Genomic DNA, 144,179 nt, shown 5'->3' on the forward strand with positions numbered 1-144,179 from the left:
AGACTTATAATAAAACCTTCATAACCTTTGGGAAACTGAAGCCCATAATTATTGGTAAAGGGCCAGACATCTCTGAGCTTGAAATTACTGAGGTAAGTGCAGTTGTGTTGACTCAAAGGTTGAGTAAGAAAGGCTGTGGTCAACTGAATATATTTCCCTGGTTCCTAATATATACCACCATCTATTCAAGATAGATTTACACTTCTCATAGGCTTCAGCCATTCTAGAGATTACAATGTGGCTTCACTGGGTGCTTTTCATGGTCTGCTGAGCTTACTTCTCCCAAATACAGACAATTCTTCCATGTGCTACAGTTTCCTACTAAATCTTCACAGAGCAGAACCCTAGTAAAAAAATTAATGCCTGTTTATGCTGTAGATTCTGTCTTTATTTCTATCAGTAGCAGTACCCCAGATGATCCAAATGGTTCTCAGACCTTATTTGAGGTCTAAGAACTATTTCCCATTTACTGAGTCATGTTGGAAGATGTCAAAAGAAACCTAGGTCTGTTGACCCATGAAAAGATTGATTTTTCTAACATTTTTTTCAGTCCCTTATCCCCTCAGTAGAAGAGCTAGATTTCTGTCCAAAATTAACTGTAAAAGATTTTATAAATAGCCTGTGCATCCAAAGAGATGGAAACCATCTATGGTAAATGGAGTGGATTTTCCTCTCCCAGTCTCCAAATATTTATCCTTCTATCTCGTGGTTGTACAGGAAAGGAAGGAGCTGGGCTGGAGGAGCCCCCTCCACCACAGATAAATTTACCACAGGTAAGTGTAACTATAACAAGACAGAACTAAACTTAGGCTGTGAGTTAGAAGAGTGATTCCTCATAAAGATAATTCCTGAAACTGCACAGAGTGAGTGGGACTGATTGACACTGTCTATCTCTACATGCCTGCAGTTCATCTGAGCCAGGCTGGGGAGCACATGGTTGCCCCAATCCACGCTGAAGTAAAGTTGCACCGACTCCAGATCAATGGTGAGAAAAATTCCATAAGTTTTGATAAACAAAACCAAACATATGTATCCAGTGTCCACATGTTTTCAAATATACTAAGTGCTTATGCTGACATTTAAATTTCATAAGTACCAAGTTTCTGCTTTCACAGACTAATCTGACCCCTCTCTAAACCAGACAGTATCTCTTTTGTGAGGTTGAGCAATTATTTTTTCTCAATTCTTGGCTTCTACTTCCTTAGTTAAGGAGCAAAATAAAAAGTATACCTTGGGAGTTTAGGAAGTTATTAAGAAGAGAAACTTATCCAGGAAGGGAACTTCTTGTTTCTCATAGATGCCAGACTCAGACAGAAGATGTCTTTTTGTCTTCTCCCCTCCCCACACACATCCCCACCCTTCCTTCCAGTCACAAAATACATCGTGGTTATTTGACTCATTATTTCTTTACAGAAATCATAACTGAACACTGCCCTTTTATCTTCTTCAAAGAAAGTCCTGTATCTCAATACACAACCTTTTCCAGACATATGTTTTTATTTTAGTTTCCACCTCTGCAGTTTCACCTGGCCAGCTCCACCTCAGAATTTCATCAGTGTCACAGGTGGAGATAATTTGCTATGACTTCATGGTTATTATTCTTTCTCTTTGCAAATGAGATAAGCTATTATTTTCCCTGAGGGCAAACTATTTTCTCTCATACTAGCAATGAGTCAGCAAGGTGTTATAATGCATGTGATCATCTCACTGCATGAATTTTCACTGAACTCTATGCAGGGTGTTAGCTTGCTTGCTGTGCATTATCTATGTCTTATTGAAGCAGTGCATTCAGAGACTCCTTCTGGGTTTAAAAATACTATGGCTGGATAGTAGAGAAACTCACCTGCACAAGAGTTTCTTCCTTCTTATTCTTTCTACTTCAAGATTGATGTGAAAACTTTCTAACTAAGCTTTCATCTGAGACCATGGAGTTACATATTTTTCAGAATGATCCTTAAATACTCATTTTGAAGCTCTTCTAATCAATAGAGTTAATTACCAGATGAGAGATAGACACAAAGGGTATTTACACCAGCATCAGTAAAGTACTGCAAGGAAGAAGAAGCAACAGAGGTGTTTTCAGGAGAGCCTTTAGACTGTGACATACATAAAAGACAGAAATCTGGTGGAATTCTGTCAATGATATATTGCACTTGTGAGCATTTACTCTCATCTTTTAAATGCTTGATAATAGTAGATTTGGGGCAGCAAAGGCTATTTCATATCACTCATGTAATAAAACAAGGAAGAGGTCATCTGCCTTATCTTCATTTTTTTACTATTAACTGAAGAGAGAATGAAGAAAATATATTTAGCACATAGTTTTTGCAGAATGCTTATGTTTTGAAAAGTTGTGGTGTCTGACACAACTGTATTTCATATACCTGCCATGGGATTTATAGCTAATAAGCATTAGTATTATGTGGTAAATATAGCCCTTGAACCACATTTCCATAACACTCCACTGTGCCTTTGAAAAACAGGAGAGCATACTGGCAGCAGTGGGAGGTTAGAGGGAAAGAATAGGGACTGGAGAAGGAGTTTTGGCTGGAAGGACAGCTGTGGTAAGGCATGGGGGAGATCCCCAAGAAGTCACTGGCTGATTATACTGTACAGATGTTATGTTGCCTGGAATGCAAAAATTAAAAAAAATTACCAAGGGGAAAAAAAAAAAACAAAGAGGAGGAATGACATTTCCTGCAATCAGGTAAAGCAGAATAAGCAGAGTTATTTAGGCCATGAATTAATCTGTGAAAAGGGTTTAGTGTGAAAAGAAATACCTGCATTGACTACAGGTCACTGTAGTAAAAGAGCAAAAAGGCAAAAAAATTATTGCAGGAGCTGGTCCCAGCCAATGCCTGCATTCAGATGCCAGTGGAAATGTCCTGGGCTTTGCCAGGAGCTTCACTGAAAGTCTCAGACTGGTTTGCACAGTGAAATGGTAAACTTCAGTATCTACTAGTTTTTTCTTTAACTACCTGTTGTGTTATACCTCAGGTTCCCTTCTGAGATATGAAAGAAAACAGAGGAACTTGAATGAATTTTTCTTAAGGTTGGGGGTTTTGGGGATTTGTTATGGGGAGCATTAATGTCAACTCTTAGGGAGAGATTGTCATTGATGAAAATTTAGAAACATCTGTAAATAACTTATTCTTATTTTTCCTTTTTTTTTTTTTCCCCCAAGACACCGTGTACTTTTGTCTCTTGGAAACATTTGTAAAGCTTGTTGTCTTTTGTTATCAGTTCCTATTCTTTATATTTCCCCTTCAGGAAAGAAAACTTCTCTTCAAATGAAAAGTCAGTCTTAAAGCAACAGGAAAAAAAGAAGCAGGTGGACTACTCATTTTAGATAAAATGCATTATTCTTGAAAGTAATTTGGGTTGTCTGTTTCTGTTGGTCATGTCAGGACCTATTTGCTTTACCTGCAGGAGCAATCTGACTTCAGTTATTTCCACACTTTAGGCTGAAACTCTATCAAAAGACAAAGGCACAGATGTGTCTATAACAACTTGCACCTTAAACTTTGTAAAAGGCTCAACAAAGCAATGTCTCAATGTGTTTAGCTTCCAGAAAGCAAATTTTTATCTCTTTAAGAACAAATGTTCCGAATATTAAGAATAATATAATTACAAAATGCACACCCATAAGCTTCCCCTTTAGGATGATAATTGAGTACTACTATTCTGGAAGATTGTAAAAATGTGATTATAATTTCTTGGTTCTTACTCCCAAAAAATATTTTTTTTGCCTTCAGTGGAAAAAATCTCCTTTAATGTAAAATACAGACTGTTACTTTCTCATTCCAATATCTAAAATGTATGCCCTGATCAATGAGTTGTTTCAAATAATAATTGTGCCACTGAGAAACACATTGCTGGGATGTTTTCGTTAGTACTGTTAGAACTTCCTCTATGCACAGAGTCTCTTGCTTCTCATCAGTCTGGAGACTCTGCAGACAAATTACCTGCCTTTCATCTTTCTGCTAGAGGGTGGAAAAAAATTACTAGAAGAAAAAAAAAGGCTTAGGAAGAGTTTTTGTGTAAGAGAGTTGGAATCTGAGACAGAGACAGATAATTTCAGGAAAAAAGACTTTTAAAAATCAGAATGGAAAAGGAAGATGAGAAGTTATGCATTATACATTTACCTTTAAAGTTTCAACTTTACTTTAAAAATTCTTTTGTTTTTATTGATAAAAAGTACCATTTATTAAATGTACTATTGTTACTATTAACCTTCTGGTAGATAAACAAGTGTCAGAGAAGAATTGTAATTTAGCTGGAGAAGAAAGAAAGGAACATATTAATCTGCTTTTCCTTTATTTTGAAGTAAATTAGAGAAGTGTGAAATTATGGCATAGGATACAGTTCCTCTTCCTCAATACAAGCAGGACTTCTTGTCATTTCCTAATAAAGTAGAGCAGAATCTCTGAATGATGCTGAAAAGAAGATCTGATAACTTCAATTTTAATTCATCCATTTCAGGTACTGCCAGACTTTGAATATGACATTTATAGATTAAAAGTTTCAGAACTGTCAGATCTTCCACCCCCTGACCAGCATTTCCAGAATTGAGAACATTTGCTCACAGTGGTTGCCCTGGAAAGAGCTGCTTTATCAAAATCTTGCAGGAAAATCTGAGAAGTATAATATGAGGTTAAGTCTGATGAAGATTGATACTGCCATAGAAAGTGGCTAGTACTGGACTCTTCAAACTGAAGAGAGTGGAACCTGCTCTATCACTCTCCTCCTCATTGGGCAGGGCAGGGAGAAAATAAGGTGGAAAAAACTCATGGGTCAAGATAAGGGCAATTTAATAAAGCAAAACCAAAGGTCACGCATGCAGAAGCACAGGAAACACAAATATTTTATTTTCTGCTTCCCATCATAAATGGATGCCTTGCCACTTCCCGGGAAGCAGGGCTTCAGTACACATAATAGTTGCTCCAGAAGAAAAATTATGTGAATAACAGATCACCCCTTACGCCCCTCTCCCACCCCCCTCCTCTTTTCTTTTAGCTTCTATTGCTGAGAAGACACATGGTCTGGAATATTATGGAGTCTCCCTTTGGTCAGTTTGGGTCAACTGTCCTGGCCATATTGTCTCCTAAGGTCTTGCCCACTACCAACCTGCTGGTGAGGGGGAATGTTGGACAGAGCTGATGCTGTGCAAGCTCTTTCAGCAATAGTGCAAACACTGCTGGTGTGTTATCAACACCTTTCCAGCTGTCAGGGCAGAGCACAGCACTCTGAGAGCTGCTGTGGGAAAATTAACTCCATCCCAGCCAGAAAAAAATACACCTGCTAAGGGACACAAATAGAATGCCATGTGTGCACTTATATTAAATCATGTTGATGTATGCATTCATATTAGATTGTCACTGAAAAAATCAAAACCATTCCTGGAAGCAGGGACCACTACTCCAACCTTTTGCTGAAGCTGCATCTGAAACAAGCATATGGATTAAAATGAGTTCTATTCACTGTTGGTTTCTCAACAACTGTGCTATTTGAAATCTTAAAGCAAAGCATATGTAAAAGCATGTAAAAATATGTCAATATGCATTGAAATATGCATGAATAAAAAAGTAGTAACTTTCTTAACAGAATCATCTGCTTAACTATTAAATCTTCAATGGTAAAAAAGAGGAAACCATCTAATTGCTCTCTGCTTTATATCTTCTCTAACTGCTCCAAGTTTTCGTGAGAAAAAACTTGCCAGAAGCCTGTGGTTTCTTTATGTCTCAGAACTATATTGCTAGTTACTTGTATAATTTAGTGAGATTTCATTTTGATTGTCAGATTCCAGCACTTCTGTGATTCATTTTTACTAAAAGAAGTCACCAATTCCCCTCCCCTTAAAATCACTTTCCTGTACTATTAAGAAATGCAGTTCCACACCATCACAGGACTTCCCAAATTCTCTTTCTTCAAATACTACATCCTGAAGTTCCTTTAATACTGTTCCCAGAAAGTGACTCATGATTCTTTATTAATTATAGAATATGTTAACTTAATGAATGCACTAGAAATGTGTTTTTCTAGTCTCATCATAGCTTGAAGGAAATATCATTGCCAATATATTACCTCTCACTGATCTAGTACTTGTAGTGTAAATGTAACTTTTTTATGATTGATTCTTTAAAATTCACCTAAATTAAAAAAAAAAAAAAAGTTAACGTAGACCTGATTTCTATGGACTACATCTTTAATTGCATGGATAATTGTAGACATTTAAGGCTAAACACTAAACAATTTCATGAAAAATGAGGACAAAACCTTTCCTACTCCAAGCTGGCCAGTATTTTGCTCTGCTCATGCATAAGTTTATGGCTGATATGGCACATTGCATCTTTATTGTTATTGGGTTTTTGCACTGTAATAATCTGAATGATACTAACCCACTTTTGTGAATTAGATGGATAGGCTTATCCCAGTGTCAGGAAATAAATGGGAATATTCCAGTGTTAGCTTCAGATACATTCTCTGGTATCATCAAGGGCATGTTTGGAGAAAAACCTTGTGTTTGTATAGAGATGGTAAGTGGAGCAGTTCATATTCTTAGTTATGTTGTGCCCTCTGGCAAGCCTGCCAGGAGAGTGCTGTGCTTGTTTTGTGAAGAGAAACCTCCTCCACATTCCAGCTTGAGCATATCTATTGTTTTCAGACATAAACAGATGTCTTCTTTACCTAAGGGAAGCTCTCAAAAATCTGGAAGTAAAACAGAAGAAACTGATGTGAAACCACAACAGTATTTGACCTGTCTGCATGCATTAATAATCTCAACTTTAGCTGAAGGCAGAGTTCTGTTGCATTCAGTTTTATTTATTTGCATAGTTTCTGCCCTGCAGTGTGGAAGAGCAATAAAAGATATTAGTATTAATTTAATTTTTAAAATTTCAATTAGGATTTTGTTAAACATATACATGCTTATTATGTCATTCAGTCTTTAAAAGCAAGATAATTCAGAGTTGCTTAAGAAGAGCTGGGAAAAGGGGGGTAAACATATTCTTCATTCTACCAAACTGCCCTCTATTTCACAGGCCAAAATCTCAAAATGTGTGATGAGATCAAGCTATAGATTCAGAGCAGAGCTTTTTCTAATAATTCTGACAGAGTGAATGAATTTTATTTACATCACTCTTGTCTGACTACTAACAAAATGCATATATTTGAGGGGTTTACATCTATACATTTACTTTCTGTGACAGGCTGATCTATCTTTTCCAGCCTCATACAAATGTCTTTAGCACATTCATACATATTAGGGTTTAGCTGCCTGTGGGAGGTAAGATAATAACCCCAAGTAGGTCAGGTTTGCAAATTCTTCATGGAAACAAGGCATACCAAACTTACTCTACATTTGAGAGTCATCTCCTCGAGGGCCTTGTCTCTCTCCTCTCTCCTCACCCACCTATGCCATGGTTACAACACAGACTGTATGATGACATCAAAACAATGCTAATATTGAGTAACTACCAGGAATAGTCAGAAAAAGTACTGGGTGTTCAAGGACAGCAGGATAAGTGTATTGGTGAAGGGGAACAGAGGGGAGTGTTGAACACAGTGCAAGAACAAAGGAAGTGGAGAACACTTCAGTGAGGTGCAGAGCCCCCAGCAGAGCCCTGTACTGGAGCCAGCTCTGCAGCTGCTGGGACAGCCACATGTCCCAGCACAGCTAGGGCTGATCCAGCATCCCTCCAGCAAACCACACTGCAGTGACACCGGTGCTGCCCTTGCTGCCTGTGTTGTAGTGCAGACACAGCTGGGTTAGACCTGGGTCACACACCTCCCTGCAAGGCTACATCCATTTGCAGAAGTAGCACCTGGGATGCAACAAACCTTATGTAATAGTAAAGATGCCCAGAAATTTAGATTTTTTAATTATCATTTTTTAATTCAGAGGGACCTGATGGTCAGATTAGAGTCAGGTCATGACTCCTCGCTCTCACTTTCCCTGCAAGAAAAAAAGAATGATAATCTAGAGCAAAATATGGAGAAAAAAAAAGTGATGGAAGGATTCAAGAAATGAAAAGCAAATTTACTCTTAATTCCTGTAAAATTTAACTGCAAGTAGCCTCTCATGTCCATAAAGCTCAGTGACTCATAATTTAAAATAAGAGACTAAATATAAACTGAAACTACTCAGAGGCAGAAGAATTTAATCTGTCTCATTCATAAGTAAACTATAGAATTTGATTTGTTAATAAAGCAGACAAGGTTTCCAGTAGAAATTCTTAAGAATTATAGCTATCACAATAGACTGCTATCTTTAATTTTATTTGTTGTTTCTGAGTGTGCATCATCTTGGTTTCCATGCTACGGTAGTGTGATTCATACCTTGTGGTTAGGAAGACTGACTTTTTGTTTCCGAAATTTCTGCTGTGAGAAAACATCTGCTAAAATGTAGATAGTTTGTGGTATGTGGATGAAATATGTTTTCTTTATACCCTCCTCCTGTAAGGACAGACTTGTCACAAGCAACAACATTATTCTCACAGTTGCACTCTTGGCACATTATCCCCTAATAAATGATCAAATAGTTTTTCTATTTAGAAATAAAGGTGCCATGTGATCTTTATATATGTGTGATTTGCATAATTTCCAGGTTGCAGATGCATACATTATTCTTGTTGCAGGGAAGATTATTTCTACAATAGTCTTCATAGTCAAATAGTCAAATTTAACATTTTATAATCAAAATTGATATTCCATAAAATATAATAATTTCTATTACATAGAGCAAAGCCTCCTTACAGTCCCAAGAAACACTTGTTCAGCTGGAAATTCAGTTTTAAGTTCTAAGAGCAGAGAGGTTTTCTTATCCTGTTGCAGTTTATCAGGCTGAAGTGGGAACTGCCTATCATGTTATAACATGAGTACTCATTGGCAGGAGCTCCCTACTACTGGTGGCATCTCAAGATTTTAAATAGAGTTCATACAGCTGGACTGGAAATCCACACTTTTGCATCTCTATGCTTCTCTGCTCCCTTTCTCAACTAGGGACAACTCCCAGAAGGAGTGGCCCTCTTCAAATCCTTCATGTGACCAAGCTTGTGTGACTTCTCAGAAAAAAATAATTAGTGTGCTAGCTCCTAGAACATTACAAATTTTTCTGTGTATAACCATTGTTCAGCAGACACTAAGGCCAGCATTTCATCTGCTTTGTTAGGTATTGCAAGCAACTCCACTGCAATTATTGAGACCAGAGGCATAATGCTGCAATATTTGCCACATACATCACTCTAGATAAATAAATATTAATCCAGTCAACTTACATGGCTGATTTCATATTCAGCCTTCTCTTTTTCCTGTTTCTTCAGCTTCACACACTTAACAGAAATTTCACAGGTCTTCACAATCCCTCCCACCCCAAATACCTCAGGTGTACTTGCTCTCCATGCTAAATATATAATGTAAAACACAATTGAAATAAAATTTTCCCCAATATCGCAATTATGTTGTGCAACATGGGAGAAACTTCTTTGACAAGAAGAGAGAGAAAAATGGAGTGTCTGAAAACAGTCCTTTACTCATTTAAATAGGTTTTTAAAATCAATGTTACATATAGTATGCTCACTTGTCAACAGAACTCATGTTCATTTCTTAATTCATAAAATTAAACTGCATTTAATTTGTAGAGAATATGGCATATTAAAATGTGCATATATACCCTGTCTGGTTCTTTAAAACATGGAAAATATATTCCCACAGCTAAGTAGTTAATGTAACAGATATTTTATCTCCTTCAAGACTGATTTTTTTTCTTTAGCTGCTTCCTACTATGAAAAGCAGAAATATGCATTGTTTTTATAAACAGCATGGTTCTCAAAGTCTGAAGTATTCAGCTGAAATTCTAAGAAATACTATTTCATCATTGGTTATAACTTTCATCAGTGGTGTTGTACCATGATTTTCTCTAACTGCTATTCTTTCTTTTTTCACAGTTAGAAATGGAGCTCAGTTTTGCACAGTTTATAGGCGTATCTTATATGTTTTCTTGATATTAGCCAGCACTAAAAGAATGCTTTTGATTTGAGATGCTTGAAGGAAGAAGTCATAGAGTGAAAGTGGGTGTTCCCCTGTTCTCTGACATTTTAATAAGCTGAGCTAAGCTTGACAATCATATATTCCTCTTACCTCAATGGGATTGCTCTTTCATGGAAGTCATCAGATGCTCTTAAGAGGGAGGTTCCCTTGGACAAGGAACTGACACTCTGTTCAGCACAACATACGATGTTGTCTACATGCAACTGTGGCCTATTCAAAGCCCTTTACAGAGCTTACATTGCTGGTGACATTTTGAGAAGTTGTGTTTCTTTGTTTGCTTCTAATTTTTGTACAAACTGCTCCTGATTTTAGCTGGGATAGAGTCAATTTTTTTCCAAGTAACTGGTACTACTGTGTTGTGCTTTTTTCACTCAGTGTGAGGATAATGTAGACAACACACTCATATTTAGTGCTTGCTCTTAGTCAAGGCCTTTCAGTGTCTCATGCTCTGCTGTTAAGCAGGTATACAAGAAGCTGGGAGGGACCATAGCCAGGACAGGTAGCTTAGGGAAGTTCTGTATCAGAGAACATCATTCTCAATACATAAATTGGGGGGAATCAGCTCAGAGGGGCTGATAGCTGCTCAGGGATAAGCTGGGCATTGGTCAGCAACTGGTGAGCAATTGTATTGTGCATCACTTATCTTCCTTGGATTTTATTTCTCTCTTTAGTTGTTATCTCCCTTTCCATTATTATTATTACTGTGGTAATATTATAACATTGTATTTTATTTCAATTTTTAAGCTGTTGTTATCTCAGCCCACAAGTATTAACTCTTTTCTTATTCTCCTTCCCATCCCAGCATGGGTAGGGGGTGGTGAGCAAAGAGCTTCATGCTACTCAGTTGTTGACAACATAATGGCTAACACTCCAGTTATTCAATTTTAAAATATTTTCCTTTATTTTTTTAGTAGATATGGGGCTAGTTGGGAAGGAAAATGATTCATTAGTGTCTCTGTATAGACACAAAAAGCCTCTTAAAGAGAGGAGTCCAGAAAAATATAGTGGGAGGAGAAATTACACAGAAGATTTTGTCACCTTCAGAAACAATTGATGTAGTTTCAGATCTATATTTCACTATTTGGTTGTATCCATACCTGGTATTGAAATAAAAACATGACTCTTCAGTTGTGGTTGGATTTCTGTCGTTTTATCCGATTAGCAAATATAGAAAGGTCTTGTCTATCAAGTGGTTTGATATGTCTGTGGTATAAATGTCAATAAATGGTAGAAATTTTCACTTCTGCACTGATGTACCCGAGAGTTTAACTCTGACAAAAATGGTAAGAGAAGAACCCCTGTCTAAATTCAAGGGATGAGCAGAACACAAGTGTAACACTTAAGGCATTACTAGATGCCTTACTTCTCTAAAATATATGCAGCCAAATTCACACTGTGCAGTGGCAAGGGTGTATAAAAAGGAAAAGAGGGGGCTGGTGTCAGCTGCCCTTTTAGAGATGTTTTAGAGCCTAAGAATGTCAAATTGAAATGTCAACACCAAAACAAAAGTGCTTTGCTGCAATAGAGAGACCTCAGTGTCAACATGTCAGTGAATGCAAATTTGCCTTAAAAGATTAACAATTTCTGCTCATTATACATCCACTCAAGTATTAATTTTAATGTAACAATAATAACCACCTTGCTGCCCAAAGAAAAGGGGCAATTGTTTTAATGAAGGAAGCTTTAGAAATAAATGCTTCTCTTATTTATGCAGTCTGGTAAAACAGGGTGTAATTGGAAAGGTGAAGGAGGAATTCCCTCAACACTCAGGTAGATTTATGGCACATGAAAGGAGAAGTCTGACTTTCCCCCTCAGGAGGGCAATGGAGTCCCCAGCACAAAGAGCTTCCCTGGGAGCTAGGGCAGGTAAACAAGGTCTCTGGACTATGAAGGATTCTGACAGCAGGAAAAGTCTCATGAACCACAGTGAATGGTAGTTTCTTTTCTCTGTGAGGTCTAAACAGCTTCTTACCTTTCACCAGGGACCACGGTGCCTTTTAGCACAAACTAAACCTGACAACTTGAAAGTAGCAAAAAGCTCTGCTCTCTGAATCTTTTGACCTGGCCCTTTACACTGCAATGTCCCAAGGCAAAATTCCTTTTTTCTTTGCCACTAGAAAATGTTTTGCACTTCAGAGAGACCTTTGAGTTCCTTCAGCCTGTACAGAAGCTGTGGATTTGGGGAATGACTGAGCAAGACTGTCTCCCACATCGTCATTCTCTTTTCATTTTTTGTTTGTTTGTTTCTTGTATACGTGAAGCCACTGACTTGTGATCTGACAAAATAGAAATAACACCTTCTGTTTTTGGCAGATAGGTGAATTTCTGAGATGAGCATTAGCACCTACCCAGTGCAAACATACAGGGCAACGTTGATGTGCAAATGCTCAGAGCCCACTGATGAGTGAAGCAGACATTTTCATGATAAGCTTAAGAAAATTGGTGATCATAGGGTTAAGAGGCTAATACTAAAATAGGAGGCTGAGCTGAACAAAGAGCTGGAATGAGAAGGTAGAGAACTTGCTCCTGCTAAAGCCAAAGGAGCCTTGTAGACTCATTTGGTTAAGTGCATCACCTTAGTGTGATGATCACCTTAGAGTGTGGTGGCAGAAGCAACCCAAACCCAATGTCGCCACAGGACTTACAAAAGGGAATTGTGGGCCTGGTCACTTGCCTGAGGTCAAAGGTTCTCTAACAGAGATTTAAGAATGCACAATTACAAGCAGGTCAGGCTTTTTGTTGCCTGCAGCTGGGAAAATAAAAAATCATGTTTCCAATTTAAAATTTGCTCCTGGCATTGCTGATGATACTTAAGTAGTGGTTCTTAGAATAATTTATTCATCATGCTCAGATTTGGCTCAAGATTTCTCTTGTATTTGTATATATTTAGAGTCACTCATATCTAGAGTTTGTTAATTACAGCTTTTGAATCTGTTTGCCTTTGAATTGCAGAGACCCTTTTATTTAAAATATCAGTAGGAACATAATAAACAAAGAAAGGAAAATAATCAAACATAACTGCCTTTAAGCTGATCCACATAATGTTATATTGGATATCCCATCAAAATTAAAACTGCTTAGAAAAGAGTGATTCTATTATGACAGTGAAAGCCAAATGCTTTCAGCTTCTTATTGGAAATAATCAAATTGCATCATGTTGCTGCCTTAATCCCATTAGGGCTTAAAGAATATTAGTTTATTCACAGCCTTCTATCATCTAACACTAGACAAACCCTTGTATGAAATCATTATTCAGAGCAGCTTTATTATTGTAGATCCCAGTTCCAATTTTCTCACTCAGACTGAAAATGGCCTGTTTTAAGAACTCACAGATTAATATAAGTATTTCTAGAAAATTAAAAATAACATTTATTTTACTTGTCATGTAGTTTATTATTTATTAATAACCTCAGTTGTTTTCATTTTTAAGAGACGTGCTTTTAGCTTTTCTGGAAACTAAGGTTTTGGAAAGTTATAATTAGGGTTATGTTCAGTCATATTACAAGCCATGCCTATTTTGTGGTTCACCCTTTTCCCAGAAGCCTCATATTTTATCTTTTCCATATTGTTATCAACACAGAATCTTTCTCAGTCCCCAGAAGGCTTGTTTTAAGCTACTTGTTTCCAGTTTGTTTCAAATATTTTCCTACAATATCCTTCCACACTGTACAGAGCAGCTACTCAACAGATGCCAGATGCATGAAATACTCTTCAGTTGACTCCTTTCCTCAAAATTACTGATTTCTATGCCAAACAAATTTCTAATTTTTGGACTTCATAGCTGTTGACTGTGCTGTTACCTTAGGGCAGTTGTTACTGGAAACGGTCCCGGCATCAGTGACTACTGTCACAAAATTTAAAAAAATTCTCAATCCCTTTCTCATGTATTTTTCCTGGAATATCTAAGGCTGAGCAACCAAACCTTAGTAGCAGTAGGTAATTGTGGAAGCCAGTACTTGCTGCAGGGCTAGTGTGTGGCTTTCATAATCTCTGAGACCTACATTTCAACAGCTTCTTTTACATCCTAAGTGATCTTCTTTTATTATATTTTTCTCAGAAATTATTTAAACCTATATGATACTGTTGGTATAGTTCATAGAAATTACTTTCTTGGCTACCCTATCAGGCCCTTTAACATTTTATCTCAGAAGATGAAAAATGTATAAAACTACAGCACCGTTTAAAATTCTCTCCATAGCCAAGGTGTCTTACAGGTGACATCTTGAGGGCTCTCCTACACATTATAAGTCATACAACTGAGAAATATGAAGATAGGACTGCTTAGTGTAAAATGCTACACATTACTGAGTCTAGAGGAAAAAACTCTATAGTTCAGAAAAAGATACCAGTAATATGTTGCTGCATTTGTATATATCTATTACAACACTGCCTTCAATTACATGATCATGATCATGGCATGATCTTCATGTTTATTCTGATTTCTCAAGAATTACATACAAAGGAAGATTTAAAGTTTCTCAAACAATTGTAAATGCTAGAATCTTTACTGTCTTCTTTACAGTAAGCTACAATTTATCATATTTTTTGTATGTAATAGTGGTAGATATGATGGAAGTATCTTTGGTGGTTTACAAATTATTAATACTGCTTATCGGTTTTCCCAGATTCATCTCCCTTATTCTAATTTAGGCCCTTAAAAGCCTCTTTTTTCCAACTACTTCATATCCTACAGCAGATGTTTTGCTGATCCTTTTCTCAGAAAAAGCAGAGAACACAAAAGCAACTACTCCCCAGGAGCACAATCTGATCCATTTAAGGGCTTATTTTAAGCCTCCCGTCTGAAGGATTTTGTGGGAAAGCACCTGAGGAGTGAATACTTCTGATTTGCAGGGGGCTGCTTTCTCTTGAGAAGTGATGATTAGAGCAAGATGCTGTGGAGCTGGCCATCCCTCCTGTTGTTCCAGTCACAGGAACTGCACAGAAGGATTGATTAAAAGCCAGAATATAATATATGACAGTATTCATCTAGTGAAAAGCTCAGAGAAATCCCATAGGTGACATACATATACACCTGTGTTGGGTAAGTCTTTGAATAATCCCTAAAATAAGGATCAAGGTTACTCCTAAAATAAGGATCCTAAAATAAGGATCAAAACTACTATTGTTCATTTTCCTGTCTGCATTTCAATTCATTTTACAGGAGACTCTTCCTGGTGTGAATTTATTTAGAGTTAACATAGATATCTTATTTTTTATCTGGTGGAATACATTAACATAAAGTTGAATAATCTAATCTATAACCATCTCTTTCTGTTTCTACATAAAATTATCAAATAAAGTTCCTTTAGTTTATATGCTGACTCTTCTGCTTTAGGGTTCAGCTTCCTCAGTGCAAACAGGATGGTTACAGGTGTTCAGTCTTCATGCCAGCCCTGCAGGTCAACTACATCCAACTCTTTTAGAGACAGAGGAGAAGAAGAGAATTTGCCTGCTATTTGTATTGTTTCTTATGAAAATACAGAATGTTCTTGGGTGGTGGGAAAAGAAATAATGTTTTCTGTCTTACATGTTACCAGGCATGACAGATAAGATAAATTACATGGTCATTGAGACATTCATCTGCTGGAGAAACTCCTGAAAATATTTTGAAATCTACCCCCACCTAGGAGTATAAGTCCCCATATAGATGTTGGTTTTTTTACAATGCTTCTTCTTTTTTCTCAGAGGTCAGTGTGTATAGGATCAGTATTCCTGAATGGAGGTACTGTTTTCATTCACAACTTTAGAAAGATCTCCTGCAAAGAAACAAGGTTAATTATTTAGATTCTCAAATGTATAAAAAAGATTATTAAATATAGACAGGCCTTAGCCAAAAAGCCTACCAGATTTTTTGGTGTGAGTTTTTAGGTCAGAGCCAGGAGACATACAGATGTTTTTCTGTCTGGATTTGAATGTGTGCAAATCCTGAGAGTGTTTGAATCTCAGCTTTGGATCCCAATTTTCCATATTCACCCATCTTTCTAAATAAAATTTTTATCTTGCTGCTCCAAAAAAAAAAAAAAAAATTAAAAATGGCCCTCATGAACCAATTGGGAAGCAATAGTACAGATCTTTTCAAAGTTAAGAAAAAAACTAAAGCTATAATTTAGAAGTGCACGGTCAAACTTTTATTCTTTACACCCTAAGTATTGCTTCAATTTCTTGTGAAGTTAGTGGACTATAACATCTTTGTTATTCTTGTTATGATTTTTATTATCTTAAAGGGAAAAGAGAAGTAAACCTGAACAGAGTGGACTTGTCAGCATTGTGAGTGTGTTTCTGTGTAGATTCTGTGTGAAAAAGATGACGAAATTCTGAGAATAAAGAAGTCTGACAAAGTGCAGGAAACACTTTACCTCACCATTCTTCCTCTTCCCATTTTTTTCCCCAAATCTTTATTTGGTTTCCCTTGTTTTGGCAAAAATGATAGAATGACCATATGTGTCAAGTTGAATAGAGGAATGACTATTTATAGTACAATTTTAAAAAATCCACGCCTTGCTGTGTAGAACAGTTAAGAAAACTGAAGTCTTAGAATAATCAGAAGCATATGTTTGACATGAAAATCTATGTACATGAAATACAGAGGTACTATCATGACTACTAAAGTGGGACAGTGTCTCTTTGAAGAAGAGGCAATTTTTCATGATGGTGCAAGTCTTTGCTTCTTTTACCTTAATCCTCAAGAGAGCTGACACCCCTATGCATGGCATTATTCTTACACCCTTACAGTGATTTTAGGACTATATTTTGGTTCATGTCTTCATTCAGTGCCTCCTCAAGTGTACAATGCAAAGAGGGATCCATTTCTCTGCTTCTCTCCCTGGAAGCACCTTGAAGCTCAATATTTCTCCTGTGTATTAAATTTAGTGTCCAATTGCTGCAAAAGCAACAGAGGGGAGACAACTGGTGTCTTGCTTGAAGATAAGAAGTTGTTGAAGTTGGCCACACCACCTAGGCAAATCAAAAGGTTTCCATAAGTTCCTTCTTTTGGAAGTTGTGGGAATCCAGAAGTTTTCCCCAAAACTGGAGACAATATGAGTCACATGTATTTTTCAAATGTCAGTTCAGTAAGTGCATAACCACAAGAAACATACAAAAGAGTTTCACATTCATGGAAAATAATTCACACACACACACACAAACGTAAATAAATACACTTAAATACATCATGGCAACAAATCCTGAAATGCTGAGGTCTGTTCAGGACTCTAGTATTTTCTCCAGTATAGGAGAAAGAAAGAAAGCTTTTTTATGTTTGTTTGGGGTTTTTTTTGATTGTTTTGTTTTGGTTTGGTTTAGAAGACATTTTTTAATTAGAAAAAAGCCAACAGCAAATACCACAGAAGGTGAACTGTATTTTGTTTCTAATAATTCGCATGCTACGTCTACACTTAGCATAAGAAGCAAGTTTTTTAAAATTAATACTTTAAATAGTTCTGCCAGGAATGATGCTTTATAGTAGTCGAGGAGAGGGGACTCGCAATTTAAGGAAATTTAGGAAAACATTTTAGGACAAAAAAATTTGGATATAAAAGATATTATGTATGTATCTTAATAACAGTAGCTATACTCCAAAAGAAATAGCTAATTTAATCACATGATATCAATTCAAATATTGATCCTTACAGTTAAACACAACTTAAAAACTATATATTTTATACAAAAATATTTTTCTATATTTTAAATAGAAGGTTGGCTGCTTTTCCATAGGAGATTTGTCTATATTCAGAAGTCACCTCAGGTTTAAAAAAAAAAGATAATCAGACCTACCTATACTTTGTCTTTTTATATGCCACATATCAACTACAGACATAGCCTTCAGCATTACAATAAAAAGAGTCTATGATATGAGTTGTCTTCCTTCCCCCATCTTGCTCCCAGAAAGAATTACTATTCAGAAATTTTCACACCTGTAAAGAGAGTAAGGAAACATTTGAGGGCAATTATTTTCAAGTAATTGATAACTCATTTTAATTAAAATATTTCTGAAACTGCATCTGAGCATTTAGTGTGTGTAGAGTGCAGTGCATATTCTGCTATAACATCAAGTCTTGCAAAATGAAGGAAAAAAAGAGCATCCATGCTTTGTAAATACATTTTTAGTGGCTAGAAAATTCTCTTGCACAAATAGTTTTGTGTTGTGCCAGGTGCTGACCCCTCTGAAATGGTTCTTGCAGGTGTTCATGGCTTTGTCTGAACTGGGGTGATTGCACACGATGGTTTATGCAATGAAGGATTGCTCTTTGCACCTACAGGACTCTGTGCACTTGTTAGGTTTAGCACTGCTATATAAAGCATTAAGCTTATTATGCCCAAAAGAATTAAATTATACTGACACAGTTTGATTACTTGTGTCCAAAGGAAGACACAATTGCAATGAGGTAAAAGCTTGACGTGAATGTTGTTAACAATAATACTTTGCAATTAAAGAAAAGTTTTTTCTTAAGCACTTTCATTAAATCTATTTTCCCTCTTATTCAGTTCATTTGCCATCCCTTTAAAAATGTCTTTTGACCTCCAGATGTTCTAAAGTATGGAAGTTGATTGAGGTTTTTAACCTTATTTCAGTGTTTATACACACTACACAAGATATTGCATTCACAATCTGTATCAGAAATTTTGGATTTGTTGGATTTCTTTCAAAATGCTAAATGATAGGCATCTTAGTTTAATTTTTTCTTGAAACATCCAGGTCTTTGTATGAATTGTGATACAAAAAATATAATAGCACTTACTAATTTCAGTCTGCCAAAATTAGACCTATCATGAATGGTCTGGTTGATGTTTCATTAGCATTATTTTCAGTTGAAGCAAATGTAAAACATAACTGCCTCATGGTGGTCTGCTAACTGCTGGAGAAGAGAGAAGACTGCTGAAGTAATGAAGCAACACTGGGCAAATCAACAGATTCCTGCAGAAGCAGGTTATTCAAAATCAGCCCCTTGCCTTCAGGAGCAGGTAGTGACGCAGTGATGGCAAGTGCTGTCTCACGGGCAGCCTTCACATCACAGCTATTTTCAGCAATATATAATTTGATAATCATTTTCATCTCAGCACAGTTTAGCATATTTATTCCTCCATAAGTTTTAATTCCGCTTAAGAGGAATGATCCTATCAACATAAAGAGGTCATAAGGATTGCTGCATGATCAGATTAACCTCTCTTCGGCTTCATTGCCTCCAGGCTTTACATCAGTTCTACTTGATTTTGGAAACAGTTTGTGTGCTATTTCCAGGCTACTCTTTCCAATTTATTGACATTATACTTTATTTATTTGATAATATCTATTGTTTTATTTATCTCTATTAATATGTATAGGCCCATTCCCACCATATATCTCAATTCCATGAGGATAACATTACCTAGACACTACATTTTAGGATTTTTCTCTCCCTTTATTTTTGTAATTTTTTATTTTGTAACTAGCTGGTTGTACCATACATAAAAAGAATTCCCATCGGCATTAATAATGATCTCTTTCCTTCTCCACAAACTGAGGTGAACAAACAGCTGTTAATAACAGTGACGATTGCAGAACCAGAGCCATTGGAACTTCCCTTATTACTAAAGCAATATGGATTTGTGAATCTTAGCTTACCGTTAGGGAAGTTTTAAAATACTTACTACAGTGCTTGAAACGATAGATGTGAATTTCCTACTGTGGTTGCTTACAATAACCCTACACCCTCATTCTTTCTCATCGCCTCTGTTGAGCTTGAAACACCTGATTCCTGGAAAATTTATTTGGAGAGTTGAGAGAGAATGTTGACTTTGTTTCCATCCAGGATAAAAATATGGAATGAAAGAAAACAGGGAAACTTAGGGTTTTGCCTAACCAGGGCTTATGCAGTGTGTTTATGCTTCATGACCTCCATAATACTTTTTAAATTAGTGCTTTTTTTATCCATATGCTTGCTTGAGACATAACCATGTAAGAGCAATGATCCCTTAACAGCACTTCCCTGGGAACTCCTGTGATTTGTATTGTTTTCCAGAGAGTAACAACAGTTCTTCAGAAGAAATTTGGTAACTGGGTACCAATATATTGCTACTAGGTTTTGATATTGTTATTACCTGTACTGTTGTTAACTGTGTTTGTGTTTGTAATATGGTGTATTAAGGAATGTACGGTATTCCATAACTGTTGGATTTCAGGCAGGATGGTCAATTTAATTCTGAATTTTCAAGGCCCAGGTTCTTAGGATAATTCAAACCTTTGTATTAATTACTATGCAGAATATAAACTGATGTCTATTTATTCAATCTGGATAGCTTCAAGTGGAATATATAACACATGGCAAATCTGCCTGAGATTCCATTCAAAATCTGAGCCTGAATTGTGTTGTAGTCATTGTGCATGAAGCAAATTTATAACCATTTTGAGTAGAGTTGGATCCAATGAGTATATTTATGTGTGAGACTCACTTATTTCAGAAAATCCACTGAGCACTAATCCTGGCTTTGTTTCAGTTGACATTGAAAAAAGAAAAAAGATTGCAGTGCTTTCTAAAGTGTTTACTCCAAAGGCTGGAAACCTTAACCCATGCTCAAATGAGGAATTTTCTTTTGTAAAAAAAACTCAGAGATGTGGAAGTTCTCATTTTTTCTAGTAAGTCTGAATTATTGCTGTTTCTGTTCAACCCAAATAAATAATTTCTCTTATTCTCTCCCACCTTTCTTTTTCACCTCTTGAAAACTAAGAGTCTATATTTAAGAACAGGTCTCAACTAAACCTGCAATTTTCCATTGTGTTTATAAGTCAGAATGATTTATATCTACTAATTTCAACCTCTGTGTTTGTCTACCAACACAGTAAGTGTCACTGTAGGTAAAATTGCATGTAAGCATTTTCAGATGAACTATTAAAAAAAAAGTACTTGTTTTCATTACATCTCATATCACTTCCCAAGTATTTGGTTTAGACATCCTGAGCATTTTCTTGTAGAATATAATTTAATTTCAGTATGAAAGCAATTAAAGAAGATATTTCTACTTCTGGATTTTTTGCTTGTTTTTCTCCCGTTCCTTGTTTTTTCCATGTCTTCAAAATAATCAAAGTTGTGTGTGATTTCATGAATGTGTCTTTGTGTAAGATACAGCTGCAGAAGAAACAAAACAGATTCTGATGAAGGGTGAGGGAGGTACTTTCAATGACTAATGTGTTTGGCTTTGTATTGTTGCCTGTCTGCTCAACAGCAAGGCATTAGATAAAGGAGAGCAATAAAGGAAGACTTTAAAAAGTGAGATAGAAAGGTACAATAATGATACTGGTACAAATTCCCTCTACCTCTGAAGAGTAATAGATAAAAGTGTTTGAATATTGGGTAGATTGGGATAAGGGTGCTTGGCAGGAATAAAACATAGATAAGTCAGTAATCTCTGATCAGGGGAAACCACAAATATCAAAAATCCTGCAAATAGCTGGAAGCTTGAGAAGAAAGAAGAAGCCATCCAAAATGTGCCATTGATATCAGTTCAAAACAAGAGGACAATTTTTTGTTTGTTTTCTTTTCAGTGGAGGGATTTGCTCACAAAGAGGATTTATTTATTTATTACTTTTCCCAAAGGCTTTTTACCTTGCAAAAAGTAATATAAATTACTTTGTTTCTAAAACCCTGTGTCAGCACAAACACGCTGTGACAAGTTCCCCCAAGGAAAGTCCTGTAGGGTCCAAATCCCAGCTGAAATTCCTGAGTGAGCCATGCTGAATGTTTGCTACCTGACTGCTGGTTGGAGTGACTAGATTGCAGAATACTGACTTGAAAGGTAGAAAAGCCTGAGGATCTGTACATCTGGCAGTACAGGTGGCTGCTCATTAAACCGAGGAGCACCATCAGAGATTTATTTTGAATCCTATCACTCCTTACAAAAGTATGATGAAATTGGAAAAGTAGCCTTCACTGATTATATTCTGTTGAATTTATATTCATTAATATCTCTCCCTGGACTGCATTTACACTAACAGTCTTGAGCAGTTTGTAACTGATCCTGCAGGTCAGCTATCCTGATGCACAGCACACACTGACTTTCCTCCCTACGGCTGTTTCATCTTCCAGTCTAAACTGGAGTACAGAAAATAAAGATAGAGGAAGAGAGAAAATTATATTGAATTGCATCTCACCTTATTCCACCACAGAATGCAGCCACTGCCTGCACCTAGGCTCAGGGTCTAACAGCACCTTCAGTTTGGATGAACCATTAATTCCAGCAGAAGCAGCATGACACTCAGAGTTGAGTAGGACAGCCACGTCTTTTGAACTGGAGTGATTTCTGGGAATGACATAGGTTGGATATTAGATAACCAATATGAAATCCATAGTTTTCTAAAAAATAATACTCTTTTGCTTCCAATATCCCCTCTGCAATAGTTTCAGTTACAAAATACAAGGCATAGCATCACCAGCTCACTGCCCTGATTATTTTCTTGAGCATCAGGCTTGAAAAAGATTGAGTTGTTTCCATCCATGTGCATTCGTACATCTGTTAAGCTAAATAGATTGAAGGGATTGCAAAATACAATCAGACAAAACACTGATTTCTCTGCTTTTTATAGATGGAAATGACCTAGCTATTCAAAGTAATGTTTTATTTCATAAAGAAAACAGAGGTGATTTAAAATATGGAGTACTTTCCAAAGCTTATTCTTATTCTATGTCATCTTTATCAAGTATTTCAGAAAAAACATATTATGTCTGCTGTTTGGATCCATGCAAATATATTGTGTGAAAGAACCTCAAACAAATGAATATTTCAAATATTACAAATACTGGATGTTCTTACACCATGTGAATACCAAAAATTTCCATGAAAGGCCTAGTCTTAACAATATTAACTCAACAGCAAAAAGGATATAATAACATTTCCTTTTCTTTCCCCATGACACACTGTGGTTTAAACCAGAAGTGGTTATTAATTTATGTAAAATTCTGCTCTGGGTTTGCATATAGCTTGGTGTAAGAAATTATTGTTTTATCTGACTAGGTACATATAAATCATTGTATGATAGTTATATATATATATATAAAATACAGCTGTAATAAGCTTGGAGAGGATCACAGAAGATGGTTCTAGCCACCACAAGCCTAAACAATCTAGAACATCATCTTCAGGTTTAATGCCATTCTGTGTGAATTATGTAAGGGAAGCAACTAAGCAACTATTTAGCTGCTTGTGGATAGAATGTACATAGGTGTTAAAGGAACAAACTCAGCCTTGTCAGAGCATCAATTACCACAACAGGAGTAAAATGGCACAAATATATATGAAATTCTTGTTATTTTCATTTTTACAAATGCAGTTCAAGTGACCTGCAGCCATGATTTTAAGGTAACCATATTTCCAATCATCAGGAACTGTACTGTTTTAGGCTTAAAATCCTAAACTGGCAGTTTTCTTTATTCTTCTCGGCCTACAATAGAAAAAAATGAAATGAAGGAAAAAAACCCCACTGAGCTGTGATTCTTCCATCTGTATAGTTACAGAGGGAAGGAAAACAAGGGGAAAACACACACAGGTATCTACCAGGTTCTGCCCTGATCAAGATATTTGCCTCATTGTGTCTATTCTAAATGTTGTCATGACTTTGGTACAAATTTTGGCCTGAAACAATGGGGACCAAGAAATATACATTTGCTACTTATTGAGAATGTTATGGGAATAAAATAAATGTTTTATACAAGGGTAGCAATACATCTTTAACAAATACTTTCTAGCCATAACATTCTGGCACATGGATTGCTGAAACAATTTTTACTGGGGAGATGTTCTGACAGGAAGAGTAATATCCCAAAGAAATTTGTTTTCAGGTCTCCTTTTAGAAAGGCTTTCTTTTTTCAGTTTATTGCGGAGGGATCATGTGATGGGAATGTGGAGATTTCCCTGTGTGTGCCTTTCCCTGAGGGCTTCACAGAGGAAGAATAATTGCAAATCCTCAATATGCTCTATGGAGCCAAAAGGCACAAGAAGATTCTATGGGGACAAGCTGAAGATTATTCCCATATCATTCCCTTTCTTTGTTCATTTTTTGGGATTGGCTAATTCTAGAACATGAGTGTGAAAGGCAACATACCTAGGAAATTAAATAGAGTTTAGATGTTGGCAATGACCCAGACACTGCTGCTCAGACATACATACTCTGTTAAATTTGTATAATTCCTCGTATGGTTCTCTGCCACTGTAACTAATGGCATAAAAGCTCTAAGAAATTTCTTTGTAATGTAACAACATATTGACCACTAGTTCTTACAGTGACTTTTCTAAATGAGCTATTACAAATAATAGCTTCCATGCTTCTATGAGCTACTAGTGGAACTCAAAAATTTTCTCTTATGTCTCTTTTTTCATATTTTTTAATGTCTTCTTTTTGATCTCAAGTTGCTCCATATCCATTTTCAGTTTTCTCTTCAATACCCACCTTTTAAACTACTGGCTTATTGTTATTTCTGGATTTCCTTATTTGCTGTACTTATTCTCTTTGCTTTTCATCAATTTTACCTTCCTGTTCTATTCTGGTTGCATTTCTAGAAAAGTAGTGTAGGAATCCCACTTTCAGAAAGTAAGACTGAAACATTTCTGTGACTTTGATAAATTGTCCCAAGACTTTTTGTTATTAAACATCTCAAAATTGTATAGAGATGCTTAATTACTTCTATCAGATGAGGAATGAATAAATGCACCAAGAACACAGTGTTGTCTTATTATTTAGCATGCAAACCACTATGCCAGATATCCTGATCTGATGGAATTAGGGAACTGAATGCAACATAGACTCAATTCACTTCATATTATTATAACTATTTATATTTTTAGTAGATATAGTAGGAATATTTACTAAGAAAAAAAGCAAACAAAACAGAAAATAGAAAATTTGACAGTTGCTGCATTTCATTCAATATGATAACTTCAATAACTGAAGTAACCTTCAGCTGCAACTCCTGATTCTTTAGGCTTGAGGTAGAAACAAATACAGGAATTACTTCTTTCATCTTTGGAAACTCACTTAAAACATATCACACTGGCCTTGAGACATTATGCAGACCACAAGCCACCCAAAGGCAAGCCTGAAGGCCAGCTGAAAGGCTCAGACAGACCAACATGCCACTGCTTGTCTTTCTTAACATAGATGAGATCATCTCACCCTATTTCTGTGCTTCTTGTTTGGTTTCTTTTCAAACCCTACTCTACTTCAAAATATTGTCATATGTGCCTTGAAAGGATTGTCAATGACTTTTGAAGGATCATCTATCATGCTGCACACTACTAAGGAAACCTCACCCCTAACTTTGTAAGATGAAAGAGCCCAGATTCAAACTTACCAAGTATGAACTCAGGGAATTCCTATAAAAGGAATCCTGGATGAAAAATTTATGTTTGCTGGAGTTTTGCTGCCTCTAGGACATCTCTTTTGTTACGTCTTCCTTATGAAAGAAGCTGTGAACTGGCTCTGGTATACACCCTCGAAATAACAAGAAGTATTTTATATCTCTGAAATGAGCAACTTTTAATCTCTGGCAGATAGTTTAGATAATAGATCCATTGACTATTAAGGGAAAACAGTGAACTTCTAAAACTTCATGGTATCTCGATGACGCAATCTATTGTAGTGCCAGGATAATAAAAATATTTGTGCAAAACACTGAAGAAACAGTTCTGACACTATTGTGCTGAGATCATCAGAATTGCTAAGAAAACTGACATAAGAAACTGGTAATGAGCAGGTTTCAAAGTTGGTTTAATCTAGTGTTTTTTAGAAGATTAAATACATAGACTAAAAAACAAGCACTTCTCTTTTATTGAAAAGAATGCCCATGATATTTCTTATCCACTCCAGTATTTTGTCATTTATTTACAATGTTTTATTTATATATATTTTTATATGTATATATATATATATATATATATATATATATATATATATATATAATCCAAAATACAAATTATAAATGAGGCAGTATTCCCAGTATTCCTTAGAAGAAACAGAACAGCTTTCTTTTTTCTACTGGACAGAGAGTTTTCTAATTCAGTATCTTCATTATTTAGTATCTTTATTTTTGTAAACAGAAAAATACTTAAAGAATGTTCTGAACTGCAAAAGAACACGCTAGACATTGGTCTGTGGTTCTTTTGCATGTGTATAACATTAAAAATATTTAAGAGACAGCTTCTGCATAGCTCAGATTGTTAAAATCTTACTTTTCAGACAACACCCGAGGCTCTACTCTTAAGCTGATGCTAGATAGCTAGTTGGGAAAATGAACATGCAGGTCACTATAACTGAGGAGCTAAACACTTATCTTGCATGCAGGGCACACTGATTTAGGAGGCTTTGAGAAGACTCATTACAAGCAAGTGTTAAATACTAAGTTAGTCTGTGAGCCAGACAGAATTCAGAGAACCAGAGATAATGAGACTATAAAGATGATATGTAGCTAGCAACAGTTGTGGCTTGCTTAGGGATACATGTAAACACAGTCTGGTTAGGACACTTAACAGTATAATGTGGAAAAAATAGAAAGGATAAAGCAAACAATACATCAAGTGGTTTGTGGGCAGTTTTCAGTACATGCATGTTCTCCATTAATGCTGAGAAGAAATAACAAGCCATGACTACTATTTGCAGAATAAAAGCATTCAAGTTTTTCCCACTGCAAAAATACCTGCTCCTGTTACCCTTTCTCCAGTGTTATTGTTTGTTCTATGTAATGAGGTAGCTCTCAGGATCCATGCTGGCTTTAATTCTTCAAAGGCAGTTGTTTCCCTACTTTCCTGCCCTAACAAGATGCATTGTCTTCTCCCCTCTCTTCACTTCCTCAGGTGGCTCAGTCAGAGATGAAAGCAAAAAAAAAAAAATATTGCTGGAATAACAGAAAACTGTAGTCACTCTGGATGGGAAAGTATGTTATGTGTTTAAATTAGAAAACCTATAAAAATGGAATTGCTCAATGAGAAAAAGTCTCTAGGAGCATGTCCTGAGCACGTTAGCTGGGGAGGCTGCAGTGTCCTTGTGACAGAAGGCAGTAAGTGATGGGTAGGGAAGTTAACTGATAGGGATGACACAGATTCAGCTCACTATGCTTTAGAGAACTATGGACTCAAGAAATGACTGCATTTTGTATCACGTCAATGAAAATAATTTGAATGAAACTAACACAGACCACAGTTTTATTCTCAGGCAGGCTACTTCCTGAGCAGGTATTAAAATCACTGTGTTTGGGCTTTCCTGTTTGTTTGCTCTTGTCTGTTGTTAATTATACAGTATGTTTGTGGAAATCTCTGTGTAATTATACAGATCTGATATTAGTTTTAGCCTTTGTCTTTGGCATTTAGATATCTGTGTATCTATTTGCTATTTTTGTTATATTCTTGTCTTTGTATACCCACTCGATTCAACAGGAAGTCCCCTAGAATGAGAAATAATACAATTGCCATTGATACAATACCTGTAGCTCATTTTAGTCATGGTAAGGTTTTATAAGGTTAAATTAAAATGCATGACACCTAAATTTATTTATTAAAGTTAGCTCAAGTTTCTTTTCACAGAAATAAAACTCTAGCATAGAAACAGCATTGTCATGTCTAATTTAGATAAGTTTTTTACTCATTAGTCTTACTTTGTGTATACCCTTCTCTCTTAATGAGAGCAGAAAGAGAATTTGCAGCCTACTGAGTCAACTGTCATAATTGTAAGCTTGTTTCAGGACCTCTCAAACCACAGGTTTTGTTAAAATTATAAGCCAATTAAACAACAAAGTCCTGTTAATGAACAGAGTGCAGTAGTGTTTGTAAAGGAGAAGTAAATGATCAGCTCTTCATGTATTTGTGGTGTGTGTAAGAACAGAAGGTCTCGGTGCAACAAGATTGTATTTGTGGTGCAGCTGGATCATATGCTGCCCACATTTGCTGATTGTCAGTTTTGGTCACATTTATTGTTGTGACCAAAACTCTCCTGCTCCTTCATCCTAGTGATTGTAGGCTATTTGGAACATTGGTGGCCAAAAGCATCACAAATGTTTTCTGAGGCTCAATCTGTATTAGTAAATTTAACAAGTGTTGTGGAACTTCCAGGATGTTAAAACAATCACTGGTAGATTTAAATTGTTAGAATCATCATTTAGACAGCTTCAACATGCTCCCACATGATTCCCAGGGGCAGTCTGCGGGCTAGCACAAGCAGTTTGCAGTTTGCATGCAATCACCTTAATCTGGAAACTAAGAAAATATAATAGTCTGGATCTGATTCCTTTTGTACCAGTGAGCCTCAGTGGCAGGGAAGGATCCTGGGAACATAATGTATTTGCTGATCCCGGTGTTTTGACTGCAGGAAACTTAATACAATACATGCAAAGCCAGTATTTTTCTCTTTCTAGGTTTGTAGTTGCAGACCTAACTCTTTGTATATTCATGTAACAAACATAAACTTACTCCATCAATGAGGAAGGAGGGGAGGAGGAAGGAGTGGCTGTCAGTCATACTGGTGTCTAACTGCTGGTGTCTTGCTTAAGAGGTTCTCTGGGGTCATCCTGACTTGCCATTGGGAAAGGATGACTTATTATCACTGATTGCTTTATGTCTTCCTGTACTTGATTGGGAGTCAATTATGTTGGATGAAAATGAGTGTCTCTTTACTTTTCTGGACAAAAACAAAGGTCCTTGGGCATAATAATGGAAGACTATTTAGCTATAATATAAAATTTACTTTCAATGCTTGTGGGGAAAAAGAGGATTGATGAATGTTTTAGGCAGGCAACTTTCATTTAAGTTGCTTGCTATATATCTATAGCTCTTCAGAACCTCTTGGTTTCAGATTAAAAAAGAGTTATCTTGAGCAAAGAGGCGGTTTCTGTATAAATTTGTTCTCTTCTACTTGTTTCTGCATAGGAGAAAAAAACCTGAGAATACTAAGCCTTTTATACTTATTTTATACAAATAGTGTTCCTTTATCCCTGTACTAAGAAGTGCAATATGCTTTTTTGGTTTACATACCATAGGATATAAGTAGAATCATGATCCTGCCTTAAAGATGATTCTTACTAAATTCCCAAACTTTTTCCGAATTGAAAAATCTTGAACACAGTCTTTAAATGTGTTTTTCATCTACTCAATAATTTTTGGGGGCTCTGTTGGAACAATTAAGATTATAGATTACATTGGATTAGTGCAAGTCAATGAATTTAAAATAGTTAAAATACCATTGTTAACCAAGACCTATCAGCAGGAACCTCTATGTGAGGATTATATTCTCCTTTCCCAAATAATTATATTTCATATTTTTCATCCTTCATATGGCACTTCAACTTCTGGAAATGCTCCCCAAATTAAATATTCAATAGAAACTGGGGGTGATTTTAAACACTAACACATCAGAAGCACCTGCAAGGGTAGTGGGAGCGGGGAGGAAGGTCTGGATGGGAGCAAAAAATAAGAATGTGGTGTTTCTGTCTCATATTGACAAAAATATAAATAGCAGGGTGGGGGAGGAGGAAGTTTATTGTCAATCCCATTTTCTCATTAAAACTGTAGACAGTTCAATAAGTACCTGAAAGTGAGGCTTTAGTAATATTAATCCCAATACTGACTTTCTTTTTTCTCTATAGAATTACTTCTGTTAAAGTTCTAAAAAGTGGGGTAGAATCTCTGCCAACAATCCTCGTTTCTTGCAGTAATAGGTTTGTCTGTCCCTTCCAATCATCAAATAATCATTGCCTATATATATAGGCAATTCACTAACTCTCATTCAACTTCCACAGATGATTACTTCCCTGAAACGAGTAGGACAAGATTTATCTGAGTTACCATAAATATTCCTTCTCAGTAGAACACAGAAAATAACAGCTAAATCAGCAACAGTTCTGTATTTCAACAAAACCTGAGATGCATAAATCACAATTTTAAATCCCAGTCTTCTTTCCATGTCTCCAGGGAAGGAAAGAAGAAATCACAGATACCACGACTAGATTTCTTCTGTGCTATTTACACTGCAAACAGCTAGAACAAGTCAGCACACAGAATTAAGCTGACGGAAGTAAAATTTTGGCCACGGACAGAAAGAGTAGGGTAAAAGCTAGAAATGAGTCAGAGATGACCCTAAGATAACAAGCAGTGTTTATAGTTCTTATAAATTCCTCCCAAATGACAAGATTTTTGTTCGTCTCATAGTGACCCTGTGAATCTCCAGCTCACTCAGGAATTTCTGTCTGTTTAGTAAAAGTCCCCTCTTCCAAATAACCCCTACCCTATGAAATGAGTGAGCGGAGAGGAGACAGAGCTTAGGAGGGAACTGTTCAGGCCAGGAGATGCAGAAGTGGGGCAGAATGTGGAATTGTGTGGAACAAAATGATAGAGCTTATTTTGAAGCTAGGGCAACAGGTGTGACTGCTGACAAGTAAGAGCTCTGGAAGTTCCAGAGGATGAGAGCTGCAAAGTATACTGGATTCTGGACCTCACACATCCTGGGGATGGGGAAAGGCACAGCTCACTACATGCACAAACATATTTCTCTTAAAAATCTCATCACTGATTGGCATGACAAGTCATATCTATAAGGGCAAAAATGCTAGCTTTGAGTAGGAGGAGAAAAGTGATTACTAGTTGTTTGAGAGAATTTATTCCAGGAAAATTTGTTCCTTGGTTTAGAACTAGTAAAACACCTGGGTAGTAGCCTAAAGATAAATGAGAGAGATGAGAGTACTATATGCATGAATGTGATCTCCATAGGAACTAAGCCTTTTTTAATTGTCCACATGATATTAACCACAGTCATCCTTTGCAAGACCAAACCTGCTGTTAAACGTGACAAAATACAAGTTCAAAAAGAAATATAATAAAAAGTCCAACAAAAATAATACACTATAAAGGAGTGTATCTAAGACTGCTGAATCACAGTTGTATAGTTTTTCTTGTTTTACACTCAATGTGAGGCAACATCTCTACCCAAATTATCAAATATAAAAGAAAATAATGAGACAGTGCATTAAGCAAAGGGGCTATAAGAACACCAGATGAGGACTGATTTGCAAAAGCTGTGGGTAATTTTTAGAATTTTTTAGTTAACTGCCTAAAAGGCCCCAGTGATGTATAAGGACATTCTCCATGCATTCTGCAATTCTCTGTGTGCTGAACATCTGAAATCTCATATTTGCTGTTAAATAGGTATCTCCATCATTGAAGAGGATTTGTAACAATGGGCAGTGGATCGGCATTCCAATGAACAGAAGATGCAACTTCTGCCTAGCAGCATGAATTTACCTTACTCTCTATTTCCAAATTAGGGAGCTAGGAGTACCCACAGTACCTTGATAGTGTTATGCAATTCCCATGGCCTCAGAAGGGAATTGGGAGATACAGCCCATCATGGGAGGCTACTTCCTTCTTGTAATGCCCAGAGATTTGGAGGTAGCCTGTGAGACAGCATGAGTGTCTCTCTGCTACCTAGGTAGCACAAGAGAGCAAGAAAGCATTATGGTCTTGACACCAGCAGAGAATAAGAAATCTTTGTTCAATCTCAAAGTGAATAAATAAAGGACTGAAAGCAATTAATTAAAAATTAGAAGAGGAGCCATGAACAATGACTGTAACCATTCAACAGAAAGATAATGTGAGTGAAGAGAAGAATGAAAGCAGAGCAGCAATTTATGTTGTATGGAGTGATCACAGCCCACTTGTGTTGACAGAGAAATAAACCAGTGAATAGGAAGAGTCACAGGCTAAAAAGAGCACTGAAAGGGACTGGGAAGTTTGGGCTGAAAGAAACTGAGTGCTTCCATAGGTGAATATGTTTGGAGTGAAGAATGTGCATGAATTTCAGTCACAGCTCTAAAATCAAAAGAAGAAAGGGACAGGAAAAGAGAAGGAAGTAAAACACACACCTTATTATCCACTTGCTTTTTCTAGGATGCTGGTACGATCTTCTGAAGAGAGATGAGAGTGAAGAGGAAAGGGACAGGGGAATGAAGCTACCAAAAAGTTGGCGTCCTCTGCAAAAATGTTAGGTCAGAAAGTTGGCCAGACTGTGACTGCAAGGCATTGACCTCATAAGGCATTAGGTCCTCTTTCTGTATTTTTCCAAAAATGTTGTATTCTGAGGACTTATTTTTTGAAAATATAATTTGACAAATCCCTGGCATCTGACAAGCCTACTAGCATCGTTAAGGTCTAGTCAAATTAATTTTATCTGCCTATTGTGGCTTCAGTGCACTTTGCCCCTGGCACAGGATAGCAGGGAGCTAAACCCGAGCAATTAAGCTGATAACCAAGTGCGCCTAAATGCCCGCGGAGGGACCCGGCGGGGCACGGCGCGGCCCGGAGGGACCCCGCAGACCGACAGCACCGCCCGGGGAAGCCGCTTGGCCGCGGGGCGGGCGCCGCGCTCTGCCCCAGGTTTTTGCCGTACGATAACACCGGGACCACCGCTATCTCCTCCGCGGGCAGGGCGGAGCAGAAACACCGTGCAAGCGGGGCTCCTCTCCGTGTAAGCGGCGGAGGAAGGGGCGAGCCCCGCGCCGGGGTGCGATACCGACAGCCCGGCTGGCCCTGCGGACGGGCAGCCAGAGCAGCACCACGGACACTGCCTCGGCCTCCCGCCAGTGGAGCGGCGGCTGCGGGGACCGCGCCGCGGGGCCGGGGCCGGGACCGAGCCGGCAGCTGCGGTCCCGCTCCGGCGGCGGGGCAGGGCCGTCCCCACGGGGCGCGGGTGCCTCGGCAAGGGAGAAAAGGCTGCTCTTCCCGACTGTCGTCTCAGCCTGACCGCGAACAACCTGTGTTTACACAGGGCGACTCCTGGGCTCTCGAGTTTAGCGCTGAGATAAAATTTATTGCGGTTATTCCAGGGGAGGGAAGAGCTCTGATGCTTGCGGCAGAGGCGGCGAAAGGGATCGGAGGGAGAGAACGGGCCGGGGAAGCGACGGCGGGTCAGACCGGCACCGGGGTCTCCTTGGACAGTTTTACTCGTCAGCAATTTGGCAGTAACTTTCCCATGCAGCTCCTTTCATTTGAAACTAATGTTTAGCCGAAAATATCAGCGCAATGTCTCAGAGATTCGTCACCTAATGGGACATGAGCCGCGTCCCCGGTCACTGAGACCCACCGGTCCTCCCGATGCTTGGCGAGAGACAACCTTGCCCCCAGTGATTCCCGTTCTGTCCCCAGGTGTCCTGCTGTCCTTGTCCTCGGTGGAGCCCGGTGCCTTTCCGCTTCTCCCCCAGTAACCCCCTATTTTGGGCGGTCGCCTGTTATTCTGGGCTTCCCTGCTGGGGCGACCTGCGGCTGTGACGGTGTCAGTCCGGCGGAGGCGGGAAGAGAGGGGGAACGGGGGACGTGGAGTGACAGACACGGACATCACGGTGCCACTGAGATGGTGTCATTTGTCTTTCAACTTTAACGCTGTGATTCTCCCCCCCTCCCCTTCCCGCCCCCGATTATTTTCTGTTATCGGGGCTACATGACCGCTCGGAGCTGACCTTCCTTCTCCCTGGCCGCGGGAGCCCCCCTCGCATCGCTCCCCGGCCACCAGAGGCTGGCGGTTTTTCCGTCTCCCATCCCCGTGCCCACCCCGGAGCGCTCCCGCCGCTGCCGCGCCGGTCCTCCCTCTCCTGGCGTGACCTTCCCAACATGGCGGCGCGGCCGCCCCTGCTCCTCCGCCCGCCGCCGCCGCCGCGAGGGGCCTCCCCGGCGAGGGGGCGGTGGCGGCTGTCAGCCGGGCGGGGCGGGACCCGGCCGGGAGCGGGCGCGGGGCCGGGCCGGGCGCTGCGGGGCGGTCCCGGCGCCGCGCACTCTGACAGGCGCTCGGCCAGCAGACGGCGGCCGCGCCGGGGTGCAGAGCCCGCCGCGCACCCTCCCACCGCCGCAGAGGAGCCGACGGGGAGACGGCGTCGCCTTGGCGGGGAGACGCGGCGCGAGCGGCGCTGGAAAGCCCCGACCGCCCCCATACCTGTGCCCTCCGGGGGCGGCGAGTGGGTGTAGCCGCCGCCGATCACCTGGGAACCCGCCCCGCAGCGCCTCCGCCTCCCGTCCTCGCCCGCCCGGGGAAGGCGCCACCGCCACAGCGAGCGAGCGAGCTCCGGGCGGCCGCGGGCAGCAGGAGCGGGGCCCGCGGGCGGAGCGAGGCCAGGGCTGCGGCGCCGGTGGGGCTCGCCCGCTCCCGGCAGCCGGGACCCGGCGGGCAGCAGGGGCGGCGGCCCCCGGCCGGCGGCGCCCGCGGCGCGGGGCGCTAGAGCCGCGGCAGGATGAACCCCAATGTCACCTACGCCAGTCGCAAGCGGCGGAAACCTGTGCAGAAAATGTAAGCGGCGCCGCGGGCGGGCGAGGGGCGAGGCGAGGAGGGCAGAGCGAGCGCGGAGCTTCCCGGGGGCGCGCCGTCCTGCCCCGCACCGCGCCGCGGGGCCCGGCGGGGGCGGTACGGGGCAGGGGCGCCGGGAGCGCTGCTGCTGCTTCGGGGTGCCGGCAGGACTCTTACCGCTTTTAGGGATTTTCCCGCCACCCCGATAAAAAAGAAGAAGGGAGTGTCGGGGCGCGGAGGGTCGGGGCGGCGGAAGGAGGGAGCGGTGCCGGCAGCGCGGCGCAGCCGGCTGACCTAGATTGGGAGGCATCTGAGGTGACGGCTCCGCGCGGTGGCTGCGCTCGCCCCGCCGCGGTGGCCGCCGTGGGCGAGGGCCGCGCTCCCCCCGCGCTCCCGCACCGCGCGGCCCCCGGCCCGCTCAGGTGTCTCTGCGGGGAACGCGGGGTCGGAGTCGGGAAAGGCTTGGCCGGTTCCCACTGTGTAGGGCCTGCCTAGGAGTGCTGGACCCCCGGCTTGAACCCTCCTTTTGAATCCTCCGGTACCGCATGAGATGCGCTTATTTGTGCAGAGTCAAAGAAACCCAAGTGCTGTAGACCAGTCGGAAGAGGAAAGAAATAAAAAACCAAAAACCCAAACACCTGGCTATATAGGGTCTTTTTGTTTATTAATTTATATTTTTGAAACTGTGGGAACAGTTTAGTGCTGAAATAATTTTGTTTGCTGCACCTGCTTTAGGTTTGCATCCTAGGTTTTATATGATTCACTAAAACGTTGCTCTCGTGAGAGGGGAATTTTTAGGCTAGAAGAGATGCTTAACTTGCACTTTCAACTGAAAGTCAAGAATCTCTAGGTCATAAAAAGTAGCAAAGGTAAACTACCGAGTTGCAAGAAAAATAAGCAACGCTCAAAAAATCCAAGTGCGTTTCTGTGGGCTACTTCTGTAGGTGTAAAATAACTACACGGGCTACAAAAGCATAGAAGGAGAGAATGGAAAATTTTTGATCAAATCGTGTTGTGAATGATATGTTTTTAGATTCACAGCAGACAAATCAGTCTCGGGATGAAGGGAATTAGCTTGAGTGCTTGCTTCTTTATGGTTGGAGTTGTTAGAATGAATGCATGTACATAGCTTGGATTTTTACCCCACAAATTAGGAAAAAAGTTGAGAAATTGTGTATGTGTATATACATATGTGTGTGTATATATATATATAATTCACCTGCTAAAAAATGTATTAATTATGAAAATACCAGTGCCTGCTTTTTTGACCATTTATTTCCAAATAAAAAATATAGAGGTACCTAATTAAATTCACACTGTAGTTTCCAATTTTTAAGAATGAAATCAGTGTTTGTTCACAAGGAAATGAAATGTACCAGTGGCATTTGTAGCTTACTAATAGCTAAAGGCAAGAGGTTCTGGTTGTGAATGATGAGGTATTCTGCTTGCTGGTAAGATCTCCTTATTATTAAATTTTGGTTAGCCTTGGATAGAGGATGTGAAATCTTTTTGTTTTACCTTACTGTAGTGTCTATGTAAGTAATCCTTTTCCCTGTATCTTCTTGTTATGTAAGTTGGCTGAACTGCTGTGATTAGTTGAACTTGAAGCTTTATTACTAATGGGAACTATTTATCTATTGGCCTTAGGATCAGAGGGAGAAGTTTCTTCTCAAAATAAACACATTCATATTGAAACAGTTTGTCCACCTATAATTGAAATGGAGGCTAATTATTAACCCACCTTGCTTGGGTTACTGGAAATTATTTTTATGTAAGACATTTATCTTGCTTTTAACACACTTATCATGTTCATGTGTTTCTTTTCTTCTCAAAATACCTTATCCTCCTTGGTTGCTGCTTCTGTTGGGCCAGTCTTGGAGAATGTTGCTAATGGGTCAGAGGGTTCTGATTTCTCACATAACTACATACACACCACACCTTTACAGACCACACCTTTAGGCCAAAAAAAAGTGACACAGGCAATAAACCTTTTTTAACTGATTGCAAGAGAGAGGAAAGAGGTACTTGGTGCTGGCTGATAAAGGTTTGACACTACTGTCATTTTAATCTGTTTGAATTCAATTTTTCCTCCTCTCAGTAGAATTCAGTTATTCAGAAAAAAAAAAAAAAAAAAACCAAAAAGAAGAGAACAGAAAAAGGTAGAGGTGATACATTACTGGGACTAATATCTTTTGTAGAAGAGATTATATCTGTTGATAGTTCTAACGTTTTATTTGTCATATATGTACCTCTTAATGGAGCATAATAATTAGTAAGATCTGTAGAGGCTTGTAGAAATGGAAGAAGGTCTAACTCTAATGCCATAGTTGCCATGGGAAAAAAATTAAACAGAAGAAATACTTCTTGTTTCAGGTACAAATAACTCATGAAAGCCATGGTCATAACTCTGTAACAATTTAAGAAACTTCCTTCTTACAACTCAACTCCCAGTTTCTACTATTGCCCTGTAGAGAGCTGAATTTGAGAGGGAATCACAGGCTGTTGTCTGACTGTGCCAAGTGTTGAAATGTGCTTTTTTGATTCAGTTGGGAATTACAGTACTGCAGCTGAAAAAGAAACACAGTTGTGGGGGAACATAATAGGCAGTTGTTCCTTGTTCCTTCCAATTCTTCTTGTTATCTTGTCATGTAAGGGGAGAGAAGAAAAAGATGCTAAACACGTGCACTGCAATTGCTTGTGATATGCTACAGAAATCACTTTCCCAATACCTTGGAGTCTTTCAATTTCCTCCCTCTTTAGGGTTTAAACCCTATGAGTCCCCCTGGTGGCAGCAGGGCTGGGGGATGTTCCACTCCCCACTGAGGCTTGGGGAGCAATGTGTGGCCCCTGCTTTCTGTTTTTGTCTTTTTTTCCAAGTCTTCAACTTCTTTTGTCTAGTGACTATTATGGGAACTAATATAAAAGCATTGTAGTTGTAGGGAAAAAATGCAAGTTTTATGGAAGTGGGGTTTACTGCAGATAGATTCTAACGTGAGATGAAAGGTATTATATAAAAGTACAGCTCCAACTTGCAGTTTTTAGGTCTTTCTGCTTACTAGCTCTGATTTGGTTTGTTTTTCTTTTTTCAGTGTTTGGATAAGAATTGTTTCGTATAACTGGATGAATGTAATAGACAAGGAATGGGGTGGGGAGTTCTAAATGTTTCATGCTATGCAGAGACAAAAAGCATAATGATTTGTTTATCTAGTAGATCAAATTAAAAAAAAATATGATAGGGTTTTCTTCTTTGTTATCTTAAATGTATTTGGGACATTAAGTACTCCAGAGGTTTGACTGATTGATCTTTAGTAATGAGTAGTCCTAGTAGTATTAGAAAGCAGAGCACACATTTTAATTTAAAAAATTGAACTATTTATGTGTTCATTCAAGGCAAACAAACAAAAAGTGCCAGAATAAGCTTTCAAAAAGGAAGTTCATCAGAAAAGAAAAATAATCATTGAAATATTGCTTTGTGTAAAGAATTATCTGCCACAAAGCAGTCTGTACCTCTTATTTGAAATGGAGGTAGTAAGACTGTTGTCTTACATAGAATAAACTTCTTATATGTGTATATATATATATATATATATATTTATATTTGTCAATCTTGGGGTAACTCTATGTTACATATAGTAAAATCACTGTTCTAAGTCACTTTATTGTTAAAAGTCATTTGTTTTAAGGTTTGTGGGGTTTTTTTTGATTGGTCGGTTTTGGTTAATGTTTCTTGCAAAAGAGTACTTTTAAGAAGGAGAATCTATATCAAATGAAGGTATACGTACATAAATAACATGGTCAGTAGGCAGGAACATAATTTTTTGTTTCTTTTTTTCCAATAAATGCTGGCTTGTTATCTTAGAAAGTTGTGAAATATGTTAAAACTGAGTGTCAGACTTTCATCCTTGATTGGTGTTCTAGATATTTCTATCACTCTGGTTGAATCCTTAATGCACCACACCAACCTGAACTAACCATTGCTACTGGATGGCAAATAGTAGCCCAGCATCAGATGAATAGTGTGTCACTGACTGAGGTTTTTTTAATAAAACAACTTTATCCCTTCAGCAGTTTGAATCTTGACTGTCTCAGTCTCTCCTGAAAGAGCCATGAAAGGGTCTCTGCCCTTCTAAGATTGGTTGACAATAACTTTAAGAGGTTGATAGGCAGTAATTCTTATCTGTTGTTTCCAAAGAAATCATCAGCTGAATTTTCAGTAATTGCAAATTCAGTGTTGGAAATAAGAGTAAATTCTTAGAAGTATTTTTTAGTTGCTAAAGTAAATAAAGATATATTTTTTAGGATTCTATTTCTTGCTTAGTTTCATAACTGATTTTATATACCTGGCCTCCACTGAATGAAACTCTGTGCATAGGAAAAAGATATGTTATTGCATACTATTAAATATGAGATGAAAAATATTCAAAATTGAGAGGATGAAATCTATTAGTTAGGTGGCTTGTATGTTTTTCCTTATATCCCTCTTTCCTAAGGAATAAGATAGTTCTGATGAACTAACAATTAGGGTTTTTTAACAAATTAGTTTTTTTAATACATCTCTGTAGTGTTCTTTTTGCACATTCATTTATTCTCTGATTTCATTTCACACTTCAGTCTTGTTAGTAAGATATCATGCTTTTCAGTGCTTGGCTTTTCTACTTTTTTTTCCCCCAGTGTTTTATGTTGTTATGAACAAAATAAACTTGTTCTCTCTTTGCATTTTCTCAGAAACTACTAAAATTTCCATCTAAAATAATACAAATAAGCATGTAAATATTGAAACTTAATTTGGCCTTTTGATAATAATTAAGACTCAGGTAATTGTGGACTTTTTAAACATTTGGGGTTAATTCCTATAAAGGTGCACATGATGAGCATGTGTAGTGAAAACTTCTAATTAAGTGTGCTGTAGCAGACCTGTGAAAACAGCAGTCAGCTGGTGTTGTGATGGAAATGCTTTAAAATTGTTAAATCAAAAAATTAAGTGTTCTTGCTTGTCTTGCAGCTCTTGGGTGGCAAGGGTTGTAGATAAGTCCAGAGGCAGCGAGTGTACAGAGACCTCTGGCCTTTGGTTAGAGAATTCAGATTTTCTATGAAAGGTAGAAGATTAAGAATGGAAAGATCAGCTTAAATACATTCCTTCTTTTAGTCTTTTTTTTTCTTTTTTCTTTTAAATAAAACACATGCATGGATTTAATCTTGACATAGCACATAATTTGCCTTGAAGACAATTTTCTGCATTGAATCTGGGCTGTCTTTAGCATCAAGGGCTTATATAAATGGATGGAAAATGGTTAAGTTGCTGCTTATGCCCCCAGCATTTCTGCCCTCATTCCCATGGTCACTGAAGGATCCATTTTTATATAATGAATTTTAGTTGGGTGACAAAGGGGAAAATTAGGGATAATCAGTGTTTGATTTGGGGGAGAGAATATGGCAAGATTTATGATGCAAATACTGGTAACTTAGTATTCAGAAATGCTTTCAGCTAGATAAAAGTAAGAGAAATCTTTAGATAGTAAATGCAAAGTAGAAAAACAATCACATCTAAATCTGATTAGATGACTGCAAGTTAAACATAGTTTTAGCTGCTTGGTCAATTTGCAACTTCAAAGCAGGGTACAGTTGTTAAGACAGAAAAGCCTGTTACTTAGTGCTGATATATTTTGTAAAGTTTGCATGTCTTAAATGGTTTCTATGAGGTCCTCTGCTTTTCAGAAGCAAACCACTTTGATTTGATAGTAGTTAGCTGTTCACTGGTTGTTATACAACTGTTACATGCTTAATTGAAATTGGCTATTTTGTTTCTACATTTAGGAACAGTCTAATACATAAAAATATTAAAAAAATACCCCTTAAATGTTGCTGCTAAGATTTGATGATTTTTAACTTTCTTTTTTAAAGGCTATATGTAAGTTTTGCTAATTATATGGCTTGTACAAATTAATTTTCTACCAGCATAAGAGAATATGAAGAAAACCTTGCTAAATTATTTAATGTTCACTTGGGAATATGGTGAACTGCTGGTGTCAAAGTCATAATTTGTGACTGAAGCACCCATCTAACCAAGTAGTTAGTCATCCATTGACAATGATGATGAACCTATGGGTTTTTTTTAAGAGAAAGAATTTTCCTAATTCTTGCTTCAACTGTTTTGCCCACTTTTCAAATGTTTTTAGGCTAAAGCATTACTAATTTATAATATTTATTCTGCAGCAAGTTTAACTTTATCCATCTGGGAAGTAATTTCTGCTGATATGTTATATTTCTGTCTGTTATCAACATTTTGCATTATGGCATCTTTGCATTTCCAGGCTCCACATAAGGCTCCTTTAATGTGGAAAAGGGCAGTTGTAGTGCTGGGGAGCAGGCAGCCAGGCTGAAGTGGCAAGTTTTTGACAAGTAACAATTGAATAAGCCATGGCTGTAAAAAGAAGGGCGTGGATTTAAACTAACAAGAGGTGTAATTGAAACATAAAGTAAAAGCAAGCTAAAAATAAGACTGTCCAATCTATCAGTACTCATTTGACTGAAAATACAAGATGAAATTACTTTTCCGTATGGTTTACTTCCAGCAGTGGCAAAAATAACTATTGGAGCTTTTGCAATTGCTCACCATGTAATTGATATAAGGATGACAGTTGGGAGCAGATTAAATGAAATACTGAAGAAATTAGCTGCTGAATGTCTTTCTGCTCAGTATTTTTGAGTGATGCCTCTTGCAGAACCAACACTTCTGTGAGAGCAGCACAAATTGATAACTGCTGTAGATCTCACGTAGAACTGCAGTACTGGAAAAGTGACAATGACTCACTCTCTAATTGGAAGACTGTTTAATAAAGAACATAAAATGTACTATGGCTTAGGCAGATAAATTATTTGGTTTCGGTATTTGCTTGTAATGACTAGTAGTAATTTAAATGAGTAGGGATCTAACCCTTTTCACAGACTTCTGGTATGTGGGAAGGGGTGAGTATCCAAGTATCTGGAATTGGAGCTCAGGGTGGATATGAATGGAAAATAGCAAGTTTACAAAAACTTCATTATGTAATTCATAACACAAAGATTTTTAAATTGTTCTGTGTACTGTCCAAAGGCACACTTTTGCCGTGCTGTACTCAAATGAAGTGCCTTCAACTGTGAGATGCTTTAAGGGATGAGCTTCCAGTGTTTCCTGCAAAAATTTTACATGCTGGCTGAGCTATATCTCATGGTTTTTAGTATAGTTTTGGATGCCTAGGAAGTTACTAAAACTTTTGTTATATTCAATTAATGCTAGGCTGTTCCAAACTGATAAAATTAAGGACATCTGTGAGAAATTGTTATTGAAGTGAAAAAGTGTACTGCCAAATTTATTTGTACACAAATATTACTGAAAGTTATCGGTATATTTGGAATACTAACATTTGGGAGAACTCAAGTGATATTTGACTGAAAACATAGGAAGATTTTTATAAAAATTGCTGTATCTAAAAGGTTATTCAAAAGTTCAAGTAGGCATTGTAGCTCAAACTGCTTCATTTAACAATGTGTGTGTTGGAGGGGAGATTAGGCCATTTTAGGTTATTTTTTTTTTTCCCCAATGAGAAACAAAGTCACTGGGGAAAACATTTTGGTTGTTACAGTTTGAGACAATATGTAACATTAGGCACAGCAAATATTTGCCTTCATTTTGGAAAGGAGCTGGCGTTTACATTGTGCTTGTTTTTCTGCCGCAGTGTAAAGCCGTCCCCAGCTGAAGGAGTCAAATCCAATCCCTCCAAGCGACACAGGGACCGCCTGAACGCGGAGCTGGACCGCCTGGCGAGCCTGCTGCCCTTCCCGCAGGATGTGATCGCCAAGTTGGATAAGCTGTCTGTGCTTAGGCTTAGCGTCAGTTACCTGAGAGCAAAAAGTTTTTTTGATGGTAAGCATTGGGAATTTATTTGGGTTTGAACTGCTTGTAAAATTCAGTTTATACTGTATGTTGATTTCAGCTGTTTAAGTGCTTAAAACTGTTAAATTTATCTGCATTTTAATGGAACCTCCAGTTGCGTGAATATATACAATGTAACTGTGTAAAGTAAGCTTTCCACTTTCTTGAAACCAAATGTAACTACTTACATTTCACTTAGGTCACCAGTCATTCAAAGCTTTGCATTTGGAAGTAATATTGCCCTTAATGAGTCCTTCAATCCTTTTCATCAGACTGTCAAAGATGCCCAAGAGATTTCTCTTTTCCCCCTCAGAAAATTGCCTTAGTAAAACTATTACTGTTTCAAAATATGTCATAGGACTTCCCATCCAGCTGTATTTTGCGTAATGATTCATCAAAAATGACTTTGCTTTGATACAAAGTAATTGATAGTGCCCCTTCCTACAGTTTATTGCACAGGTGACTTGTAAAGGATAGATACGAAATCTTTCCCATGTCCAAGCCCTGATTAATGCAGGACATGAGGCATTAAAATGACAGCTAAGGTTCTGCAGTTATGTTCTGCACAGCAGGTGTGCACTGACCCCAGTCCTGGCCAGGGCAATACAGCAGCACTCAGAGTAGTCATGGGGTCAGAATGTGTGTCCTTGGTCACCTCCGAGCTGGCCAAGGAGTCCTGTCCCTCTCTCTCTCCCCTTCACTACCTGAGCTGCTCTGTAGAGTGGGATGCACTGCTTGGCTTCCTGCCTGTATCTTAAAAGGCAGGAGTAGTCTGATCCTATTCATTGCAGGAATGAAGCAAGGAGCTTGTATTTAATTAATTGTCCTTTTCTTTTATCAGTCACTGAGATTTTACAGTTATTATATTGAAGATGAAATCTTATCGATCAGCTGTAGCTAAAGAATCTTATTGCAATGAAGTTGATATTAAATTTCAAGTTTTATTTGACATTATAATAAACTCTGTCCTCATCAGTTTAAGATTATCTCAGCCTTCCAAACATGGATGAAAGGATTCAAGAAACCTGTCTAAAACAGTTCCATGTTTTCCTGCAGGAATACAGAATATTAGTTTTCATTTATTGTGTCAACTGGCTTCAATTTATTAGTGCTTATGAATTTATATTGTTTTATTGTTTGAAGAATATATCCAAGTGTCTTGATTTCTGTGATTGTTCAGGACAATTTTTAGTATGAAGTTCAACCTCTGAAGCTAGAGCTGGCCAAATATTTCTAGCTGTGCTTTTTTCAAATGCAAATATTTTCTCCCATCAAATGATAGTTCTCTTGGCACCTCAGTTTCATGAAAATCTTTGCAAAAGGTTATCTCAGATAGACTGCTGTAAAAGAAATTATTTTACCTATCTGTGTTCTCTTGGTGAATTGAAGAAGTTCTCATCTCAATGAAATGTGTTTTGTTGTGATTGCTTTAATGATGTTTTCTGAAATAATTCAAGTTTTTGTCTTACTTGGGAGGGAGTGATAATAGTAAATCTTAATTTCTTATTCCAATTTCTTGTGGAATGGGACTGCTTAATTTTTATTCTTCCTGCTTCTTCCCCCCAGTTTGCACTTGAAGGTCCTGGAATAAAGTTTAAGGCTATGATTTAAAGTTTAAGGTGTGATTTCTCTACAGGGAAAAAAAGAATTGATACCTTCAGTAGAAGCTGTCTTAAAGGGTTTTATTAGCAGAAAAAGTCTTTTTGCTGCTTCTTTTCAGATCTTTGTGTTGTAGGACCTACAAATCAGGTTAGTATCAGTCTCCATCTGAAGGTATTTAAAGACTAACATTGATGACTTCAGTGAAGATAAACAAAAGTAACCAATTTGTGACTGACAGAAGAGTGAAAATTAGGTCTTTAGACTATTTTAGTAGTCTTAAATAACATGGAATCTATTTCAGTAACATTCACCTTCCGAAAGAAAAATTAGTACTTTGAAGAACAGAATTGGCAAAAAAGCCTTGAAAAGCCCCAGGTTTGATTTTCATGCTCTGTCTGTGCTGTGCTTCTCAGAATGGTTTTTTTTGAAAGAGCATTTTGTGTGGTTGGATACATGTGGAAAACCGTGTAGAATAAATCTGACAAATGTAAGAGGGAGCACTGATTGTCACCTTGAGTGCCCAGGCTGAGCCAAGGCTCCACTTTATTAACGCAGCATGCTGAAGTGAAGGGAAACGCTAAATGAATAACAGGATGCAAATGGGGGGTGTGTAAATTCCTGCGGAAAGTAAAATATAAACGCGTAATCATATGATCTTGCTTGAAAGGAAACCCAAGTTTTTGCTGTAACAATAGATATTTTTTTCAAAGAAAACACTTGCATTTTTCCAAGTTTAAATAATCTAGAATGAATGTCTGTTTTCTGAAGGCGGAAGTCTGTGGGGAGAAAAAGAACTCTTTTTGTGAAAGACATCTCAAAGAGTTACATCAATTTGAATAAATGTGACTCACTTAAACATCTACAGGGTTTTCTGGTGTTACTTAAAAGCTAAATGTGTGTGTTTATATATATGTGTACATATATATATATAAAAAATAAATGAGTAGGGGTTTCATTTCCCCTAGTTATTAAGATGGTAGAGTGGTACAGAATGTTCTCTGGAGCTAAAGACAGGTGAGTTTTTCTGTAGTGTCTACTGAAATATGGTAGACCTCTGCATGCTTGCAGTATTTCAGGTTGTAGGAAATAGTTGTATGCATTTTACTCTTCCACAGCCTCAAAAGATCTTAGTGTTGGTGATTGTATTCTGTTGGGCAGTGGCTTTTGATTGTTGTTTTTTTGTTAATGAAGTTATTGGGCTGCTAAGTGACTCTTTACATACACTATAGTTTAATGTGATCAGGGTAGTTTCAAGTCCACATGGTGTCAGCAGGCTTTCTGTATGCCCATGTCAGGCATGCTTTTATATGTACAGATTTGACCTTATTCAAGGAGGAAATTGTAGTAGTAGGATTAAAATAGTGAGTCTCAAGTCTGTTTCTTTATATAAAGTCTTGTGTGGCAAGTCAAAGCTAAAAAGTGGTTTAGGGTGGTGTCACTTCTCAGCTGTGCACTTCTACCTGCTGTACTGAAGTGGATTAGCAGTCCTCAAAGTCAAGCAGGTTAGCTTAAATCACTGCTGGAGTGTTTATTTTGTGCATGTAAGATACTTTCTGAAAGTGGCTTAAGGCAAGCTTTTTATATATAAGAGACTGGGATGAATCAGGCAGGTGTCTGCTGACAATCACTAAAGCCTTTGTGTGTTGTCCTGGTATTATTTCAGTTCATTTTGCTGTTAAGTGCCCATGCATGTGTGCATTCAGCAGTGAAAAATATAAAGTAGAATGTGGGACAACAGCTCTTTGTGTGGATGCAGGTTAGTGTGAGCTCAGCATCTGGAGCACAACTGGACAATCATTTAGGCATAGCCTGTGTTCCCCATCCATACTAAAGGAAAAAGCCCTTTTGCCTCTAGCTTTGGTCGTTGGTTATATGATGAATTGATAATCATTAAAGTACTTTACTGTGGTAAAGAAAATAATTCATAATTGTTCTTGGGATTTTGGTGAAACAGATTAAAGGGTTAAAAGAGTTTATATGACTGGTCACTTTTTTAATGTTAGGGGCTTAATTTTTCTTCTTAAAGGTGTACTGAGAATAAAGGAGAGGCTTGCAGAATCTAAAATGAAGTAGCTGTGCTATGTGTGTGTATCAATACATAAGAAACAAAATTCAACATGTTGCTTATTAATTGTCCTTTCATCCATTTCGCTAAGAATTCCTGTGGTTTAAAGTATTTGGTTTTTTTTCCCTTCTTGCTTATTGGGCAGTATTTTGCATTTATAGAAGAAAGTTTCCGCTCAAAATTAGTTTAGAATTGGTTTCTTATGTGGGATGCTAGGGATTCTGGCAGGCACAGCAATAACAAAATAATTAAGATTTATTTTTTCCACTAAGTTTGCATTGCCTTTTTTCTTTAACTTTGTAATATAATTAACACACATTCCTTGGCATCGTATGGCTTAAATTTGCAGTGCAGCCATTGTCATCACATAGAATATATTTTTTGATAATGTATTTTTCCTGTCATGCCCACTGTTCTATCATGCTATGTGCTGGAGAGAACAGACTGCATGTGGTTCCTGTTCTGGAGAGTATGGCTAAGATGTAGAAATGGGAAAGACAGGCAAAGTGGGAGACAATGTGTTTATTCTGTCACACTGAGAAGGGCAGCAACATTTTGCCAGTCTAGCAGATATAGATAGCCCTTCATCCAAGTGTCACATGATGGTCTGGAAGAGAAACCTGAAAGCACAAAAATTATTAAAGTGCAACCCAGTAAGACCAGGATAATACAGTCCTGACTTGCTTTTATTTTAGACATTTACCATCTTTGCCTGCTGTGCGTGTCTAATGCAGTTTTCCTTGTGTATTTTTTGAAGGTGCGACTTCTCTTTCAAGTTACACCTCCTTTCCCTGCTCCTGTTGCTGCATGCATAGATAATTGATCTCCACACCAGGAAAAGCTACAGCCCTGTAGAGCAGTGGAGTTAGGCTGCACTTACTGCTCTGGAGTGTTTCTGTAGATGCTGTGTAGGAATTTGCTGCTGCCAGTAGCTTCTAGTGGGCCTGGTTAGTATTACTTGATTCATGACTATCTTGAGCTGTTTTTCTACACCCAAGGTAGAAAATACCCCATAGTTTGGTTGTTCTCTAATTACTTTCCTGTATCTGGTATTTTATACCATGCACATGAAGTAATTTTCACAGTTTTGAATGCACTTCTTTGAATCTTGTCTGAGAGTTGGAGAGAAAAAAATATTGGGGGAAAAAAACCCCAACCCAAACAAACCAACTCTGTTTCCTTTTGTACTGTCTTCCCCCTGGCCCAAATACTAAATTAATACAAAATGTGAACCTGGGAATTGTATAGCTATTTCAGTACCAGACTACCATACCATTCATGTTATTTTCTAATCCATGCTGCTTCTTTCACTGCTTGTCTTTTTTTTTTTTTCCCTCCAGACCTCCCCCCTTCCCTCCAATCCCCTGAGATTCACACTGACCATTTGGGACTGTCTGCTACAGACTATTTTAGCCTGTATTTTACGTAACAGATGATAAGTAGGGATTTAAGCTTTGAAGTCCTAAATTCTGATCTTCAAAAATGATGATTAGAGCCATGCAGCTGTGACATCACTCTAAATCTCAAAATATGTATGTTTCCACAATCTTAGCTTTTATTTTTAGGAGTGCTGTGTCACTAAGCATCTGATGCAGCTGGGCAGCTCTATACCCCCATGGATTGATGCAATTTAATATAACCCAAACGGAATATCTAAGATTGAAAATTCTGTTTATATAACAAAGTAAGAACTTAAAATGTTAGTGTATTTGTAGTATAAGAGGAGAAACCAGAGACAAATGCTAACAGTTAATATGTTCTTTGGATTTTCTTTTCCTATTACATTCTGGTATTTCAGTGATTGATGTTAATCATTGTTGGAACTCCCTTTGCAAGGAAGAGAAATGAAAGGTTATTTCTTCTTCTCTGCCCTATGTGTACTATTTAATCAAAGGCATATGAAAAGTCAGTGTAGGAGCCTCTTATGTTCCACAAAGCTGTTGTAAAATTACTTAAAAACCCTGTCCCAGTATGCAGAGCATTTGTTATTTCTCTGTAGGCCTAGTTAATAGGGAGATTAGTTTTAAGCATACTGTTCTGCGCTTTACTCAGGATTCCCAACTCTTGTTTGCAAGGTCAGAGCCTAAAATATAATTTATCCTATTCTAGCAACATCAGTGTTCTGGAGATTGACACTGCTGTATGACATTGAAACCTAGAACAGGTAGCAAGATAAAAAGCCTAGCCTGAGGAAGTACCTCTCTTCTCTGGCCCTGTATATTCCAGGTCTTTTTATCTTTTCTAACATTATTGCTGTACTGTAGCACCTAAAATTAAAGTGATTTGGAGCTTTTTGGTTTTGTAATATAAATCACCACAACTGTTGCTCCCTCCTCCAATGACAGCTTGAGTGGAGAATTATAACTAGAGCTTGAACTGGGCTCTCAACATCTGTCTTCCATGGGCTTCATGATTCGTCCATCTGAATTTGTAGAAGTATGGTTTGCTTGACTATGACCTTAGAAATATGTCCTAGTTTTTTAAGGCTTCAGTATGAATGTAAATTAAAAATGTGTACAAATAATCTGTTAATACTGGAATGGTTTTTGCTGCTCTCTGTGCTGTTTGTGACTCAGCAGTTTTCCTCCTGTGTGTGTTTGCCAATGGGAGAAATGCCCTAGTTTTGCCTTATCAGAATACAGATACAGTCAAACAGGAAATAAGACATGTATGATTGAGTTCTGTAGATGTTTACAGTTCTAGCTAGTTCTAACACTGTTTGTTTTTCCTGAGTAAACAAAAGCTTCACCTCTGTTTGAACAGTTTCTGCTGTGTACATGCTTTCATAAACTACTCGCTTAAAGAATGATTGCTTTGTGAATGGTCTTGGAGATCCAGCCGGAAGCTAATTCTATTTACCAGACCTTGGTCATTGTAATTGTTTATTTTATTAATTTATTATTAAAAATAATAAAATTAAATAACTTACCTCTTTTTAAAAAGGTAAAAAATAATGAATTTCAAATGTGCTCTTCAAAGTTTCAGGTAATGCATTGATAAATGTTTCCTGGGAAAAGTCTCTCAGGAGTTCCTGCTCATCAGTGCTATGTCCAATCTGTGCATGTTTAAGAAGGTATTCTGTTAATGATAAAACTTCACCATAGTTATTCTAGAAACTTAAATGAACTAAAATGTAAGAACTAGAATGAGCCGTTATCTGAAACTCCTTAAGAAAGTGTAGGTTTACTGCCTGCCAGCTGTGAACATTAAAAGGGACCTACAAATGGGAATTAGTTGTCCTTACTGATGCATGCTAAACTCTGTTTTTAATTGAACAAAGAGATGCTCATTTTTTTCCACTGAATAATTGCCTCTTGAAATTCAATCCATGTGCCTTTTGAATTGCACAGTACTGCACACTTTGTGCATGACATTGTATAACATCTAATGAGCTGAAATATATACATCCTTGGCCCCTCAAGACAAGTTCTAACTATTGCATAAAGTAGGGATTACTGGAGTAAGTCCACTGCCTGACTGGTCAAATAATCTGACTCCCCAATCAAACTCCGTTGTCACATATTCAGCAGTAAAATTCCTGGGGCCAGGAAGACACTAGCTTTGTGAATGAATTCTCTTTTTCCTCTTGGTGTCTCCATCTGAGCTACAAACTGAAGGATGATGTCTTTCCTTTATTGATCCTTTTCTTTATGCTGCATTTTTTAGCATGTTGTATTTTACTTATTTAGAGGAAAAATAAGGGTAGCCCCCAGTTTCCTCCTTGCTTATACAATTTGTTGTTTGATTTACTTTTACCAGACCAAAGACATGCATGTGGCTTTTCACAAGATAAGCCCATGGACTCTGGCAGTGAAATAAGCTGTGAGTGACTCCCGTATCCCAAGTAGAGAAAAGACAGCCTTGGTCTGGAAAGGAAGCAACCCTCCAAAAGCCAACTTGATTCCCTTGCTATAATTCAGTCATTTCAGAAAGCCTTCTGCTAAGTTGCTGAGAAGTTATGGATTGGTATAAAAATACAACTTCATCTCTTTTGCTGAAATGCATTTTTTCCTCTCTCAGTTTAAATAAGAGATATTTCTGTTAGAAAGTGCTTATTCATTAATATTTTTTTATATAGCAAGGTCTGGAATTGAATGGTCTTGTAAAGAAACCTTCCAAACCCAGTTCCATATCCTTTTAATGCAGTAGTTGCAAAACTCAACATTGCCTTTTACCAGTAGAATAAACTGTCCTCTTTCATGTATGGAATATAATTGACAGTTTCCATTTTATCAATTAAAATGGTAGAGAAATTCCCCAGGCAAAAATCCTATGAAGTTGCTGTTGAGCCATCAGTTCAGTGAAGATAAAGACACTGTTTCAGTAGGGAAAAAAAAAAGAATTTGAGTTAATGTTTGAGCACCAACTCCAAGTTTGCATGAGGTAAGTTGCCTAATAAAACTGATGGATAAGAAAATAACTGGGAACTGTAAAGGGAATTTAAAAAACACTTTTGATTCCTAGGCTTTATGATAAAAATTAATACTGATGTATAAAAAGGAACAGTTATTTCAATATGATTTTTTTCTTTCTTAAGGAAAGACTTCAACCATTTCAGAACTAGTGATTTATTAAAAAATAAAAATCTCTGGTAGTAGATTGTAATTTTCTAGTTGTTATTAACTTGTCTTCTTTTCTACAAACCAAAAGCCTAACAAATGGCAGTTTAAACAATATGTAATATTTGATTCGCTTTTGCTTTGTTCTTTGTATTGAAAAATTGTTATAGGAAGAGAGAACTCTGATTTTAGGAACCAAAGGCTCAGAAGTAGGAAACTGTTACTCTAGGTTCAGCTTCCCACAGATCTCATTCCACAAGGAATTAAATTACTTCACTTTCATCTTTGATTTTTTGTGCCTCATCTCAAAAAAATTAGGAAGCCCCTTTTCCATCCCTTTTTGTGGCTAAAGCAGTATCACATCAATAGCTCTGATGATAAGTTACAATTTACCACCATGCACCTCTTGCTGACCTTTTTTCTTTCTGAAGAAGCAAAGATGATGTACCAAGAGAAGCAACTGAATGGGAAATAGCTCAGAAGAAATGTGTGCATGCCAGGATATGGTTTTGGTGATTCAGCTGGTGACTGTCATCTCTGTGATAGTTAGGGGACAAGAGTTCATTGCCTCTGAGTCTGGAAACCACAAGCAGTATACAGTTTGTTATGTGGTTGTTAAGCTTCAAAGCTCAAGTGAGAGATTACAAATTTGAGCAACTGTATGCTTCCTGAGATTTACTTTTCTGTTTTTAAGTACAAGATAAAAGCAAAAGTGAAGTTTTATTCCTTGTGTATGTTAAAAAAAAAAAAATCTGAACTAAAATTTTATCAGGTGACTAGGTGCAACTGACTAACCATAAAAGCACTGCACACTTATTTCTGTTCCTCCTACATTATACATATTCATATGCAGCCATTCTTGAGGCTTGTTTTTTCTCAACTTAAAGTTGAGAACTACCACTGATGGATTAGAAACGTAGAAATTCCCACCCACTTTTGACCCTCTCTGACAAAGACATAATACTCCTGATCCTACACTTACAAGGTCCTGTAACCTGCCCACTTCTTGCTCTCAAAAATGGCAAACTGCCTCTCAGCTCCCATGGAAATCTCATTTTGCCTTCCTTTTACCTTCTCTGAATCTGGGAGGCTGATAGGGGTATTTTGAGCAAGATGCACACACCTGCTTTTAGGGAATTTTTAAGGGAATAAACATTTATTCCATAGTCGTTGCAACTTTTATGACTCCATTTTTATTTTCCTATTCTTTTTTATTTTGTCTTCATTCTCACACCCAGATCAGGAGCAGTGGCTCCTAATGCATAGCACAGTTTGGGAACATCTGCTATAGGAAGTGCAACTGTTTGTGTGAGCAAAGGCTTGAGTCTTCCAAGTGCAGTGACTGAACTCTCATTTTTGTAGGCTGGTGCATGTTGACTTAGTGTGGTGTTTCTGGACTGAATAATTATCATGCTGTGAAATGAGTTTAGTATCAGTCACTTAAGGAAAAAAATATACACAGCTTAGTTGTTGGTTTTACCTTCTGCTTAAGAAAACAGAGTTGTATGAAGTACCACTTTGTAGCAACTGAGGATATGTCCCCCATTTAAGGGAGACTACTGCATAAACACTTAACATTCCACCCTTAGTAATGCTGTTAACTCTTTCTTTAAAAAGCAACATTAAAAAAGCTAAAAACATATAAAAACCTGAGTTCAGCTGACCTGTGTAGCAGGGCTTGGGTTGGTTTTAATCAGTGTTGTGAGTGATTCTGTGGTATATAATGGTTTTTCAGCTCTTTAAAATCAGATATTTTATTTATTTAAATCTTTTATTGGTCTTAAGAGAAACACCAATCTAGTTCAACAAGCAGTTTAGGACTTGCTGAGCTATGTTTTGGGAATGGCTCAAAAGAAAGTATATTGTGAAAGCTGAGGAAAATCATCCCACACACAATCTGGTTAAACTTCAAGTTCTTGGGTTAGGTGAATGTTTTAAAACAGAGTATGGTATATATGTTAGGCAACTCTAGTAAAATCTAATATCTTCATTTGGTAAAATGTTTCTAAAACCAGTAAGTGTGTTGCTTCAATATTACTACTTCAGCCAAATTTAAGAATGTCATAGCTACTGTTAATGCTTTTAGAAGAAACATGTTCTGCAGGGGTGTGATATTGTAGGGAAAAGGGTTCAATCACTGTACCACCAATATTTTGCAAAGCATTTTGCTCTAAGCATGCAGCAAGCATGTTTTTTTCTTTAATAATTTTTCTGTAGTTGGCAATGCAAATTTACTATTTGTTATTAGTAAATTTTATAGACAATAAGGGCTGTGAATTGAGGAGTGAGATTTAGCCAACATTTTGTACATTTGTCTGGGCGGGAAGAAAATTGGACATGAAGAGCTCAGGCATTAAACTACTGCTGTTCATGCTAGCTTTCCATTTTAGTGGGTCTAGCACTAGAATGTGGACTTTCAGACATGATGTTTCTGCTACTTCAAAAATCAAGAGATCTTAATCAAGAAATTTTTTGAGGATAAACTGCTTATGTTATGAGATTTGCATGTTTGAGCTGAATTAGGAGTAGTTCAGCAGAACACTGTCGACAAGATTTACAATTGCATTTAGTCTGATTTTTATATTTTAAAAACATTTTATAACCACTGCTTACATATTTAACTCACTTTAGAATTCAAGACCAAAATAGACATTTGCTTCTCTGAAACCCTACTGGAAGAAAAGGTTGCTGGGCAGTTTCAGTTCAAGATAAGGTTGTGTGTTTCTGTTGCTGTTTTAATGTTTTTGCATTAGTGATACAGAAAAGAATATGGATTGAGAAAATGCTGAAAAAAAAAGGTGGTTAATTGTCTGGACTTATGAGTATTATGCTGTGCTAGGTGGTTTCTTTCTCAGACACAACTTCTGCTTACTTAATTAAAAGTGCTTGCTGTAATGAGAATAGGCTTAAAAAAGAAAATCTGGTTTTGCTGGACAGACCAAGTAATTAGGCTAACTTTTGAAAACAATAAAAAGGCTTGATTGTTAAAAAAACCAAACAAAAGAATTCTGAGTGGGCCTGAGTGTGCAAGCACATCACCCTTCACCAAATGGCTGTGAGCTGCCTACTCATCATAATGTGTGATTTAGGATATGTTAGAAATTAAAAGTTATGGCAAACTTTCAAAAGTCATGAATGCGTGATACGGATCAGTTGTATTTTTGACCTCTTCCTAATTTGTTTTCCCAATAAAATAGAGTTTAAAAACCATGGAATTGCATGCAAGACTGGATGAAAATAGAGAACACTTACAAAATCATTAGAATACATATCAGAGAATTAAAAAAGATGCACATCTCATAAAAGAGAGAAAAAGCTATAAAAGCAGTGTGCACAAATGAGAAGTTTAAAAGCAAAGTTAAAATAACAAAGAAGAACATTTTACACTAAGCAATTAGGAAGCCTGGGAAACAGTAGAATGTTGTAATAAATATTATAAGCTATATAGGAAAAAATAATTCAGGCAAAGGATTGGATTACTAACAATCAAAAAAAATGTAATGGACAATGAGAAAAATGTAATGGGTCTTACAGTGCCTCTTGTAACTAGAGAAGAAAGCATTAGAGATCCTAATGACAGAATTAGGTTCCACCTGTTGTGTGCAAGAATGCTGGTTCAGTCTTATAAGCTTGTTTCTTGCAGGATTTGAATCCGTCTGAATTAGACCAAAACAGAGGAATGCAATAAAAACTTGTGCAAAATCAAGGAACCATGGCTATGTTTGAGAGGAACCTTAGCAAGTGTTTTCATTCCATGCCTTTCAACTTCAAATTACTTTGCCTTCATTTCACGTCACCTGTAACATCCATGCCAGTCTGTGTTTGTATAATGCAAAGGATTTGTGTTTCTTGTGCACATATTTACTTACATTTCCATTCATGGGGTCAAGAGCAGTGCTGAGGGGCAGCTAATGCTGTGAAATGCATCTTCTCTCTGGAATACTATGGCTCAAGTGAGTCTCTACATCTATGTACAATGTCATGTTTTTGGAAGAGCTCCCACCCTTGCACTTCAAATAGTGTCTCTCCATTAAAAGAGAAAAATATCTGCTGTCCTTTGTGCCTTCCTCTAACTGAGGATACCTGACTGTTAGTGACTAAGCTGGCCAGACTAACCTAAGCAGCTGAGACTGTCCTTCAGTTTTAACCCTTTGTCTTATTTTAAGCTCCTAGGTGTCCTAGAAAAGAATATAGCCACGTTCATTTTTGCCTCTTCTCTCCCAGGAAACCCATACGTAAATTATTTTATAATCTCTTGGAGAGGATTTGTCTGATTAAGGAACATAAATGAATGGGGAGGGGAGGCAGTATCAAGTGGAAGGGGACAGATCCTGATGATATACTATTAGGTGGTATAACTGTTCAGAAAAGACTACTGCTCTAAACCCATCTGGGAGAAAATTACTTGTGCAGACTCTTTCAGTGCTGTGCAAAGCCATGTGCTGCTTTTAACTCTTGTATGGGTGAAATCATACAGGAAAAGATTTGTCTCCCTTTGGATTTGGTAATGCCCCCCAAGCCCACAGTTGCCCATGTTCATAAAGTGGGTCATGTTTTCATTCAAAATGAAAATAAAACACAGGAATTTACAGTGTATATAAATATTTTCATACTTGAGGTATCTTTAAAGTATTCTGAAGATTCTTTGTCTGCATTATCTAACCCCACTCTATGGCTGTATTAAAGTAAATATCATGTCAAATGTAGAGACATGATAAATTAAATGCAAGAGACTTTTGGAGAAATTGCTTCAGTTTCTTTCACTTTTTTATGAAGGTACTGAAGTAAGAATACACTTACATTTCAGACATTTTCAGATATTCTGACTTTATTCTGACTCAAGATTTCACGATGGCATTGAATGGTCAGCTATGTTATTCTTACAGGGATCCTTCTAGGACTCCCTGGTGGGAATCCCTGCCTTTGTAGAGGTGTTTACTGACTTTTATATGTCATGACCAAATTCTCTCCTTTGCTTGTCTTCTCTGATGCAAGAACCCAGTGGTGCTATTATGAACCTTCTTTGCATCAAAAATTTGAGCTCTGCATTCAAGGAACTTTTAAAATGTGAAACATACTATTTAATGTGCAAAGCTGTACTTCATGCTTACAGGTATTGGAAGGTTCTCTGGAAGATATGCAGTCAAGATTATCACTTTCCAAGATATCACACCGGACGATTTAATCTTCCCTAATTAGAAACTTAATGCTTAACAGGATGTAGCTCATGTGGCAGCACCTGAGAGATGTTTAGGGAATCAGTTCTGTATTTTAATATCTTTATGGTTTTCTTTCTGATATTGAACATTGTAATCAGTAGGAGCTAAAGAACTAATAAGTTTCCCAAAATGCCACTTTCTTTTGTAAAAACAAACTAGGAAATAATAATAATTAAAAGAATCCTTCTAATGGGATATCTGCTTCATTTAGATTATATTAAGGCCACTGAACTTTCTTCCTCTTATGACATTGATAATAGCCTTAAGAAATTTACACTTAAATAATAATTGTGTAATTTCTAGTAACTCAAAAATTAATCTCAGCCTGGTAAATTGTTAGTTGATGCAGTAAGTGCAAATATAACATTGCTGCAAGATCACCTTTTGTATGTACATCTCTGAAAAGAAATGTTGCTGTCTACTTTCAGAATGTAGAATAGAATAGACTTTCAGAATAGACTACATGTTACTTGAATTTAGAGATTGTCACCACACTTAAAGGTTCTGTATAAGAAAGTTACATGCATAAGATAAATGGAACTAAGAGATCCAAATAATAAATAATTTTATAAAAGCTGGTTGTTTTTTGTATTTTTATGCCAAGCAACAGTGAAAGTTGCAATCACTTCTGATTCTTTTGTGTATTTTATGAGCAGGATCAGTTGCTTATAGCAGAAGATTTTGGTGTTTTGCTTGCAGAGTGAGTTGATTCCAGATTGCATGTAAAATATTTGTTACTTGAATTTATTCTGCGAGGCTGGCAGCTATATATTTATGTATGCAAAGTGTAATACTCCTAATTGTTTGGAATGAAATAGTAGATTTTTGTTGGCACTAGGATCTAAGGATGGAAATGCCATTTGGTACCTAAAAGCAAAAATTGTAAATTACTACAGTCCTAACTGGACTAAACACCCATACTTCCTTTAATGAGAAATACATTACTGAATTACATATAGCTTATTTTTAATTCACCCCTAAATTATTCCAATTATGCTTGAGGAGAGAGATGAATATCATAGTTTTCACAGCCTGCATGAAGAGCAGGAAAATAAATCTGATACATTAACTACTACTTTTTTAATAGCTTATTTTGTTGATAGAGCTAGAAATAGAATAGGAAAGCTCACAGAAAGATTAACTTTTTATCTTCTCTGCAAAGCCAAGCTGTCCTGAAGAAGGAATGCCTAGCAATTTGGTTTCAGTCTTTTTGTGAGACTGAACAAGATCAGTTAAATCTCAGAAGCTGTGTATATACTTTGTACAAAACAGACAATGTCTATCCCACCTGGTTTTTTATCTTGGTGCAGGTCAGTACATTCCTCTGTTCATACATTAGTGTAGTCATCACCAGTAATATGCCTTTTTAATTTCCTTTTGCACTTGAGTTTTTTCAGTTTAAACATACCTGAGAAACCAGTTATGCTTTTAGCAGGGTGAATTTTATTTTATTTTGCTGAGTAGCTTATGCATATGTACCACAGAGCTGAAACAGTATAGACTCATTTCACTTTTCCTATAATGGTAAAATAACATAAATCAAACTTTTCCAATAGTCTTGCACAACCTTGTTGTTTTAGTTGAATGTTTGGGTCAGAAAGAGTTAAGAACTGGTTGTGGAATATTAAAACTTGCAGTGAAAAGATTGTAGTGATAGTTTTCTACTCCGTTAAATGTAATGTTAGATTCAGTGACATTTAATAAGTGGCCATCACATTTGAAAATATTTGATGTATGGAAAGGAGGCTTATAAAATGGTGAGGTTGCAGCTATATGTGTTATCATATATGTTCTACTAAATTTTATTTAGGCTCCAGGTTTGTTTTAGCTGTTGAGCTTGGCAGCCTGGCTGAAGCTGGTGGTGATGAATATTGAGCTCTGGTGATTTACTGCTCACTGTGTGGAAGAGGAACCACTGGGTTTGTTTTACCTGAGCACTGTATGCTGTGAGCTGTGGTAACTCAAAGGCAAATATGTTCCCTGCTAAAGCTATCCAAGCTGTGGAGTGAACCATGTGCTCTCTTGGGTTGGAAGGCATGCTGGGGGAAAGTGTTTGAGGGCTGTCTCACCTTTCTAAATCAAAGTCTTCTGTTCTTCAAACCATTGCATTTCTTGCCATTTTATTACTTGTGTTTTGCTGCAAGAATAAGGGTCACTCAACTTTGTATTCATTTGGAATGCAGATATCTGTAGCTGAGCTGCAGAATTAATAAACTATATCCAGGATGTGTTTGTAAGCAAGCTGTTCTCCAACAGAGATGAAAACTGCTTAGAAATTGAAACATCTACGTCCTTTTATAAATTTATGTATTAAATGTAATGGCAAAATGAAATCCTTAAATTATGATTTGCAGTAGTGTTACAAAAATGGTGATGTGCAAGGCAGTGAGGGGGGGGATGTGTACAGCTTTTGCCAAGAATGCTCATATTGCTCTTCCTTCTTTTGTGCTGTAAGGTCAGGGAACTTAGTATGAAGTTGTGCCTGGAATCAGTCTGGACTTATTTCCGCAAAACAATTCATAGCAGCACTATATTTGAAAAAAAAAAAGTTATTATCAGAATATGCCATAATTTATAAACTCAAATTAAAACACTCTTGGTGAGTTCAGCATCCTCCTGCACAAAGGGCTGGGATGCAGGAAGGAAGTGGGGTTTGTCTCACTAACAATCACCATCTGAATCCTGCAGAGAGTTCCGTGTCATCTTTTCATCTGTCCTATGTGCATCTCCCTCACTAACACATTAAAACTAATAATAGATTCTCATTCTGGTTTATCAAAGCTTTTATTCAATGGATTAATTTTAGAACTGAAGTAAATGTGGAAGTGAAATTTGGTTTCTATTTAAAGATTAAACAAATATGGTGAATACTTGCAACTGGATTATTTTATATACAAATATATCTTGTCTTTAATGACAGCTGTCAAAGGAACATATTTGTAAGTGTTGTTATGAATAATTCAAATAGCTTAGTAGAGCAGATGGAGTCAATTGAGTGAAATTGTCACTAGAGTGCTTCAAAGTATTTTTGCACTATTTTAGCTTACATTTTAAATTGTTAAACTAAATGCATATATTTCTGTAACTTTCTGGTTTTTTTCTGATGAACATAGTAAAATAAATTGCTAATGTAATTTTTTTACCTAAGAATCAACTGCATAAGGATAACTTGATGTGTATTTTGGGAGGAACTGCTCAACTATGAAAAGTGATTTTGCTTTTCTTCTTGGCTAAATCCCAAATATTCTAAGCATATGGAACAATTTAGCAGAAAATATGTAATTATCGAACAGCTCTGTCTTTGCCACCTTGAAAATTATTTCTTGTGGCAGAGTAAATGAAACCTCATGTTTAGGTTTTATTTCATTTGATCTTTCGCTGCTTTGGCAGTAGAATACAAAAAATATGACAGATGGCACCATTAAAATATGAGTTGATTTGTGCTTACTCTAATATGAATCTGAATATGCTTGATAAAGGCATGGCACAAACTTGTAACTGAAATTTTGAAGCAAAGTACATTTATCTTGGTAAGAACATGAACAATCTGTGTAACTGTAAAAACAAATTTAATATCATGCAGGTGTTCACAAGAAAATATGTGCACATTATTCCTTTTATTATAAATAAAACTGCAATCAAATTTTGGCTTTAAGCTTGTTTCTGTTTCTCTTTTCTATGGGGAGGCCAATATCAGTGATTGCCAATTCTCCATTGCAGTGTCCACTCTGCGGGCAGATAGCCTTAATGATAATGTAGCCTACCCTATAAAAAACCACTTTTTACAACATTAAAAATGTTCTGTCAAGATTAATTCAGTATGCTGTTATTTACTTGACTTCTGATTTTTCTTCATTACCTTACTAGACCTAAAGTCTTTTGAAAATGGAATTGTCTGGACTAGATTATGCATTTCCCATGAAACATTCATCCCATAACAGAGTGGTCCCTTTCCAATGGGGACTGGGTCAGAGATAAATCTTGCCCTTTTTTGTCAGTGTCCCAGATGGAACATGCTTTCTGATTTGGTATTTCAGACTTGAGAAACATTTTTTTTCTTTTATATATGGTAGATATTTTTCAGCAGGAAGAGTAAGGTATTGCAGTACCCCCAGCTTTCAGACCTCTTCTGCAGTGGAAAAGGAAGGAGTGGAACCACCTGTAGCAGAGGAGTGAATAAAACCTGGGTTTATATCCTGACATTGAAAAAAAGAACTATGTAATTTTCTTCAGACCTGTAAAAGAATCAGTGACTACCAGCTGCCAGAAGAACCTGGATTTATGCCATACTGGGGAAGAGTCAGGAGAAATCCATTTCTGCACCATGCTTAGGCTCAGGGTGACGTGGGTGGTAAGCCATTCTTACCCATCCAGAGGGAGGTACAGCAGCTCTGCAGGCTGAGGCTTACAGTGGAACTTAGAAAACTCCCAGTTTAAATACCATATGTACTTCAGTTTCCTAAATAGTATGTTGGGTATTGAACCCCAAATTTCGTGTATCAGGTCCTTTATATGGATCTGGCCTTCTGGAGTTGTGCACTACTCTGGCCTATAGCCATATCCATCTCTGCTGCAATTGTGCACGTTAAAATCATGTTTCCTGTTATATGACTGTTTTCAGGAGTCTGGGAGCCAGACAATAACTGTCTAAACTAAAATATTGAGAATTTTTTTCACTTCAGTAGCTGCAGTTAATAAATACTGGTAAGTATTTTTGTAAACTTGTAGTCATTTTCAAAGTCCCAGCTTTTCTGGTGAGACTAAAACAAGTGACATGGAAGCCTTTTTATTAATCTGGACTTAGCTGTCTTTTGTATCTCCCTTCTGAAGATTTTGGTAGATCCTCTTGAAGCAGTCTTGGAGGTAGTATTGAAGGGTACATTCCTGTAGAACAGGGTTACTCCATTTATCACAGAGTTTAAAACAACTGCGATTCTCCAAAACATCTGAGATTGTCAGTCAGTTTGTCAAATCAAGTTAGGGTCTTACAAATATCACAGGAACAGGAAGAAAGAAGCCCTAGAGGGTACACATTAGAGGAGATGACTGTATTTGTCATGTTTAGCATGGCTGTCTGTGGATGTACCAAGTAGGGTAATACAAAAAAGGGAGAAGAGCTGTTGAAGTTAATGGGCAGTGTTATCACAGGAGGACATAGGCTGGATGGGATAAAATGGTCACCGGGCATTAGAGGATTTCCAGTAAAATAAGCAAAGGAAGCCTTACTAGAATGTCAGTGAGGGGAGAAAGAGAAAAAAAAAAAAAAAGGAGGAAGAAGTAAGTATTATTCAGATTTAACTAAATATTTGCTGTGGTGATGCAGTGTAGCAGCAGTTATTGCCTTAAAGTGTTGCTTTGTCCCCTTTAAGACATTGCATCTTCCAACTTACCTTTTGAATGGCATTTCAGGTGCAGTGAAAGTTGAACATGCTTCAAAAAGCATTTTGTGAGGAAATGGTAATTACTATGTACAGCCTTTCCAATGTTGTATTTTCTTTAGAAATAAGAATTTATGGAATTCCTAAACAAGAAAGGAATGCATGTGAAATGAAGAGTCAGTGAAAGGAGCAATTCTTTCTGAGCATCTAGCAAAGTCTCATGTTTACTGTAAAGCTGTGGAACTAAGTTATGTGGAAGCAGATGGAAATCCCTTTTGAATTTGCTGTAGTATTGTTGACTTCAGAGATACAAGATTCTGCAACATCACACCATGGGTATCTCTGAGCTCCGTGGCCAGGTAGTGCCACAGCTCCAGAGAGGTCCCTTTTGCTGTCAGATTCTCAGAACAATATTTGTATTTCTAGACAGTTGCAAAACAAACAAAATTTCTCCACAGCACAAACAGAAAACAAACAAAACCCCCCAAACTCTCAAGGCCCCCAACCCCTCTCCTCCCCAACTGAAAAAATTCTGCCTGTCCACACAAGCCACATAATTCTTCTAAAGTATGAAACTGAAGAAGAAACTGAACAAGCAACAAGAAACTGAAATCTTGATACGATACTATCACTCATCTTTCTTTGTGTGTGTGGTTGCCCTCCAGGGCAATCTCATCAAGGCAGGAGCTTTCTGTGCTTATGTGTATCTGTGGGTAAAATTAAGTAGTGATGCTTAATGAATAGCATTTAAGTATCTGTCTTGATTTCTGAAGCAGTTTATTAAAAGTAGACTGCAAACATTAAAATATTAAGAAAATTTTGTGTACCTTTTGGTTTACTAAAAGCTTGTGCTATGAAAGGGACATACCAATTCTGTATTTAGTATTGTTTGGAATAGAACCTTTACTAGAGTGTTTTTTTAAAACAATAAGTAAAATTTTCTATATTAACTTTAGAATCTTAAAACCATAAAATATGTTAAAATATGTTATGGTATTGGAGAAAAGGTTCTGTGTATGAAAGCTTGTAGGCATACCTAGTAAAATATTCATGAAAATATTGTTTTGCTTTAGATTTACTGTTATACACATCTGACTGAATTGAGCAGTTGTTTCTGAAAGATGAATAAATAAGTTGTTCCAGTAGTAAGATTTTGTTAATACTTGTAGTCTCTAGGGTGTATTTTAATATTTAAAGTTTTAAATATTTAAAATATTTATTATATAAAGTCCTGCAAGGCTAGAATTATCGGAATAAGCTTTGCAAACTTACACCATGGTTTTCCTGTGGTTTTATCAGACTGCTTCTATCAAGTTTACTTATGGACAGACCTGAACAGGCCCTCTGTGAAATGGATCCCTGTGGGGCAGAGCAGATGACAGAGGCAGAGGTTCCTGTTACCCAAGTCCTCTTCTTCCAGAGTGTGTCTGTGTGTTCCAGTTCCCCTTCTTTGCAGCATTCCTTGCCTTTCTATTTCCCTCCTCTTTGGGGTTGTAATGAATAAAATATAGTTTTCCTTTGCGTCACAGCCTAACCCTTAGCAACATAAGTTATATAACGCTCGCTGTTGCTATTTCTGTATTTCTGCTAGATCAGAAGCACAGACCTCTGTCCTGTGCAACCTCCTAAGCACAGTCTTCAATAGAAGTGTCTGGGAAAAAATCCAGTCTGACCTTTTTTCCCTTTTTGTTCTTTCTATATAGGAAGCCATTGAAAATTTTACCTTGTTAGTTATGTGGATAGGTCTTTAATTCATAAACTTCATAGTTCAACATAGCAAGCCAAAATTGTCAGGAAAGATGATATTGAAATACTGTGCAATCATAAGCTTTAGGCTTTGTGTCATCTAATGTGATTTTTACATGGAGCACTGAAATCTCTCCCAGTCAGAGAATCTGAACTTCCAAATCTTTCCTGCATGTATTCTTGCAGTGCTGGTGGAGCTGAAGTGCTCCTGTTCTGGTTTCATGGTTAAGGAAGTAAAGTGTACAGTGCCTGAATGATTTCCATCACAGCACACAGGAAGGTGATGTCAGAACCACAAACCCATTCCTCCTCTCAACTTTTTGGCATATTTTTGATAACTTCCCCATTGTCTTCAGCCTCTCAGTCTTTTCCTTTTTTGCCTGCCTACCACCCAGCCTGCCCCATTTATATGCTGTACTGTATATTATAATCCCATATTTGCTTGAAAGGCATAATAGTGACTCGTACTGTGTGAAAAATGTACCTAAGCCACAGACTTATTGCCTTCCTCATTTTTGGGTGTAGACTTCTGCTGTCTTAAAGTGTTGCCATGACTGAAGCCATAGAGAAAGACAGCTGCCACTTTTGCAGGCTGTTGCAGTTAAAGCATCATTCTTTTAGGATATTAAGATGAGGTTTTAGATATTTCTCCAAAATAACAGTGGAGACCCAGCATCTTGTCCAAATTCTGGCTCAGGAAGTTGCTACACATTTAGCCCATCATAAATAAACTCATTAGGTAAGATCTAATTCCTGTCCTGGTTACCTGCTGTTACCTATTCAACTTTCCATAGGAGACCGAGATTAGAGTTCATTTCTTCTAAGAGGCTTTTTGGTGGTATAAAAATAATGCCAGGAAGAGTTAGAGATGTTTCATACAGGCTTTCCCATGTTTCAGGTGCTAGAAAGGAAAAGTTTATGGTTTTTTTCCTCCTGTTTAGAATTTACACCTGTAGTCATGCATTTAGCAGAACAATAACTTTTCAGTAGAACCAACTATTAAAATATATCTCCTTGTTTTATTATAAATGAGTTTTAGGATTTAAATTGTGGTCCACTAAACCCAGAACTTGTAAACCAGCAGATAAGTTATCAACTTGCTGGTTCACCTTTTGTAATTTCAAGATATTTTGAAAAGTACCTGATTTGGCCTTATATGTTTTCTTTCTATATATGTAGTTTAATAATTATTTAAATGAAAAAAATTACAAATGTAAATGAAAATCTTGTTCTTTAGAAGATACATATTCAAATACTATATGTGTAGTTTATAGTATAGTATATGTGTAGTCTACATATGTAGTTTAATAATTATTTAAATGAAAAAAATTGCAAATGTAAATTAAAATCTTATTCTTCAGAAGATACATATTCAGATAATATGTTCAAGTATAAAATATCATAAAGTAAGAGGAATTAAAATACTATGCTACGGTATTTCTAGGATATGGTGGTTTATCAACAAAAGCTGTAGGATTTAGAAACTTTTTGAAAGGTTTTGTTCTGCTTTTGTTTGTTGTTAGTGTTGGTAAATTTTACTAAGTAGCAAAATTAGATTTAGAGAAAAGATTGTTTCTTTTTTTCCCCCAGTAGAACAAATAAGCGTACTCATGTACTATCTTATAAATAATCTTGTGATTCAGAAATGTAATTTCTGGCAAATTTGTGGCTCCCTTTGAGTCTTGGCCAATGAAATTTGATTGAAGTTTAGGTAGGAAGAAAGGTGACACTCCTGCCAAGTTTTTGTCAGTTTTATGATTTATAACTCTGAACATTGGAAACATATCCTTGCCATAGACCTGGAAACCAAGTAGAACTGATTTGAACTCCAGACATGTCAATTTTGAAAGGGCAAGCAACAGACTTCCTCATGCCAAAAATAGCTTTCATGCTAAATTATTTAAGTGTATTATTTGATCACAGATAAATGAAAAATAGTATTTTTCACTTTGGACCTTTTTTGTATAGTAGGGCAAACACAAGGTCATTTTAAATTTAGATGGGTTTTGTTAGGTCAGTCTGAAATATCACACTTTCAAATATCGTGGTACTTGGTATTGAGAAAAATGTTGTGTGCTGCTTTTATTCCTCATGTATATTTGTTATATATTGATTGCAATGAAGAGACTATTTTAGACTCCTGCAGCAATTCAAGTAATGTGTACCACTTCTGCACTTTTCTCTTGTTGAGTGTAAAATATGTATGAAGACATGTCTGAAGTGTAAGTACAGCAGGGCCCTTGGGAAGCCTTCTGGAGCTGTACCTTGAGTAATTTCAGTCCAATGCTGACAAAATATTTACTGGTTTATTTTTGGTTTGTAGGTCTGTTTTTATCCATGGTCTCTGAAATGTTCAAATAGGATTCTTAGTAGAAACTTAATATTGAAATTACTTTATCTTGATTATGCCAAAAGTATAAATATTTCCCCATAGTCTAGCAAATACATATGGCTATATTGTAGTAGGTGCTTTGGTGACAGCCACTGTAAGTTCCCAACAATTTCTATTGAAAAATTTTGTATTAAGGAACTTTTAACCTTTGGAATCATCTGCTTTGGAGAAGAAAATTTCCTTTTCCTGTTCTTAGCCTTTTTGGGCAAGTCCTACATTTCTTCCTCCCTTAAATAAAATTTGTTTTATACATGAACATTGTCACAGATGGGTAGATTTGTGCTCTCTGCTGTGTCTGATCGTATAGCTGATGAGTATGCATTTTATTTGGTTTGAATTTGGGCTAGAAAGAAAGTACTGGATGACTGGAAATGGAGGGGTGCACATGCACAGAGCTTGTAGTGCATGCAGTGCATCTGGGGCACTGCTGGGCTCGCTCTGGTTGCAGTCACAAAATCTGCACACCTGGAAATATTTGATTTCTAGAGATTTGTAACATCATTAAGCAATCTGTATCTGTACAACAGTTAAGTTATTGACTCTCAAAAGCCCAGGAAATGCCCAGAACCAGACCACTCACCCACGTTCTGTTCTCCTTTTCTAAGTAGTGGAAATAATTTTTCAGTTAAAACTTTTTATTGAAGTTTGACTTCCCCTGAGTCTCTTTTTTTCTTCTTTCACCAACCATAATCTACTAACATTTCTTTAAAGTATTCATGGTATCACAAATAATTATGATTTATCCTCTTGTGATAGCTGCTTCATGGCATTTTCTCTCTCTTGAACCATGAATAATTTCTTTGAGGCCAAACCAAGAATACCTGTCTTCTGTGGCTTATTGGTTCTTTCAGTAGCTTTTCCTAAATATGTAAACATATTTATATGCTTCCCCATTAGCTGAAAATATGCTTATGAATCAATGTACCATGGCTTCTGAGGCTGAAGGTTGGTTGTAACTAGTTTTTAAACTATATTGGGCTTTTTTCTGGAAAGTAAAGGCAGCTCCTAAGTATGTTTTATTGGTAATTTTTCTGCTTTAAAATGTATTATTTGAAAACAGTTCCAGTATTGTCATAATCAGGTTCATTCATTGATGCTTAAGGGGTAAAAAATGTATCCTTTGTTATTAGTCACCACCAAATGTACAATTTCATCCTCATTTTGCTTATATTTACAAAATCTGGTTATTCAACTTCCATGACTACTTTTGTAAGGTGTTTTCTTCTGATATTGCTCTGAAATCTTCTGATGTTGGTCTGCACATCAGAAAAGTTATGTATTTTTATATTTTATTAATGTATTTATTACATTTTGGAGTATCAGTAGTAATGGAGAACACAAGTTGTTATACATTGCTCAGTTTACTATCACTTAGAAGCTGACCTATAATTTATAATGCATATACATACATTGCACAGTTTACTGTAATTTAGAAGCTGACCTGTAATTTATAATACATTTACCAGGAAGACTGCTCTTAAATTATTTCATCTTCACACATGTAAGCAAGAAGACCCACTGTAAATCTATCTTGACAATTATTCAGAATCATAAATGAAAAGGTAGGAAATGGAAAATTTAAGGATGCAAAACACAGTGAAAACTTTTCCTCCTCTATATGTAATGTGTTTTGCTTGTAAATGGAGCCTACACAGAAGTCAATCTTGCCTCATGTAACATAACTGACTAGTACTAGTTTTGATAATTCTGAATTTTATTTTCTCTTGTATCTCTAAATACAGAGCAATCCTTCGCAAATTTTATTACTAAAATTTATAGGTTTTGCTATCTAAAAGTGTAGCTATTTACAAAATGTGCAGTCAATGCATCTTTTATCTTCCTAGAAAAATAATTAGTTCCATTTTTTCCATGTTACTTAACTTTCATAAACATTTTTGCCTTGACAGTGCCAGAGATGGCAAGTGCAAAATGTTTTATATAATCTTAAATAATGGAAATAGATAAAGTTGCATGTGGATACAGGGATGTGTATATATAACACTTTCTCCCACTTAAAATGGATCTTTCACCAGTATAAACAGTTTAGCTTATGTTAATGATTTAGGCAAGAGTTTAATATTAAACTACTGTTTTCTCAGTAGTGCCCTCCTTGTCTTGTGTTAGCTGGTGACCTTCGTGTTGAAGCTTAGCATTTGTGGCTGGAGCAAGACCACCCCCCTCAAGAGAGCTGTTGTTATTGTACAGTAATCTAGAACAGACAAGGAGAATTTATAAATCTGCTGAAAAGGTTATGAAACGGTCTCAATTGGCTTTGACTGCAAACTTTGACCTGTTTGGCCGGATTTTGGAAACTGTGCCAAAATTTGATTTAAAGCAGTTCTGGGAAGCTCTTTAAGATTAAATTCCAGCACTGCATGACTGATGTGCTAGTGATATACTTGCAATATTAGACAAGTGTTGCTTCAATACAGGTTTAGCCTTGTACAGATCATTCACCTAAAAGTAAAAATTATCTCAAGTCTGATTCAAAGAAATTTGTTGACTCTCAATATGATTTTAAAAGATCTGTTTAAAATTTGGCATCTTGATATTATGTTCTTTACACCTCTCAGTAGTGAGCTACCCTTGCTCATCCAAAACAATTTGCTATGCTTTTTCTTTGGGGAAGAAAAGGTAGGAAAAAGTTCTAAACACATTCTACTGGGGTATGGTTTCCATAAAGCTTTTCAGCCAGCAGTTGCTGAAATGGTTTTATTCAGTGCTCTAATAACACGTGGCTGGATTAGATGAATTTTGAGATGGAAAGCTTAATCATACATTTTTTCATTCCTTTGATAATCAAATAAGAGACATTTGGTGTGCGAATGCTCAGGTTTCAGTGGAGAAAAATCTCTCCAGACTTCACAGCTGAACACCAGCAAATGTGTATTTGTGTCAGAAAAGCTTCTTTATTCACTCAAAACAGAAAAAAAGAACGTTTAGTTATTTTTCTTATTTACTTAGTTCTTTCTGATGACATGAAAAAAAAAAGGTACTTTTTTCCCAATTTAGTAGTTTCTAGATTTGAGGAAAACAGTATAATAAACTTGGATTGGCTGAGTTGAGTATTGACAGTGTCCTCATACCACTATGTTGGATGGATGCTAGTATGTTGTTTTATGGACAGGCAACTGATTATTACATAAAATATTAGTCACATTGAGGTGAAAGGTATTTTTATTAGATTTTGTTGTTATTGATATTTCTTTTGAATATTTGTGTAAGTGCTGTAGGTTGTCACTTTTATGAACGGGGCAAGTGGAACAGTTTTTGAATCCTTTGTCTTTAAGAAAAATTAACTATCTAAATTGTATTCTTAAAGTAATAGTAAATTCAACAGTTCAAGTATGTATGTGTTAAATCAGCTTTCTGCATAGATGCTTTTCAGAAACTTAATAATCATTAGAAAATTGCTAACATGATGCCTTATGCCTTATGATGAATTCTCTGCATCTCCACTTTATTAACTTTGCAACAATTAGCACAAGTAGGGCCTCTCAGTTACATCAGTTAGAGTCTATTTGAACTTGCTCTGTGACAATTTTGCAATTCTCTGCCGTTGTTAACTTCTGGTCAGAGAATATGGAATCATCATTTACGAGATTCCTGTTGAAGGTGCTCTGTAAGCTATGGATGGCTGCCTGGTCATTGATTTTGCAATGGGGTGGGTGAAATTGTGGAGCTGGGACTTCAGAGCAGCAGCCTGTCAAGTGAGAAAGTCATGGCAAGGGCTCTTATTGAGAGCAGGAGTGACAGCCTGGAAGGAAGAGGATGTTGGTTGTGGGTTGGAGCTTGAGGGGAGCATACCTACCAAGTATAAACCCTAGAGATCAGGTATTTGAAGGTGAAAAAGACATTTTTCATCTTGGACTAGAGGCAGTCTTTAAGAACAGCATAGTGATTAAATGAGGCAGTAGATAGACTTATTTTTAAAATAATATTCCTCATATTAGATTGCTTTCTAAATATCTTAGCAGATAATTGATGAAATTAATCTATCATGAATTATTAGTTGATTCAGCAAACTGCTTATAAGTCATGCAATTTCTCATACTGACTGGTGGTCCTTGGAAAGAAGATCACCTAATACCTGTTGTCCTTACGTAAATAATTTTTTAATGAGTACTTTTATGGCTTTAAAATAAAAGATGGATTTTGTCAGTAGTTAGAACTCAATTGCTAGAACTCTGTTTCAGACCTGAAGAAGTAGTTGTATGTCAAACATTTTTTTCCCCCCACTCCATACTGTTAGTCTAATAAAGTACACTGCATCTCCATATAAGTCTCTTATCACCTGAATGTAACGGTTCAAGTCAGAGATAAGAAGCTGGTAAATACTGATGTAACCATTGTTATTGTATTTATCTTTGTAGATGTAAGGTAAAAGTAACTGTCTTGTACATTTGCTGGCTTGTGTTCTAAAGCATTTCACAATCATAAAACAAATGTATCAGAATATATATATATATATATATATATATATATATATATATATATATTTATGTCTAGAAAAATCTATTAAATGTCACTGTCTAGTTGTCTCTGAGATTTAACTTGTACTTCAAATCCGGGAAGTCTAGGCAATGGAAATAATACTTATTGCAGGACATAGGATTAAATGACAATCATTAACCTACTTTAAAAGCAGGTGCTTACAATCCAACCTTCCTGCTCAAGCTGTGTAACTGATATTTTTTTGGTTTGGGGTTTTTTTGTTTGTTTGCTCATTTGGTTTTGAGGTTTTTTACAAGTATAAGCAAATTTGCTATATTTTTGATGCTTTAAAATTATTAATGGGAAATTCTGAGAAGTAATTTGATGGTGAATATAATCTAGAGTATGTGTACAGATTTTTCCTCTTTACTCTGTGGGGTATTCATGTTTTAATTTCCTGTGTAGGAAAATTAAACAAGGAGAGCACACAATGCATTCTACTTAATTCAGATATTCAAAGACTATAAAGTAATGAACTACTGAGATTATTTTGTCTGATGACATGAGTAAGACAGACTATGAGAACTAGCAGAACACACATGGCTGGTTTTAAGCTGAGTGATGTTGACTGTAAGATTACCTTTTGATGAGTTATGCTTTGTAAGATTTAGTTCTCCTTTCCATTACCTATTATTATATCTCTAGCTGGTATTTCTGAGACCACCTGATTGTCTGGCTAAGTCTGTTCAGAAGTGCTGCTTAGCAAGGTGGTCCTCCCATGATAAAAGGCTTCTTGTTTCTGGTGGCCTTCATTCTGACAGTGTAGAAGCACACATTGCAAGTGTGCATCCTGGTATCTGGGATTGTTCAGTGCCAGGGACTTGGGTGGCTTGTAGCAGGCACTGACAGGCCTGTGAGTTATCTGTCAGAAAAGGGAAAATTTGGATTTCTTTCATTTTTTTCATGAGTTGCATACCAAACTATGGATATACAGCTCTAATTTCCACTGTATCTTCCATTTTCACTAATCTCAATTGGCGATTTTCCATGTGCCTTAGTTGTTAACAGCTTGATTCCATGCACATTCTGATTTCTGCAAAAGGTGCAGATACCAATTCAGGAAAATGTTTAAATTCACACTTACCTCTTGTGCACCTTGAAAGTTAGGAGGAATATAGCCACCAACACATTGGCTATGTTTTAGCTCAGGAACCCTGATGGATTTTATCTCTCAGACAGTATTTAACCCTATCAGACATTATAAAAGAAAAAACTCACTTGTATTTAATAACATATAGTATTTTCAAGAATGGCAAGGGTGATAAGGCATCTTTACTTGCAGCTTTCACAGCTAAATTTAGACTTGTTCAATAATCATATATGATACATTTTAAAACATTTTCTTCTACTGCCTTTTGGCTTCAGGGATGTTTAGTGAATATTCTATATATAAATACTTTTGAAATAATGCTAGAAAAAAAATGGCTTTGTAATGTATTCACATGAATTTGCTGTGACTGTACCTCCCTGTGGCCTGTTGCAGGACATTTTTACTACCTTGTAGGAAAAACAGCATTAGGGTTTTAATTTCAAAGCAAACCTTTAAATACCTTCTGATCTGATTAATCAGTTAATGTCTCTTTAAAACACATTTTTCCTCTGTGGTGCCTTTGAGGTATATTTTAATGAAAACTGTCTGGCTTGAAAGTTCTTAGCTACCATGATAGCTTAAAAAAATGGGAAAGACATCATTTATCTTCAGGTAATATATATATATAGTGTAAAATATAATTTAATGTCATTTAAAAGTGAGTGAACAGAAGTTCTTCAGGATTCTTGAATAAAGTTCTGAACAAGGGAAAAATAAAGGTTTTCAGCAGATTCAAAACATTTGAAATTTAGGCTGAATATCCCATCATCATGAGAAACTTGTATTTTACAGAAGTGCAGTTGTTTTTATAAGTTTTATTCTATTATAAATTTCCCTTTGCTTTGCATCATAGGCATTTTGGGGCTGGGAGGTGGTGGCCTTTAATTTTATGGTAAAGGTTTAAGGTACAATTGCTCAAGTAATTTGAAGCTGTTTAGACACTACAGACCTACTCAGACTAATTTCAGATTTGAAGACTTCTTTCTTTTCCTCCTCTTTTTTGGAGCAGGGAAGAGTAAGAAAATTCTGAGTTATGGATGATTTTTGAGTATGTAGTTTTATTTGACAGCATCCTTTTTATTAGAAGGATGCAGAGATGGGAATGTCTTTTGGGAACTTCACAGCAATATGATCTGATTCTTCATTTCTTAGATATTGGGTAATTTTTTCTTTCAATTAGAAATATTTGTGATCTGAATAATGATGATTCATTGTTATAGTATTTTATCTGAAGTTGGAAAGAGTTGTTTAAAAGGTTAAAATTTAACTATGACAGAAAATGTCCACATCTTTTTGTTTGAAATTCCTTTCTTTGTTTTGTTGGGATTTTTTACTATGTACCATGAATTTAGGGTTCATGTTTCTTTCCTTCCTTTCCCTGAAGAGAGCCTTAGGTCTAGAGCAGGCTTTACCTGTCTGATGAACCATAGTTTGATGTCTGAAATTAGGTGGGATAAGAATAAGTGCAAGTGTTTCCCTACCTTAACATAGAGTTGTTGCCATCATAGGAGGATGGTCTATGAAAACAAAAATGTCCTTTATTTGTCACATGAGTGACAAACTAGAAGTGAGTCTTATAGTCAAGAGAAGGACAAGAAGGAGAAAAGGTATAAAATAATGAGACTTGGGTTGATTGCAAGAATAATGATTTTGTTGTGAAAGTATTATATATAGAAAAGAGAAAGATGACAAAATTGGAGGGTTCACTCTTAAGGTAAGGAAAAAGTTTGATATGGAAACAAAAATTTTTCATTAGATTGTATTTATAATATATAAAAATGCATATATTTAAATACATTTTTTTCTTACACAAAATAGCAGATCATTACCTAAATTTCTATGGAGCCTTTCAAAGATCACTCAATTTTTTTTCTTTTCTTTGTTCTAGTTGCTCTGAAATCATCTAGCTCTACCAGACCAGAAAGAAATGGCATTCAGGAAACCTCTAGAACAGGAAAGTGTGGAGAAGGGATGCAGATCCTGGAAGGAGAACTCCTCTTGCAGGTATGTTTTGCAATGGACATATTTTTCAAAGATTTAAATTTTATAAAACCAAACACCTGTATTTACCATACTAGATGCTCAGTGATGAGATAGAAAAAGTTTTCTTATTGTGAAATTCTTTCCTCATTTGCTTTAGGGTAATATTATCCTGCTTTTTTTTTTTTGGTAGTAGGGACTTTAGAGTGTATGTTAGAATATGGGCTCCTCTTCAGTATTTCTAAGTAATTTATTGGGGGGGTTCCTGTGTCTTTGCATCTGTTGTTAGTAAAGATGTTAATATAAAGGAACAGTTTGTATAAGGGACAGATAAGTTACTGATTTACTGTAAATTTGGTGACTAATTTTCTGAAAGAAACAATTTTCAACTTCAAAGACCTTGGGCTTGACGAAAGATCTTGCTTCCTCAGTGGTTTGAAAGAACCCAGCATACATAGTGTAGATTCAGGACAAATTTTAAAATACTTTGAATAGCTTTTATATGAACTAATGGAAAATATTTATTTTAAAACTGTGGGGTTTTTTTTAAATTGTCTAGCCTGTTTTAATATCCTAGAGTGTCAAAGCTTATGGATAATTCTATACTACCAAGTCCAGATTAAACTCAAGAAATTACAAATATAGGTATTACTATGTTCTTTCTAGTTTCACAGAATGGATTTTATGGAGACCTGCAGCTCCATTTGAAATATGTTGTTAGTCTGTCTTCTACACAGGTTCCTCACTGATGTATCTATCAAAAATGGCAAATCATTCAGTCAGAGCCAATTGTTTCCTTCAAACAAAATGAATTTGAGTGTTCAAAGACTAGAAATGAAAACAGGTTCTTAGAATCCCACAAAACAACTATTTTAAATTGATGCTAATTGAAAATTGTTTTCTAAGCAACTAAAAAAACTAGGACATTTATTTCATTTTCTAACCTTAATAAAGTATGACAAAGAACTGTTGTGGAGTTACTACCAATGAGCAGCTTTCTTTTAAGCAGGAAAGAACCTAAAAAGCAAAAATATACAGTTTATATCGGAGGCATCTATTTAATCTGAAATATAGTGGGGAGCGGTTATGACTTCTGACTGGAAGTTATATGAGGGAACTCTTTTCCAGCAAAAAAATTAAGTGAGTGATATAGTTATTACTGAAAATTCTGCCCCTCTTGGGAAGTAAATGAACCAAATTTCTTAAATGAGTTTGTTTTGTAAATATTTTATATATGTGAAAAAATTTATGAGAATGAATATGTAGATAGAGTTTTCTTAGGTTATATAACAAGTCATGAGTGTGATGAATCTGGGAATTTTCCAGAAGATAGTGGGAAGCAGTAAGTTGTAAATGCTGTCAAAGTCCTTCCCTTCCACTTATGCTCAGAAGTATTTTGCATTACACAGGTGAATAAATGATAACTGATGATGAATATTTTCCTTTTATTATCTCCCTACTTTTTTTGGTTTTTCCAAGGTGATATGTATAAACACTTTATTGTTTGTATTTGCTTTTATTTGTTCATCAGTTGTTCTTGCTTGCTTCTTAACAAAAAGAAAATTGTCTTTAATTTCCAACATAGAAACTGTCTTACCAATTCAATATATTGTGGAAGCAGAGATCAAATACGTAAATGTGCCTTTCTTAAAAGCAAGCTAAATTTCCCTTAAAATTATTTAAATTATTTAAAATTCTTATTTAAAATACAAAGTCCATTGCAGCCCAAGCAAGTTTATTGTAAAAAAGTGCAAGAAAAATGATGACCTTTAAGAAATTTTTAAAACTTAATTCTCAATAATAATGAACAATTTTGTAACTACCTCTTTAGTTTGGAGCATTGAGAGTATTTTTAGAGGCACAAATATCATCTTCAGTTCTCCAGAATAATGAACTCACTGAGAAATTTCATTATGTGTTTTCAGATAATTACTTTTGGATTGCATCTTGCAAAAACCTCCATCAGAACTCATCTCCCACTTATTGGTCTATCCAGATGTATGCATTTTACAGAATTTTTGGCTTTAGTAATGCATATTGCTATCTCAGTAACAATCCTGTTTCGAGATGAACTGTGTACCAGGGCCAGTGCAAAATATGATTGAATTCCAGGCACAGAAAGTGTAGGTAGCTCTGTATGAAATGGACCAGAATAACCAATTTTAAGATTTGAGACAAAGTTAGATGCTGTGCAGCTTGCAGATGTTTTGTGTCAGGCAGCTGAGGTGAGATGCCCTGCAGAACAGGTCAGCAGAGGACACGAGCACCTGCCACTGCGGCATTCCGCAGCCATGGAATTACTGTGAGCTTCATCTAAACCAAGGGTTCTGTGTAACCACTCGACATTTCTTGGATTGGCCATGCTATTTCATTTCAGATTATTATTGATTTTTTATCTCATTCTTTATTCATGTAAAATTTACTAAACTTGTAAGGAGTTTTTATAGAGCTAACAATTGTTTATTAGAGTAGATTAAATAATATCTACACATAAAATTGGAGTGGTTCACAGCATTTAAAGACCAGTCATTTAACAAGATATTTCATTTATATATTATTACTTTGTAGTAATAATATATTATAGTATAGTATACTATACTATAATAATATATTATATTATAGTATATTATTACTTTGCAGTAAGATATACGACAGCCTTCACTTACTTCACATTTTCTATGTACAAAAATTCTGCATAAATAAAGAGGTTTTTTTAAAAAATGGTTTTGAGTATGCTGGCCAAATTTGCCTTTGAATGCAGCTGAGGAAATTAAGTGGCACAATATACTCAATCCAGCCCCTAGAGACTGCCTTTTGTTAAATCTTGACTGAGATCCATAGAAGTAAATCGGCACCTTTCAGATGAGCTGCCAAGTCACAAATGTACTGTTTGCTATCACAACAATTGCCGTGGACCCTATTGATTGGGAGTTCAGATAAATGCCCTTTGCATGACTTTGAGTGTGGAGCCGCCTGGTCTGCTGCTCCACCGAGGGGGAAATCTCTTCAAAAACATTGTTTACTTGCAACAGTCTGCTTTTGCAGAGGTTTTCTATTTTAAGTAAACTATAAAATGTTTTCTTGGACTATATAGGGGATCTTGATAGCTTGATTTCCTGTCCATAGTGGCCTGTCTGCACTATGAATAGAATGGATTTTGGGACTGGGTTTGTGACATGGCTCTCGTTTGTGCTGTGGGCAGCTGGGGGTACCAAGGCTTGAGCCACACAAACACTGTGAACTGTGGTTGATGTTAGATAAACTTATAGTTCTTCATATATGTCCTTTGTCTTCTTCAGTCAAGGGTATTGAAAAGTCATCAACACGTATTGTCTTCTCCACTGAATTTTAATATAAAGTTTGGTTTTTTTTTAATTATATCCAGTTTTCTTCATTTTAACACTTAGGCTGTAGAGAGATGCAATGGGGAATCCTGTTTGTGCTGTCAGATAATGATGTGCTTTTGCATGCTTCACATTTTATTAGGGGACTACAGTATAGGTAGAACTAGAGACACAATAATTGTCTGGAATTTTATCTCTGAAGCTGACAGATTGCTGTGTTTCTTCCCCAGGCATTAAATGGATTTGTGTTAGTTGTTACAGCAGATGCTCTGGTGTTTTATGTCTCTTCTACTATCCAAGACTACTTGGGATTCCAACAAGTAAGTTTATTTTTTTCTTCTATTTTTTTCAAAAGTTTTGCCTAATTTCAGGGAACATCAGTGTTCATATTTAGGGTCCTAAAATTTTTTGTAATAAAACTCTCAGTTAGGTACTTTAGCTTGAATTACTTTGAAACCATATTTTCTATCATCTTCCATAGCCAGGATGTCAGGCCAAGCACAACAGGAATATAATTTCCAAAGTTGAGTTAGGCAAGATAGGAAATTTTCACACTTAATTATTCTTTACTGGAACAACTGTTTGAAATTTATACTGTGGTGTTACCCAGTTTATGATGCTGAGTGAGACATAATTCAGTGGGAAGGTAATTATTTTAATAGAAACCTTTCATGAAAAATTATTTCCATATGCCTTGAGATTTATAAACATCAAGTGGCTGATTTTGCTATTTTTGGAATTTGTCCTCTTGCTCATGTTTATTTATTTAATTATTAATTTCAAGACAAGCATTTGTGTTTTACTATTTATGGTGCAGATTGCATATGGCTGATTTCATTTGGCTTGAAAACCAGGTGCCAAAGTACTAAAGACTGAGGCATAGCAGGCAAATTCTGCCTTTGTTAGAAAACTTCTGGGATTACTTTTTGGGAAGATGATGGAATGAAGATGATAGTTACTAGTTCTCAAAGTATATCCATGAATACTGCATATTGATAGATTCAGCTGTTGTCTCAAAACAGCAAGAAACCTTGCTTGGTCTGCAATTTCAGGTAACTGATAAAAGATTGGGGAAAGTTTGTGTAAAAGAAAATACTTTAAAAAACCCCATTTTTATTCCTGGGTTTACGTATTACTTCAGTGCTGGGGAATAAAAAAAGAAAAAAGATTGGAAAATAAATTGGGCATAACATTCATGAAGTAATGCTAGTAAATCAGGTGCATGATATAGAAATAAAGTCGTAAAGTTAGAAAGATTAGCATTTCTGGCAATTTATTCTGGAAAATACTGATTGTTTTGTGAAATTTGTCATAGCAAAATTTGACCTAGGCTTCTGCTTCTGGCAGTTCATCTCAATTACATTAGATCTATGTTTTATTTAAGTATTTTCTGTTTATATAATGGCTGGGTTTTTGAAACATGCCAAAAACCAGGATCTTAACTCTTGTCAGTCAACTGAGTCTTTTCTTGACTATTTTGGATGGGGTTTTTTCCACCTTAAATTCCTTTAAGCACTAATCCTTGCTCTTGAGCCTTTGCCATTTAGATCACATTCCTAACCACACAATTGGTATTGGAATAAGGGCTTCATAATTACATGTTTTAGTGCATCCTTAGGAAGTGACAAAGCTTTCAGGCAAGCAAATTCACTGTTTATAATCTGCTTGGCTTAGTTTTGGTAGTTTGGTTCAGAGTCTTTAGCTCCTTTTCTATTCCTGTAGCACCTATAGTGGGTCAAGTCAAGTACTGCCTGGTAAATACTTTATTTACCATATGAAATTAAATAACTTAAACACAACCTAAGCATAGCATTTCCAGGCCTTCTTAGGTAGAAGAAGGTAAAGAAATAGTTGACATAATGTAACTTCTTTTTCTAAGGCAATATTTTTTATTAGTTTCCCATGTTCATAGTCATGTGTGTAATTGAGCTGTTCTCTGTGCTGCTAAAAATTGTTTCATGAAGTTTTGCTGCCTGCATGTGATTGTATGTATTTATCCCTGAGCACAGTGGATTTTGCTATATCCATAACAGTGTTGTTGATCAGACAACTTGTACCATATTGTGATATAATTTCCTTATTGCTGTTCTCTCTCACCTTTCTCCTTTTGTTCACAGTCAGATATTATACACCAGAGTGTATTTGAATTGATTCACACAGAAGACAGACCTGAGTTTCAACGACAGCTACATTGGGCATTAAATCCTGCCCAGTCAGGAGATTCTGGACCAAGTGTACAAGGTGAGAACAGAATTTATTTTTTGCCTGTCAGATTAGTTGTTTGCTTTTTGGGCTTTTTTTAATTTGTCTATGTAAAAAAAAAAAATAGATCATTTTAGATTAATAAAGGAAGAAATAGCATCTTTCAAATTTATTTGCATTTTATGGTCACATTTAGTCGACAGTGAGAATTACTATTTTTTGCACTTTAAATATGCACTGTTATTCATTGTATTAAAGTACTAATTATACTTTAAATTGGAAGACTTTAATTTGGCATATAAGTGACAATGTTTCTTAGACTGATCGGTCCAAGAATATGCTAGTTACAGTGTTACTGTAGGGAATAGTGCATTCATTGCCACATAGAGCAGCCCTTCTCTTGGAGATAAAAGGGGAAGAGAAATAAAACATTAAATAGATGAGCCTTTAAGATCAAGAGGTGTGCATGTTAGAGCAGAATTGTCACATGTTACTGGCTGATGCTTAAGTGAGCTGCTATATTGAGAAACAGCTAAGGTGAAATATATTGCATGTGTGTCAGAGCAAAGATGTGTAGGTGCAGGTTATGTGTAATCCAGGAAGCATGTGCCTGCATCACAATGACAACAAAGCCATTGAGACAACTGCTCCATTTTAATGCTCCCTTTGCACAACAGTTGTTTAAACACGTAGGTAAAACTTCTGTTACTGTGACGTGATTATAGGGCATTTATTAATCCATAAAAAGTCCATATTTTAAAATAAATCTTTAAGTAATTGAAAAAAAAGAGCATGGAAATGCTGTGATTTAGTAGAGAAAGATTACTGTGTTTGTAACACACCTCAGTATATTTCAGTTTTTCATTTAGCAGTCAACGTTGTTACATCATCTCTAGATCAATCTCCTCAGGTCCACTGCACAGCTAGGTAAGAGTAGAGTTCAGTACAGCAAAGAGTACAGTTCTCAGAAACCAAATTTTCATCCTGCTTGCTTCAGAATGAAATTGTGTTCTATGGACCTTAAGCAAGTGCATATGAATTTAGAAAAAGTTATTTGAAAAGAATGACACCAGGTTGGATTGGCCTCAGATTTGACTGAACATTAGGATGTACTGAGCAGGATTACAAACAATTTTTTGTTTTGTATGTAGTGTTTACAGCTTGCTAAAAGCTGCTAATTGTGCCCCATTCCTGAAAGCATCCAAGGACTGGGTGGATGGGTCTTTGAGCAACCTGGTCTAGTGAAAGGTGTCCCTGTCCTTGGCAGGGGGGTTGGAATTAGGTGATCTCCAAGGTCTCCTCTATCTCAAACCATTCTATGATTCAATGATGACTTTTGAGCCTCAAGTGGCATAAAATGTTTGGATGTTGAGGATTTTAAACTGAATTCAGATTTATAGCAAAGGATAATGCTATGACTGTAAGGATCCCCTCCGTTTTTGCTAATTTAATCCATTTCTTTTTTAATACATTCAGCTGGCATTATGTAGATATTTATAGATATCTCAGACTCAGACACAGATTCCATCCTGAGTCTGGGAACTGATTCTGCTTCAGTTAGCCTGGGCTAGTTATTTCTCACTCAGTACTCTGGTATGCTGCTAGACCACTGGTTTCCTCAGCTGTTACTGTGCTTCCCAGACATGCCTCCCGGTCCTTGACTTGTTCCCAGAGAAGTTTGCAAAATTCTGATTTTTTCAGTCCCAAATATCTGCTTTGGGGCATTAAGTCTGGATTATCTTTTGAACTTGGTGTGTTGCGCAACCAGCTGGTCTTGAGTTTAAAGGCAAGCACTTAATGCATTGCATGTTCTGCACGTTGCTCCATGGGATTGATGAGATCTGGTGGGAACTTTGTGAGGGATATGGCTTCTAACCCCTGTAGTGTTAACTGCTAGTTTTGCTCTAGGGATTGTAGATGCTCTGTAGGATTCTTTGCCTTCTTACAGTGAGTCACTTCAAGATCCTGGCAGTAAAACCTTCCTGCCTTCTGTCTGCCTGGAAAAGTGCAGCAGTGTTGCTTTCACAAGTGTAGGAGGCTCAGTTTTGAAACCCACTGCCTCCTGTTTTGAGTTCTGTTCCCCTCCTGTTGGGAGCCACTTCTTTCACAACAGCTTTGCTCACTCTTGGGAACTGTGCATTTTACTATGGAACTTGACAAACTCCACAGCAGCCAGCTGGACTTGCTGAACCTTCAAATTTCATCTCTATATTTACCCAAAGGATAACACTGAGTTTCTCCTGTGGTGGAAATGCTGAAGGACACACCTAACAGTGCCAAGGCTGGCAGCAGAAACCCTGGCACTGCTTATTGGGTACTACCTCTGCACCCAGAGTTGGCATTTTTGAAATATTATTTAGGATTTGCATACTGTTTCCTTCATGCTCTTTTTTCATAATTATTGCTTCTTCAGAGAGCTTCCTAGAGAAGGACCATCTCAGAAGTGTTGAAAATTCTCACTGTCAGTTAAGCAATTTATAATAAAAAAACTGCAGCAGTAGCAAGTAAGGAAGTTTGCTTTGTCTGTTGCGAACTGTCCATATGACAAGTGTGGGAATTTCTTATTTTGTAATTTCAAAGTTATATGATAACTGACTTGGACTACAAATACCTGAGTTTGTCTGCCTGTGGGATCTGCTCATAATGGTGACTGGCCAATACAGTTCTTTAGATGGCTGTAATTTCAGGTTATCCCTTTTCATCTACCAACTAGAACAGAAAAAAGTTTCTTTTTCTCCATATCTTGACATTTATTCAGCAAAAATTGACCTTGCATAGCAGTTCTTTTAAGAAAAAAAAAGATATCTCCTGATTTTATTTGAAAAGCTAGATAACTCAGCATACTTGTAGGATTTAGATGGCCTTAGGTTGGAAGGCCTATTGGTAAGATATCAGCAATCTCATTTGGCTCCAATGCAGTCCCTTGAATTCATAGGAGGTTAAATAGAACTGGCTTTTGGTAATGATTTGTTTAACTTTGGGTTTGTTTTGCCAGTATACTAACCTCTGAGCCTATCTGTAAGTTTTTCCAGCTGTTCATGAGACAGAATTATATTCCAGAAAATATAATGTGGTGTGTTATTAAGTGACATGCTCTCCCTGACCTCATCTCCATGTCTGAAAAGTCAATATGGGTTCTTAAAGTCTGTAGTATTATTTTGTCCATACTGGATAATCAGTTCTCTAAGAGTACATGGACTATTTTTTTAAATTAAAGATTATTTTATTATAAAATGTCTTTTTAAGCTGGATTTTTCTCAATTTTCTGCATGTATGAATTCCTGGGGTATGGCTGGTTTTTTATATGTATTGCAAACACGATTGCTTTGCTAAATTTGCTGTGAGTAGTCATGCTCTGGTATCTCTGTGTGTATAGTCTCATGTAGAACATATGTATTTTATCAGAGGTTTATTGATTTACCTTCTGGTTTTACTTTATATTCCAAATGTTTAAGTTTGTTTTGTAAATACGACTTAGCAAATGCTTGTCCTGACAAGGTGGAAGGATACCATGTTGTTATCCTAGTTAACAATCATGGTTTTGAGAATTTTGTAAAACAAACAACTGCAAAGCACAAGAACTCCAGGTACACCTGGAGAGGTAGCTATGGTGTTTTGATCAGCAGAGCCCAGAAATATTTTCACTATTTAGTAGGCTCATTTTGCCTTCATTGGAGAAAAATGCTGATTTTTTTGTGGTGGTTTCCTAAAGTTGCTGATTTTTATTTATTACTCCTGCTTTCACCTGGCTGTCTGGAAAGTAAGTTTCACAGTTTGATACTGAGTTTTTGAATACTTGAAGTTCCTGCAGTTGCTGTGCCTTTTTGGAGATCCTACCATTGTAGAAACACTGGTGTGTTCTCTGCTGAGAACTCTGCTCTTTGCAACTGATCCAGAATCTAGGCTGTTGATAAAATAATGAATGAATTAAAAACCCAAACAAACAAAAGCCCCAATGTAAAAAAAAAAAAAAACCCAAAACCTGAAATTGCATTCAGTTTTTAAATACCATAGCCTGTAAAACATAATCCCATCAGAAGAATTGATGTTTAACCTCAGTGTTACAATAATAATGGGTTGTGAGGATGTTTCCAGTTTACATTGTTCTTGCTCAGGTCACGACCTAATGCTTTGTTTATGAGAAGGAAGATCGTTTGTTATAGATAGCCTTCTCTAGGTGTTCTTCTAAAAATAATCCTTTCCTGCAGGAGATAATGGCTTTTCACAGCCAGCAACCTATTATAACCCAGACCAACTTCCTCCAGAGAATTCTTCCTTTATGGAAAGGAATTTCATCTGCAGGTTACGATGCCTCCTGGATAATTCATCTGGATTCCTGGTGAGTATGGAGTTACATAAATACCTCCACATATGCTTAAAAGTTGGAAATCTGCACCTCTTAACAAGAGGTGCAGCAACTTAGTTTATTTGTAAGTCTCCAAAGCTATCTGGTCTGCTTGAGCCACAATGTTTCAGTTAGTGAACTGAATGACTCCCCCTTAAGATTGCTGTCACAACCACAAGTGCAAGTTCTCTCTCATGGCCAAGTTTCCTCAATGAAATGCAAATAAGCAACTACTTTTGTAAAATGCTGTGTGATTTGTAGATTAAAATGCATTACCAGAGTATTTTCTTGTAGCAAGTTGAGTATCTTGAGATGCAATAAATTATGATAATTAAGATGACCATAGTTTTTCCTTATTTGGAAAAGTTTTTGCTTGCTCTTTTTAATGCATTTTTTGTTAGTAAATTATTTCTATTTTAAAACAAATAAGGGTTTATCACCCCCTATGTGGTATCTTACAAAATAGATTTCTTTAGAATTGCAAAATTGAATATACAAATTTGCAAGAGAACTAATGCTATAATTATATGCATGTATGTTCATTAGAATATTAGAAGCCCCAGCTGATATGTGATACTATATGGTTTTTTTTTGTTTGTTTTTTACAGAATAATCTTCCCATTAATTAGTTTTTCAGTATGTTTATTAGTAGATATTGAAGTGACATGGTCAGGGGTATAACAATAGTGTTCTGTACTTGTTAGCTAACTTTTATGTATGCCATCCTATAACATTTGAATCTGATGGATCTTAAAAAAAATGAAAAATACATATTTTACATCATAACAAAAATATCTTGCTTTTAAATATCTCCAGCATGTAACAATTGCTTTTTTCCTCATCCTAAGGCTATGAATTTTCAAGGACGATTGAAGTTTCTCCATGGACAAAACAAGAAAGGGAAGGATGGTGCTGCTTTGTCTCCTCAGCTTGCACTGTTTGCAGTAGCTACTCCCCTGCAGCCACCATCCATCCTTGAGATACGAACCAAAAACTTCATCTTTAGAACTAAACACAAACTGGATTTCACACCCACTGGCTGTGATGCAAAGTAGGTGTAAATTATTCTCTGTAATTGTCTAATAATTTGCCAATGAAATAGGTTTCAGGTATGTATTTGAAACATAAAGCAGGCTACTCTTTTGGTATATAAACTGTTTCAGTGATGGCAGTTCAGAAGCTGTTGAAGTTTTTCTCTCCAGCCCTGCTATCAGGTAAGGAGAAATGGGTTTGCCATAGTCTATTTCCTTGAAATGGCATGCAGCTCTCTGACTCTCAGTTGTTAGAAAAACAAAGCAAAAACCTGCAAAACCAATGCAAAATAGAAAAACTGAAAGACGGCATACTAATGAATTAGGGAAGAAGAAAAGTTTCATATTAAATCTGGTTTGAAATTTGGTTTTAGAACTGATAGAGCAAGTGTTTAATTTCATTCCACATTTCTCCTTCATTTCAAATACTTGTAAAATACAATGGAAATGTATTTTCCTTCAACAGAATTTAAATACTTTTTTTTATACTATGATTTTACCCACATCCAAACCATTCTTTTCTCTATGTAAAATTTGGAAGCACCTCTGCAGTACCAGATCAAAATAATGTTACTATGCTTCAACACAGCAAGAAACCCATTAGGATGCTTTTTTTATCAAAATAAGAGCCTCTGGTCTCCTTCCTTCTCCTCTCCCTCCTATTTTTGACCAACAATTCTTTCATTTTCAGTGGAGTCTCTCACATGGGTTTCCATGCCTACTTACAGGATAGGATTAAATTACTTGGTGTTTTGTCAACTGAGAGACCAAAATGTTTTATTTCTCTAAGCTGATACAAGTAAAAAACAAAAAAATGTTAACACAAGTGTTTATTTTCTCTGTTTGATGTTTTTATTCTCTTGAAAAAAATACTTTTATGTATATTGTTCCTCATCTCTACTTTCCCCCTTTTTTTTACCTTTTGTCTTTGCATCTCCATGTCTTTGTTTCAAATCCTGTTTAAATAAATCTCTCTTTGACTATGTCTTTTTATCAGGTATCTCACAGTGATCACATGAATTCTGTTAAGTGTCTCATCCCCCCAGCCTCTAGTAAAGTACTCTAATTTTAGCTGCAGGGTCAAACATGACTCTTGCTAGTGGTCCTCTGAGTCATACCTTGTTTAAATGCAAACACAGGGGTCTCATACCACTCAAAAGCAAAGGGGATGTAGTTCTGAGATACATTAAGCTACTAAAAATTCTAATTCAAGCAAGAAGTTTTAAATGACTGAAGTTAAACCCCTATTTAATTCTGCATACAAGCACCTATAGGTAAATGATAAGAAGCAGGGCTAAGAAAACAGTGTCTTTCTTTGGAAGTAATGGGAGCTGCCTGCTAGGAGTGAATATGTTCAGTTGTATGGAATTGAGAGTCTGGCTGTAGGCATCCACTCTTTTTTTATGATCTAATGGTTTTGTGAACCCAGTCCTAGTCACTGAAGGCAACCTGGCAGACTAGTTAAAGTTTTATGATTTGTTGACTCTATGTTTTATTGGAGCTGTTCTGCTTCCGTGTACAATTGCTATACCAACAAACTGTAGTTAGCACTTGCATCTGAAATATTCTTGCCATAATTAACTTGCTGACGTTCATTCTGTGAGTTGCTTCATCAGCCATGTTGCAATTTTTTGGTTTTATCTTCCAGAGGAAAAATTGTCCTGGGATACACTGAAGCAGAGCTGTGTATGAGAGGAACAGGATACCAGTTTATTCATGCAGCTGACATGCTTTACTGTGCTGAAAATCACATCCGAAGTAAGTTTCGTCCCCTAAAAAAGGCTGTAACATCAAACATTTCTGGGTTTGATTCTTGGCAGCTTGAGCTGGTTTAAGTAACAATTATGGAAAGAAGTATAGTGTTGAGGAAATAAGCACCAGCTATCTGATGTATAACTATTTAGAGGACTCTGTTTTTTACTTTTGCTGCTAGTTATAACAGAATTATTTTCGGAGCTTACAGAATCATCTTCAGAATATTATGTTACTTCTTTTCTACTGACTTCTCTTGAAAAGTTCAAATTTTTTTCTCTTATCCCCTCATAGACAATTGCATAATGCCCCTCAGCAGGTTGTTCTCAGCCTATTTAAACACATTTTCTGCTTCAGGTGTAGTTCAGTCACCGTTGCTTATCAGTGGTTTTCTTTCAAAAAGAAAAAGAGATGCTTCCAGAGTAGAAGGAGATGCAACTTGAATGGTTTGAAACTTTGTCTTAAAAGTGGTTTTGCTACATTTTTTATGCTAAGATTAAAATTAAAAAGATAGGTTTTGTAGCAAGGATTTTTTGTTAGATTCTTAGACTTTCCTAATACGTTTTATTTAGCTTTTCTGTCTAGAAGTGCAGGGATTTTGAGCAATTGTACTACTTCCACCTCTTGCCTCTGTGAATCACGTATTTAAGAATTATCTTTAAAATTCACATTGATCACACAACCTTCACTTAGAACAACAAAACCAGACAAAATAAACTATAGCTCCCCACACAAAAACCAAGATAACTTCATCACAACACAGAACAAAAAAGGAAAATTTGCACAAAATTCACCCCATCCCTTCACCACAATTACAACAAAACTTTCCAATTATAATTTTACTCTCTAAGATTGTTCAGTACTTGTTTTGCCTGCTGCCTCTCCTGGTTGCTATCCTTATCTCAACATCCTCATGATCCTGGGTTTTGGCACCAAAATGACTCTAATGGGTTGACCCTGGCTGCATGCCAGGCACCCATCGAAGCCTCTCCATCTCTGCCCTTCACAACTGGACAAGGGAGAGAAAACATAATGAAGGGTTCATGGATTGAGATAAGGAACAGGAGAGATCACTCACCAAATACTGTTACAGGCAGAACAGACTTCATCTAGGCATATTAATTTAATTGATTCCTAACAAAAGAGCAGGATAATGAGAAGTAAAATAAGGCCTTAAAAAGTTTCCACCAGGAAACCTTCTCCAGCATGGGCTCCTCTCTCTATGGGTCTGCAAGTCTCTGCCAGGAGCCTCCTCCAGCACTGGCCTCCCATGGGTTCACAGCCTCCTGTAAGGCATCCACCTGCCTTGGCATGGGTCTTCTCCATGGACTGCAGGTGGATGAATCTCTGCATCCCCATGGTTCTGCATGGCCAAGCCTCTGCACCATGGGCTGCAGGGGAGTCTCAGCTCTGAAACCTCCTGCTCTTCCTTCCTCACTGACCTTGGTGTCTGCAGAGCTGTTCCTCTCACATATTCTCAACCTGCTCTTCTCTGGCCACAATTTTATCTACACAATAACCTTTTTTTTTCTCAAATGTTATCACAGAGGCATTATCACAAATTGTCCCGGACTTGCCCAGCAACCTGTCCACCTTGGTGCTGCTAGGGATTTGCTCTGCTGGAAATGGAGGAAGCTTCTAGCAGCTTCTTACAGAGGCCACCCCAGCAGCACTCCTGTCATTACCAAAACCTGGCCACACAAACCCAGTACAGAAATGTACTGTGAAAATTGAGTATGTTTATCAAGCATTGTTAGTGGTAGTGGGAATGAAGCATAAGATTTTTAGCTACATTTTTATGCACATTTGACCTGTGCATAAACCAGTCAAAATGTGAAAGGATTGCATTCAGAACTAATGTGTTTTGTAAATGTTAAAGTAATAGCCACTTTATGAGGGTGAGAGAGACTTGGGCTTTTGTCATTTACGTGTTTTAGTATTTATTAATTTCTGTTATTGAAGAAATAATGGACAAAGCCCCATATAGAAAGTTACCAATCTCTAGCAGATATCTTGCAGTTTTGACTTCTATTTTATGAGTAAATTAGACATCTTGAAGTGATCACTCATCCTGAATCACTGGGAATGCGTTAGTGCCACACCAAATTGGGCGATTGAGGACATGAGATTTGTAAAATTTTTCTACAGATGGGATTTCTTTCATGACATGCATGTTTTCATGATTTGTTTGCTGGACAGTAAACAGTATGCTTACTCTTTAGTGATGAAGACAGGTGAGAGTGGAATGACTGTATTTAGGCTTCTAACCAAAGAAAATCGATGGGCCTGGGTGCAGGCAAATGCACGGCTTGTCTACAAAAATGGAAGACCAGATTACATCATTGCCACGCAAAGACCTCTTACGTAAGTCACCAGTTCATAAAGTAGTATGCTTCCAAACTAAAAAGTAGTTTGAGGCTGTTTATATTCACAAAGGAATTTCTGGTTTTAAATTATTACCCTTTATATTCCAATTTCCCCAAATTCTTTCTTGCTAACAAACATGTAGAAAATTCTGGTATTTCAGAACTTGTGGCATAGTTCTTTTGCATAAAACTTCAGACAAATGTATTTCTTAGAAAGAAAAAGGTCAGCAGCAGAAGCATGAAGTTGTTCCATGCACCACATTCAATCCCAATGAGCAAAACCTGAGAAATCCAGCTGCAGTTGTGTAGGAGTAACAAATAACAAATTCAGTCCTGAATTTTAGTACTGAACAAAGTTCTGCATAAATGGAACTCAGCCTTGTTAAATAGATTAAATAATTTTTGCTAAGGAGTCTGTAAAATGGAGAAAAACTGATACTTCAAGTTTTGATTTACTTGCTATACCAAGGAAAGCTTAATGCATGGAACAAAGCCCACTTGTTTTCATTTCAGCCCATAATGCACAGAAAATGGTGTATGCTGTCTAGATTTAATTACAAATGTAATATGTAAATGTGGTATTACAGTCATAAGCTCCTTATTTCATAATCTGCCTCTTGGTTTAACTCAGCTAAGTTGAGCTGGAATAGGTAGGAATTCGAAAAATGCCTACAAATAGAATAGTTCATTTTTTATGTTAATTCCATGGGACAAAAAGATCAGAATAACTGTTTATTACTGCAGTACCATGCTACATATCTGATTTATTTTCAGAGATGAAGAAGGGGCAGAACATCTACGGAAGCGTAACATGAAGTTGCCCTTCATGTTTGCCACGGGTGAGGCTGTGTTATATGAGGTATCTTTCCCTATGTCGAGCCTTATGGACCCCTCTCAACCGAAGAGTAAAAGCACAGTGGGAAAAGGAGCCAAAGCAGCGCTACACGATGACTCTGTGGATCCAAACTCCCTCCTAGGTGTCATGTTAAGGCAAGATGAGTCTGTTTATCTCTGCCCTCCAGCCTCACATAAACTTTCTTTTGAGCGGAATTTCTTTGCAGACAGTAGGGATGAACTGGGTGGTGTTGTTAGCAGTGGCTGGACAGACAATCTCCTACCTGCTGGAAATCACAACATTCTCAAACGGGAGCTGATGGAGTGTTCCCAGGACAGCACTGTTCCACTTCCTGAAGACAGTGCAGCACTCTTTCAGGATAACAAAACCAGTGATTTGTACAGCATCATGAAAAATCTGGGTATTGACTTTGAAGATCTAAAGTGTATTCAGCAGGATGAAGAGTTTTTTAAAACTGAGTTATCTGATGTGGATGATATTGGGGACATCAACATAACTGATGAAATCCTGACTTATGTTCAGGATTCCTTAAATAAATCTGACTTCTTATATTCAGACTGTAACCAGCAGCAGCCCTTGGTCCAGAATGAAGGTTGCATGGTACAGCAAGACTTAGATCCACATCAACTTCATCAGCACCAGAAGCAGCTTGTGGAACAGCAACAACAGCAGCAGCAGCAGCAGCAACAACAGCAGCTGTGTCAAAAGATGAAACATATGCAAGTCAATGGGATGTTCACAAATTGGAGCTCTGGCATGCCTCTTATCTGCTCACAGCAGCAGCCCCAGCAATACATGTTCCCTGGCATGCATGCCAGTACATCTGAGTTCTCTTACAAGTCAGAAGTTAACACTTCCCCTTATGAGTGTAGGCAAGACTTTGTTCCTTACAAGCAACCCACAGCGATGATGCCACAGCTTTCTAATTTTTCTCAGATGGATTTTTCTGCAGCAGGTTTTGACGGATCGACCTATTCTGCTTCTTCCAACTTTGAGGATTTTCTCAGTTGTTTGCAGCAAGTCCCTGAAAACCTTGAGTGTGGGATAAACTCTGAGTCAGTTATGCTGACTCCTCAAACATGCTATGCAGGCGCTGTTTCCATGTACCCGTGCACGCAGGAGGCACAGCCCAGCTGCGTGGATCAAATGCAGTATGATCCTGTGATGACAGATCAACAGCAGCAAACCTTGGGGAACAAGGTATGGTAAACAGCATTGCTGCACTGCTTGCACTTTGAATCGAGTTTATATTGTTTTGGGTGACTGCTGGGGGGCAGAGTTTGTGACTGAATTGCTGAGTTTGACATGGTTGGCTTAGCAGTGTGTGGATGTCTTTGCTTTATTTGTTCATTAGAGTGAAGAGAGTTGTATTTGTTCAAGTTTATATATATGTGTACCTGCAGTCTGATAGCTCTCTTTAGCAGTATTTATCAAGAGTGAATTAACTAGTCTGTGGTACTATACCAGTAATTTTCCTGATAGAAGCAAATATATTAGCAAATTCCAAGTTTTGGAATTTGCTAATAAACCCTTTATAGAGGAATTGAGTTTGCTTATATCATTTCGTTTTCATTAAATATGTTGTAAGGATCCAAAAAAAATGGTTTTGAAGTGTGAATATGTCTAGCTACTCAGATTCCTCAATGATTTTAGGATTAGTGAAAGCATTAGATTATAGTATCATAAAAATGGCCTGAAATATGAACTGTTTCACTCCTATACACAATGTTACTGCAAAACCCAAGTTTTTATATATTGCTATGAGTGAAAGCCAGCTTGTTCCTCAAGCTGCTGTCTAAATTAACTGCAGAAGAAAAAAGAGTTGGAAAAAGTTATAGTCACAGTAAAATAATCTGGTCCTTTTTCACCCAAGAGAATGCACAATAAAAGTCATAGAAGAGAGGATCCTGGCTGAGCACAGACTGCAGTTGTAAATACTGTTCTTCATTAGTAAAATTAACTTAGAAACAAAATTCAATTGCTAGTTCCTGATTCTGAATAATCTTTGTTGAAGTACTTTCTGTGGTACCCTTTATTTCTGTTAATGCTGCTAGAGTACAGACTCATGATTCTTATTTTTTGTTATTCTATCTCAATGAGTTAATGTTCTGGAGTACTGATCCTGCAAATGCTTATGCACATGCATAAGCATTTACAGAATTAAAGTATTAAGTGGCATTTAACCTATGCAAGACAAAGGTGAGGAATGCAATTGGAGCATATCCATTTTTAACATTCTTAATACAAGTACGAAACATTCCCCTTTTAAAACTGCTTCACTGCTGAAAAGAATGCAATTGCAGAATTGCAGAAATTTACCTAAATTATAGCACAGTTCAGCATGATGAATGGCTTCTCCCTGAGGTTGAAATTGCATGAAGTGACTTTGAGAAACTGCACTGTGCAAACTTGAGCACGACTTGGCTGTGCCTTGCCTGGCTGTGCTCAGTGTTTAGTCTTTCAGTGCTTCTTAATAGGGGTTCAGAGCAGCTCCAGGGCCATCCAAGTTTGTCTTTATAATAACAAAGCATTACTCTTTACACAAAAGCTGCACTAATGTGATGCATCAGTTTTGAACAAATGTTACATTTGCAATTCCATTTTTTTATTTTTAATGGCTGGTTTTAATTGCATTTATTTTGCAGATTATTTTGTTGTTACACTTCCTTAATAATTTTTGTTAGGATCCTTTTTTTTATTTTCTTCCCTGCATTTACTTCACATCTATCTATAAAAAGTTTAGTGATTAAGACAGCACCTCTGAAAAAATGATGTCTATTACTTCCTATTTACTAGCATGCTGTGATGCAATAGTAATAGGACTTTTAGTTTGTTGTAAAACAAAATTATCAAAGGCCACTTTGTGGAAAAATTGTGCTTACTTAAGTTGTTCAGAGGCAAATTCAGCCCCTCTTGTTAGGGTATTCCTGTGCAGCATGGGGCTGAGTAGCACTGCATGAGCAGAAGCCCTGTGTGACTAAGCAGATAGGATACTGCTGTCTGAGCCCACATTCACACAGCCAAACCAAAGCAGGGCTGTCTTGGTGGCTGGGTTTAGCACACTCACATCCCTGTCAGTGGTTGGAGTCCAGAGAGAGGACAGATGTCACTATATAAGCTGTGATTGGTATCTTTTCAGACTTCTAACTCCCATTGATTTCTCCATGAAAAGACAATGGAATTAGAAAGTCAGAAGGGTCTGTTGTGGTCATGTGCCTTGACTTTCTGCCTATCTTGTAATTGTGGTAGGAGCATAGCCAGTGCAGTCTGAAATCCCTTTCAGTGATGGAGAACAACAGAAAGGCTTGTGATTATTTGGCTGCTTGTTTAGGATCAGTATTCCTTTATTAAGCAGGAGAAACCTTCCTAGGTACTTGATTCTATGTTGAGAGCGTTCTTAAAAAATTTAATGAGTGTGGTCATCTTATTAATGAAGAATATTGAAATAACCTGCTTCTGTCAGAAACAATCCTTGTGTGTACTCTTAAAAGTATGTCAGCTTTGATTAACAACAAAATTCACATGGCTATAGCCTTGTTGTTAAAAAGTTAGAAGAATTGTGCACAGTCAAAGAATTGTGCACATAGTCAAATTTCAATGCTTGCATAGAAGGAAAAAAGAAAAAAGAGCTAATACCCAGCATAATTTGATAGATGAATGGATGAATGAATGTATAAGACATGTTCTTAAAGACAAACCTTGAAGGAATGAGTACTTATGATATAAGCTACTCCCAAAGAGATGATGGAAATGTTTAAAATACTTTGTTGTATTTTCTTTGCATGACCGAATGGAGTATTTTGTAGATAAAGTCCACAGCATGACAGGAAGCATTACATTAGGTGATTAAAATAATCCTATGAACAATTATGTTAAGACTGATGAAAGCCATTCATTGCTCTTGCTTGGCACTGTCAATATGAAGACTGTCAAAAAGCCCACCCTGCAACATTTCAGCCAGTGGATTGCACACAGTATGCTTCAGCTTATGGATAGGACTGCATGTGCATTCCTGGAGGAGCTGTTATGTCTGGATCCCACTGCAGGCACAGAAAGATGTAAATAGGTTGCTTTTAAAATGTAACAGCTGGATGTGACAATGAGGAGTTCTCAAACTGTACTTTCTAGAAATAGAAAGTCTATTGCACTTTAGATAGTAGAGTTATTTCTTTGCTTAGCCAGAAGTAGGGCTCCCATTGACTTCAACATGGATAAAGTTCACTGATGATTCAGTCCCTATTTTAATGCAAATGATATTATCATTAATCATCATTAAAAAAACAAAGCTAATCAATATATTTTAAGATTATTTCATCCAGTGTGTCTTTAGGAGGATTTTTAAATACTTATTAATAAATTAGTTTCCTATACTAACCATTTATATTCTCTTTTTTCCTGCCAGTTCCAAAATGGTTTCAATGGAGGAAATGTAAATGAATCATATCCCTCTCAGTTAGATGTGATCAGTAATGCACAGACTGCCACACATCTTCAGCCTCTTCATCATCCAAAAGAACCCAGATCCTTCTCAGATTTGGCATCTAGTGGATTTATGTGATTCAGATCTAGAGCTCCATCTGTGATTTTGTCTGGGCATCAGGTTGCTCTGAGGAAAAGCTTGATATGTCTCTCTTTGAGTGTCAGACTTGAACAGCTAAATTACATTTTGAGAATATGAGGTTGGTTGCACTATATACGGGTGGATATGTAATTCAAGACCTGGCTTCTTAGAATGACAGGCGGAATTAAATCTTCTGATTTAAAGTATGCATGTGCTGTTTTCCATCAGGCTGACTGTGTCCTTGCAGTATGGATTACATACATACTACAGACTATGTCATGCTGTACAACATAAGATAAGGCAAATGGTTTTGTTGTTTAGAAAATAATTGGGCACTTTACAAATAGCATTGATGGCACAAGGAAGGTGATTCACATGTGGATTATTTCCAGACTTTATTTTTTAAAAACTATTAAAAAGCTCTAAATTCATGAGAATCAGAAGCGCTTAATTTTAATGCATACTAAGCTCTGTAATCACTTATTTTGTATTTGAATCCTTTTGTTTTAAGTCTCCATTTCTAGCACTTTAATAGAAGGCTTAATACAAGGATATGATATGCAACTTCAGGTTTTCTATGAAACAGACCCCTTGCATTCCTCCTTTTCATGTCAACCTTAAGTGCCTCACAATTTAGCTACCTTGTTTCTGATGGGAGCTTATTTTAGCAAAACTCACTATAAATGTCATCTCTAGTATGTGAACTTTTAGCTAACATCAACAGTGCTACTGGCTGCATCTTTTTTTCTTTCCCTCAAACAATTATTTGTTTAGAAAGTGACTTAATTCATCTGTGGATTTGTTACACTATTATCAGGAGTTGTTAATGTTCTGAATTTAGTTCAGCTAAAGAATTTGAGTTTATTCTATACTGCTTTTCTGCTTTCTTCAGGTAATACAGGGTATATTAAAAAAGCAGATTTTGCTGAGGGGGAGGAGCAGATCCTCAGGATTAGTTTTAGATTATAAATGCTGAAAAACATGTGCCTTATCTTGTGTTAAAATGCTCATAATGTTCTTTAGAAATAATACAAGGCTGCTCTATGCAAATATTTTCATTAAAATGGATATTGAAAAGGATTGCATTTTCAGTGAAAGGGGTAAAGGAATCTCAATAGTGATTGGCATTGACATTATTTTGACTGCAATTTTCAATGTTAATAGTGGGGAAAGTGTCAGTTTGGTTTCAGTTTTATCCCTGGCAAATTGCACTGCAAAGAACAGAGAGGTTATTCTTCTTGTGTATGTTGATCCATTTGGGAAGCTTTGTGCAAACTATGAAACTGAGGAAAGAAAAAGATCATTAGAGAAATTCTCCTTGCAATAGTCTTTATTTTCAGGAAAAAACCCAAACTAAACATATCCACTAAACATTCTGGGGTTTTGTTTTACTTTTAACTGAGGACTGTAAAATTGCAGACACCAATGTTTGGTGCAAAATAATAATCTACGTGAAAAATACAGAAATGTGTATATGTTCAAAATATTTCATACTCTTGTGTGTTGTATAGTTCATATATAATAAAATGTCTTTGTAAAATATTTTAAACAGTTAATTTTAAAGTATTACATCGTTATATGTTAAGAACAATTTTATTACATTTGTTATATATAATGTAAAATGGCAATTTTACCAGTTTGTTTGAAACAGGCAAAAGTAAATTGGCTCCCTCCAGATAGTTGTTAATATTGTTTAATAAAGGACAATCACTTAAAATTGGAATCCTTTCATAGCTGAAACATGCTTTCTTTGAAGAAGAGCATATTTTCTTCCATTCTATGTGATATGATACATGATGCCAAACTTCTATCTCAGTTACAACTTTTTGGATCAATAAATTCAGCAGTTCTTTTAAGTGAAATTAGCGTATATGAAAGGGACATTAAGGAAGCATTTACTATTCAGGAAAAGCCCATAAAGGCATTGTGGGTTTTATTATAAGGCCACTTTTTTCCCCCAGATTTTGTTTTCTGCGCAAGACAATAGTAACAAATTCACTTTCTATAATTTGAATTAATCCTTGATTCTGTCTTTTTTTAGTTGAAGGTGGTGTTTTAAGCCAACATCTGAAATGTCTTCCATATCTAGCTAGTGTGTCATGTTTGCATTTGAACTGGAAAATTGGAAAAATACTGTAAAACCAGGTTGAAAGGGATAATATATGTGTTCCATCTTACAAACCATTATATATCCTGTTTATGAATTTAGTTAAACCAAATACATGTTGTCCTATCACTAAGTGCCAAGGATGCAGTACTACGAGAGTGCTGCCCTACTTAATGTAAACAAGTTAGTTGTTTATATGCATATCAGCGTATTTTGTGCATTATCTTACGCGTACAACGTTGACTGTATTAGTGCACTCTTGATCTGCACCAAACTGTACCTACAGTGCACAGGTGTTTCTGAATTGGATCTCTATTACCCCTTCAGGTCTGTTATAAGTAAGATTATAACCCAGTGTTAGTCAGTATTACTGTCCATTTTTGTACAAGTTTTACTACCTTGTTTTCCTTTCCAGTCCTCCTCTCTCCTTGGCTATGCCTGCACATACCATGCAATACACCTCTTGCGTTAAGGTATGGTTCTGTAGCGCTCTTGCTCATCTCCACTGAAGTTTGTAAGACATAATACATGGTAATAAAATATTCACTTGAATGTAGCTGAAATGTATGTTCTTTTACTACAAAAATATTTGATTTCAGCAGTATACAAAAAATACCTTATTGTATGGTTACTAATATCTTTTGAGAGCTTGTCATCTAAAATAGTTTACAAAACTTGTTCTTTACGTCACTGTGGACTTTGCACTTCTCTGAATATTAGATGCAAATACAATGTATATAATTTAGAGTGGTGAACAAATGTGTATTTGTCCATGGAATTAGTATTTTATACTTGCATGAAAATGAGTTTATAAATAAAGTTTGTAAATAGCAAGCCACAATTAGTAGTTGGAAGGCTCTTATATTCATTGCTCACTCACAGTAAATTAACAGTTGAACAGTGCTGAGGCAGGAACAGATTTCTGCTTTGATGCTGCTGAAAAGAAGCATGTTCTTTTTTGTGATCTGGAGCTGGCAATTGGTACATTACACTGGTATTTACTGTTTATTGCTAGTTCAAAATGACATTAAGTTAAGAAAACAATTTGTTTATTTCTAATAATATTTGCTAATATTACTGTTTCCTGTGTGCTCTTTTGGCTTTGCGTGATAATCTTTTAAATTGTTTGTAATGCTAAATCAAATGTTGCACTGTAATTCCCTATGCAGTTTACCAAATTTACAACAGTTTTTCAGTTTAGTGACATGATGGGCAATAATTTAATTGGCTGGAACTACACCATTGTCTTGTAAAGTGTATTAAGACAAATGTCTTATCCGGAATCAATACGAGGCTATGAACTCTGTATGTCAGTACTATTGTTTACTTTTCTTGCACTGCACAAAGACACATGCTAAGATACAAGATAATTCAACAAGACTGCAAATCTATAAGGTAACATCTGGAAATAATCAAGCAATAATATAAGCAACACTGGTTATCCTTTTCTTTGTAGTCTGTTGCATTTATTAAAAGTACACCTTCAAGCCACATATCGACCTGTTCCCAGCAGTATAGGACCTTACTGTCCTTTTGTTTGAAGGAAGGAGATACTTTCTTCTGCAGAAAGCCATTTTCTTAAAGATTTATGAAGTTTTTTCTTTGCTCTAATCAGCATGAAGGTTAACAACCATAGTGATACCAAACCAGCAGTAGGCACTGTATCAAAATCTCAGGCAATTTGTTGACAGAAGTCGTAATCTTACTCAAGGCTCTGTCAGAGGGGAGCTTTTCCAAATAGCTATTTTGGAGATCTTAGTGAAGAACCATGTTTCCCACTCACACACTTAAATTGAGAGCTGTTTTATTCTCAGGTGGTTTTGTTTATCTGAGAACTGGCTTTCTAAGTAGAGTAAATTCTATTATCTAGAGTAAGAGTCCGATTCTACTTCTAATATTTTCATTCTGTCATTTATTAATTTAGCAAATTATCTTCCTGCCTTCTTTCCTCTCTGCCCAGGCATCCTTCCTTACTAGCTGACACTTGTAGTTCTAACTAAGTAATACAAGACTGAAGCATCTTTAGATATCCAAAATGTAAGTTGACATCTAAAACTAAAAATGAAATTCCACCCATTGTACACTTTGCACAATCTCAACACGTAATTTCCAGTGCGGGGCACTGTTCAGTTTCACCCATTTCATTCCTGCTCCCTTCAGGAAGCAATGCTTGCTTTGATTGTTTGTCAATGAATCTGAGCCAGGTCTACAGAGAGACATCCATTCTTTCAGACTAGTATGTTGTGGTGCATTGATTTTTCTAGTGAACCCACATTCTATAAATCCTCTTATCTCTTGAAGTTTGTCTTCCTGACAAGTAAAAAAGAACTATAGTATTAAGGCATCAGTATCTAAGTGAAAAAATTTCGAAGATCCAACCAAATATGTGAAATCAAAGATGTGATTAGTCATGTGAGATAATGAGTTTTCTTCTTAATAACCTGACTTTTCTATTTGATGCCCAACACACAATGTTATTAGTATTAAATAAAGATGTATACACTTAGTTTCCAAAATAGGCAGTCTTTGAGAAAAGGAGAGCTCCCTCAACATTAAACTTTTTTATGATTTATGCTGAAGCTAACAGGCTCTTATCTTCATTTGAATCGGCCTGGATGCAAATAAACGTATAAGTAATTAGTACTAAGTAATAGTATTAGTATAAGTATTAGTACTAAGTAATTGCTTATAACTTGTATTAATTACTAAAATAACTTAAAAATTAATAACTTCAACAAATATTTTTACACATTTTGAAGGCTGCATATGATCATAATCATCTGAATGTCTGAAATCTATAAAAAATAAGTTTGAGAAGTTTCATTATTGAAAAAAAATCATAAAAACAGTAGAGGATGCCTGAGGGATGTTTGTACTAATGGGAATCCTTCATGCTGCATAATAGGAATAATAATAATAAATGTAAAAGTTCCTCCCATTCTTACAGAATGAAAATTTTTGATCAAATTTTCTCATTTTTGCTGGTTATGGACATTCAGACTTCCCACAACACACAGTAGTGGGCATCTGTTGCTACATGGTATGAACAACTTGAAGAACTTGACTCCTTGTTAGTAAAAGTAAGAGCTAAATTAGAAGAAACTATGAAAATAATTTGTGACACTTGTCATTAAAGTTTTGAGGGGGAGTTGTAGGAGGAGAAAGGATGGTGTCATTCTCAGTGGACTTAAAAGATGTTTAAAGGTATTTGTATTCTTTTCTACTTTCTAAATTATAATCCATGTTTTTTAAAGAGCAAATTTTAAATCTTCAGAGTCCTTACTTGGCTGCCTTGATTATTCCATAACTGCTCAGATCCTGGCAATACTGAGCTATGTGACTACCAAGCCCTCAAAATTGCATGTCAGGTGTTTCCTGCATCTCTGTGGGGCCCAAACCTGCAAGGGTTTTCAGAACATACTGAGAAAATTTGTCCAAGAGAAAGCAGCCAGAAAGTCTGCCAAAAGGAGCTAATGTGAAAGCAAAACAAGTTAGCTCCATCCTCTACCTTGTTTGGAGTTTGGATGTGAAAGAAATGGTCTCCACAGTGGTTCGCAGGATATTCTGAAATGAAAAAGTCTCTCCTTTAAAGTCATTCCACTTGGACCAAGTAGTTCATGAATAACAGAGAGAGCGAGAGAGCAAGGGATGTATCCTTTGGTCTAGGATCTAGGACATGCACTTAAGACAATTGGATTCCTCAGGAGGAGGTGCTGGATTCCCAGGATAGTCTGCGGCCCAGCAATTAGGACATTCATTCAGCTTGTCATTAACATCTTTTTCATTCTCTTGAGGGGAGAAATGTAATCAATTTTGGATGGAGGTTTAGACATAAAAGCCTGCAAACAAAAAAAAAAGCTAGCTTCATAATTGGTTTTACATCTGCAGTAGATGAAGGATCTCTGCAACTGAAATCTGTTACACATGGGTTCATTGGAGAGTTTATTCTCTTTGATTTTAGCTGTCCATACTGACATACATGTTTTTAAAAGCACAAATATTGAAAGTTCTCTTCAACATTATGATCGTAGCTGTCTCCCAGAAGTTTTTTTTACAGAACATGCAAGTTGCTCTTCCAAGTTATAAATGGAACTGTAGAGTAAGTGCAGAATGACTTTCTGCCAGTGGAGCTCCAAATACAGTGCCAAGAGCTGGTCAGGACTTCACAGCACTGCCAATCGCTATAAAAAATAGAGCAGTCCTTTGCTGGCAGAAGTACCCAAAATTGCTGAACAGAGCGGTGCAGCATTTGTGAGTCCCTGGTGGGTGGTGGCAGCAGCTCTGTGTAACGTGCACATGCATGCACACAGAGCAGCCTGTGATCGTGAAGGCACATGATCATGTGCCAAAGAATGTTTTAATTATACTGGCATCTAATCAGAACTTGAAAGGCTAATAAGAGCCTGTGACACCTCGTTCAGTATAAAGAAGGATCTGCGTTAAACTTCAGACCTAGATTTATAATCACTACATGAGCTTTTATGTACTTAGCTTTATGGCTCAAGTCTACTTTTAGTCCCTCTATAGTTCTTAATAAAATAAATAAAGGGAAGTTCTCAGGCAAAGAAAAGTTTTGCTAACTTTGTATTTCAATTTTAATATTGCAAAGTAAAATAACAATCGTAGGACCTTCAGACCAAGAATATTATTATTAAGCAGCAAAAATGTGGAAATGATCAGTTTAAAGAATGTAGATAAACCTCATCAAATGCTTCTAAGCTCTGGCTTTTTCCCTCAAATATAACTCTGAAGTGACTTTGTCAAGTTTGTTCCAGTCCTTCCTTTTTTTGCAGATATCTAAAACCAGCATTTAAAATGTTTTTTGCTACAGATGAGAAATACACAGATTTTCTGACTCAGCTGTGACTTCAAAACTTGTAGAAGTTCAAAGTGCTTTGAAGTCAGCATGCCCATTGCTAGAATCTGGACAAAAGTAAAATATGTGGCAAAAGATCCAGATCTGACTGGATTTACCACTGGAACATTTTTCATTGCTTTTATTTATTTATAGAACTAGAGTATTTTTGTATTAATGGACACACTTACCTACCCACTCTCAGGGGTCATATAAATCTTACAGAACCTGCTCCAAGAGATACCAGTAGAATGAGACCGATTTGATTTTATTGTTTAGATATTATTTAGATATAGATATTAGTTTTTAGTTGCTGCCGGTTCTGCAGGAAGACAACTGTGTAGCTTCTGCAGTAAGGGCTGAAGTATACTCTTGAAATCACTTTGACAGATGGCAAAGGCAGGTGAAGAACATAGCCTGTGGGAGTCTGTAGAGCAAGAACAGTTGCTTCATGGCTGGAGCAGTTGCCTATTTCATCAGAGAACAAAGCATCCAGACTCCTGCAGCAGCAGTGCACAGTAGCTGAAGTTACTAATAGGATATACAAAGGACAAATATGGCTCAGAATTGCTGCCAAGACTCTTAACTCCTGAACAGGCATTGCAGGGAGATATGCAGTGCTAAGGGCTCTTCACACCACAGGGCCCAGAGCCAACTGTAAGCTCCTAGACCAGACTTGTCTGACTGGTGACTCCTTCTTATGCAACAGCCTTGTTGTTCTAGGATGAGCCTTCTGCCAGGGCCCAACTGGCAGCAGGAAGGACTGCATTCAAATGTGGATCCTCACAACAAATAGACCAGCTGAGCTTCCACCCAGGAACTTGGAATAACTGATGGGAATTATTCCATGTTCCAAATGAGCTGACTCCCATGCTGGCAGACACAGATCACCAAGCCGTTGTTATTTAAGGGGGAAGGGGGAGGGGAGGTGAGAAAGAAAATTCCAACAAGTTGGTTAAACAGGATGATTTATAACACCTAATGCCTAAAGCAAATACCACGCTATTTTAGAATCTGTTTTCCTCTGATGTGGCAACTGCTAGGTCAGCTCTCGTCCACTTTGAGGTACGACTTAAGCAGCAGCCCTCAATTGATAAAATCTATTGGGTAATATGACCCAATTTGAACAGCTGTTAAGTTGCTTATCTGATTTTTGTAGTTTTTCCAAACCTCTTTGCTACCATTCTTTGCAACTTCTTATTGCTCTCTGTTCCTTGCTCTGGCAGCTGGTGTCTTTACCCATGGCACGTTAGTGAGTGGTTCCTGCTACAGCAGCTCAGAGCCCTGAAAATCACACACATAACTTACATTCATGTTTCTGTGTTTTAGCTTAAACAGCTTTTCCTGCTTTGCAGCAGAAAGGGAATTGTTTCATATCAGTCCTCTATTCTGCTTTAGTGGAGAGATTGATTTTTTTTTTTTTTAGGCATTGACTATCTGTCTTACAACACACTTGGCAAGTAGGATACCTGCCTTGGGATCGTCCCTTGTCATCACTCTTCCTCCTCTGCCCCCTGCATGCTAAGAACATGGCAGTAGTTGTGCTCTCTCTTTTCCAGTTTCTTCTGAGTCACATCTTCCCTCAAAGCAATCTTTCTCAACATTTTGGGCTGTCAATCTTCATGCAGCCCTGAGTCAGTTCTCCTGCCCAGGAGAAATCAAGCCACTGCCAGCAGTGAGAGGTAGGTAGCAATTCCCTGGCTAAGATAAACATACCCAGCCAAGTATTACAGCCCACTCATGTTCCCTTGTCACTCCCCACATTGGAGGAATACAACTTGTACATACTTCTTCCACCCATTACGTCTTTGAAGCCTTTTATAACTTCCTAGTTGTAACTTAAAACTTGAGAAACACTTCTTTAAGAATTGCATGCAATAAATGATGAAGGACCCTTCTTCCATCCCTCAAGAGCTAGTATTTGACCTTTCATTTACCATACTATATTTTTAGCGGTATAATTTCAGATACAATTACCTACACTCAGCTTCTTAAATCATGCATGAAATGCTTTTTCAGTGCCACATTAACAACTAGCTGCTCAGCTTGCTGGAATTAGAAACCAGATATGTTGTTCTATTTACAATAAAAAATCAGACTGGTTTTCTTGTAGATTGTTATAATAAAGAAAAAAGGTCCCTTTGGTGTTCTTTAATTTATGACACACTGTAAAATGTCCAGGCACATTTTGCCTGGTAGCAGAAGGAGAAAAAATAGTAACTCTTGGCTGGAGATTAAAAAAGTCTCACACACCATTAATGTATTTTGAGATCCTGCACATTTGGGAGCAAATCAGCTACTTATCTGCTTCTGGGATCATACTCATTTGTAACCACAGTGAAGGCTCTGTGGCTTTCAAGATTTTTTTTGTTAGTCTGCCTAAATAAAATCATTCACATCAGATGAATGTCAGTACAGTGCCATTAAGATCACATTAAAGAGATCTTTAGGCTAACATTTTTGGCCTCGCAGGATAAATTGCATCCTGTTCTGATTTTTTTGATTCTTAATGTCTCAAAGCCTGCTTTTTAAGCACTGGAAACTAAAAATAGTCTGGTGCTGTGAATTACAGCTATATTGTGCTCTTTCCCCTGCTCATGAAAACTCATGTCATCATTCTGCTGAGTGTTTCCTGGGGAGCTGCATAAACAGCTATGAACATAGAGTTTTCTATAGCTTGTGATCAAACTGTTCAATCTCTGCTTATCAGTCAGGAACCTTCAAAATGGCTACTTCACCACAGAGCTTGAAGTACATAATCTGATTAACTTCCATCGACTGCATCAGTAAACAGAAATATTACTAATGGATCACAGAATGATGCAAAGATCTCTTACATCATCTCTTTCCTCGCACTGACAGAACAGGATTCCTCATTGTTGTAGAAAAGCTTAATCTCTCTGATTAGGATGATTGTGGTAAACCCTGTTCATGCAAGACCTCAGTAGGCCTGTAAAAGCTCTCCCTGTGAGAAGGATTTCCCTTCATTTGTCCTATTATTTTTCTCCTCTTTATTTCTTCCTTCTAGTCTTTATATAGTTATCTCAAGAAGCTGCCTTTCAGAGAGGCGCACCACAAAATCTTTCTTGATGATCACCCTTGGTCAATTGGAACAGTTTGTATTCAGGGGCTGGTATTTCCATATACCATGCTATAAAATAATTTGTATGAAGAGAAAAGTAAAAAAGAAATAGAATGATCCAGCAGAAGTGGTGGGTCACCGGCTGTTATTTTTTTCTTGACAAGATAATTCTTCAATAAAAACCTCCCCTTGTAACACAAGCCCATTGTTTTAATTGCGTTTTGAAATCCTTTTCTTTCAACAAGCTGGGGGGCGGGGATGGGGTTTTTGTTTTTATTTTTTTCTCAAAGTGAATGTAGTCCATTATGTCAGCACTGGACAAAGAGACATTAGTTGAATTTATTGTTTATTATATTAGAGACATACATATTATATTAGAGACATACATATATGGGAAAATCTTGCCTCCTTTTTGTATGAGGTAATTTCTTATGCATGCAGATTTATATTGGTTTAATTTTGCTAAACATTATGTTGAAAACTCATGTCAAATGCCTATCCAATGTCTCTTTCTCCATCACTAAGAATTCCTTGTTTTGTTCATACTTTGGAAGACTTGACAGTCTGCATTTCCCAAAAAATGAGATAAAAAGGGAGATCTCTTCTGACTGAAGAGGAGGCAACAGGGAGCTTCTAGATAAAACTGTGGAAGAAAGACTAAAATATTAAGGAAACTTTGGGAGTAATAGGACATCCAGCCCTTGGGAGTTAGTTTGAGGTGCCATAGTGTCAGTCACTCAGATCTAGACTGAGCTAGCTGGTACTCTGCAAACAATTTATATAACTTACTGGATTTCTCCCATCTTTTATTCATGACTCTGCTTGGTCCATGACTGGGGCCTTTCATTCTGTGGGAGAAACATGTGTGCACAGCTCAAGAGTGGAAGCTTGCTCGTGTGCTTTTAAAGAGCCCATAGCTCCCTGCCAAACTGAGTTTTCTTTTTGGTTTGATGTGTTTTTGAAATTCATACAAAACCTTTGGAAATTACTCACACAAATATTTCAAAATCCATCCAGAAGAATTGGAGAAGGAAAGTGTTTACTCCCTAGCTGACAGCCTTTGTGTGTCATATCTCAGCCTGCAGCAGGTGTTCTCAGCTATCATCAAGATGCTTTCACAGCAGCTGAACACACATATTTCTTTGCTCATGATATTCATTTACCTTATGGAACTTGTCAAATTGCAGCATAAGTTATCTGAGCTTATTTGCAAAAACTGCAGGGAAATCCTGTATCTGCCTCTTCTAAATATTTCTGACAATGTTTTGTGGAATCCTTTCGGCCTATGGGAGAAACAAACAAAAAGATAAGTATAAATTTACCCGCTTACGTTCTGTCTTCCCCTCTATCCCTGGCAGTGTCTGTACCCTGACTGTTCTTCTCCACCTGGAGGCCCAGTCACAGTGGATTTAGTTCAGTCTGCAAAGTAAGAAAATTACCTTGTTTAAAGTTGTCAGGTCAGTTTAGAAGTGGCCTACCTTACTCAGGAACTCTGTGCCTCAGGATAGAGATCACTTCTGCCTGTTTGTGTAGAAAAAATACAGAACATATTTGCAAAAATAGCTGTACTGTCCATATACACCTAAAACAATTCTGGCAGTCTCTGGCTCTGAATGTCACCTCTGGGTCTCCCAACTTTTCTCTCATCCCAGCAGGAATGGTTACTGCCTCTGAAGCTGGAGATGATTGTCATTCATGCAAAACAGGGAAAAGCTCTTATGCCTATTTTAAAAATCAATATTTATAGCTTTGAAAACATTGACTGTGGGGTTTTTTTTAACCTTAGTTTTCTGACCTGTGCTGTAACTATTCTGGCATCAAAGAAGGGAAGGTAGAAAATAATGACAATAGCACAAAACCACAGATCTTTCCACATTTCATTCCTGCCACTAATTGGCAGATGTTTTTCATAAATGATTATATACTATTTTAAGAGGTTGAGGCAATAGAACAAAAAATTAGTTTATTTTCTAAACACCTTTGGAAGATTATCTTTTCTACAGGTGGAGAAATCAGCTTTTGTGTTGTTCCTCCTTTCTATTTTATTTTTTCTCAACCATTCAGCCTCTCCTTGGCATCTGTGTAGTTTCAAAGAATGTAATCCCTGTCCTTCACTGAGAAATTGAAACCTTTGCAATCTGCTGAAACAGCAATTCACAATCTACTGACACAGTCTTACTGGTATGCATCTTTTCCTCCTCACTCAGCGATAGTGTCATCATCCACTTTACTCTTAACTCAGAGTAATGAAAAGTGACTATTTGAAATACTTCACTGTTGGAAATGGAGCAGATCTGTTACCAGATGTAATGCTAGATGTAGCTTTATTCTGTATTTTACAGAATATCAAGAGCATGACTAGGGTGTAAGATCAAGATCAGCTATTTAATTACTCAGAGTACACATAGCTAGTGGTTACACAAATCTTAAAATTCGGAACTCTGAAATTCAATCTCCTGTGCATGTCAATGAATGACACACTGGAAGATATTCAAGGACTAAAACACAGACATCTAGTGCCATTTTAGCTATAGGCTATCCAAAATATCTACATAAGCAATTCCACAACTTTTACAGAAGCAGCTGGTAGGCCAGGGGAAATTGGTGCCTATTACAGATATAGGAATCACCACCACATTGAGGCATCTGCATATTGTTGAGAAGCACTTAGGAGGAAAAAAGTTGATAAAAAATTACATTCCTTTTACATTCTGACATGATCAGCATGTGGATTTGTTTAACATGCTAATAGGCAATTAGTTTGATTTACAAACCATCTCATAGACATGGAAATCAGGAGGGCAAAACTGAATTTAATTTCTTATTAGTTCTAATCCACCCCCAGGTCACCGTCCTTTTGTGCTCATAGCTGGTCAATATTGTTGTGATAAAACTTTTTAAAATTGGCAAGACTTAATTGTATCACCACAGCATCTGGAATGCAGAAGCAACTTATATTTTTATGTACAAGAAACTGCCAATCTCCTCTTACTACAGAAAGTGTAGAATTCATGTCCAAATGTGACCCCATGACAGCCCGTCTGTTCTGGCCTCTGGTGCTCAGCCTTCGATATAAACTCACTGTATCAATTATCCAACACATTCAGCTAGGTTGCATCCTGCTTCTTAGTATTCTGTGAGCAGAAGTCCTTGGGAATCACCCATTTGTTGCTGCCAGTGGCATCTTGCCTGTTCCCTGTGACAGGGGATATGAAAATCAACCAGAAAGCTTTCACAGTGACAGGGATGAGGCTGTCTGCCAGTACCAGTGGGTGTTACAGCAATCAGCACAGGCTGCCTTAGGCAGGCATGAAAGCCAGATACAGTGATCCCAGCACTTCAGCTCTGCTGGAATTGCTGGCACTCAGCTTACTTTTCTATGCTTACTGTTTTTTCTTCAGATCTCTGGCCTGGTGAGGAGGAAGAATATTTTTAAGAGGTATTTTTCAAGCAAAGTCTTTTAAAACTGATTACAATCCCTTAAGAATATGTCTTGCATGTTTCTGGGCAGCATCAGCTAGCTGGGACAGTGCTGGATATTTTTCACAGATAATGCATCCACTTTTCCAATAGAAGCTGTGCCATAACTGTTCCCTTCTTATCTCCTATTTCTCATTCTAAAGAGACTTTCTGTTTGCAGATGAGGTAATTGGCTAAAGACAAGCTTGCTGACCAGGCCAAAAATTCTGTGGACAATTCCTCATAGTTTTACAAACTAACTGATCAAAAAATTCTGAGAACTATGTGAAAAGACTCACCTGGGACATGTGCAGAATGTAAACTCTTATGTTAGTTGTTGCAAGTGATTAAATCATTAAAGAAAACTTTAAATAAAGCTAAAATATGAGCAGAGAAGTTTCAAGGAGTGTACTGAGGATCTCCACTATGAAGTGAATAAGGCTGAGACTTATCTTTTTCCAAGGTCTGGGCTAATAGGGGAATCAGGCAGTTTTAAATAAATAGATAGATAGTTAGATACATACATACATACATACATACATACATACATACATAGGAACCAAATTACCACTGAAATAATCTTGTTAGAATAGTTGCAGTAAGAATTGACAAAAACAAATAATTGTATGTTATAGAGTTCTAATCTTTAGAAAACCCTCCTATCGCTTCTTCTAATAAATCTGCTCCTTTTATAGATTCCTCCTGGCCAAATGTCTGTATTGTCAATAGAAGAGGTATTTTATTTTCAAAACACATGCAATTTACTTGATGCTTTAAATTGCCTATGAAAAACTTTGGCTTCAAAGAAGCACAGAACAATTATCCCACACCCATGAAGTGAATAATAACTTCACTTTCTCTGAAAAGCAATGGTACAGCATTTTTCTTTGGCTTTTTGCCAAACGCAGAGGCATTCATTAAAGTTTTACTGCATTTTTCTTTATAAACACGGTCTGATTTACCTGAAATACCAACATGATCTTTCCCAGAAAGGTCATTTACTTAAGGGTTTTTTTCCTGTACAACTTACCTTGCTTGGGGATGACTGTCATTTGAAGTCATAGAGCTACTGACCACTTGTGCCAGACTCTAAACATTGCAGAACATTATAGATATGTTCTGACATCTGAGTCCCAACATATGCCAGTTATGATCAGGTCTTCTGACTCCTTCTTTGTATTTAGTATAATTTTAGTATAATATTTTCTTTATTCCCTTGACCCATTAAGTAGTCTTTCTCTGTTGCTTTGATTAGTTTTGGGGAAGTCCCCTTTCCTACTTGAATCTATGTTTATCATGATTTATTAAGTTTAATTGGATTCTGCTGTATGCTGAGAACCACTGAATTACATTGAGGAAGAAAAGAATATACACAATGTCACATCAGACAAAGTGCTAGCATGATTTCATTTAGTTTCATAGTCTTCTTTTAGGTACCAAAAAGGGAACTAGAATGTATGGTCACTTCCTCTGCTTACTGCAGTGGAAGAAGTGTACTTTGTCCACAAACAGGAAAAATGAAGGCTTAGGGTATAACATAATCCTTATGGGCCCCTTCTAACCTGAGATATGATATGTTTCTATGATCTCCTGCATCCAAATAATTTTCAGTCACAGACCAAAATAAAATGTAAAAAATAAATGTAAATGTAAATTAGTTTGGAGTCCCATTTCCTATATTTAATTTTTTGCTATGTATTTCCTGGTTTTTCTGTCTTGGCAAATATGTCAAAATAGACTCAAAGAAATGTAACTTCTTTGATGTACTCACAGAAGAGCACTGGTCCATTCTCCCCTGACACAGTCAGATGCAATCATAGAAGATGCTAGAGATGGACCTTTCTGATTTGAGCATGGACAATGAGTGGGCTCCCATGGAAAAGGTTACTTGTTTTCTTGTATTGCCTTTGCAATGGCAGATTTTGTTCCAAAGTGATCCATTCCCCTTCTCCCATAAGTGTGACTAGATCTCGATGGAAATGGAGACCTGCACTCTTGCTTGCTCACTTGTGAAGCACTGAGTCATGTAATGGGACTGGCCCAAAGCAGGGGAGATTACCCCAGTGATAAAATGTACCTCCTCTCTAGAGTCCCTGCTTAAATATGCGTCCCTTTCATTTAATTAAAGTTGAGTTAAAAAAAATGTTTTCATATTCCATGTATGCAGACCTCAGCATATGAGTGAGACTATTTTATTGAGCATTTAAAACTTCTTTTGATTTACAGATTCATGGATGAATCAGAATGATCTGTGCCACCTAGTCTGCATGGCCATTATTTAGCTCTATGTTGACTCACACATTAAAAAAGTGCAACAGAAACAACAGCAGATTGAAAGGGTGTGGAGTCAGCACCAGCCTAATTTTAGAATCTACTTGTGAACTCGTCAGTACTTCAATTATTATTATCAGCAAAGATCTCAACCTACAGTCAAGTGAAGTTTGGAGAGTGATTCAGACACTGGAGTCTGGTCTGGTGTAATCAGCTCTCCGATATCAATTGAGAAGGACTTCCAGGTCACCAGCACTAGATCTTTGGTGGTAAAGGAATATGGTCATGTCATCCCATACAAAAATTTATCAAGCATCACTGCATTCTTCTGGTAGCTAGGACAAATTTTCTAATTACTGGCCTAACTGTGGTTGGGCAATGATCATTTATCCACCAAAGCAGGAGAATCTAGATCATACAGTGATGGAACAACAGGACCTAAGGGCCTGCTCCTCTCAGCATGCAGTCCCATAATCCCAGATCAGTTCTGTTTTGGCTGCTATTGATCTTTCAGGCTCTTACCTGACATCAGCTCTGGATGAGTTCCTGCTGTAGTACTGTTGCCTTGCACTGCATGGAGCAAGTGTACATTCTTCACCAAAACAGCAGAAAACTGCACTGCTGATTTGTTTTTACTTTCACCTCATTGCTTCATCCTTTGCACTTTCTTTGCGCTGACCATAATGACCATGTATGTCACTTCATGCTGTAGGTAATGTTTGCACACTTATGTAGCTTGTGTAGCATTTTGATCATCATCACACCTATGCTGCTTTTCTGACAGTTCCTGATAGTTAGATTTACATATGTGTAAAAACAGGTTACTGACTTCTTTTGGAAAATACTTGTGAGCACCATGCTTTTTGTTTGTTTTGGGTTGTTTTATTTTATTATAGAAGTCCCATTCCAGAAATCAACCTGACAATTTTACTAAACCCAGCTATTTGTAAAGCCTAGAAAAGTTTTCTGTCTTCATCTATTCTTGAAAATTTGAAGTACTGTACATTTTTTCCTTAGTGTTTTAACTAATAATTTTCTTGGGGGAAAAAAAGCACAGAACATGTCCAGCACTTTTCATGTTTCAGATGATAAATATATCTTCCAAGTATAAGAACTCTTTTATTATTTTATTATCTCTAAAGCAAGAATAAAGTGAAAGTTTTGAATAGATCTTTTCAGTGACAGCTGAAGATGGCCAACTGTCAAAACAGACAATAAAATGAAGGGAACATGACCAAGACCATTCTGAAACATTCTTTCAAAGTGAATTTTTGCAGTTCTTCTGTTTCATTCTCTTTGTGTTTTCATACCTTGAAATATTATACTGGTTGTTATATTCTTAAAGAAGATATTTGAAGAATGGTTCACAGTCCATTTATTGTTATTCTGTACAGAGATGTGATGAAATCTATGCACTCTGTGCCGCAGGCATAATGTAAAGCAGATGGTTTTTCCTCAAGCAATGAGTACATTAAAATCAAAACTATAACACAATGTATATAGTGCTTCTAGATTAAAGCTCTTGCATGCCAGATTTGTAGCTTTGATTCTTTCTGATTTTAATGCTTAGTAGGATTTAGCCCAGTGATTCTGCCCTTGGGCCAAAGTGAATCAGCTTTTATCTAGGACGATCATATATTGGCTGAGCCTTGTAGCTTTTATTTTAATAAACACATAATTTTAACCTACCATTACATGTTAGGTTTGTAAGAGCTATTACATGTAAATAAAACACTACAATTCAAGCTTGCTCACAACACTATGGACAAACCAGAATCCATTAGAGTTTCAAATGTGGTTAATTTGCAGCAAGAACAGTCCTAATTTGTGTCCTTTTAATTGTTCTGATTGCCTTTTAGTCAGCTTTCTTATAATCAAATTCATGCTTGCTAAGGTTAAGTTTCTTGTGGTCACAATAAAAAGGCATCTTCAGACTCCTGCCTTCAGAGTGAAAAATCTTCATCAATTTGCAGTTTCTTGCTAGAAAGTGACATAGTCTTGTGTGCAAAGTGACTTTCTGATTTTCTTATCTTTTTTGGTGGCACGAGAAGCAACTTTCCAAAAATATTTCTGTATCAGTTTTGCTTATTTTTTTAAACATCTTTGTTTCTCAAGACTTTCTGGGCTTTGCTTATATTCCAAAAGATTAAATTTCCTGGAGTTATTATTATTCTTTTCCCAACTCTCCAAAAATACATTTTGAACTTTGAAAGTAGTCAAGTAGATTGTCTTTTCCAAACTGTTCTTTGACTACTGTTCAAGGGCAGAAGTGAAAATCTGTCTCTAAGGCTCCTACCTGTGATGGTTCATGCAAGATATATATTATTTACAGGATTAACTTTGTAGCCCCCGCCCCACTTTGGTCATCCGGGCACAGGGTGTGGTGTGATACAGACAAAAGCAGAAGGGCAAGTTGCAGTCTGCTCTAGAACATTCTGACATGGGAAAATCTTGCAGGGTCATATTCAGACTGAAGTTGGAGGGCAGAGGGTCATAAGCAGTTCTTTCCACAAGTGATGTTTTTCAGTAATTCTTTGAATGCATCCTTAGATCTGTGGGAATACAAGCTTGTTTGTTTGGGAAGATATTTACAGAAACTGAAGCTAGAAGAAAATGAGTATCAGACATGCAGCCCAAAAATGTAACTGACTAGTTCCAGAACAATTAGAAAATAATTCCCTCTCACTCCAAATTGGTTTTATATATCTCTTTGTCTAGACTACTCAAAGAGGCAGGCTGAGTCTGACCTGCACTCTCTCTGTTACATTGACTATATGCTTCAATTTCCCAGATTTAACTCATTAACTCAGCAATTGCCCGAGCAGTCCCACAGAGAAGCTCTCAGTAGGAACAATAACATCTACATAGCCCTGGGCGATTCAAGATCAGGTGAAAAAATTGTTTCAGTCAGTCCACCATGTTGAAGACATGGTGTTTTACTGAGGCAGGAGTCCTGTACCAGTTTGCACAGAGGGATGTGCACTACTGCCATCCCTCTCTTTGCCACCAGCCCTGTAGGTCTTTGTAGATTCACTACAGAGTGTTATTTCCAAAACTAGATCATCAGCTCCTCAACGAGACTACCTCGAGCACTATGCAAAAGAGATACACTATCATTCATACAAACAAATTAGAGGGGTTTTCCCTCTTGCCTTTTTCTCCTGCATGTAAAGCAGAGGCCTATTTATCATTTCCTGTAAGTCTGGCAGCTCTTGACTCAGAGCAAAATCATTTACATTAATAAAGAAAGATAGCGAGGCTTGCTCTCTAAATATAGCACAGACATTTTCCTGACTGGTTCAAATTCAGACACAAGCAGTATAAGGTTGTCACTGAGTGTTAATATAACTCTTACAAAAGACCCACCAATAAAAAGAGTGCAGAAGATGCAGAGAAAGCAGAGTCCTCCTATGCTGTGCAGTTTGATGTTAAGATCATGCAGCATGTGACTTAGAGTAAGCACATTTCCTGCAGCCTCTAAAGATGCTCAGCGGGTCTGCAGCAGCTCTGTAGCAGGTGGCAACATGTCAAATAAAAAAGTACAAGTATTTGAAACAATTTGTATACTTCACATGTTAATGTACCCCAGGTGACTTTAATACTGTCTGTTCCTGCAGACATTCCCACAGCAAGCTCTCCCAACCTGTCCCTCAGTTGAATATTCCTAGGGGTCAGGTCTAAATTCACAGTCCTGAATGCTGAATTCCTGCTAATGTGGTGGGATAGCCACAAAGCCCCTGATGACAGTGGGAGCTGCACTGGTACATGGAACTGAAACTGCTCCTTCATTTTGCCAAGAAAACAGACCAGCAGATCTTTATTCAGGGCAATAAAACCTTTGGGTTACTCCAGCCAGCTACAAAAAGATGAAAGATGCTGTCTTGCAGTACATATCTACTGAAACCTTCCAGCTCTGGATTGAAATATGATCAGTTTTAATTACCATATTGTTAGAACTTGTTCACCCTGCCACAATTAATGCAAGGAGAATGCATCTGCACAGCAAATTGTTTGATCATTATTTCATTTTAAATGGTGGATATAAAATTACTGCAGTGCAGATACTCCCTTTTTTTTATTGAAGAACTCATTGTTCTCCATGAGATTAACTATGACACTCCTATATTTTGTTAATATTTTCTTCTCCAGTTGCAGAGTGGTGGTTTCTGTGACTGCTAAGAATTCTATTAATCTACATTGAGCATTTAGTTTCAAAGGAGTAATAATAACTAGGGTAAATGACTGATCTCTGCCTGCACTAATAAATCCCATGTCTAATGTCATTTTAACCAAAAACCATTCTCTTTCTAATGTATGGAGTTCACTTCACAAAGAGACTCCCCTAAATTTAAAATCTAAGGTAAAATGTGGGATTATCTATTTTGATCTTGTTTGAAGTGGATTTTTTTGTGCTACATACAGTTTCCAAATAATTCAGAAATATGAACTTTGGACATAATCATCTGTTTTGTTCAAAGCTATAATACATAATGAATGTTTTTCTGCTTTTGAAAATTTCAACAGTTGAAATTAGCTCAGTCAATCTTCCCACATAAGAATAATTTTTGAAAGAAAAAAAAAATCCAAACAGAGATAAATACAAAGTAAAACTTTCAATATAAGAAGAAAAAATTAATGGAAAACATGCTTGTTACCAGGGTTATATTTAAGATTATGACGGTCTGACTGTCTGTAAATGGTAGGTATGCCTTTTCTCATTCAGATTGATATAAATTCCAGGTAATCACTGTGTAAACAAGAATATTCTAGAGAGGGATAAAGATCAAGTGATATTAGTCAATTATATGTTACATCTATATATCGATATATATGTCTATAAATATATTTATATCATCGTGGCTGTCATTTTGCCAAAAAACATTCATGGAGGTTATTTTCATTTTATCCCACCACACAGGCAATGTAATGATTCTGTGGGGTTTCATCTGGAAATATGCTGTGGTTTAGTACTGAGTTCACTTACTTTTTGTTTAAATTCCCTTTTCATTTTTTCACTATGTAGTTATACATATATTTGAATTACAGAACAGTTTCATTATGGTGGCTTCTATACTCAGGGAAAACAAGGATAAATAAAGCTCTAAATAAAATAAAACCATATGCCAAGTATGAATGCTTTGAACCTTTGCAATAACAGAGGAAGTGAAATGTGAATTCTTTCCTGTGAAAACATTTGGGGGAAGTATGAAATCTGGGAACTGGCTGGGTTCTACACCCTGTTTGTTTACCAGATCAAACACATAATTGCACCAGGTTATGCAATGCACCGTTGTGTGTTACCTGTGGGCACCTTCACAGAGAAGACTTTCAGGAAGAAAGTAATAAGGAAAAAATATTTCATAAAAACCTACAGTTCACACATAAAATCATCCTCTTCTTATGGAAACTAAAGTTTGCCCCACAGTTTTGGTGAAGAGCTGCTGTTGTCACTGGGACTGGAATATCATGGAAGGACCCTGACTGCAGCCTCAGAGAAACTTGGAGATATTTGTGGAATAGTCTGAGGCAGAGCAGCCACAGGTGTGGTGCCTGGCCAGAGCCAAGAAAGGCCCTGGAGAAGGAGGCTGAGAGAAAAACCTGGGTTTGGACAAGGCGTTGGCAGGTTGGACTGGGACCGGTCAGGATGGGACCAGACCTGCAGGTCAAAAGAGGAGGGCCAGTTTAGGGGCTGGGTGAAGGGTTGGAGTCAACAAGAGGTGAGACAAAGGAAGATAAACAGACAAAGAAAATACCCATTTTAGAAAAGCCCATTTTAGAAAGAGCAGGGATTACTCTGTGGGACACTTAATGCACCTCAAGTGGGGCTGATCCAGACCCTAGAAACACCCTGGGGCTCTCGAGCAGAATTGGAGTGGTGAATGCAGCATGAGGCACCAAATAAGAGCACACAGCTGCTGCAGAAGCCTGCAGACACACAAACACCAGAGCTGCTTTCCTCTTTCGCCACAGTTCCCTGGGGCCAGGGCTCACATCTCAGCACGGGGCCAGAACGGGCCCATTTCTGACAGGGCTGAGCAGCTGGGAGCTGGGGATGCAGGCATTCCTCCCCCTAAATCCCGTGGCTGGAGAAGCATTTGCAGAGCAGGCTGAAGGCCCTGGTGACTGACACGTCCTTTAAACCTTGCCACAGCGGAGGGGCCCTTGGCAGAGCTCTCTCGCTCGCTGAGGGCATAAAGAGCTCACCCCAGCTGCAGAGCAGCACCTCTGCATCCCCAGCAGCCATCTGCAGGATCTGGGAACCCAGACCTACACTTATCTTTCCTAGTCAAGTCAGCAGGAAAACTGTATTTCCTGGAAAAGGTGCTGGAAATAAGTTTGCATCCAGTTTGTAGGAGTATGTGGGCCCAACTGGTTGTAGGAGCCTCACCTGGAGCAGTGTGTGATACAGACCTGGAGCAATCTGGACATCTACACCATGGTGGAGACAGGGAGGAGGAGGCTCTTGTGAAATTGAGGGTGAACCAGCCTGGCAGCATGGCCTGCAAGCACTGCTGTGAGGCCATCTTCTCTGCAGTCTGCCAGGGTTCTGCTGACCCCCATGCACAGCCAGGGACCCCCACCCTGGTGCAGGTGTCAGGGTGATGGAAGATACATTAACATAAAAAGGGAGACCTTTCTTAAGTCAGAGCACAATTGTGTTGGCAGGGGCAGACCTTGGCAGTAAAAGCAAAGATGTGGTTGTGTGCCCTACCTGCTATTCTGTCCCATGCAAGCCAATTCCTATTGCTATGTATTTTTTACAGTAAAAGCATGAAATCAATCTGACCAGTACTTTGCACAATGTTGAATTTATAGCTTCAGCCTTTAATTTGCTTTTTTATCTCTTTTTATATTGATTTTAGTCCCTTCAGCAGCATGCCATAAATGAGAGCATCCTAATATTTATTACACCATTGTTGTAAGTCAATGCATGGTTACAAGTAACAGAAGGCAATAAAAAATGAATAGTGTGAGAACCACTTTGGGTACAGTCACTGCAATAGCTCCTTGATTATCTTATAAAGTACGTGCTTTACTTCACCACATATAAATGCAGTCTGTATTTTACCACGTGTTGTGGTCTTTAACCTGTATCCTCAGGTTGATTCCTCTAGCTCTGAATTTCTGTGCATGTTGTGCATCAGGCATTTCTTCATGGCCAGACTCCTCTCCATGTGCCATGTGCCTGCAGATGTGGCCCCAACCATACCTGAAGCCCATAATCTGGGATGCCTGCCCCAGCATGCTTGGGTTGAACAGTGCCAGGCATAGCCAGGCAAGCTGTCTGGGAGACATGGCTGTGGTGGGAGGATAATGGAAACTGGGCACCACTCAGCCTCTGCTCACTGTCATGACTACTTGGAGACAGTATTTTTCCACTAGTAAAATATTTCCCTACTTCCTCTCAGCTCACATATTGGACCACGCAAAATGGAACCTCTTCTCTTTGACAAGCACTTTAATAAGTTAGTCATTTCTTTCCTTGTACTTCTATCAGCCTTTCTGTCCAGAGATAAAAGTGAACAAAGAAAGAAATTTTTTATCCCTTTTAAAAGCTGTTAATTATGCTTAAGCTACTCTTCCTCTCATAGTGATATACAAGTGGAAGGTAAAAAGGATGAAAAAGTCACTGAGATAGACTTAAATGATAGTTCGGCATTTTATTTGTAAAAGGGAGGAAACACAGAAATCTCTGTGAAACTTTCCTCAAATTTAATTTATGTATGCCAGGTATAGAATTACCACTGGGAGAATACTGGGAAATAAGAGATCTGGCCCGTGGACCCCTGACAGGATTTGTATCTCTGCTGTAACCTTTAGACAGAAGCACTTTGGTTTTACCCTAATAATCCTTGCAATCTCATCACGCTTGGTTTCATTTTCAGCAAAATAGAGAAGGAGTTTCTCCATCTCCACCCAGCACAGTGGATGGAGGAACAATCCTGATTTAAAGATGACAGGTAATTACAACACAAGTGTAAGAGCTGAAAGTACTGGTGAGAACAGTGTATGCAATCCATCAACACTGCAGTGGTAACCTCAGGCCACCTTTCAGGTCTCCAGGTAAAGCAGGACTGGTGCAACTCTGATGGCCTCAGTGTCTCTATGTGAAAAGATACTCAACAAACTTCTCAATTCCAATTAAATGTTAAGCACCACCTCTATCCTGATACTAGCCCTCATATCTCTCTGTACATTCAGTGTCCTCAAAAAATGACGTAAACCATAAACACTGTGATCCTTCTCAATATAAAACCTAGTTCTGCTGTTGCTGTTGCAATCCCACAGAATCAGCACCCATCACACACCCCTGACATCATTTCCCCTCTAATTCCTTTTCTTTATTCACCTACATATCTATTTACTACTTCTGTGTGTGTCTTGGCATCAGACAGTACACACAACAGGAAAAAAAAAAGAGTGTGGAATTCCATTCTCTTTTATTTATTCAATAAGTTTCAGAAAGGGAAATATTTTTATAGGTAGGAAACCTTCCTTAAGGAAAGGCAAAGTGAATAAAAATTAAGTTAGCAAGTAAGAAATCAAAAGCTGGTACAATAGTCCATAAAAACCAACAACTTCTGGGGTGGTGTAATGCATTTTTATTGTATTTACTATGATATAACACATAACTCTTTTAATACCATAGGAGTGATTCAAATTAAACTGAGTGGAGAGTCCACCTACGCTTTTTAAGGGTCTTTGAAAAGGTACATAAAAGCCTAACTGTATGAGATGTCTGTAATCCATTGACAAAACAAAAATACAGTGAAAGTGTGTGCCTGGGAGAAGCACTGTATATGCTCTGCAAGCAGCTTCCAAACCACAATATCTTAGCAGCTTTCCGTTTCCAAAACAAAAAGCAATAAACTATATAATGCACTGTAACACTGCCAAAATAGTTTTAACCATAGTTTATGGTTAGATAAGCACAAATACAGCCAAAATGAATAAGGTTTGGGACTTTATCTGTGTGTATATGCTCCAGAACAACCATATACATTTTTGTCTTATCCAAGGAGGTTATTGGCTTACTCTAGTGCATCACAAGTAGGGTTTACAGCCAGAAACTTAGTTCATTGTATTGCAACTAAACTAGTTCTGTTTTGGCTATTAGGTTTTGTTTTGTGGGGTTTTTTTCATCTCAAGAAAAATAATAGGGCTAGCCAGTTTTTCATTTGAGACGTCAAGGATTTATTACTTGTTCTGAAAGTAAATGGCTAGACAGAGGTGTCAGTTCCATTTGAAACATAATCTGAAGTGAGAGTGTGTATGTTAACCATTTTGGAGGTTTCCAAGCATGATCTAAATATGTGTCTAAAACACTGGTTGTGCCTATTCATTCACTTCTTTCAGTCAGTAACACGGACCAGGCCAAATCATAAGGTGCTACTGCTAGCAGATCCTTGTCATCTGGAACTCCAAGTTAATGCTCTATAATTATTAGTTACACCTAAAAAAAGTCTCTTTTTATGGGAGAGTGTAGGCTGAGTAATACCATAAGTTTACATATGATATCCTAGTGAACCTAAGCACTAAATTTAATGCAGTAAGCAGTACATTGCACAGCTTGCCCTCCTCAAAAAGTTTTATACTAAATGGCAGTGGGAAGACTCATCTCACACTCCTGCCTGCAATCACCAAATTTATTCTCCCATGGAAGTAATTTTCCCTCTCTACTTCAGATCCCCACATTTTGAAATGTTGCCTGACCTTGAACTTCCCTAAGCAGTGTCTCTTCTTGGCTATCCAAGATTCAGAGGAACAGCTGGAAGAACACCTTTATTCTTTTAGTCTTGTCCATCACATGCATTGCTAGCCATTATCAGGTTCCAGACCCTGCATCTCCCACTGCCCTGGCCAGCACAGTTTAGGAGAATGGTGTTTTAGAGCTTTGAAAGGCACCACAAGCTGGTGTGCAGAAGGCTGTTGCAGTAACATTCCAGACAGAAATGCCACAGATTGATTTACTAAAACTGGCTAAAATTGATATTAAAAAAAACCTTCTTTTTTTTTAAATACCCAAGACACAGGATTGCACAGTGCCATGTTTTCAGCTAAAAGAAACACTTAAGGATTCACAAGGGCATGTCAAATGAAAAGGGAAAATTGAAGGCCTTTTTGTTATACAGTCCCTCATGTTTAATTATTTAAACTAGTAATTTTCTCATTTCTATCTCATCCCAAGGTTTTTTTGAGGCAGTTCTTGGTGGATGGGAGAAATATCAGTAACATGTTGTAAAAACTGATACTATTAACACCATTACTGAAGTGGCAGAAACTGACATGTTCACCCACTGACCATTATCATGAGGTTTCATCTTCTCTGATATCCTTGTTCTGCTCATATCTGTGATTTATTAAGACAGCATGATGTGAAAAAAAGGAGATTTTTCCCTGAAACAGGATATTTCTTCACATTGCCTTGCCTGGAAATTTTTTTGTTAATGGGTGGTGGTTGGAGGCCCAGAAGAGCGGTGCTACATGCAGGCCATGCACTTCTCATGTTCTTGCCTACAACAGAGGTCTCAGGTCAAAACTAAACCAAGAGTTAGCACTACAATCTGTAAGGAGGTAACTCTGTAACAAAACATCTTTTAGTCATAATATAAATAAGCTTTAGGAACTTTAGGTGTCTACATTCCACTGCAAGCTGGGTCTTTAATTCCCCTAAGTTCTTCAAAAATCCTAGGCTTTGTTCATACAATGATCAACATCATCACTGTCCTTCAAAAATTTGCAACTAACTAAGCCACTTAATTCTAGAATTAACTTTCAATAATGCAAATGAAGACAGTAGAGAGCCTGATCAAATTTAAATCTGGGTCATGCAATAAATTCACAAATGATCTTTAATTTTTTATCAGAAGGCTGTTCCTGGATTTCTTAGAAATGGTATCCAGTTATTAGCAGTGAGCATTAATTTCCCACAAAAAAAGCCAAAATATTGTTTTTTAAGAACAAGCGCAACGTGGTTCCAATAAATTTTATGTTCTTTAAAATTGCTTAATCTCAGACTTGGTATTGCAAATCCTAGAAATAACTACATGTTTGAAGCTCTTTCTTCAACTATTCAAGCATGGGAAAATTCAAACACATTTATACATTTGTATTTATTTAATCCTTCTGTTTTCTTAAAATAAATGGTATTTATGGGCCCAAAGAAATCAGTACATATTGGGTACCTACATTAAAGTTCTCTAAATGAAAATGCTATGAATTCTTAATGCAGACAAAAAGGTGTAAATATTGACATTTACCAGCTGGACAAGCTGAGACCTAGCCTTCCTTTATCTTACAGCAGAACCTGTAAGCATAGACTCACCATGTGGACTCCAATGCAGGATTATAGAAAGTAATAATTTATATAGTCTAGCAATTCAGTTCACTTCTTCCAGGCCAATCCATAAGTTCCTTTGGAAAACACATGGCAGATTGTCCAAAACTAATTACTAATTGCATTTGGAATGAAGTTCTGAATTGTGTAGAATGGAAATATATGTAGCCTTTTGCTCATTCACAGGGTTTTGGTGTATAACATCTTTTGCACTGTCTACCTACCATGTATCTAGTGCTTGATTGATGTGAAAAAGCAAAATTTTTCATATCAATAGGCAGATTTTGTTGCTCTGGAACTGCTGATGTAAGAGAAATATAAATACAAAGGATGGAGAATAGTTGACATAAAGGAATGGGAAAATTTAGAAATAAAATCTGCTCTTTATACAGACTTCCATATGATGACAGTTCAAAGAAAAAGAACAAACCTTTTCTTGTTAGAAAAGCTAGTGATCATCACAGGTTTAATAATGCTTTTTATGGCCTGGAAGAGGGTGATGCTGATCTGCTGAAGTGGTCTGACTCTCTGAACATGGAAGACAGTTCCAAATTTCTGAATGACTTTCCGCAGATAGCTATGACTCCACAGAGACTCCACTGTCTCTGTTTGGTAGTGAACGCCATACTGTATACAAATTAAATCCAAATAAACATAAAGATCTTGAAAATTATGCAAACAAATATAGACAGAAAATTCTTGTTCCAAAGTTTATCCTAGGGCTCCAGATGACAAATACATTGAAACATTTGTTTCGAAAGGATTAAAATTATCATGAATTCTGCTCAAGCATCAACCTGCACCATGTTTCTATTGGAAGCAGAGCAAAGTCAGGGAGAGGTCACAGTCACTGCTTATTTATCTGTTTGTATATTTTTGGAGGTAAGGAGGAGGATGGGAAAGGGATTGTGAAAAAAAAAAGGCAAAGGATGATACACACAAAAGGAGCAAAGGGCTAGCTAACTGGCCATTGAAAGGATAGGAGGACAAGTTTAGAGAAAGACTGTAAAGATGCCACGGGGAAGAGGAATTCTGAGGTTCCCAAAATTTTTAGAATTTCTTGTTTGAGTTCTGCCTCTTCCCACAGATTGATAGTAGTTTTCTACAATTAGCTGCAGTTTGTTCCTCTTCACATTTGATACAGTTTCTAACTCCTGACTCAAGAACGTCAATGTTTTAGCCTTCCTGGTGGATCAGGATTGAATTTCTGCTGTATCCCACCTAAATGAGTTAGACTTCAGAAAGCCCACAGGCTCTCATGGAGTGCAACTAGGGTGAGGAGATGAACAGATGGGCAGCAGACAACAAGAGTTTGTTGCATAGATCAAAGTACTCAGAGTGGCAGCACTAGCTCCAAGTTATTATGACCCTTTGGTATGAAAAAGGGAGATTTTAGCAAGTGTTTGAGGCACCATTTGAAAAGAGTTTAAGTGTGTGTTTAACTTACAACGCTGAAGTCGCTCTTGAATCAACAAGCTTTAAATGTATCTCTTTGCATTTGCAATATGTGTTGTGAATATTTTGAAAACACTGATGTTCTTGTGCCTATATAAAAGCTAGCTTAGGAAAAAGTATATCCCAACTATACTGAGTAGGGTTATCCTTGAAAATTTCTTTTTTGAGATTTGTTTTCATGGGAGGACACGTCAAATAAGTAAACAAACATAGCTATAGAGAACACATGATAAAACATTGTGCAAATGGAAAGGAAACATGATTTCTCATAAATATCTGTTCTTTTGAAAAAAGTCTCTATACTGTGTAAAAAGCACCACATGTCAGTTTTATACTCCTGCACAACTTCATTTCCTGGAGGCAGTCATTGACTGAAGATCTATAGAGAAGAGTTTTTTTCCCATGTTTTCAGAGAGATGAGTATTTTCTCAGTGCAAACTTCTGGGCTCCACAATGTCTGCAGAAAAGTCTTAAACATTAGTTTCTGCTTGGTGGCAAATATATCATGAAGGCTCTGTGACCAGCTAACAAGTGATCCTGCTGCTGCTGGAGAGAAACAGGTGGACAGCACACAGCTGATCTGATGAGTTTAAATCAGCACGTTGCAGACAGGCCTTCCTCTGCAAAAGAAGCACAGGCCAGCAATACCAGACAGGCCTGAGGTGATGTGGGCATTCTTCAAGCCAAACTTAAGAACTTCACATCTGCACTACTGATGTGCCTCCCACCTCCCCAGTTTCTGCCCACTCTCCATCCCAAGTCCTCCTTCCTCAAACCATTTCAATCATACAGCATCTCTAAACTAGTTGCTCTTTATACACCTGTGACATAGCCCTAATTATTTCTGTCCAATCACAATCTTCAAGCCCATCTTGAGATTCAAAACAGTGCAAATACAGACTCAAAAGCTGTTTCTGTGGGCAGGGTGTGACAGAAGAACTTACTAGGAAGGGGACTAGGAAGGGAATGAGACAGACTAAATAATCCTGGAGCCCTCAAATACATGAGACCTATTCAACCATTAAAACTGCTTGAGCTTTAGCTCTGCTTTGTGTCAGCGTTTCATTTTTCTCACAGAACAGATGCTTTTTTTATGTTGTATCTTCCATATTCTCTCAGTTTTGAGCATTTCACAATTAACTCCGTCCATGACAAATAAACCCTGACAGAATTCAGTGCATGGGAGACAGATGTAAATGAGCAGCATTGCTTTGACCAGCTGTATCTGGCTGAACCTCAGCAGCAAGCTGCCTGTCAGACTCTGCCATTAAAAGACAAAACCCTCACATCTTGTGAGCTGGTGTGTGTGTTTGTGTGTGCTGCAGAGGCCTGAGCTGGAATAGAGATCATGCTAAATGGGGAAGAAGAGAACCTGTGGTGGAGCAGCTGCTGCAACTCAGCACAGCTTCATTTAGATTTCCCCCCCTCCCACAGCAAATGCTAAATCTATCCTGCTAAAGAGGAGTTCAAACCATGAAGATATTCTGCACAGAAGAGGATTATAAAGCCCTGTGATGAGCCTGGAATGAAATTAAATATAGCCTGTGAAATGAATGTACTTTTCTTACTCTGCTCTGGGAAGTTTCATGAAGGAGATTTTGCCTCTCAAAGCAGTTAGTGTAATCTGTCCTGGAGAGATCCCAAAATGTCCACTAAATGTGTGACAAATTTAGATGACTGTTAAAAAGGAATGCACTTGCCTTGTCTGGGGTCTTTTTTTGTGTTTTTGGAGCAAGGGGAGTGTGTGTGTGCATGTGAGTATGTATGTAGGAAAAGGAGGGCTCAGCCAGTCGATCAAATTTCATTAGGTTTCTAACTGCCAGCTTTAGGCTAGTATTTTGGAATATTACTTGGGATCATTTCAAGTATTTTCAGCTTTGAAAAGCAAGTTGTTGTAGTTTCTAATTAAAAGAGAGGAAAAAAAGGCCCCTTTGTCAGTTAATAAATAATGGTCATTGACACTTCAGTTCAAAAAAACAGGAAACTCTGGAGCTTTCCTTTCTCCCATCTCAGCTAAGGGCTCTTGGCAAGAGACAGTGTCCCCAGCAGAGGACCACCTGCAGCCTGGGAGCAGCCAAGTTCTCAAGCTGAGATAGAGGAATTTTTTACATGACCATGATGTCCACTTCCACTCCAGCCCATCTTGAGACCAGATGCACCCAGATACAAAGTGGAGGGTGCCAGATTTACAGTATAAAACACCTTCTTTTAGCATTACTCAGCCTATGGGATCCCTGGCTGCTTATTTTATCCCTCATAATGTTAGAAAAGAATATGGATCCTGCCAAGTTTAGTAGTTTCATGTAAAGCAATGACAAAAAACCTTAAATGGTAAAATCTCAAAGAGCTCTCTTATGTCTGCAAAGTACCATGAACACTCCTGCTGAAGTATACACATATTTATCTATGTATGTAACATCATCTCAAGGATAGGGAAAAGGTATACTCAGCATTTCTACTTGTCTCATTCATGTCACTTTTTTCACCTTGTTGTGACAATTCTTATCCTTGCCTAATAACATCAAAATTATGTTATGCAGCTGTTTTAGTATCTTCAGAAACTCTTGAAAACATTTCAATATCTTCTCCAGATACATGGAGTTGAGTTCACACCCACTTAGTGCTCAACTGAAACTCATCCTGGGATTAGTCAAGGGGATGGGAAATTGATGGGACTTAGGTCTCTGTTATGTTTGTGCTACACATTGTCCCAGAAATAATTATTTGTAGATGACTGGAAGTTTTATATGTAGAGATCTTCCCACTACAGGTGAAATTAAATCCTAGCCCTAAAATTAATCATGGCTAGAGAACACCACACTCATTGGTGTTTCTGTGCCTCATGTGAGTGTAAGGATGGCCAAGAACAGCTAAGCTGAGCCTTGTACCTCAATACGAGGAAGGTGGGTTGGTAAAAATTCCTCTGGCCTCTCAGAAACTTTTGTTCTTGATTCTGTGTCTGTGATAATGATCCAAAAAATTTTGGAAGGGTCCCTTCATAGAAGTTTTACATGACATCAGCTTTCCCTGTGACCAGGTCAAAAACCAGCTATAAGAGGTATACATGGAAACAATAAAGACCTACTGTTTTTATGGAAGTGCAATGCCATCCAAATAAAATCCACCATCTATGGAAACTTTCATTAAAAACATAACTCTGAAAGACCCACTACTAGTAATTCAACAAAAAGAACCCTTGTTTTCTAATGTAAGTGAGAGTCCTGTAATGTTAGGTTTATCAGAGAAAAAAAAAGACCTGTTCACAAACACGTCAGAGGGAAGTCTGTATGTGAAGATAATGAAAGACAGATGTTATCTCATCTGAGATAAAGATGAGATGCTGAGCTTAGGATTTTATGCAATGGAGTCTCAAGAATAGGTATTTTATGCATCATATGCTGTTGAAAATTATGCATTTTTTCATTATATTTTGTATTATGCCTGCACCTTACAGGGGACACAGAACTCCTTGGGCAAGATCAAGCTTTCCATCAAGCTTGATCAAGATCAAGATCAAGCTGCTGACAATGTGATAAACTGTCCTCAGTCTATTCTTCTCTGTCTGAACATCTTTCAGTTCCTTGTGCCCAATCCTTTGCCAGTCCCAGAGCACATACACCTGTGTGAAGACATACTGATTAGTCAGTCCCAGCTCTAAAGGGTTACAAATGTAGAAGAAGCTCTGACAATTCCTAGGACAGCAGAAAAATGATTTTACATGTGTCTGATCCCTCGTGCATGCCCCGTGTCTGTCCATTGTGTTTAAACTACTCTTTGTATCTCAAACATATGGAAAATTAAGCTCAATTTATCAGACATATCTCAGTATATGTACAAAAATATGATTGCTGAATGATTGCTTTTTCTCAGGTGGCTGAGAAAAATCATGGAATAGCCTATAAATAATCAAATACCCTTTGAGAAATATTTTAAAGGTAATGAGTTAATATTAATTCAACAAAGGGTCAGCAGCATAAATGGTAAAGTTCTCTCGAGAACAAGGATTTGGCTATAAAGCAAGAATAAATACTCAGCTTTCAACATGCAAAGTGATTATTAATGACTATTTTTAATTAATTGAAAAAAACAGTAGAGTGTACAAAAAATGTGTCCCAGTATAATTTAGATCAGAATTAAACTGTCCAACTGAGAATCAAAGATGGCTTGCATTCATTTTAGATTGCTAACTTGCCTTTTTTAATGTTTTTAATTATTTTATTGATGCAAATGTTTTTGTTTTTGTTTGATTGAGTGAGTAGAATGGCCACTGTGCTTTTAATTGAAGAGTTGTTTTAGTCCTTTCTCAGAAACCATTATCTTTCATGCTTTTCAGAGCCCAGTCCTGCTAAAAATATGGCTGTGACGTATCATCTGCTGAAATTTTTTTTTATACTGGTGGGGAACCCTGTGAAAGGGTCTTTAAAACATTTAACAGGGCTTTAGATAAGTAATTAACAGAGTAAGGCTATCATGTAAGCCTTCAGTGCTTACATGATAGGTACGGGGTGTTTGAAAGGTAATACTTGGTACCTACTGTAATTGCTTGTTCTTGCAGATTGCAGAGTAATCCAAAAAGAATTCTATAGTCACTCTACATTAACATAGAACAGGACAGGTTGTAATGTGTACATTCCTTCTCCAATTATGCAGGCATAACAAAAGAATTAAGTAGGTGTGCCACAGACTTGTTTATTTCCCACAACACAGGCTGCTTCTTTCAGAGCAGAGAGATCAGACATAGTAGTGTGGAAAGCAGCCCTGGAGTAGCAAGTACAGCAAGTTCAGACGGGTACAGATAATAGCAAAATATTTTTTCTGCATTTCAGGTGCAACAGCTGAAAGCTGAATGTTGACACTACCCAGTTCTTTTAGAGTCTGCTACAGAATAGGACTGAAATATATTTTGGCCTGAACAAGTTATTACCAATTTTAATAGTTTGGAGAAGCGGGGGTGGAGTGTGTAATTTATCTGCATTTTCTTTAACATATGTTCATTTATGAGTTCATTTTTTTAATCTGTGTGTGGTATTTTATCAAAAACCAATCTTTTTTTCATAAATCATTTCTCCTTGGTTCTTATTATATAAGCAAAGTTCTTACATTTGCCTATGGAAGAGAAACACGATTTATTTGAGGAGAATGAATCATTGTTAGCTTTGCTCGCTGATGTTGTACATTTACCAACTTTAAAAGTTCCAAGTCAAATTCTCAGAAAGATTAGGTATAACCTGCTATTGATTCTTAATTTATTAATTAGAAATTCTTAGTTTGATGTATCCCTTGGCAGCAGTCTTCCTTGTAATATATTTACAGATCATAAAGCAAAGGTAAACCAGGAAGCAAAATAATGAAAGCCTGTGCAATATAAGCATGGATGAAATCCCACCAGCAACTGAGCTGCAAAAAAATAATTCAGTTAATTGCATGCTTACAATTTACTCCATCCCAAAACATTTTTATGCTTTGAAGGATGACAAACAATCATATTCAAAGAAGGACACTTCCTCACCCATATTTGCAATATGCACACAGAACAAAACATTCATGGACATGGAAGATGGCTGTGCTTGCCCATGTGCCATGAACAGCACACTGCATTTGTCATCTCTTATTTTGCCACTGATCACCATAAGAGGTGCAAGACACGCCGCCATAAATGATGGGTCAGCAAATTGTTTTGTCTGTCTGCTGTACTGTGGTGGGGAGCTTCCCTGGGGCAAGACACATGGGGACACACTCCTCTCAATCTTCAAATAAAGGGAATGAGAAATAACAAGTGAAACAGGGATATAATATCCTGACAGAGTTTACCTGGGCTGAGTTGAAGGTTTCATATGGAAAATTATTTAGGAAACCACAGTTTGTTATGGGACTGTGAAGGGATGGGAACAGGAGAGGAAACTGTGAATTCCTCAGTTCTGAGGAATCCAAATTATTTTCACTAGATTTATCAAGTGCAAGAAATTCTGGAAGTCTCACTCCATTTCTTAAATCTCAGCCTTCTAAAGTGAGAATATTGTAAGAGTACCAATCTGATACTGGTTAACCATAACATTGCTAACAACTACCTCATACCTCAAATCTTTGCCAAGGGTTTCTATTTGCACAGAAAAAGGCTGGCAGTACCCACAGCCTTTGCTTCAGGCAAAGCCTCTCAGGTTGTTTTCCATGTTTTTCCTCTTTCTAAGTGCAGTCTTTTTATAAGGTTCCCTGGTTTCATTCTTTCCATATGTTTTCTCCTGGGCTTTTGCCCAATTGCCTGAAGTTTGAGGGCTGGGTTCTGCCCCAGGTGGTGCCACAGAGAGAGGCTGGCTGTGCCCACCCCCTGGCCTGGGACCCAGTGGAACTTTCCCAGTGTCTCCAGGCTCTCCACCCCACCAAGGAGGCAGTGTCCCTCTTGCTGTCCCCACAACCTTCAAAAGGCCCTGGAGCCATCACCCTTCCTCCTGTTTGGCCTGAGCACACAGGGAAATGGATCCCAGTTGTACAAATGGGCAATTCTCACCAGCCAAATTAGTGCCAGGCAATTGATAGAGTGCATTTAAATATTTGAAGCCAGGAGGCTCAGAAAAACACCCAGATGTATGTGAGGTAACTTAAGCTGGCCAACAGGGATTCCCAGGCAAGAGCAGGATTTAGCTCTCTTTTAAAAGGTAGTTCTGTAGATTTTTTAATAGAGGGGCAGAGGATCCTGTTAACAAACTCTTCACAGCTACAAATCAATTCCAGAAGTAGGGTAGATGCAAAAGCATGTTTAAAAAAGCCAAAAGAGGAAGTCTGTTATCCCAGCTGAATTCAAAGCAGTGAATCCCAAAATTCAAGTCCCCATAAATTTGATTTAGGGCAACACCTTGAAATAAAATTGTTTTCCTCCCAAGAGAGCTGCCTTACACTTAGAATAAACTGAGCAAAGTCTGTGTTTGCTGAAGGTGATCCACTTGACACACACATTAGTAGATGTATGAGCAGAGATTGTGATCTAAATATAGTAATTTTTACACTCTCTCTAAGCTCAATGAATAATTAAGTGGTTTTGCACAGTAGGACAAGAGAGACTGAGAGGATATCAGAACTGAACACATCTAGCTTTGCTTTGCAGTGGTTAGATGACCTAGGTTTAAATAAATCCTATACACAGATCAGACAGAGGAAAGATCTTTAGTTGGATATTCCACCCTGCCTAAGCCCTCCCAACATTGATTTCTCAGTGGTGAATGACAGGGGAAGACACAGACTTGAATCAGTGTGCTTTGTTTGAAAAGAATCACCCACAGTCCTAAAAGCAGTTGAGACAGAAGGCAAACCAAGATATATTTGTAACATGCTAGAGCTTAGTCGTGAGTTACAGACTCATTTTATGATGTCAAGATTTAGGCAGAAATATGCAAGAACTTAGGCCCTGGAAATTGTGAGTATCAAAGGCAAGTCAGGGAGGAGTATGAGGTGAATGGACAGAAAGGTAAGTTTAATCAATCTCTCCAAACTTTCCCAGACTCAATATATAGCAGAAAAAGATGTCTTGATTTAGTCATGTTCTCTAGTGAGAAACTGACACTGAAACAAACAAACAAACAAAAAACTATGGCAAAGACTCTTGTGCGTTTCAATGAAGAGAAAAATTCTCCACAGGTTTATAGAAAGGGTGTATCTGCTCATTTGAATACTTTGGCAGCTCTGTAGTAAAACTATAAACACACAGCCTATCTTGAAAAACCAAATTATCTAAAGCTAGATAATTCAGAAGTTAGGGAATAGACTTAGGGGCTATCTTTGTGACAACAATCCAACTTTTTGTGCCTATGCATCAAGATAGGACCCTGGACCACCCTTGCCCTGTCCTATGCTCAGAATGAATGGTAATTTGGTTTATAAAAATCAGTTTCTTCTGTGTATTGTCCCTAGTGTTTTTACTCTAAACTGTTTAAATTCTAGTCAGGACAGAATTGTTTTTTTCTGTACTCCTTAGGACCATAGTGCCTATGTAGGATACCTCAGTATATTTCCCAGCTCAGTTGAAGCAGGAGCACACAGGCAGCTCTGTGCCCCTAAGTCTCAACTGACTGGAGGATCTGGACTTCAGCAGAGCTGTTTCATTTCCATCCTGTACACTTGTCAAGTCATCAGTTCTTGGAAGCAATTAAACTAGTTAGTTAAAATCCCTATTACCGTACTCAGTGGTGATGTGTGTGTTTCACATTATTCTTTTGCATGATTCATTTGGCATCCTTAATAACATCACAGCTCAGTCATTTTCTAGCTTGCTTGTTTTTCAGGACAAAACTTTGAGACACAATAACCCCATGCAGCACTACAGAGGGGGGCAGAGTGGTTGGAAAGTGGCTCAGTGGAGAAGGACCTGGGGATGCTGGTAGAGAGAAGCTGAGCATGAGCCAGCGTGGGCCCAGGTGGCCAAGATGGCCAATCTCATCCTGACTTGTACCAGGAACACTGCGGCCAGCAGGACTGGGAAAGTGATTCTACCCCTGTACTTGGCACTGGTAAAGTCACACCTCAAGTGCTGAGTCCAATTCTGGGACCCCAGTTCAGGAAGGACTTTGAGGTGCTGAAGCATGTCCAGACAAGGGCAGTGAAGCTGGAGAAGATCTGAAGCACAAGCTGGATGACAAGCAGCTGGGGGAGCTGAGGGGGCACTGACAATTTAGCCTGGAGAAAAGGAGGCTCAGGAGTGACCTTATCACGCTCTACAACTGCCTGAAAAGGGTGTGTAGCCAGGTGGGGGTTGATCTATTCTCCCAGGTAACCAGCAACAGGACAAGAGGACATTAAGTGGCACCAGAGGATGTTTTGGTTGGATAATTGGAAGAATTTCTTCACAGAAAGAGTGATTGGACATTGGAATGGGCTGCCCAGGGAGATGGTGGAGTCACCATCCCTAGAGGTTTAAGGAAAGCCTGGATGTGGCACTCTGCCATGGTCTAGTTGGTACAGTGGTTTTCAGTCATAGATTGGGCTCAGTGATCTTAGAGGTATTTTCTGACTTAATTTATTCTGTGATTCTTTGATTATGTGTTATAACAGATTCGGGATGATGCTTTCTTTTAGTCATTTGAGGGTCATTTTAGGAAAATTTTCAACACCAGGGTCCCTCAAAAGGAGGGTCTCCACATATTCCCTTGGATAATAATGCTTTTACAATAGGCTCTTCCATTGTGCTGACTACAGCAATGGGGATAGACTCACAGAATCATAGAATGGTTTCATTTGGAAGGGGACCTTGAAAATCATCATATTCAAACCCTTTGCTGTGAGCAGGGACACCTTCAGCCAGGCTAGGTTGCTCAAAGACCATCCAGCCTGGGCTTGAACACTTCCAGGGAATGAGCATCCACAACTTCTCTGGACAACCTGTTCATGTGCCTCACCACACATGCAGTGAAACATTTTTTCATAATAACTAATGTAAACCTACTCTCTGTACATGAAAAGCCCAGAATTTTTTTCTCTCTTAATGAAAGTATTTGGGTTTTTGTAAAGCTTAAAAAAAAGAGCTGAATTGTGTGGTGCATCTCATTTAAAAACAAGTTTGTTCATTCTTCTTTAGAGTTCTCCCAGAAAAAGCACAAAAAGACTTGTTTCCTCAGAGCAGAAGATCTCAGAGTACAGCTGGAGTGGCATTATGGGTTTTTATATCTCCTCTGCTCTTGTTTTTAATACATGGTCAAACTTAAGACAAAAGCACAGTGGATATTCCTTTGAAATTACTTTAGCTTGTGGAGTAGCAGTGTGGTCTGAAGAAGGGATGACAGTGTGGCCTAACCAGAGATAGTTTCTCATTGTATTTCTGTCTGTCTTCTGGCCTGAACTAAGAGATCACAGAGTATCTAGGAGTGATTAGGAATGGTTTGGAAAATTTCAGTGTATTTTTCTTCAAGTCAAGGAGTTTGCCTATTAACTCAACTTTTCCTGTGGAAAATCTTGTGCCAGTGATTTACAGAACAAACAGTGAGTGAAGGGACAGATTAAAATAAATATGTTAACTGTTCATTATCTACCTGTGCTATCCTTTTCCACTATAATTAATGCTTTTGTAATGGAAACGTGGCCAGACTCACATAGGAGAAGATCAGTCCCCTGCTTTCATGTGAGGAGAAAATCAGGTACACTTAGAGGGTTCAAGAGCTGTCTGTTGCCTGCCACAAATCTCAGCTCTGCACTGGTAGATTTGTTGGTGCACAATAAATTTCCATTTATTATGAATTCTGTCTTCTGTGTCCTACAGTGGATCAGATGGATCAGCCTAAAGCAGTGACAATTGCAACCAGTTGATTTCTGCATCTGACTGAGGTCATTCTGAGGGATGAGTTCTTTCCTTCCTTCACCAAAGCCCTGAACACTTGGAGAAGGTTTACCACCCTTACAGACACTTTCCTGAGAGCTGCCATAACAGGAAAGAACATCTTCTGAGGGTCTGGGCCTAAAAAGCTTGTTGATAATCTGTATTCAGTATAAATCACTCCTTAGTGCTGCAAATTACTGACAACTAAAGCTAGAGCCCTATATATTCTTACTCCTTTCTATTTATATCTAATGAAAAATCAAGCCATGTTTCCTTGCAAATGGACAGAGAATGCAAAACCGAGCCAGAGTGTGAAACTACAACAATTGTGTGTTACACAATTGTGTGCTACACAGTTTTGGAAAGCTGGTTTTAATCTGTAATTTTCCCCACAGTAATTCAAATTATTTTTCTAAGTGATTGCAGTGACCTTTTTGTGGCAACACTCACGTTGCTATGGCAAGGCTTATATTAACATTAAAAGGTGCTCTCAGACCACATGCCTCCTCTGAGACATACAAATGCTTGAAGGTGGGAAATCTGCCAAGATATTCTTTCTACACAGTTAGGAATAGGAATGTATGGTTAATCATTGTTTTACTCAGAAGCAAGGAAGGAGAGATACATTTGTACCTTATGTATGCACCATTCCTCAACATCAGAAGAAAATAAGGCCCAAAACTTCACAGAGTTGTTTGCAGCTATTACAAAAACATTTGAATATACAAATAGTTTGACAGGAATTTTTGATAATCATGGTTGTCTATGTTTACTCTCAAAAGAGAAATCATGACCCAGCTCAAAAAGATTTCTTTTTAAAAGCAGTTATAACTGAGAAACTTTATTGACTTCACTGGGCTTGCAGAACTTTTGGAAGTATGTCAAAAAGCCTATGAAATCAGAAGATTAAAAGAAAACCTCACACCATTTTTATAATAGATTCTAGAAGGCTCTTTGCAATATTCCTGCTTTTTTAACTCTGTCTTCCCACATGTAGGAAGAAACATTTTTCATCACTACAGCTCTTAATCTGAACATTTTCTGCACTCCAATTTCTTAGTTTACATGAATATCCATCAGTATCCTGTGATTTTGTTCATCTGCAGACACATTTCATATAAGATCCATGAGCAATAAAGGGTTAAAAAAATACCTATTTCAGTTAACTGTTTTTGAGAGCCACAAAACCTGATTTTGAGTTTGGCCTGTAGACATTTCTCTGGGTACTGCCCAGACCAGTGGTGTGATGGATGGCAAACACTTCTGTATTTACTGTGGCACTGTGCCCAGCCTTTATACTGTCTGCTTCCTCCTCTTTGCAGCCCATGAGGTCTCCAGTTATTTTTCAAAATTGCAGTCCTCAAATGATACCAGAATTCCAGACTATAGCTGAGACATTCATGTCTCCAGCATACCCTCTTATTGTATGAGAAATGTCAGTCTCTACCTAATGAGCCCAAATAAACTATAATTAGCAGAAAGCCTCCTTATATCCCTAATAACAGAATGGCCAATTGTAAATCAGTGGATGAGGTCATTATTTTCAATTGGAGTCTTCTGTCAAACACCAAAATTTCGTAGCTAAGAAAGCAGAGACTTTTTACAAACCACTAATCCTCATTCACTTCATAAGTAGCTTAGTAGAGTTCACATGAACATATGAATCACTCTGTTTGTCTTTTTAAATTATTTTATAACTGTTCCAAAGAAAACTCTTTTGTAACAGCGATTTATAGTGTAATAAAATTCCCAGCATATGTTCATGCTGTTATTGTTGCAAAATTAAGATTTTTTTTGATTCTTCTTATTCTTTTTGAGGAAGTCAATATTTGGATTGTGAATATTTCAGTCCCATTAGCAATAAAGTTCAGAATCACTTTGACTAATTCAATGAAAAATGCAGCAACTTTATGAACCAGAAATTTCTGCAGAGATATGTTTGGGTGGAGACAGAGATGCAGATAAAGGGAACAAACCTATTTGATGTTAAGGTAACAAAGTTTAGCCGCTTCTAACATGGAGAGAGGATTTTTTCTTGACTCTTATGCTGTTGGGTGAAAATGAGTTTGCTCAAAAGTTCACTCAAAATGCCTGTCACCTATAGCACACTGAGGATTGAAACTCTTTTCAAAAGCCAGAGCAGAAGCAACAGAGCCACTGATTAGTGTGATCCAGCTGTGGTTTATGGAGAGCAAGTAGGTCTGTCATAATACTGCTGTTCCACACTTATCCCATCCTTGAGATTTCAAACAGAAGGGCCTGCTGGCATCATCTGCTGCATGATTTCTGTTATACCTTGATAACAATTGAAGCAAAATCATAAAAAAAGGGTTTAAAAGTTAGTGAGAGACAATATAAATGAAAGAGAATGGACAGTGAAATCTGCTGGAGGTTTTATGTGTACAGAGTGCATGTCTGCACACAAAATACCCCTGTAACAGTATTAACATCAGAGTTTAAGCAGCTTTTCAAATTTGTAAATAAACAGTTACTTTTGGTTACCTACAGATTGTGAGGAGTACAAATGATTTTAATAACTTACAAGGTGATTCAGTGTGAGGTAATTACTTCTAATATGTGTGTGGGATGTAATTTTGCAGCAGGATTTTGCATTGTTGATTAATAATAGTGTTATTCAAAAAATAAATTGAAATTATTTTTGCTGGCTGGTAAAATCTATTGTACTTAAATGAATTTCATTGTACTTTTCTATTGCTGTAGTGATGGAGGGAGCAAACTTACAAATTATTTGTTTTAAATAAGAACAACAATAAAACTGATATGCAGCAGCTCTTTAAACTTTCACTTAAGCACTATTTTTAAATTATATACAAAACATCTGTTACAGATACTAAAATATCTGGGGCTGTCTTCCAGATGTGAAATAATGTTTATCAAAGGATGGAACAAAAAGCAGCTATCACTGAAGTAGGTCAAGAGGGAGGTCTCTGGATTACACAGCTCTACCAGTGCTACACAATAGGCAACGGGTTATGAAACAAACACGTGGTCATAGTCAATATAACTTTATTTGCCTTATGAATAGGGTACTTAGCAGGACACATCACTAACTGAGACAAGCTGGGATTCAGAGGAGTGCACTGTAAATAACAAGCAGCCTTATCCTTACAATTTGTGTTGCATGTTTAACTTAAAGATTATCTGTCATGTTCAGACAGAGATTAATTGTTGTGCTTAGGCACAGCTCCATCTTGAGTTACACCTTCCCTGAAGGAGTTTGGCGAGATTAAAATGCTTCCCAGGACTCCAGAGCTTGTGGTGTGAACTTGGAGTGTGCACCAGCTGCAAGCCTGTTCTTTGTCCCCCTTAGTGGGCTGGTCCCTTCTCAGTGACACCATCAACACCTTCTGTGAGCAGAAACCAGTAGACCCCACAATTGAGCACAACTCCTACTTTATAGCTATGCTAACTAATGTCACCCTTTCTACAAAGGCTTTCTCTTATAATTTGGGCTTCCAGCCATGTCTTTAAACTGCCTTTGTATCCCGTCCTCTAGAATTGACTGTTGCCCTTTATTTCCTGATTTACTGATGCATCTGTTTCTTCTGTGCTGCTTTTGTGAACTTTCAAGTTACACAGTATATGTAGTTTTCTCATAGTGTGTGTGCAGACATGTATTTTACTACCATTCTTACGGAGTTAATTTCTCCCAATAAATGGATGTCAGAATTTTAAGAGGCCCATGGCATCAGAGATATTTTGGTATCCTGAGATCATCCTCATTTGATATATTCCTGTTCAGAAGATAGTGCAGACTTGGGCCATCAACTGACCCATTAAGCTCACAAACCTTTCATAATGTATTAGTAGTCCTAAAAGACATGTGCAGCTGTAAAAATGTCATGGTTTCAATGTAACCTTTGCTGATCTTGAAATTAAATGTGAAAGCTAAATAAAAATATCAAGAGTGATGAGGAAAAGGCTCCCTTCACCAAAATAAAAGAAAGAACTTGTGGCATCCTGAGAGGGAAACTTCTGACCATGCGCTGCTTAGCAGTGCGTCACAATAATAAAGAATGGTAGAATGTTGCATTCCAGTCAAAACCACTTTGATCTTTGCTTGCAAGCAGAGATATTATGTTTCCAGATACATAAAAATGAGGTTGTACTGGAATTCCTGTTATACTCCTTTTCAGTCTGCATTGCAAACAACTAAATGCAACAACTAAATCCCTCTTGGGATTGCTCACTGTTTGACAGCTTCATATAAATTGAATATTCAAATGCCTCTGCTTTGCAGTAAGGTACTTTATAATGAAATGCCTAAGTGATATAAATCAAAAAGATGAGAAGAAAACAGTTAAAAACTGTCCTTCTGATGAATTAATAGATAATGTACTCATTTTTCCAGTCTGAGGTTTCAAGCTTTACTGCTTCCACCTGTGTTGCCAGGGCTTGTGATTTGAATGACTATCATTACAACATGGTATCTTTAGTCCTACTTCCCATGGTACTTTAGTAAATCCACTCCATGATTTGGCAGAGCAGGATGATTATTAGGTATTGCTGGTATATTGAAGCAGCAAGTAGAGCTGGTTTTGATGTCTGAACAAATCTGCTTTGGCAGAAGGCCAGAAAAAAAGGGAAGGAAACAAGCTCATGACCTCCAGGCAATTGCTGGCAGCTCTTTGGGGAGGCTGTTGGATCATGATAGCAAAAAAAGTCATCATTGTAGATTGTGGCATCTTGACTCTAAGAAAAAATTGTATTTTCCATTTTTTAAATTGTTTTATATGTAACAATAATTCAGTTATGCTTCTAAATAGACTTATAAAATAAGTCTTGACTTGATACATAAAGCAGGTATCATCTATATGCTAATACTTCCCATGCAGTGATCCTGTGGCCCAGTGATCTGAATAGAAGTACAGGATATTGCTTCAAATCAAAATGTGTGCTGCTTTTTCTTATACAACTGCTGACCTTTTAAAGATGACTGCTGGACTGTGAAAATACATTCTTGCAAAACAGAAGCTGTGTACCTTTGCATATAATTAGATAAGCCAAACTCTTATTTGCCCAAGGAGGAAAAAAAACAACCAATTACCAAAAATGCCTCCCTCCCTGGTTCAAGTGAGTCATATGATTTCTAGCAACATCCTGGTGTTATTCAGTATTCCATCTGTGTTGACTGAGGCACCAAGAGGTCAAGTGACTTCAAGGGTGGCTTTCTCATAAAGGCAGATCCAGCAGCTGTCTAATGGAGAAAATATAAAAGCAGTATAATATTGGTTGACACTGGAACATTGAAATAACTGCAGGCTGGGAGGAGATGGCATTTTCCCATTTCCCTGGAGCAGCTAAGACTTTCCAGAAGTTGCTAGTGAGATGGCTACAAGCAATGGGCTTTTCACTGAGCTGCCAGCAGGGGTTTTGCTTTCCCTGGTACTGCTCTCTGATCTCCAGGCAATGCAGTTATGTACATAAACATGTACCTGGACTTGTCCTACTCTCCTGATGACAAAATGACTTTAAAATCAGTTTAAAGAAGATGATAAGCTCATTACCCCTTATAAAGTTTACAATTCACACATGAAATGTGAAAAATCATGACTGCGTAACAAACTTTTATTTAAACTTATTTTCTCTTTGATTCTTAAGAGTAAGGCTAGACACAAAAATCAGTTATTTGCCAACACGTATTCCGTGGCAGAGTGTGGGATAAAACATAATCACTTTAGTCTGAATAGAGGCATAATCTCTGTGTGAGTGGTAACCTACAGAAGGTGTTGAACCAGTCTTTGGAGGGCCCAGGCTCCTGGCAGATAAAGAGAGACACTGGCAGTGCTGCTCCCACAGAAACTGCCCTTTTGCCTTGCCAAATGGCTTGCTATTGAAACAGCTTCCAAAATAATGCAGTGCTTTCATCAACACCACTGAGGTAGTCACCACCTGAGGTCTGGAAAAACAGTCTTGCTCATGTATCTTGGCCTGATTATGCTTTTTTATAATGTCTACCAGCTGTGGGATACATTCTGCTGTGCAGCCAAGATGCATCTGGGCAGCCCAGCAAATACTGGGCATGGGGACATGCCCTTGGTGCAAAGGTATCCCAGGTGTCCCCTGCAATAAACCTGGCCTTGTCAGCCAAAATGTCTGATGCTATCCTGAGTTATGCAACCAGTTTGAATAAAGCAGGGAAGCATGAAATCAGCTGTTAGCACCTCTCACAAAGTGGACTGGTACTGTCATGCAAGCTGTCCCTATCCTCCCCTTGCAGACGAGACATCACAGCAGAGTCCAGCACAGCTCCCTCTGTTCCCTGGCTGAACCAGCCACACTTCTGCCAACTCTGCAAAAACAAAACTTCATAATCTGTTTCAATTTCAATGGATTTCTAGAGGGACGGGGGTGGGTTTTTTGCTTCTTTTGTTTTCCTTTTTAATTTGGCCTTCAGTGCACTCCATGCCCAGGCCTCTGTCCAGTACCAATATCTGAGGCAGCATGAGGTAAGCAAGAACTCAGATATTGATGAGAGAAATTTCCCCTTGTAAAACAAAGACAATGATGTCAATTTATTCAATGGCAACAATACTTAAAAATTCCCATTAATTCCTGCAATTACTGGCAATATACATAGGCATGAGTCCAAGACTAATACTTTTGTTCTGGACACTTTCACTTTTAAGGGTCAAGAAGGAAAAAAGTATTAAGCGGGACAAAGTGGATCTCTGAAGCAATGCATGAGAAAGAAACTACATTATATTCCTTGGCTTTCCTAGCACTTGTTCTCTGGCTGGCCTGTTCTGAGCCCATTTATGTAATTAAGATAAAGAACAACTCTCTGACAAAAAAAAAAAAAAAGCAAATCCTTTGTTTGCTGGAAATATGTCTTTATAGTCTTTATACAGCTATTGCCTTAGGAAGAAAGTTTTCTTGGGTCAATGGACTCCTCTAACAATATAGAGTGAATAAAGACAGGGAAAAGGGAGCCCTAAAATATCTTAGGGAGCTTGTATAGTTGAAGAGGGATGTGTATAAGAAAAAGAAAAGGAATTAAATTTTTAAAGGAGATATAGACAGAGTTTCAGGATCTGTACCCAAGATTGCAGCCTAGAAACTTGTGATAAATTTGCTCTAAATCCACAACTGCTTTGCTCTTTGACATTCTTCAGGTACTCAAAATCCAACCTTACTCTGCTTTGAAGACTGTTTTGTCTAATTTGTCCCCAGATTAATTAGGGAGATCTTTTAATTTAATTTTCCTGAGATTAACAATTTCCCAGACCTCCTCTGGCAAAACCAGACTTCACTTCAAAAATAGTGGATGTTGCCTAATACTAATTTAGAATGTTTCCCTGAGAAATGGAAAGAAAGTTTAACATTTTTCCTCAGCTTGAGGAGTGTGAAATCTGTGTCTTCTACCTCATATAAAAAAGGCTGCAGAGCAACTGCTGAGGTTTTTAGGCAAATACATTAAGGAAAAGTGAAGCCATTGTTTGTTTATACTCATGCTAGACTGAAAAGTAACATTTTTAGTGCATGTGGTCAAATATTCTAGTGAAGTGCATTGGGAGGAAATAATTTTTGACTCCAGTGTTTATAACATTTGGTTCAAAGATACTCATTCCTGAAACAAAATGGTTTATGCACATTGAATTGAAACATTCTTGGAAACAAAATGGTTTATGCACATTGAATTTTTCACTTTAGAAAATGCAGATATAAGGAATCCAAAGTTAAAATACAGTACTTTAATGATTTTGCTCATCTTCTCTGCGCGTGAAACTGCAATCCTTTCCTGACTTTATCAGAGCATTAAACCAGGAAGTTCCCTCACCCAGAATATCCCATATCTGGTTGCAAAATTGCTCTCCCGATATGGGGTTTTGAAATCTTTCATCCAGATGAAAGATCTGATTTACTTCAGCTCTTAGTTTCTGTTTGTATGCTTTAGATATGGGGTCATTAAACAGGTCATACATACCCATTTGTCTTTCAAAGAGTACTTTCACTGCTGCATTTTTTGGTGTCTGCATCCTTTATTAAACCTAGCACAGAATTTTTAACATTTAAGTCAACTACTGTTGATGCAACTTTCCATCTGCCATTTCCCTTACCCCCTCCAAGAGAGTTTTCTTGCTCTGTCTGTTAGCTAGTTCTGCTTAAAATAGATCCATTAGCCTGTGCCAGGCAGATGTTTACAATGTGAGGCATTCTGAGCAAGAACTGATTTTCACTAAATTGTTCCAGTTTAATTCATTTTATATCTGCTAAATTATTAAAAAAATCTGGTCAGCAATACTGGAATATTTAAATGAGCAAATAAAATAGTCTAGGATAGACACTGTATTTCCAGTGTCTATGCTCCTTATTAATGGGGATTTCTAAGTATTGTTGCCATTGAATAAAGCTTCAAAACAGGCAAAATGCTTATGAACACATTTTATGATATCACACATTTACAGAAAATATGGGCATTGAGAATAAGCTTTACTGATTCCCTCCTGCATTCTATTGCTGTTTGTATCTGCAGAGGAAGCTTCCCCTCATTTACAGTTTAATATATATGAGACTGACATACAGTAACAAGTATTATATAAATGCACACATTTGGGGAGCTGGGGTAGGTTTGTCAATTCAGAATTTGCTTGAAGATCTTTGCAATTTTTTTTTCTTTTGGCTTGATTTGAGTTTTTGACTGAAATCACTGAAAAAAGGACATTCAGTGAGTAAAATTTCATAATTCCATGACCGTTATTCCTTGTTCTGAATGCATCTGTTTCTCAGAAGTTATAAAGTTTCCTTAATTTTTAGTGATTTGTGAAATGGCCTAATTCAAAATACTGGTAAGCTCAAATACTGGTGAACAGATGTGGTGTTAACAGTTATGATTGTTACAAGACTTGCAGTGTGGTCAGTCATCAGGGAAAGGGTTAAATGACATTCAAAATCAAAGTTTTATTGGTTTCTGGTCTGGTTAAATCACCGTAAATGCCTACATTTAACAGCACCACAAGACAATGAGGTCTGAGTATCAGCTGGTGTCTGAGCTTCACCTTCCATATGATGGAAACATACCCCAGAAAACATTTTAGACCATACTGCATATGGAGAGCCAGAAGTGACATGGGGTTCCAATTATAGTAAAATGAACCATATGCCTAATTAAATATATATGTTTTCTATTGATCTCCACACTAATTGCTGAAAACAGATGCACATGTTTCATCTAAACAGCAATTAGCTATGGGTAGCTATAATATGTGATTCTTCCCCATACATCTTTTTCTCACCTGCTGCTCATCTTACCCACTGTGGAAATATTTTTTTTTAGGCTATAGATTTCTTTTAACTTGGAATATGCATGATTTCTCATGCTTGTTCATATGTCACATATAATTAGCTTTCCCTGAAAGAAATAAGCAAATATTTTAGGAAGTAATGATATGATATTTCTCCAGTTTTATGTGAGACATCTTAAAAGATTTCCTGAGGGTGGTGCTAAGCACATTATGAAAATCACCCCTGCAAGAACTGCCAAATTAGGAATATGCAGAAACGCTGCAGATGTTTGAATGGGATTAATTTTCTTGGTTATTTCTTGATGAGAGAGATTTCTATAAAATTATTTCCTTTAAACTGCACAGAAGTAGGCACAATAAAAGTTCTCAATGTGTTTCCAGTTTTAGCAAAACATACATAAAATTATCATCACATTTTTAAAGAAATGTAAAAGCAGAGCAGCAATTCTTTTCATTCTACTAATCTAAAAAAAAATATATCTCATTCTTAGACACAAAGCCAATGAAAAAACCTTTTCAAAAAGAAATTCCCAAAGTAAGGATGCAATTTTTATGCAAATTTTTATGAAGTTTAAATGAAGACTGAAATCATCCTGCCCAGTTGGAGTCTTAAATGCATTCAGTTGTGCAAGGAGGACTTTAACAACAAAGTAAATTGCATTATGAATAGCATAACATCTGTTGATGCAGAACTCCAGCTTGAAGCAAAGATGAGGTGTCAGTTTTTCTGCTTTTAAACATGACAGCACATTAATGATTCGTCACATAAAGTTTTTCCCAGGAATTTTTAAAATCATCCTTGTAGGCATTATGCTGTTGAACATGCTCATTCTCTGAAAACATTTGAAAAGACATACAGCATAAATAAGTAAATCCTTTTGAAAGTTTTCCATTAAATTTTCAGTGAGGTCTTTTTATGAGAAAAAAAGCTGCTTGGAAAAATTGTCATAATAAAAGAATTCTCTTTTAGGGGACCAGAGAGAGAGAGATTTGAGATATAAGAGGGATTTGTCAGTTCATAATGGTGTATTTTTCCAAAGAGATTGCTCTGCATTTTTTCTGTGCTGGTTGTTTACAAAAAAAGAGAGTATTTTCATAGCAAATGAGCATTGTCTCATCTTAGGTGTGCAGCTTAGGTGTGTTTCATAAAACGGAGAAGATTTTCTTCTTCTCATAGTTAAAGGGAAAAGTGTGAAAGCTTTCAAAAGGCAGGGAGAGGAAAAGGGGCAGGATGAGGAGTGGTATCATGTTAGGTGTTAGAAATGGTTTCACCACTGGCAGTGTTCAACACAACACCAAATGCAAATATCCCAAGAAGGCAATACTAAAGATGAAACACAGATTGAAAGCAAATTTAAGCTTATTATGAGTGTATTGTACTCAAAAAAAAGCAGTTTATGCAAACCTGTAAATTTGCAGGTGGCTTGCACATTTGTTAAGAAAGTTTCTGACATTTCAGAAGAGATCAGAATGTCTGGGAATAATTCACAGAGTAATGACTTCACTTGGTCATTATTTAAAAGGGTGTTGGTTGGTTGTAAGTTTTCTTTGTCTCTCTTTCAAAGTCCACAAGCTGTTGTGCCAGTCTAGGCAGAGGAGAGCCACACTGGTTTAGCACTGCTTTGAATGCAATCCTTCATGCAGTTCAGCTGCCACTGTGTTTCTGGACTTTGAGTTAGTCTGTTTTTTGGCAATCAACATATTCATAAATCCTCTGTCATTATTGCTGAAAAAAATCAAAAGCCACCAAAAGATTATTACTCCACCTCACATGGCCATTTCCCATTGATAATCAGAGTTATTTTGGGAATTTTCAAAACAATGAAGTCTACACACATCATTATAAGGAAAAACAGTCACATACATTTCATCTGGTGTATTCATATAGAAAGGCATTTGTAAATTGAGTGGTAAATGAGGGATTAATTTGCTAAAGTGGATTCTTTAAAATTACCTTTTTAATGGAATAAATTATTTAAGTTGGTAATGCATATTATTTTCACCAGAAGAAACTTTTATTACAGACCTGAGAGATAGAATTTGGGAAGTTTTGTAACATTTACTCTTATAGGAAAGACTTGAGTTAAATCCTGCAATTCCAATTCACATATTTTCCTGGAAAATTACTTTCCTGCTTTACCTAATGTAATAAATTTCAGAACCATTTAATTCTCTTTTGCCTAACTTTTGAAGTGGAATTTCCAAAATGAAAATAGATCAGATCACTTTGTTATTTTACTCTGATGAAGACTTCCTTTACTGAAGCAATCAACCTCCTTTTGTTCTGCTTACATTCATGGGTCATGTTGAGTAATGCCATCTGCTGACAGAAATATGGATGAGTGAGTCACACAACACAAAACCTAGGGCAGGAGATAAGAAATACTTATGCTAAAGAAAGACTAATGGTCAAAGAACCTGCCTCTGTCAAGGTCTGAAGCTGATATTTATGAAAAAGATGCATGAAAACTGTAAGATTATATGTCTAATGTATCTGTAAAATGTCTGTCTTCAAGACACTTAATATGTTTCATAATCCTTGATAGATTTTGCTTTCAAAATTCTCATGTAAAATAAATCTTTATGATTTAGCTAAATCTGGTAGCAATTTAGGATTCAGTACTGAGTGCATCTTGTCTTACAGAGTACCACACTGTAATCATATGTGTGAAAAATAATGTCTTTAGCTTTTTTACATCTATTATCTTTGAGTATCCCCACCCCATCCTTTCTTATGAAAAACTGTTAATAATTTGTTGCTCAATCATTCATAAATTTTCAGAACATACGTAAAACTTTCACCAAGTAGAATTTATATTCATACTTAGGAAAAT

The 144,179-nt window shown here is 37.3% G+C and overlaps 2 protein-coding genes across 2 annotated transcripts; one reads left to right on the forward strand and one right to left on the reverse strand.

Annotated features, from left to right (window-relative positions):
- Nucleotides 1-9,196: 9,196 nt before the first annotated feature.
- Nucleotides 9,197-33,382, reverse strand: LOC139591343 (uncharacterized). The gene is made up of 5 exons (XM_071429903.1): nt 33,131-33,382; nt 26,706-33,028; nt 22,172-22,320; nt 17,821-17,960; nt 9,197-17,001 (listed from the first exon to the last, which is right to left on the reverse strand). Exons 1-2 carry the CDS (start codon nt 33,380-33,382, stop codon nt 32,285-32,287), a joined length of 996 nt encoding a protein of 331 aa, XP_071286004.1. The 3' UTR covers nt 9,197-17,001; nt 17,821-17,960; nt 22,172-22,320; nt 26,706-32,284.
- A 471-nt stretch (nt 33,383-33,853) lies between these two features.
- On the forward strand, nt 33,854-96,163 carry AHR (aryl hydrocarbon receptor). Its single transcript, XM_071429126.1, has 11 exons — nt 33,854-34,324; nt 42,037-42,224; nt 72,667-72,782; nt 76,333-76,422; nt 78,220-78,343; nt 82,513-82,643; nt 83,498-83,700; nt 85,329-85,438; nt 87,655-87,796; nt 88,573-89,854; nt 93,057-96,163. Exons 1-11 carry the CDS (start codon nt 34,269-34,271, stop codon nt 93,210-93,212), a joined length of 2,598 nt encoding a protein of 865 aa, XP_071285227.1. The 5' UTR covers nt 33,854-34,268; the 3' UTR covers nt 93,213-96,163.
- Nucleotides 96,164-144,179: the final 48,016 nt, after the last annotated feature.

Source organism: Agelaius tricolor, unplaced genomic scaffold (assembly GCF_023055355.1).
Source record: "Agelaius tricolor isolate 1412-34295 unplaced genomic scaffold, bAgeTri1.0.p SCAF_6, whole genome shotgun sequence".
Taxonomy (NCBI): Eukaryota; Metazoa; Chordata; class Aves; order Passeriformes; family Icteridae; genus Agelaius; species Agelaius tricolor.

Bases quoted from the DNA above. Each gene is read 5' to 3' on its own strand.
- LOC139591343 (XM_071429903.1), bottom strand. From the start codon at position 33,382: ATGTCCGTGTCTGTCACTCCACGTCCCCCGTTCCCCCTCTCTTCCCGC. The intron at 33,029-33,130 runs GTGGGTCTCAGT...TTCAAATGAAAG, and splicing joins GCCAAGCATCGGGAGGACCG to GAGCTGCATGGGAAAGTTAC.
- AHR (XM_071429126.1), top strand. From the start codon at position 34,269: ATGAACCCCAATGTCACCTACGCCAGTCGCAAGCGGCGGAAACCTGTG. The intron at 83,701-85,328 runs GTAGGTGTAAAT...TTTATCTTCCAG, and splicing joins CCCACTGGCTGTGATGCAAA to AGGAAAAATTGTCCTGGGAT. The intron at 87,797-88,572 runs GTAAGTCACCAG...ATTTATTTTCAG, and splicing joins GCCACGCAAAGACCTCTTAC to AGATGAAGAAGGGGCAGAAC.